This window comes from Patagioenas fasciata, chromosome 12 (assembly GCF_037038585.1).
Source record: "Patagioenas fasciata isolate bPatFas1 chromosome 12, bPatFas1.hap1, whole genome shotgun sequence".
Lineage (NCBI taxonomy): Eukaryota > Metazoa > Chordata > Aves > Columbiformes > Columbidae > Patagioenas > Patagioenas fasciata.
This window is the reverse complement of record NC_092531.1, coordinates 4,845,409-4,980,316: the sequence shown is the minus strand read 5'-3', so window position 1 is coordinate 4,980,316 and position 134,908 is coordinate 4,845,409. Positions and strand designations below refer to the sequence as shown.

Below are 134,908 nucleotides of genomic sequence, written 5' to 3'. Positions count from 1 at the left end.
AGCGTAAGCACGGCCACCTCATCCCTCATCTTCACCAGCAGGCTCTACCAGCTCAGCCTGCACAGAACATTTCTGGGACACCTGCCAACATATAAGACTAGACACAATCCAACAGTGCTGGATTGAACCTGTGTTGGGGGAACTAGGAGCCACCTCTACCACAAGCAATTTTGGTTAAGTCAGGCACAGAGAGGAGGGGTTGCTCTGACTGGCTGCAGGGCTGAAGAGTCAACGGGGCAGCCCTCCAGTGTCACAGAGCAGAAAGGGCAGGGCTGCACCAGGAGGGAGGACAAGCCAGGAGTGCTGCACAGCATGGGCTGGGCAAGGCCCTTGTACCTGAGCACAGTCAGAGAGACCCTGGGAGCTGGTTTCCCAAGCAGATTGCAGCACTCACGAGCTCTCTGCAGAACAGCTCCTCTCCATCCTGCAGAGCAACAGGGCTGACACTCACTTCTAGGTTTCCTGCAGAGCCAGGCTGGGTGGTAAAGAGCAAGTCTGCAAGAGGGGTTATGGGAAGGATATGTGGGGAGAAGGACAACACTAGACCTTGCGCTTGCCAGCCCGAGTGCAGGGGCACTGAGGTTTGCAGGGAGAGCTTGATGCAGCCTGGTGATGGTGCAGGGAAGAGGAGGGCAGGAGGCCTGAGCAGCAGCGTTGGTGCTGGCAGGTCCAGGCAGCATCAGGCAGGGCTGCTGGGGGGAGCAGACTGGCGCAGGGGGAGCGTGCTGGGCCCATAACCCAGAGGTCGATGGATCAAAACCACCCTCTGCTACTTGCTTTTGGCCTCGCTCCAGCCCCAACAGACACTGCCTCTCCCTTGCAGCGTTCACCAGGTGCTCCCTGCATTGCTGCCCTCCTGCCCTCTGGACACCCAGGGCTGTCCCACACCCACAGCCCCCTCTCTCTGCCACTCACACCTTCTCCTTTGCCTTCTCAGCTGACATCTCTCCCAAAGTACCCATCAGGAAGGCTGAAGGGGAGTAAACATATTCCAAAAAGGGCCGAAAAAGCCAGGCTGAGAGAGGAGGAAGGAACAAAATGAGTGGGAAAGAGCAGAGGGAAGATGCACACAGCTCAGGCAGTTAAAGGAGTCTAGTGTAAAGAAGTGAAGGTAAGCCTGGGCCAGGGCAGAGGGAGGTGTTTTATGCTTGAGTTTTCGTTTCTCATGACGTGAATCTTTTTTATTTGGCACTTGCATAGAACACGCACAGCTGGCACAGATGTGAGTGGAGAAGGGGAACATCACGGTGCCTTCTTCGTCCAGGTCCAAAACAACCCAGCTTCCCTCTGCAGGTTCAGGCAGCTGAGCTACTCCCCTTGGCCTTTCCCACAGTTTTCCCCCATGGCCAGGCCTCTGGGCACCTCCAGGCCTGTGGGAGCTGCTTTGGACCATTCAGAGATTCCCAGGGAGTGTTGGAGAACAGGAGCAGGTGCTCAGAGAACTTGGAGATTCTCCACAGCTGGGTACCACACTCAGGTTTCCATGAGGCTCAGACACTCAGTAGCCTGCGCTCCACTGAAGTCGCTCCAGTTTATTTTGTCACCTCCCCTTGGGGCTCCATAGTTTTTCTTCCCCTTTTGTGGAGATGGGAGCAACTTTTCCCTCTCCATAGTCATGACAGAGTTCCCCTGCCCTCTTCTCCTGAAGTTGGAGAGCCTCTGAGATGCACCATTCCCACTTTCAGGCAAACTGGTACATTCTGTAGGTGCCAATTAGGACGGGGCTTTGATCAGCAGGGCTTCAAAACAGAAGGTTTCTATGAACTGGCAGTTCCTCACTGGGAAATGCAGCCAGCACCAGTGTGGAGAGGGACAGGCGGGATTAAAGGCCCACCAGTAAGAGGCCAGCAGGGACATCGTAGCTTCTAGCGCATTTCTCTCCAATGATAAGAGGAACAAAAACCTTTTAGAAAGCCCTCGGCATAATGTAGCAAGACGAAGCCTAATGTAGCAAGACTAGGCATAATGTAACAGAAACCTAGCAGAGAAACCATAGCTCTACAGAGGCCGGAGATGAGGCGAAGCAGGTTGTCTTTGGCTTGCAAGTAGGTGAAGTGGAATGTTCCGCTGAAGGAAGAAAGAGCTACATGACTTTTGCTGAGTAGCAGCATAAAATGACAATATGTTTGTTCAAGGAATCAGATCAAGAAGCCGACACCGGGGGAGCACCAGCTGTGAAGACAGCCGGAACCACTAGAGACTGTTGATGAAGACTCTCAAATACCAAAGATGGACTTCTGGCAAAGGGTGGGGTTATATAAATACTTTATGTTTTATGCCTTAACTGAGTGGTACAAACAAATGAATATGCGATAGGAGTACGTAATAAATACCAAGAAGTGTGAATCTTGTGCACGCTTGATTAGAGGAACAATCACCTGTGTCTAGCAAGCTGTAATAAAAGTGCCAGCTTTTTAACACTTTCAAAAGAGGGTTAAAGATCCTTTTTGCCAACTTTTCTGTATCATCAGCACTGCTGGCCAGAGAGATACTTCATCACACAATCCCACCACAGGCTGCACAAGCACTGGTGGTGTTTTTCAGAAGGATCACAGTCGGGATATTTACTAGGTAGAGGGAACGCATATGGTGCTATCATAGCATGCTGGAGCAAGTCATGATTGAGGGAGATGCTGAAGGAACTGTGTTTGTTCAACCTGGAGAAGCAAAGGTAAGAGGGCTTCCTCTGTGTGAAGGTGGCTCTCTGGCTGGCCAAGGCCTACTGGCAGCCAGAAAGCATCAAATCACACATTGCTGTCCAAGAATGCACTCTGTGAGGTGCAATGTTGAAAAGGTTAAGTTGGAAACTTCATAACCAGGTCCAATCAGGAGAAAGCAAGATTCTCATGGGTTACCAGCCAGAGTCAGCAAAGAGCTCTGGCACTCCCTTGAAAAGCCCTGTGAGTGGTGGCCCTGGAGGAAGGGAGCTTGTACTTGGTGATGGCCAGGGAGCTGGAGAGAGTGCCAGGCTCACCCAGGACTGCATGGCTGCACCAGGGTGGCCACAGGAGAAAGACAACAGGTGTTTAGCAGGTCCCATGGTGTAATGGTGAGCACTCTGGACTCTGAATCCAGCGATCTGAGTTCAAATCTCAGTGGGACCTCAAGTTTTAGCTCTCTCAGAGCTTTCCTCAGCATGCACACACCTCCACAGAGGAGGAGGACAAATCACCACGAGTCTCCAGCTATGCTGCACAAAGTCTTTAATGAGAAGGAGCAACTGAAGTGGCACAGAACGGAGACCAAGAAACACATCTGTAGGGTTCAGGGGGAGAACTGCCCATTTCCCAGGAAGAAGCTCCACACAAAGCACTTGCCTTTCCGCATTCTGCTCTCCCTGCTGGCAATCCCAGCCCAGCAAGAGCAGTCCCTAACTCCAGCACCCTCCCCCAGCAGCAGGAGATTCAGCAAAGCAGAAGAGAATGAGCCCTTTCTCAAGGAGCTCAGAGCACAGCAGAGCCAGAGGAGGCACGGCGAGGCCTGACGTGCAGCCAGGAGCCGTGGGCACAGGTCCCTCCTGCCAGGTGGCATGAGGACACCCAGCCCATCTGCAAGGGCTGGCCACACTCCTGCTGTGCAGTCCCCATCATTCTTCCTTCTCCAGAAGGGATGATGCACCAGGTTCAGCAGTTCAGACGGCAGCGGGGGGGAGGCAGGCACAGCCCTGACCCCCCCAGACCAAGGGAGCCCCCAGAAGAGATGGGAACCCCCCCAGTGCTGAGGGAGCTCCCAACAGCAGCTGACAGAGAGGATCCCACCACTGTGTTCTGAGGGAAAGAGGTGAGGATGGGGCCCGGCAGGGTCACCACCACTGGGGCGGCCTCGATGGCCACCGTCGAGTCACCACAGCGGGCGACACAAGGCTCACTGCAGCTGCTTGCAAGTGGGGTTGGGCCAGAGGAACCACAAGGTGGTGGGATACAGGGTCTGAAGCAAGACATCTCTCGGTGAGGGAGGCAAAGCTGAAACACAAAGCAGAGACAGAACACGGACCTTAACATCATTCAGCCGTATTTCCTGACTTGTCTCTGCAGACACACTTTACTCATCTCCATTTCTAACTTCATGTCCAAGAAGAGCCTGCAACTGGTCTTACTAACAGACTCAACAAGTGTGAGATCTCGGCTTAGGGCTATATGTTAAGGACTAGGATCTCCCATGGTCCTCACTATGCCCTTCAAGTTTTACTGTAGAGGAATGCTGAACCAGTTTTGGTACAAGATCCAGCACAGTGGGTTTAAAACACCTGGGGAAAAATTGATCATGCTCCATCTCCAGAACAATCCCTGCTGCATTGAAGTGGTGCTGGATGCCCAGGACCATTTTGCTAGACACCATGCTGCTGAGCAGACCTCCCTACAGCTGAGCCCCATTCATCCCCTTGTGCTTGAAAGAACCTCCCTCTTCCCAGCTCTCCCCAGCCAGCCCCATCAAAAGGGGAAGAGGTGACAGCCCTTCAACAGTTCTATTGCAGGGTCAAGATGAGGCAGCCCAAGGATCCATCAGAGTAGCCACCATGAGAGCAGTCCAGCCCACAGGGAGAGACGGAGCGCACAGAGGCTTACCTCGTTCCTTGAGGAAAGGGAGGCAAGAGAGGAGGATGTAGAGCCTGGAGCAGCACAGGCTTTTATGCTGTGTCCCAGAGCCCCGTGGGGCCACAAACATTCCTTGCCCATGAAACATCTAAACACATAGTAGTTGCTGCTTGCTGAGGTCTCGCTAGTGATTAAGTCCTTGCCTCACTTCATCTGAAATATTTTGCTCCCACTTCATAACAACTAGAATCATAGAATTAACCATATAATGATTTTCATTTTAAAGGGACCTTAAAGATCATCCTGTTCCAACTCCTCTGCCATGGATAGGGTTCATCTTCCACAGGATCAGGTTCCTCAAAGCCCCATCCAACCTGGCATTTTATATTTTGAGGGAAGGGGCCCTCACAGCTTCTCTGGACGACCTGTTCCAGTGTCTCATCACCATCACAGGATATGTTTCTTTTTAAATATCTAATATGAATCTACACATTTTTAGTTTAAAACGATTAACCCTCATCCTATCACTGCACTCCTGATACTTCTCCCTTCCCTTCCCTTCCCTTCCCTTCCCTTCCCTTCCCTTCCCTTCCCTTCCCTTCCCTTCCCTTCCCTTCCCTTCCCTTCCCTTCCCTTCCCTTCCCTTCCCTTCCCTTCCCTTCCCTTCCCTTCCCTTCCCTTCCCTTCCCTTCCCTTCCCTTCCCTTCCCTTCCCTTCCACCTCTCCTCTCCTCTCCTCTCCTCTCCTCTCCTCTCCTCTCCTCTCCTCTCCTCTCCTCTCCTCTCCTCTCCTCTCCTCTCCTCTCCTCTCCTCTCCTCTCCCTCTCCCTCTCCCTCTCCCTCTCCCTCTCCCTCTCCCTCTCCCTCTCCCTCTCCCTCTCCCTCTCCCTCTCCCTCTCCCTCTCCCTCTTCTCAAGCCTAAACAACCCCAAAGCTCTCTCTCTGTCGTCATAGGGGAAGTGCTACAGCACCAAATCTCTTTGTGGCCCCACTCTGGACCCACTCAAGCAGACCCATGTCTTTCTTATGCTGGAGGCTGTAGATCTAAACATAGAACTCCAGTGGGGGTTTCATGAGAGCAGTGTACAGCCCTCAACCTGCTGGTCACACTGTGTCTGATGCAGCCTGGGGTTTGACTGTCTTTCTGGGCTAGAAGTCCATATAGCTGGCTCATGTTCAGTTTTTCATCCACCAACACCAAGTCTTTCTCTGCAGAGCTGCTCTCAGTCCACTCATGGCCCAGACTATATCCATGTTTGGGATTGTCCTGACCCAGGTACAGGAGCTTGCACTTGGTCCTGTTGAACTTCATGAGCTTTGCATGGGCTGACCTTCCTAGCCTGTCAAGGTCCCTCTGGATGGCTTCTCTTCCCTTAAGAATGTCAACTATATCATTCAGCTTGGTGCCATCTGCAGACTCACTGAGGGTGAACTCAGCCCCACTGTCCATGTCCCCAACAAAGATGTTTAATGATATTGGTCCAAATATGAGCCCCTGAGGGACACCACTCATCAATAGCCCCCTCCCAGATATGGAGCCGTTGACCATAACTCTTTGAGCATGACCATCCAGCCGGTTCCTTATCCACTGAGTGGTCCATCTATCAAACCCATGTCTCTCCATTTAAGACACAAGGATTTTTTGCAGGATAGTATTAAATGCTTCACACAAGTAGATGATGTCAGTCGGTGTTCTGTTGTCCACCAATGCTGTAAACCTGTTGTGGAAGGCCACTGAGTTTGTCAGGCATGAAATGCCTTGAGGAAGCCTTGTTGGCTGTCTCCAATGACCTCTCTTGTTTTCCATGTGCCTTAGCCTAGTTTCCAGGAGGATCTGTGCCATGGTCTTGCTGGGTGCAGAAATGAGACTGACTGGCCTCCAGTTCCCCATATCAGCCTTTTTCCCCTTTAAAAATGGGGGTTATGTTTCCCCTTTTCCAGTCACTGGAAATTTCACCAATCTGCCACAGTTTTTCAAATGTGATGGATAGTGGCTTAGCAACTTCATTGGCCAGTTCCTTCAGGACACTTGGATGCATTTCATCAATTCCCATTGACTTGTGCACATTCAGGTTCTTTAGATGGTCTTGAATCTGATCTTCTCCTATTGTGATTGATACTTCACTCTCCAAGGCCTTGCCTTTAGATTCTATGAATCACGCACCACAGTTAAAGCACTTGCTGGTGAAGACTGTGACAAAAAAGTTTTTGTGTACCTCCACCTTCTCCATGCCAGTTTTAGGCAGATGTCCTCTTCCACTCATGAGGGGAGAACAGCTTCTTTCATCTTCCCTTGTTGTCCTACATACCTGAGCAAACCCTTTTTGTAATTTTTCACGTCCCTCACCAAGTTCAGCTCCGGCTGTGATTTGGCTTTCTTGATCCCCTCTTTTCACTCCCAGGCAATTTCTCTGTAATCTCCCCAGGATGTGTGTCCCTAACTCCACTTCCTGTGTATTTTGGTTTTGTGTTTTAGTTTGGCTAAAAAGTCTTGACTCCTGTGTCCCCTGCATGATGTCTTGCATGCTGAGATTGAGCGTTCTACCAGCCTGAGAAAAATGTCTTTGAATATTTCTCAGCTCATTTACTCCTGTAACTCTGAGGGCAGTTTCCCAAGGGATCCAACTCACTAGGGCTCTAAACAGCCAAATGTTTTCCTTCCTGAGGCTTAGGGTCCTGATTCTACTTTTTACCCTTTCACTACCACTCCACGTGGAGAATGATTTCTGCAGGGCATGATTTCTGCAGCCCAAACTACCTCCAGTCTTGAGCTTATGTCAGCAGATATCTGGGTGGTTAAAGTCCCCTATCAGGATCGGGTTCTGGTGAGTATGATGCTGCCTAAGATCAAAATGATTCGTCTGTGTCCCAAATTCATAAGGCAAATTAGTTTTGGGGTCTCAATCTTGCGTGCAGCAAGGTTTGAAATGGGTTTGTGTCATATGGATTGCCTTTGTCACATTGCCCTCTTCATGGTGAACGTAAACACCAGTCACGGTCAAATGCATCTATGAGGGACACCTCAAGTTAGCTCTCAGGTGCTTTCAGTGCAAGTACTCAAGATAACCCTAAGAAACATTTCTCCAATGGGTCATCATCTACACAGAGGAGACAGTGATCGAGTTCAGGCAGATGTTTAGTTCAAGACTGCACATTCTTTTATGGGAAAATGGACACACTTCTCTGGGGATTTGGCCAAGCTCAGTGACAATGAAGGATCGCTGTGGGCTGGAGGGAAGTCCCCTGTGGGCAGGAGTGAGGGCCACAAGGAGCTTAAATACACGTATCAGGCTCTTCCACAGCCTGTTATTTTTGCCCCTGAGCTCATGGAACCAAGGCAGATTCATAAACACAATGCACAGACCAGAGCGTTAGGCAGGTTTCTTTTGAGTGATCTCCATGGGATCTCCATGGCCTTGTCCCTTGATGACTTAACCAGGCCCTCATGCTTCTCCCAAACAGGGAACTGGGCTCAGCTTGGGAAGTGGAGAACCTGTTGGAAAAAAACAAAGCATCACATAGGCAGAAGGGTGATCAAAGAGATACCCGTGTCCTTTCCTGAAGGAGACCCACACCGAAATTGATCTTTTTGCTTAGCAAAGACATTCCAGAGACCAGAGGCCTGCATGACCTGATTTTGAAGAGAGGCACAGGGCAGGAACCCGAATGCTCACGGCTTTTCTTCCTGGGTCAGGGATGGGGTGGCCCATTCCATGCATTTCAGACTACAAAGGGACATGAGATCAGTCTTCCAGAGTACCTGGGAGTCATCATGATGTGGTAGAGTTGGGAAAAGCCCTGAGCTCCAGGCAAACATGAGTCGTCTTGCTGTGTGCTTCAGTGGACATGATGCCCCATTCTCAGGTGTACCAGGGATACAGAGCCCATAACCTCATTCCTCCCAATGTTCCACTTTCTTTAAGGGTATTCCCACACATTTTAGCACCATTCCAGAAACATCCCACCAGCACAGAAGTGACCTTAATATTAAAATGCAAACCACATGCATGGCGCTGGCCTAGCAGGCAATGGAGTACAAGGGAGCTCACAAGCACATAGCCCAAAATGTGCATGCGTATCTGCTTGCGGATATGGCCTCTGTAGTGCCAAGGGAAGGGCAACTTTCCTTCCCCTCATCTTTAATCAAGGAGCATTTTTGTCTGGAGTTCAGGTTTTTTCCCAACTCTACCACATCATGATGACTCCCAGGTGCTCTGGGAGACTGACGCTTTTGTAGTCTGAAATGTATGGAATGGGCCACCCCATCTCTGACCTAGGAAAAAGAGCCAGGAGCATTTGATTCCCTGCCCTGAGCCTCTCTTCAAAAGTAGGTCATGCAGGCCTCTGGGTTCTGGGGTGGAATTTCTGAGCAAAACAAATCAATTTGGGTGTGGGTATTTTTCAGGAAAGAACACAGGCATCTTTTTGAACACAAAACCAGCCATGGTAGAGCCTGATGAGCATAAGCAAGGTCCTTGTTGCTGTCACTCTTGCCCACAAGGGACTTCCCCCCAGCCCACAATGGCCTTTCCTTGATGTTGAGCTCTGCCACATCCCCAGAGAGGTCCATCTCCTCTCGTGTATGGGATTGTGCAGTCTTGAGCTTCTGCTTGAAGTTGCCTACAGACTTCTGTGTGTTTAAAATGACCCATGGGGGGAAATGTTTCTCAGGGTTAACCTGAGTGCCTGCACTGGAAGCCCTTGAGAGCTGTCATAAGATGTCCTTCATGGTTGAATTTCACCAAGATTCTTGGGCACGGTCATCATGAAGAGGGCAAAGTGACAAAGGCAATATGTATGATGCAAACCCACTTAAAATCTCTGCACAGCTAGCCTGAGACCTTGGAGTTAATTGGTCTTAAGAAGCTGGGACACAGATGAATCTTCTCAGTGTTTGATGCTATGAAGAGAAAAACATTTTGAATGAGTCAAGGACTTAATAACCAGCCCATGGGAGCTGATGAGATAGATATATCTGAGTGTCCTGAAGGAATTAGCAGATGAAGTTGCTACGCCAATATCCATCAAATTTGAATAGCTGTGGCAGACTGGTGAAATTTCCAGTGACTGGAAAAGGGATAACTAACGCCATCTTAAAAAAGTGAAAAAAAGGAAGACTGAGGGAACTGCAGGTTAGTCAGTCTCACTTCTGTGCCCAGCAAGACCATGGGGCAGATCCTCTTGGAAACTAGGCTAAGGCACATGGAAAACAGAGAGATGATTGTTGATGCCCAGCATCGCTTCCCAAAGGCATTTCATGCCTGATAAACTGAGTGGCCTTGTAGAATGGGGTAGGAACATTGTTAGATAAGGGAAGAGCGACTGATGTCATCTGCCTGGACTTGTGTGAAACCTTTAATACCGTACCACACAACATCCATGTCTCTGAAATAGAGAGAGATGGATTTTACAGGTGAACCACTGATTATAAGAAAAATTGGCTGGATGGTCAACGTCTTGAAGTCAGGATGGAGACCAGTGACAACTGGTGTCCCTCAGATGTTAAATAATATTATTTAACATCTTTGCTGGGGACATGTGCAGTGGGATTGAGTGCACCCTCAGCAAGTTTGCAGATGACATCAGGCTGATGTAATCAAGCTGTGTGGTAGATACTCTAGAAGGAAGGGATGCCATCCAGAGGGACCTTGAGAGGTTAGAGATGTAGGGCATGGGAAGCTCATGAAGTTCAACAAGGCCATGTGCAAGGTCCTGCACCTGCATCAGGGCAATCCCAAACATGGTACAGACTGGGCCATGAGTGGGTTGAGGCAGCCTTATAGAGAAAGACTTGGGAGTATTGGGGTATGAAAAAAAAAGAACACAAGTTGCAATGCCTGCTCACAGTCCAGAAAGCCACTATATCCTGGGCTGCATCAGAATGAGTGTGACCAGAAAGTTGGGGAAGATGAGGTGAGGTGAGATGAGGTGAGGAGAGTACTGATAGGATGAGGGGTAGATTTACGGAAAATTTCTTTCCTGTAAGGGTTGTGAGGCACTGAAACAGGTTATCCAGAGAAGTTGTCAATGTCCCTCCCTGAAAATGTTCAAGACCATTTGGGTGGGAATTTGAGCAACCTGATAAAAATATCCTTGCCTGTTGCCAGGGGAGTTAGAATAAGATGATTTTTAAGGACTCATCAAACTCAAATAATACCATGATTAATTCTAAGATTTGAGGTGGTATGCAGTGGGAGCAGAGGTAAGGGCTTAATCCATAAAATCCTGTAACTGGTGAGAGACAGCAGTTCAATGCTGTTCAATTTAGTGCCCTCAGTATGAGGTCTGGTCCCCACCTTACCAGCCAAGGGGTCTCATAGCTGAGCCTCCCAGACCCATAAATTGACCACCAGGAGATGACAGTGAAGGTTCCAACACTGCTGAGAAGATTCCAGGGTTATGGGATGAGGTCTGGAGATGGAATGAAAGTAAATACCAGGATTAGGAGTGAAGGCTCCCTCTGGGTTGTGCAGTGAAAGCCATGCTGGGACAGACTTTCCCTCCTCCTTCCAGCCCAGAAAGATCTATAGTTATTGAAAATGAAATGTGGAACAGTTGGTGTTTCCTGCACAAAATCAGCCCTGGTGCTCTCCATGGATCCATGGAGCACACTTAGACCTCTTGGCTCATGCAGATCTAACCTAGAACTGGTGAATTTTAAAAGTGGGATGACACAACCAGGCCGAGAATGAGGTAGAGAAGTGGGCATCCTTGAGGTGTCGTTATACAGACTACACGAAAACATTTATTCAACTCAATCAACAAGGATGCCAAGAGTCAAGGCGTTGATGAAAAGGCCCTTTACTGCATACAATCTTTTCTCCTAGACAGTGAATTCAGATTGTCTGATGAGCAGGAAAACTTCCCACAATAGCCCTGTCTCCTAAGAATGACCCCCACCCACCAAAAACACTCACAAAGAAAACTTAAGTTCTCAGGTTTAAATTAAGATATACATGTGGTCTATGTAAATCAAAGGGTTTTATTTAAAACAGCAACAGCTGCAAAGAACTATACAGTCCTAGGAAATGTGTTGAGAGGCAGTTTTCAGGTGTGTAGACCATCTTCCAGGTCAGTGCAGCACTAACTGCAAAAGCAGTGGAGGATCCTTGGTGCCTTGTCCAGCTGATTTTATCCAGGAAGGGTCTGCCTCTGCCTTCTCTACGAACCATGCTTCACACAGTGAAGAAAGGTTGCAATCAGATGAACCTCATCTTCTCTCCTCTGAGCTGAACAAACCAAGTTCCCTCAGCATCTTCTTGAATCATCACGTGCTTTGTGACTCTCCGATCGCATCCTGTGCATGTTCCCTCTTCCTCTTTCTGTGTGCACATGAAGATCTCTTCTGTGATTCACACTTCCTGACCATGGTCCATCTGAAAAATGCCACCGGGGCTCATGCAGTCTGAAGTGGGATGTCAGGGGGTTTCTCTCTCCTAGCAGGGGTGTTGGAGAGAACTACCCCAGACCCTGAGCTGGATGTGTGCATGGAATGTCACCTGCTCTGCAATTCACTTTCATGCCAGTTGCCATAAATTTCTTCCAGGTGAAAGGGCTGTGAGAAGGAGAGAAAGTCTGTCCATCACAGCTCTCACTGCAAATCCCACAGGGACCCTTCACTCCTAACCCTGGTATTTACTTCCCATCCACCTCCAGACGTCATCCCATAACCTATGCTGGCATACTCACTGTCATCTCCTGGTGGACCACTCATGAATATGGTAGGCTCAGTTGTGAGATTCCTTGACTGGGACCAGGCTTGAAGCCCCAGCTCAGCTGAAAACACACTGGTTTGGTGGAAACATGGTTAGAGTGGGTCATCTTGAAAGCTCCTTTCCAACACAAGCTCCTTGATTAAAGATGAGGGGAAGGAAAGTTGCCCTTCCCTTGGCACTACAGAGGCCATATCCGCAAGCAGATACGCATGCACATTTTGGGCTATGTGCTTGTGAGCTCCCTTGTACTCCATTGCCTGCTAGGCCAGCGCCATGCATGTGGTTTGCATTTTAATATTAAGGTCACTTCTGTGCTGGTGGGATGTTTCTGGAATGGTGCTAAAATGTGTGGGAATACCCTTAAAGAAAGTGGAACATTGGGAGGAATGAGGTTATGGGCTCTGTATCCCTGGTACACCTGAGAATGGGGCATCATGTCCACTGAAGCACACAGCAAGACGACTCATGTTTGCCTGGAGCTCAGGGCTTTTCCCAACTCTACCACATCATGATGACTCCCAGGTACTCTGGAAGACTGATCTCATGTCCCTTTGTAGTCTGAAATGCATGGAATGGGCCACCCCATCCCTGACCCAGGAAGAAAAGCCGTGAGCATTCGGGTTCCTGCCCTGTGCCTCTCTTCAAAATCAGGTCATGCAGGCCTCTGGTCTCTGGAATGTCTTTGCTAAGCAAAAAGATCAATTTCGGTGTGGGTCTCCTTCAGGAAAGGACACGGGTATCTCTTTGATCACCCTTCTGCCTATGTGATGCTTTGTTTTTTTCCAACAGGTTCTCCACTTCCCAAGCTGAGCCCAGTTCCCTGTTTGGGAGAAGCGTGAGGGCCTGGTTAAGTCATCAAGGGACAAGGCCATGGAGATCCCATGGAGATCACTCAAAAGAAACCTGCCTAACGCTCTGGTCTGTGCATTGTGTTTATGAATCTGCCTTGGTTCCATGAGCTCAGGGGCAAAAATAACAGGCTGTGGAAGAGCCTGATACGTGTATTTAAGCTCCTTGTGGCCCTCACTCCTGCCCACAGGGGACTTCCCTCCAGCCCACAGCGATCCTTCATTGTCACTGAGCTTGGCCAAATCCCCAGAGAAGTGTGTCCATTTTCCCATAAAAGAATGTGCAGTCTTGAACTAAACATCTGCCTGAACTCGATCACTGTCTCCTCTGTGTAGATGATGACCCATTGGAGAAATGTTTCTTAGGGTTATCTTGAGTACTTGCACTGAAAGCACCTGAGAGCTAACTTGAGGTGTCCCTCATAGATGCATTTGACCGTGACTGGTGTTTACGTTCACCATGAAGAGGGCAATGTGACAAAGGCAATCCATATGACACAAACCCATTTCAAACCTTGCTGCACGCAAGATTGAGACCCCAAAACTAATTTGCCTTATGAATTTGGGACACAGACGAATCATTTTGATCTTAGGCAGCATCATACTCACCAGAACCCGATCCTGATAGGGGACTTTAACCACCCAGATATCTGCTGACATAAGCTCAAGACTGGAGGTAGTTTGGGCTGCAGAAATCATGCCCTGCAGAAATCATTCTCCACGTGGAGTGGTAGTGAAAGGGTAAAAAGTAGAATCAGGACCCTAAGCCTCAGGAAGGAAAACATTTGGCTGTTTAGAGCCCTAGTGAGTTGGATCCCTTGGGAAACTGCCCTCAGAGTTACAGGAGTAAATGAGCTGAGAAATATTCAAAGACATTTTTCTCAGGCTGGTAGAACGCTCAATCTCAGCATGCAAGACATCATGCAGGGGACACAGGAGTCAAGACTTTTTAGCCAAACTAAAACACAAAACCAAAATACACAGGAAGTGGAGTTAGGGACACACATCCTGGGGAGATTACAGAGAAATTGCCTGGGAGTGAAAAGAGGGGATCAAGAAAGCCAAATCACAGCCGGAGCTGAACTTGGTGAGGGACGTGAAAAATTACAAAAAGGGTTTGCTCAGGTATGTAGGACAACAAGGGAAGATGAAAGAAGCTGTTCTCCCCTCATGAGTGGAAGAGGACATCTGCCTAAAACTGGCATGGAGAAGGTGGAGGTACACAAAAACTTTTTTGTCACAGTCTTCACCAGCAAGTGCTTTAACTGTGGTGCGTGATTCATAGAATCTGAAGGCAAGGCCTTGGAGAGTGAAGTATCAATCACAATAGGAGAAGATCAGATTCAAGACCATCTAAAGAACCTGAATGTGCACAAGTCAATGGGAATTGATGAAATGCATCCAAGTGTCCTGAAGGAACTGGCCAATGAAGTTGCTAAGCCACTATCCATCACATTTGAAAAACTGTGGCAGATTGGTGAAATTTCCAGTGACTGGAAAAGGGGAAACATAACCCCCATTTTTAAAGGGGAAAAAGGCTGATATGGGGAACTGGAGGCCAGTCAGTCTCATTTCTGCACCCAGCAAGACCATGGCACAGATCCTCCTGGAAACTAGGCTAAGGCACATGGAAAACAAGAGAGGTCATTGGAGACAGCCAACAAGGCTTCCTCAAGGCATTTCATGCCTGACAAACTCAGTGGCCTTCCACAACAGGTTTACAGCATTGGTGGACAACAGAACACCGACTGACATCATCTACTTGTGTGAAGCATTTAATACTATCCTGCAAAAAATCCTTGTGTCTTAAATGGAGAGACATGGGTTTGATAGATGGACCACTCAGTGGATAAGGAACCGGCTGGATGGTCATGCTCAAAGAGTTATGGTCAACGGCTCCATATCTGGGAGGGGGCTATTGATGAGTGGTGTCCCTCAGGGGCTCATATTTGGACCAATATCATTAAACATCTTTGTTGGGGACATGGACAGTGGGGCTGAGTTCACCCTCAGTGAGTCTGCAGATGGCACCAAGCTGAATGATATAGTTGACATTCTTAAGGGAAGAGAAGCCATCCAGAGGGACCTTGACAGGCTAGGAAGGTCAGCCCATGCAAAGCTCATGAAGTTCAACAGGACCAAGTGCAAGCTCCTGTACCTGGGTCAGGACAATCCCAAACATGGATATAGTCTGGGCCATGAGTGGACTGAGAGCAGCTCTGCAGAGAAAGACTTGGTGTTGGTGGATGAAAAACTGAACATGAGCCAGCTATATGGACTTCTAGCCCAGAAAGACAGTCAAACCCCAGGCTGCATCAGACACAGTGTGACCAGCAGGTTGAGGGCTGTACACTGCTCTCATGAAACCCCCACTGGAGTTCTATGTTTAGATCTACAGCCTCCAGCATAAGAAAGACATGGGTCTGCTTGAGTGGGTCCAGAGTGGGGCCACAAAGAGATTTGGTGCTGTAGCACTTCCCCTATGACGACAGAGAGAGAGCTTTGGGGTTGTTTAGGCTTGAGAAGAGGGAGAGGGAGAGGGAGAGGGAGAGGGAGAGGGAGAGGGAGAGGGAGAGGGAGAGGGAGAGGGAGAGGAGAGGAGAGGAGAGGAGAGGAGAGGAGAGGAGAGGAGAGGAGAGGAGAGGAGAGGAGAGGAGAGGTGGAAGGGAAGGGAAGGGAAGGGAAAGGAAGGGAAGGGAAGGGAAGGGAAGGGAAGGGAAGGGAAGGGAAGGGAAGGGAAGGGAAGGGAAGGGAAGGGAAGGGAAGGGAAGGGAAGGGAAGGGAAGGGAAGGGAAGGGAAGGGAAGGGAAGGGAAGGGAAGGGAGAAGTATCAGGAGTGCAGTGATAGGATGAGGGTTAATCGTTTTAAACTAAAAATGTGTAGATTCATATTAGATATTTAAAAAGAAACATATCCTGTGATGGTGATGAGACACTGGAACAGGTCGTCCAGAGAAGCTGTGAGGGCCCCTTCCCTCAAAATATAAAATGCCAGGTTGGATGGGGCTTTGAGGAACCTGATCCTGTGGAAGATGAACCCTATCCATGGCAGAGGCGTTGGAACAGGATGATCTTTAAGGTCCCTTTAAAATGAAAATCATTATATGGTTAATTCTATGATTCTAGTTGTTATGAAGTGGGAGCAAAATATTTCAGATGAAGTGAGGCAAGGACTTAATCACTAGCGAGACCTCAGCAAGCAGCAACTACTATGTGTTTAGATGTTTCATGGGCAAGGAATGTTTGTGGCCCCACGGGGCTCTGGGACACAGCATAAAAGCCTGTGCTGCTCCAGGCTCTACATCCTCCTCTCTTGCCTCCCTTTCCTCAAGGAACGAGGTAAGCCTCTGTGCGCTCCGTCTCTCCCTGTGGGCTGGACTGCTCTCATGGTGGCTACTCTGATGGATCCTTGGGCTGCCTCATCTTGACCCTGCAATAGAACTGTTGAAGGGCTGTCACCTCTTCCCCTTTTGATGGGGCTGGCTGGGGAGAGCTGGGAAGAGGGAGGTTCTTTCAAGCACAAGGGGATGAATGGGGCTCAGCTGTAGGGAGGTCTGCTCAGCAGCATGGTGTCTAGCAAAATGGTCCTGGGCATCCAGCACCACTTCAATGCAGCAGGGATTGTTCTGGAGATGGAGCATGATCAATTTTTCCCCAGGTGTTTTAAACCCACTGTGCTGGATCTTGTACCAAAACTGGTTCAGCATTCCTCTACAGTAAAACTTGAAGGGCATAGTGAGGACCATGGGAGATCCTAGTCCTTAACATATAGCCCTAAGCCGAGATCTCACACTTGTTGAGTCTGTTAGTAAGACCAGTTGCAGGCTCTTCTTGGACATGAAGTTAGAAATGGAGATGAGTAAAGTGTGTCTGCAGAGACAAGTCAGGAAATACGGCTGAATGATGTTAAGGTCCGTGTTCTGTCTCTGCTTTGTGTTTCAGCTTTGCCTCCCTCACCGAGAGATGTCTTGCTTCAGACCCTGTATCCCACCACCTTGTGGTTCCTCTGGCCCAACCCCACTTGCAAGCAGCTGCAGTGAGCCTTGTGTCGCCCGCTGTGGTGACTCGACGGTGGCCATCGAGGCCGCCCCAGTGGTGGTGACCCTGCCGGGCCCCATCCTCACCTCTTTCCCTCAGAACACAGTGGTGGGATCCTCTCTGTCAGCTGCTGTTGGGAGCTCCCTCAGCACTGGGGGGGTTCCCATCTCTTCTGGGGGCTCCCTTGGTCTGGGGGGGTCAGGGCTGTGCCTGCCTCCCCCCCGCTGCCGTCTGAACTGCTGAACCTGGTGCATCATCCCTTCTGGAGAAGGAAGAATGATGGGGACTGCACAGCAGGAGTGTGGCCAGCCCTTGCAGATGGGCTGGGTGTCCTCATGCCACCTGGCAGGAGGGACCTGTGCCCACGGCTCCTGGCTGCACGTCAGGCCTCGCCGTGCCTCCTCTGGCTCTGCTGTGCTCTGAGCTCCTTGAGAAAGGGCTCATTCTCTTCTGCTTTGCTGAATCTCCTGCTGCTGGGGGAGGGTGCTGGAGTTAGGGACTGCTCTTGCTGGGCTGGGATTGCCAGCAGGGAGAGCAGAATGCGGAAAGGCAAGTGCTTTGTGTGGAGTTTCTTCCTGGGAAATGGGCAGTTCTCCCCCTGAACCCTACAGATGTGTTTCTTGGTCTCCGTTCTGTGCCACTTCAGTTGCTCCTTCTCATTAAAGACTTTGTGCAGCATAGCTGGAGAGTCGTGGTGATTCGTCCTCCTCCTCTGTGGAGGTGTGTGCATGCTGAGGAAAGCTCTGAGAGAGCTAAAACTTGAGGTCCCACTGAGATTTGAACTCAGATCGCTGGATTCAGAGTCCAGAGTGCTCACCATTACACCATGGGACCTGCTAAACACCTGTTGTCTTTCTCCTGTGGCCACCCTGGTGCAGCCATGCAGTCCTGGGTGAGCCTGGCACTCTCTCCAGCTCCCTGGCCATCACCAAGTACAAGCTCCCTTCCTCCAGGGCCACCACTCACAGGGCTTTTCAAGGGAGTGCCAGAGCTCTTTGCTGACTCTGGCTGGTAACCCATGAGAATCTTGCTTTCTCCTGATTGGACCTGGTTATGAAGTTTCCAACTTAACCTTTTCAACATTGCACCTCACAGAGTGCATTCTTGGACAGCAATGTGTGATTTGATGCTTTCTGGCTGCCAGTAGGCCTTGGCCAGCCAGAGAGCCACCTTCACACAGAGGAAGCCCTCTTACCTTTGCTTCTCCAGGTTGAACAAACACAGTTCCTTCAGCATCTCCCTCAATCATGACTTGCTCCAGCATGCTATGATAGCACCATATGCGTTCCCTCTACCTAGTAAATATCCCGACTGTGATCCTTCTGAAAAACACCACCAGTGCTTGTGCAGCCTGTGGTGGGATTGTGTGATGAAGTATCTCTCTGGCCAGCAGTGCTGATGATACAGAAAAGTTGGCAAAAAGGATCTTTAACCCTCTTTTGAAAGTGTTAAAAAGCTGGCACTTTTATTACAGCTTGCTAGACACAGGTGATTGTTCCTCTAATCAAGCGTGCACAAGATTCACGCTTCTTGGTATTTATTACGTACTCCTATCGCATATTCATTTGTTTGTACCACTCAGTTAAGGCATAAAACATAAAGTATTTATATAACCCCACCCTTTGCCAGAAGTCCATCTTTGGTATTTGAGAGTCTTCATCAACAGTCTCTAGTGGTTCCGGCTGTCTTCACAGCTGGTGCCCCCCCCGGTGTCGGCTTCTTGATCTGATTCCTTGAACAAACATATTGTCATTTTATGCTGCTACTCAGCAAAAGTCATGTAGCTCTTTCTTCCTTCAGCGGAACATTCCACTTCACCTGCTTGCAAGCCAAAAACAACCTGCTTCGCCTCATCTCCGGCCTCTGTAGAGCTATGGTTTCTCTGCTAGGTTTCTGTTACATTATGCCTAGTCTTGCTACATTAGGCTTCGTCTTGCTACATTATGCCGAGGGCTTTCTAAAAGGTTTTTGTTCCTCTTATCATTGGAGAGAAATGCGCTAGAAGCTACGATGTCCCTGCTGGCCTCTTACTGGTGGGCCTTTAATCCCGCCTGTCCCTCTCCACACTGGTGCTGGCTGCATTTCCCAGTGAGGAACTGCCAGTTCATAGAAACCTTCTGTTTTGAAGCCCTGCTGATCAAAGCCCCGTCCTAATTGGCACCTACAGAATGTACCAGTTTGCCTGAAAGTGGGAATGGTGCATCTCAGAGGCTCTCCAACTTCAGGAGAAGAGGGCAGGGGAACTCTGTCATGACTATGGAGAGGGAAAAGTTGCTCCCATCTCCACAAAAGGGGAAGAAAAACTATGGAGCCCCAAGGGGAGGTGACAAAATAAACTGGAGCGACTTCAGTGGAGCGCAGGCTACTGAGTGTCTGAGCCTCATGGAAACCTGAGTGTGGTACCCAGCTGTGGAGAATCTCCAAGTTCTCTGAGCACCTGCTCCTGTTCTCCAACACTCCCTGGGAATCTCTGAATGGTCCAAAGCAGCTCCCACAGGCCTGGAGGTGCCCAGAGGCCTGGCCATGGGGGAAAACTGTGGGAAAGGCCAAGGGGAGTAGCTCAACTGCCTGAACCTGCAGAGGGAAGCTGGGTTGTTTTGGACCTGGACGAAGAAGGCACCGTGATGTTCCCCTTCTCCACTCACATCTGTGCCAGCTGTGCGTGTTCTATGCAAGTGCCAAATAAAAAAGATTCACGTCATGAGAAACGAAAACTCAAGCATAAAACACCTCCCTCTGCCCTGGCCAAGGCTTACCTTCACTTCTTTACACTAGACTCCTTTAACTGCCTGAGCTGTGTGCATCTTCCCTCTGCTCTTTCCCACTCATTTTGTTCCTTCCTCCTCTCTCAGCCTGGCTTTTTCGGCCCTTTTTGGAATATGTTTACTCCCCTTCAGCCTTCCTGATGGGTACTTTGGGAGAGATGTCAGCTGAGAAGGCAAAGGAGAAGGTGTGAGTGGCAGAGAGAGGGGGCTGTGGGTGTGGGACAGCCCTGGGTGTCCAGAGGGCAGGAGGGCAGCAATGCAGGGAGCACCTGGTGAACGCTGCAAGGGAGAGGCAGTGTCTGTTGGGGCTGGAGCGAGGCCAAAAGCAAGTAGCAGAGGGTGGTTTTGATCCATCGACCTCTGGGTTATGGGCCCAGCACGCTCCCCCTGCGCCAGTCTGCTCCCCCCAGCAGCCCTGCCTGATGCTGCCTGGACCTGCCAGCACCAACGCTGCTGCTCAGGCCTCCTGCCCTCCTCTTCCCTGCACCATCACCAGGCTGCATCAAGCTCTCCCTGCAAACCTCAGTGCCCCTGCACTCGGGCTGGCAAGCGCAAGGTCTAGTGTTGTCCTTCTCCCCACATATCCTTCCCATAACCCCTCTTGCAGACTTGCTCTTTACCACCCAGCCTGGCTCTGCAGGAAACCTAGAAGTGAGTGTCAGCCCTGTTGCTCTGCAGGATGGAGAGGAGCTGTTCTGCAGAGAGCTCGTGAGTGCTGCAATCTGCTTGGGAAACCAGCTCCCAGGGTCTCTCTGACTGTGCTCAGGTACAAGGGCCTTGCCCAGCCCATGCTGTGCAGCACTCCTGGCTTGTCCTCCCTCCTGGTGCAGCCCTGCCCTTTCTGCTCTGTGACACTGGAGGGCTGCCCCGTTGACTCTTCAGCCCTGCAGCCAGTCAGAGCAACCCCTCCTCTCTGTGCCTGACTTAACCAAAATTGCTTGTGGTAGAGGTGGCTCCTAGTTCCCCCAACACAGGTTCAATCCAGCACTGTTGGATTGTGTCTAGTCTTATATGTTGGCAGGTGTCCCAGAAATGTTCTGTGCAGGCTGAGCTGGTAGAGCCTGCTGGTGAAGATGAGGGATGAGGTGGCCGTGCTTACGCTTGCATGTTTGTGCATGTCTGCTGGATCTCTGTCTCATCCACATACCGGAGTACGCAGAGCCAGGCAGAGGAGAGAGAGCAAAGACACGAGAGAGAGGGCTGGGTGTGCAGATGTGAGCATGCATAACCAGTCAGAGAGATCTGATTATGCACCAAGGCCATGTTTATCAGCCTAGCTTTTTAAGGCCAATCTCCTAGTCTTTTTATCATCAGTGTTGCGTGTTCTCAGCAGGCAAGAGCCAGTTTAGGTTGGATCTTGAGGTCATATCAAGTCTTAGGATAAAAGTTCATGGTTTCACATAGCATTTGTTCTTCTTAGCAAACTGTGTTGCACTTAGCACCTTAGCATTAGCATCCCCCACTCCCAGTGGCTTGGCTGTGGGGCACAAACCATGGACTAGAAATGGAATTTTTTTTCTCTGGGCTTTCTCCACATCAGCCCCTTAGGGTTTACTTTTTTCTTAGGATGCTTCACCACTCAGGCAGGCTGTCATCACTACGAACAAGGGCCATGTGTGCACAGAAGGACCTCCTTCATGGCTCCTGCTCAGCACTGGCCCTTTCCCTTTCCCCAGCTTGCCTAGCTTGGCAATGGGAGTAGATTTCCCCTTCATCCCAGAGGTTCTGTGGGGAAGGAGGACAGGTGCTGTAGGCAAGGGGTTATGACTGTCTCCCTGGGCAGCAGGTCCAGTGTGGAGCTGAGTCCCACAGGTGCAGAATGGTCAGTTGCTGGCAGCCCAAAAGGGAACTGCAGCCCGTAGTTGGCAGGATTCAAACCTGCGCGGGGAAACCCCAATGGATTTCTAGTCCATCGCCTTCACCACTCGGCCACAACTACCTGCTCCAGCCCTCTCTGTCCTGCTCCTCACATGCCCCGTGCAATGACACCCGGCTCCCTGGGGGCTTCAGGGCCAGGCTTCACTTCTAGCCTTGCATTTGGGACCTTCACTGAACAGGACAGGTGGCAGGCTTCCACAGGCCTCGACAGCTGTCACCACAGGGCCTAGGGCTGCACATCCCAGCACCTTCTCCTCACACAGGCTCCTGGCATATCCTGCCATGGAAGGACGGTTTCACCCCCCAGATGGTGTTTGGTCTGCTTGCAGGGAAGAAGGGAAGGCAGCTGCGTTGCCTTTTCTAGTGCTGTCAGTGTATGTGGGTTTGTGTTAGCACGGTATTTACAGATGCCTACTCTGGCATCTTCAATGCTACAAGAAGGTGACCTGCAGTCACACTGCTTCTTTCTGGATCTGAAAAACAGTTATTTTCTCTTTTACACTCCATAGTCATCCCCTGGACTATATTCCAAAACACTAATGAAACAGAGAATTACCACGACTAGCTTTCATACAAAGTTTGTGAACATTGGTTGAGGGGATGGAAAAGTTAGGTCAAATATCTGTATGTTACTGTCAATCTCTATGTAACTATTCATCCACAATGAAAAATTCGGGAGCTAGTCCCGCAGAGCAGTGATCACCAGGTTACAGACTGAAGCTCAATGTCTGAGGGTTTTCCGGGGACTCTGGTTCAAGGATCTCTTACCACAATAGTGGTAAGATGAAGAGAGAAGCCAGCATTCCTCCTGTCAGAGCAGATGGCTACGTGAGGGAGAAGGAGAAGAAACACCACGAGTCTCCAGCTATGCTGCACAAAGTCTTTAATGAGAAGGAGCAAAAGCAGTGGCACAGAACAGAGACCAAGAAACACGTCTGCAGGGTTCAAGGGGACAGAGAACTGCCCACTTTCCAAGGACAAGCTTGAAACACAAAATGCTTGCCTTTCCGCATTCTTCTCTCCCTGCTGGCAATCCCAGCCCAGCAAGAGCAGTCCCTAACTCCAGCACCCTCCGCCAACAGCAGGAGGTTCAGCAAAGCAGAAGAGAACGAGCCCTTTCTCAAGGAGCTCAGAGCACAGCAGAGCCAGAGGAGGCACGGCGAGGCCTGACGTGCAGCCAGGAGCCGTGGGCACAGGTCCCTCCTGCCAGGTGACATGAGGACACCCAGCCAATCTGCAAGGGCTGGCCACACTCCTGCTGTGCAGTCCCCGTCATTCTTCCTGCTCCAGAAGGGATGATGCACCAGGTTCAGCAGTTCAGACGGCAGCGGGGGGGAGGCAGGCACAGCCCTGACCCCCCCAGACCAAGGGAGCCCCCAGAAGAGATGGGAACCCCTCCAGTGCTGAGGGAGCTCCCAACAGCAGCTGACAGAGAGGATCCCACAGCTGTGTTCTGAGGGAAAGAAGTGAGGATGGGGCCCGGCAGGGTCACCACCACTGGAGAGGCCTCAATGGCCACCGTCGAGTCACCACAGCGGGCGACACAGGGCTCACTGCAGCTGCTTGCAAGTGGGGTTGGACCAGAGGAACCACAGGGTGATGGGATACAGGGTCTGAAGCAAGACATCTCTCGGTGAGGAAGGCAAAGCTGAAACATAAAGCACAGAGACATCAGGGAACCCCAACTTCAGACTGTCTTTCTTGTCCTCATTTTTCTCTGCAGATTCACTTTACTACCCTCCATCTCCGTTTGGAGGTCCATGTCTAGGAAGGGCCTTAATTTGATCTTGCTGACATGTACATCTCAGCTTAGGGCTAGATTTGAACGCCCAAGACCAAAGAAGTACCTAACTGCTTGCCAGTTCCAGAAGGACCTCCTCATGCATTAATCTGTGCCATAGCACAGATGAAGGTTGATGAAAGTATTTCAGCACAAATAGGCTGCGTGCAACAAGAGTCTCAGGAATCATGTCTTAAAAACACTGTGTGTGTACAGAGGTACCATGGCCCTAACTGTCCTCTATGAGTTGTATGGTCAGGAATGGCTGAACCACTTTTGGGACAGGACCCAGTTCAGTGGATTTAAAGCCCCTATGGAGAGCCAACTGTGTAATGCTGAAACTCTGCTGAGTAGACTTCCCCTTGTCCTTGAAAGAACCTCCCTCTTCCCAGCTCTCCCCAGCCAGCCCCTTCAACATTTCTATTGCAGGGCCAAGTTGAGGCAGCTCAAGGAAAGAGGTGAGGATAAGGCAGCCCAAGGATCCACCTGAGTAGCCACCATGACAGCAGTTCAGCCCACAGGGAGAGATGGAGCGCATGGAGGCTTACCTCGTTCCTGGAGGAAAGGGAGGCAAGAGAGGAGGATGCAGAGCCTGGAGCAGCACAGGCTTTTATGTTGTGTCCCAGAGCCCCGTGGTGAATCAAACATTCCTTGCTCATGAAGCATCTAAACTTATAATAGCTGTCCCTTGATGAGTCCTCACTGGTGTTTAATGCTTGCTCCTTTCATCCCAAATGTTGTGTTTTTCGTACTGCTGGACACCAAAATAATTACTCTGTGTCCCAGCTTCATAAGGCAACTCACTTCTGAGGTCTAAGTCTAGTACTCAGGTAGATTTTTTTGATTGTTTGGTTTTTGTTGTTTTTTTTTCTGATATGGATTGTCACATTGCCTTCTTGGCGGTGAGCACAACCACCAGTCATGGTGAAGTTCAGCTTTAAAGGATACATCGAGTCATCTCCCCAGTGTTTTCAGTGCAGACACACCGTTTAAACCTTAGAGACGTTCCTCACCACAGGTCATTGTAGACACAGAGGACACTGTGGGTAAGTTGAAGCAGAACATCAAGATTGTACAGTCTCATACAGGAGAACAGATGCACCTCTGCAGTGATTAGGCAAAGCTTAACAGCAAGGAAAAACTGTTTTGGGCTGGAGGGAAGTCCCTTGTGGGTTGGAATGACAGTCACGAGGACCTTGGTCATGCTCATCAGTCTCTACCACATCCAGGTTTTGCTCTGTAAGGGAATCCCAGAGCCCAGAGGCTTGCATGGCCTGCTTATGAGGACAGGTGCAGGGCAGGGAGCCAAATGCTCATGGCCGTTTTTCTTGGGTCAGGAATGGCATGGCCCATTCCATGCATTTCAGACTACAAATGGACATTGGATCGGCCTCACAGAGCACCTGGGAAAACCCTGAACTCCTGGCAAGGGTGAGCCACCCTGCTGTGAATTTTAGTGGGCATGTTGTCCTGGCCTCAGGTGCACCAGCGATACCAGAGCTCATGGCCTCATGAAACCGCTGGTGCTTCTACGTGATCTTGACCTGTTGCTGTGTTCCAAGGCATGACCTTTTGTTGGCTGCTCAAGGACTCATGTGACAGTGTTAAGGTTAACAGCTGGACTTGATAATCCTGAGACTCTCTTCCAACCAAAATGATTGTTTGAATCAGCATACCCGAGAAGTACAACAGTTGGAATGGGTGTCTGGAGGTCCTCTGCTCCAATCTACTGCTCTGAGCAGACCAAATTCCCTGATAAGTCAAGAGCTTCAGGCCTATTACCCTCTTGCAGTTATATCCCTCTCCTGCTCCCCACCTTGCTCATCTCCACTAGGCTCCACAACCCTAGTGCTGTTAACCTTACCCTATACATCATTTGCTCCAGCCCTCATGTTCTGCCCAGTCCTCAAGAGCCCTTGAGCAGCAAATGAAGGGCAATGCCTTGGAAGGTGGCAGCAGCACAAGACTGCATATAAACAGCAATTGCTTCAGGAATTATGCTAAAAGGTGTGGAAATGCCTTTGATGAAAGCAGAACTTTCAGAGGAATGAGGCTATGACTCTGGTTTCTCTGACATGCCTGAGGCTGGGGCACTTTGTCCACTGAAGCCTACACCAAAATGACTCATGTTTGCCTGGAGTTCAGGGTTTTTCCAGCTCTCCCATATCATGATGACTCCCAGGTCCTCTGCAAGACTGATCCCATGTCCCTCTGTATTCTGAAATGTATGGAAAGGTGCCACCCCATCCCTGACCCAGGAAAAAAAGCCATGAGCTTTTGGCTCCCTGCCCTGCATCTCTCCTCAAAATGAGGCCATGCAGACCTCTGGGCTCCAGAGGCTGAGCACATCAGATCAATATAAGAGTGGATCTAGTTCAGAGGTGGGCATGGCTTCTCTTTGATCACCCTCCTACGTGTTGATTTGCTTGTTTCCAACAGGTTCTCCACTTCCCAAGCTGAGCCCAGATCCCTGGTTGGAAGAAAGATGAGGACCTGGTTAAGTCCTCAAGGGATGTGGCTGTGGAGATCCCATGGAGAGGTTACTTGAAAGAGACCTGCTTGACCTTCTGGTCTGCTCTTCATCGTTCTTAATTTAGTTTGGTATTTAAGGTCCTTGTGGCCCTCAGTCCTGTCTGCAAGAGGCTTCCATCCAGCTCTCTTCTGTGTGTCTACAGTGAGCCATTGGAGGAACACTCCTTAAGGTTAGCTTGAGTACCTGCACCGAAAGCACCTAAGAGCTGACTTGAGGTGTCCATCATAGATGCATTTCACTGTGACTGGTGTTTATGCTCACCATGAAGAGGGTAATGTGACAAATGTAATCCATGTGACACAAACCCAGGTTCCAGTATAAGTCGGGGAATGACCTATTAGAGAGCAGTGTAGGGGAAAGAGACCTGGGGGTCCTGGTGGACAGCAGGATGACCGTGAGCCAGCACTGGGCCCTTGTGGTCAGGACGATCATGAAAAATGACAAGACAGGTTTCTTCAGGTACATAGGATAGCAAGGGAAGATAAAAGAAACTGTTCTTCCCTCATGAGCGAAAGGGGACATCTGGCTACAAGTGACATGCAAAAGGTAGATGTACTCAACAACTGTTTTGGGACTGTCTTCATAGGTAAGTGCTTTAGCCATGATGCCAAATTCACAGAATCCAAAGGCAGGGCCTGGGAGAATGAAGTACCAGTCTTCACAGGAGATGATCAGGTTCAAGCCCATGTAACAAATGTGAATGTGCACAAGTCCATCGGACATGATGAGATGAATTCAAGGATCCTGAAGGGACTGGTAGATGAAGTTGCTAGGCCAATATCAATTAAATTTGAAGAGCTGTGACAGGTTGGTGAAATTTCTGGGAAAGTGAAAATATAACCCCCACTTTTAAAAAGTGCAGAAAGGAAGACTGACGGAACTGCAGCCTGGTCAGTCTTACCTCTGCCCAGCAAGACCATGGGGCAGATCCTCCTGGAACCTAGTCTAAGGCACATGGAAACAAAGGTGATTGGTGACAGCCAACATGGCTTCCCCAAGGACAAATTGTGCCTGAGAAACTTACCGGCCTTCTACACATTGGCTGAGTGGTCACACTCAAAGAGTTGCAGTCAACATCTTGAATTGCGGGTGAAGACCAATGATCAGTGGTGTCCCTCAAGGGTCTGTACTGGGACCAGTATTATTTAAAATCTTTGCTGAGAACATAGACAGTGGGATTGAATTCACCCTCAACAAGCTTGTGGATGGGACCAAGTTGAGTGATGTTGTTGTTACTCTAGAGGGAAGTGACACCATCCAGAGGGACTTTGACAGGCTAGAGAGGGGGTCCAGGCGAGCCTCATGAAGTTCAACAAGGCCATATGCAAGGTTCTGCACCTGGTCAGGGCAATCCCAAACATGGATACAGGCTGCGCCATGAGTGAATAGAGAGCAGCCCTGTGGTGGAGGATTTGGGCATATTGGCGGATGAAGAACTGAATATGAACTGCCAATGCATGCTTGCAGCCCAGAAAGCCAGAAAGCTTTGGCAAGGAACAACTAATGGGTGCTTAGATGTTTCATGAGCAAGGAATGTTTATGGCCCCCCAGGGCTCTGGGACACAGCATAAAAGCCTGTGCTGCTCCAGGCTCTGCATCCTCCTCTCTTGCTTCCCTTTCCTCCAGGAACAAGGTAAGCCTCTGTGCACTATATCCCTCCCTGTGGGCTGAACTGCTGTCATGGTGGCTACTCAGGTGGATCCTTGGGCTGCCCCATCTTGACCCTGCAATAGAACTGTTGAAGGGGTGTTACCTCTTTCCCTTCTGATGAGAGCTGGGGAGAGGGAGGTTCTTTCAAGCACAAGGGGATGAATGATGCTCAACTGCAAGGAGGTCTGCTCAGCAGAATTTCTGCTTTAGACAGATGGTCTCTAACCAAATGGCCAAGTACATCCAGTGCCTCCTTCATTGCAGCACTGGTTGTTCTGGAGATGGGGTATGATCAGGCTCTCCAAAGGGGCTTTAAATACACTGAGCTGGGTCCTATCCCAAAAGTTGATTTCTGAGTCACTTGTTCCACGCATTCTATTTGTGCTGGAATAGTTGCATCAACCTTCATCTGGGCTTTTGCACTAGGTAATACATGAGGAGGTCCTTGTGGAATCAGCAAGCAGTTAGGCACTTCTTTGGTCGTAGGCGTTCAAATCTAGTCCTAAGCTGAGATGTCACACCTGTTGTACATGTCAGCAAGATCAAATTAAGGTCCTTCCTAGACATGGACCTCCAAACGGAGATGGAGGGCAGTCAAGTGTATCTGCAGAGAGAACTGATGACAAGAAAGACAGAATGAAGTTGGGGTTCTGTGTTGTCTCTGTGCTCTGTGTTTCAGCTTTGCCTCCCTCACCGAGAGATGTCTTGCTTCAGACCCTGTATCCCACCACCTTGTGGTTCCTCTGGCCCAACCCCACTTGCAAGCAGCTGCAGTGAGCCCTGTGTCGCTCGTTGTGGTGACTCGACGGTGGCCATTGAGGCCTCTCCAGTGGTGGTGACCCTGCCGGGCCCCATCCTCACCTCTTTCCCTCAGAACACAGCTGTGGGATCCTCTCTGTCAGCTGCTGTTGGGAGCTCCCTCAGCACTGGGGGGGTTCCCATCTCTTCTGGAGGCTCCCTTGGTCTGGTGGGGTCAGGGCTGTGCCTGCCTCCACCCCACTGCCGTCTGAACTGCTGAACCTGGTGCATCATCCCTTCTGGAGGAGGAAGAATGACGGGGACAGCACAGCAGGAGTGTGGCCAGGCCTTGCAGATGGGCTGGGTGTCCTCATGCCACCTGGCAGGAGGGACCTGTGCCCACGGCTCCTGGCTGCTCGTCAAGCCTCGCTGTGCCTCCTCTGTCTCTGCTGTGCTCTGAGCTCCTTGAGAAAGGGCTCATTCTCTTCTGCTTTGCTGAACCTCCTGCTGCTGGGGGAGGGTGCTGGAGTTAGGGACTGCTCTTGCTGGGCTGGGATTGCCAGCAGGGAGAGCAGAATGGGAAAAGGCAAGTGCTTTGTGTTTCAAGCTTGTTTGGAAATGGGTTGTTCTCTGTGTCTCCCTGAACCCTGCAGATGTGTTTCTTGGTCTCTGCTCTGTGCCGCTGCTTTTGCTCTTTTTCATTAAAGACTTTGTGCAGCATCAACAGAGAATCATGATTGTTTGTGTTCCTCTTCTCTCACAAGTAAGAGTATTGGCTTCTCTTCGAATCTTAACGCTAGTTGTCGATCAAGGTCCCAGGGCTGATACCAGAGCACCAAGCGGGCAAGAGACAAACCAAAAAACCTCAGGAAATGAAATGTGAGTCTTTAACCGCCCTATCAAGCCTTGTGATCTCTCCCAGGGTCAGTCTTGACTCTGGCCACTGAAAGCACTCATGTCTTCTGCCAGTGTAACCAGAACATCTTGCATGTGTGCTCAGGCAGCAGCTACTTCTCACTGTTTGGTCTGAGTACCTCCTGGCAGAGGACAAAAGCCCATTGTTTAACTCGGCTGAGATGACAACACTTGTTGAGGTGATAGGAAAACATGGACACGTGTGCTCAGCTAAGTTGCACAAGGCCTCTTCAGAATAAGGTGCGGAGAAGTTGTCCTTCTGAGCCTGAATCTCAGCCTGAGTCCTGGCATCTGGAAGTCAGGTTTATCCCACCTTGCTAGTCACTGATGTTTTGGAGGGAAAAGGCACATAAGGTGCTCAGCAGCAAACCAAGGCCTCCTACACGCAAGCAGGTACCCAAGAACAAAGGAATATCCAGTGTGTCAGTTTAGTCTTCCAGATGATGCATTTCTGTCCTCAGTGCTACTCCAACAAACCCCCTCAGCAGTCATTGCTTCTCCAGGTGCATGAGTATTGGGGCAGGTGCACGTCTTCCCCTGACTCAATGCTGTGGATCCTCCTGGAAACTAGGCTACAGGACATGGAAAACAAAGAGGTGACTGGTGATAGCCCACATGGTTTCCCCAAGGGCAAATCATGACCAACATACTGAGTGAACATCCATGGTGGGGTAGCAACATTGGTGGAGAAGGGAAGAGTGACCGGTCATGTATTTGTGTGCAACATTTAATACTGCCCAACACAGCATCTTGGTCTCTGAAATGGAAAGATATGGATTTGAGATGTGGACTACTCGTTGTAAAAGGAATTTTCAGGATGGTCAAAATCACAGAGTTGTGGTCAATGTCTTGAGGTGCGGGTGGAGACCAGTGATGAATGGTGGGCCTTGGGGGTCCATGTTGGTATCAGTATATTTTAACATCTTGGTTCGGGACGTGGACAGTGGGAATGAGTGCATCCTCAAGTGAGATTGCAGGAGATGCCAAGCTGAGTGATGCCATGCAGAGGGATCTTGACAGGCTAGAGTGGTGGGATGTGCAAGGATTCTTAAGTTCAACAAGGCCAAGAGCAAGGTCCTGACCTTGGGTCAAGGCAATTCCAAACACGGATACAGGCTGGGCCATGAAGGGTTTGGGGTAGCTCTTCAGAGAAGGACTTGGCAGTACTGGTAGATGACAAAACTGGACACAAGCTGGCAATGTGTGCTTGAAGTCCAAAAAACCAGTTGTATCATGGGCTGTGTCAGCAGCAGTGTGATCAGAAGGTCAATGGAGGTGATTGTCCCTCTCTACTCCATGTTACTCCGCTTTTGTGAGACCCCACCTTGAGTAACAGACCTACTTGAGTGACTTACATTAGTGTTGTTACATTATGCCAAGTTGGGTTTCCAAAAGACTGTTGTTCTTTTTATCAATGGCAGGATATGCTTGGAGAGAAGCCTGGACCTGAAGCCCCTAGAGAACTGGGTGTCATTGCACAGGGCACGTGAGGAGCAGGACAGAGAGGGCTGGAGCAGGTAGTTGTGGCCGAGTGGTGAAGGCGATGGACTAGAAATCCATTGGGGTTTCCCCGCGCAGGTTCGAATCCTGCCAACTACGTGCTGCAGTTCCCTTTTGGGCTGCCAGCAACTGACCATTCTGCACCTGTGGGACTCAGCTCCACACTGGACCTGCTGTCCAGGGAGACAGTCATAACCCCTTGCCTGCAGCACCTGTCCTCCTTCCCCACAGAACCTCTGGGATGAAGGGGAAATCCTGCTCCCATTGCCAAGCTAGGCAAGCTGGGGGAAGGGAAAGGGCCAGTGCTGAGCAGGAGCCATGAAAGAGGCTCCACTGATGTTGGATCTTCAACAGAACCTTACAGCCTCATCTCACCTGACATCCTCAGCAGCACAGCCCCACCGGCTGTCTTCCCTACACCTGAAGCTACAGCAGCTGATCTCCAAAGAGAGCCTGCACACCATGGCCCTCATTGCTTTTAAAGAAGAGAAGACACCTCATGATTCTGAGATCATGCCAGCACTCACAAAGTGCTCCTTGCTTTAGGTGTCACGAAGACAGACTGGTGTGACAGGTCATACCCGGCATCCTGGGGAAATTCTGCCTGACACATCCCCAGCCTTTGCAAACGTAGGCAACTTTCCCAGGAGGCTTCCATACTGGCCCAAAGATGAGATGGGGGGTGAGCCTGTGTTTTCTCCTCTTCTGGGAAAGACACAGAAGTGTAAAGAGGATGTGGTGTGACTGTTGCATCAGGATGCCCTCACTTTCCATTACAGACCCTGATGGGTGGATAGAAAAGAGCTGGAGGCTTCCCAGATGGTTTCTTTCAGACGCATGCAAGTTGCTCCCAACAGAGCAGAAGCAGAGGAGGATCTGCCTGCCTGGTAGCCTGCCTGGGTGGGTTCTTGAAAGGAAAGGGAAACTGTGAGGAGCCCATGCAGAGAGGACCCAGAGAAGAAGAGAAAATCCCATTGCTGGTGCGTGGTCTGTTCTGCACAGCCTTGACACTGAGGGTCGCAGAAGCAGCACAGGCCAAATGGAAGCTGAGGCTGGTTGGCAGCATTGATGAAGAAGGAAAGGGACAGTAGAAGAGCATTCTGGAGCTGAGCCAGGGACCTCTTGGTCTGCAGTCAAATGCTCTCCCCTGAGCAACAGTTCCTGCAGCAGGCAGGCTGCAGCTGCTCTCTCTGTGCTCCCATCCACACCCACATCCTAACCCTTTCCATTCTGCTTTATGTTTGTCTCCTCTGCCTTGTTGCTGCATGCTCTGGTCCACCAATGGAACTGGCAATGAGGAAAAACCTGCCCAAAGATTCAGGTCTCAGTACTGTCACCTTGTCCCTCACCTTCACAAAAATGTTCTACCAGTTCAGCCTACCCAGAGCATTCCTGGGACACCTTGAAGCATCTAAGACCCAGCTAGTCCAGCTAGGCCAGCCCTGCCCTGGAGTGACTGGGAATCACCTCCACACCCAGCAGTGTTGGGCAGGACCAGCTGAAGGCATGGGAGAGGAAAGGTTGCTCTGTCTCCCTGGCACCCTGCACAGTGTCAGGGAGCAGCAAGGGCAGGTCTCTGCCAGGAGGGAGGACAAGGTGGGAACTGTGGGAGAGTGCAACACACCATGGGCTGGGCAAAGTCCTGCCAGCCGGTGTGAAAAACGTGGCCCCAACTGCTATAGGACTTTGTTACAGTGAGGCGCGGAAATTACCTTACAACCTGTGAGGTTGTAAAGAGGTATGTTTATTTACCGCACCGGACACTCAGTGGAATAATTCCACCTAAGACGTATGCCAGTTTCCTGTAGCTGTGAGCTTGGTTAAATGCTGTAAACTGTTACATATTCGTGAAAGTTCTAGGAATGTCTATACATATTCATAACCTGTCCCTGAGAAGGCGGTACTTATTACAATTAGTTCCAAGAAATAATTTCCATAGTCTCGACCTCCACCACTCCTGGTTGCACCTGTGCAGTGATCGTGGGCCTGGGTCTTCTTCACTGTACACTTTTACCTCTGGCCTGGTGTGCTGAGTTGGCTGGGACTCAAACTAATGAGTTGGTTAGAACTGGCATATCTCCTGTCCTGTGCCCAAGTTTCTGTTATCTATTTCATCCAAGGATGCACCAAGGATCCATCCTAGGATTTTTATTTTTGCAAGGCCTGTGAAGTTGTCAGCGAACTCCTGTTTCTCATATGATAAGTTACACAAAGCTAAGCAAGGCTAGGTAATTGTGATGTGGGTTAAGGGTTACCTCTCTAAGTGTTAGCTCCTTTGTTCTTTAAGTGTTAGTTAGTTAATTGCCTATATCAACAGTAACCAGCACTGCCTAGGAGAAAGAGCTTTGACCTCAGGGCCAAACTTAAACTCCTCTCACTGAGTGAGAAGATCCCAACCAGCGCCTGCAGAGCCAGGCTGGGTGGTCAAAAAGCAACTCCTCAAGAGGGGTTATGGGCAGGAGGTGAGGCGAGAAGGACAAAGGAAGGCCTTGCACTTGCCAGCCCGGGTGCGGGGGCACTGAGGTTTGCAGGGAGAGCTTGATGCAGCCTGGTGATGGGTGCAGGGAAGAGGAGGGCAGGAGGCCTGAGCAGCAGCGTTGGTGCTGGCAGGTCCAGGCAGCATCAGGCAGGGCTGGGGAGGTGCCTGCAGAGCTGCTGGGGGGAGCAGAGTGGTGCAGTGGGAGCGTGCTGGGCCCATAACCCAGAGGTCGATGGATGGAAACCACCCTCTGCTACTTGCTTTTGGCCTCGCTCCAGCCCCAACAGACATTGCCTCTCCCTTGCAGCGTTCACCAGGTGCTCCCTGCTCTGCTGCCCTCCTGCCCTCTGGACACCCAGGGATGCCTAGGGCTGTCCCACACCCTCAGCCCCCACTCTCAGTCACTGGCTCATTCTTTGCTTTCTCAGTAGACACCAAGCCCAAAGTGCCCATCAGCAAGGCTGAAGGGAGAGAAACATATTCCAGAAAGTGCAGAAAAAGCCAGGCTGAGAGAGGAGGAAGGAACAAAACGAGAGGGAAAGAGCAGAGGGAAGATGCATCCGGTTCAGGCAGTTAAAGGAGCCAGGTGTGAAGGAGTCAAGTTAATCCAGGGCCAGAGGAAAGGGAAGTTTATGTTTAACTTTTTGTTTCTCATGACATGAATCTTTCTTATTTGTCAAAAACTTAATTATCCCCAAGTGAAGCCTGACTTTCCAACAACAGTTTTTGCTTAGCCTTGTCCTTGGGTTTACCTTGACCCGTGAGACTTCTCACCCTGTTTTCAGTGCCCTGCACCCGCCGAGTGTGGGGAAAGGACTGAGCAGTGGGGTGGGTGTTTGGCTGGTGTTAAACCACCACAGGTACATACACACAAACACACATACACTTGCATAGTACACGCACAGCTGGCACAGATGCGAGTGGAGAAGCAGAATGTCACGGTGCCTTCTTTGTCCTGGTCCAAAACAACCCAGCTTCCCCCTGCAGGTTCAGCTCACATAGGGCAGTTGATTCGCTTCCCTTGGCCTTTCCCACAGCCTTCCTCTATGGCCAGGCCTCTGGACACCTCCAGGCCCATGGGAGCTGCTTTGGACCATTCAGAGGTTCCCAGGGAGTATTGGAGAACAGGAGCAGATGCCCAGAGAACTTGGAGATTCTCCTCACCTGGGTATCACACTCAGGTTTCCGTGAGGCTCAGACACTCAGTAGCCTGTGCTCCACTGAACTCGCTCCAGTTTATTTTGTCACCTCCCCTTGGGGCTCCATAGTTTTTCTTCCCCTTTTGTGAAGATGGGAGCAACTTTTCCCTCTCCATAGTCATGACAGAGTTCCCCTGCCCTCTTCTCCTGAAGCTGGAGAGCCTCTGAGATGCATCATTCCCACTTTCAGCCAAATTGGTACATTCTGTAGGTACCAATCAGGATGGGGCTTTGATCAGCAGGGCTTCAAAACAGAAGGTTTCTATGAACTGGCAGTTCCTCACTGGGAAATGCAGCCAGCACCAGTGTGAAGAGGGGCAGGTGGGATTAACGGCCCACCAGTAAGAGGCCAGCAGGGACATCGCACGTTCTAGGGCATTTCTCTCCAACAATGCTGACCGAGTGGAGATACCATCACACAGTACTACCACAGGTTGCACAAGCACTGGTGGCATTTTTCAGAAAGACTACAGTCAGACACATCTCCCCCAGGGAGGAACAGCAGACTACAGTGGAAAACACATTTCCTTTGACGCTGGGGAAGCAAATGGGCTGGGGACCATGGTAGCCCCAGCAGACTCTGATGCAAGGATGGAAACCAAGGTCAAAACACCCTGAGCAAGGGAGCTGCCTGCACTGGCCCCCACAACACACTGGCCCAGGATCCTGCAAGGGTGAAAAATCATGGACTCCACACAATCCAATGTGAATTAAAGAGAAGCCATTTATTACAGAAATAAGCCTCCTTATATATGCAGTTATTTCCTGATCACGCATCCACGCTCCAAGCATGCATTAGCTGATTGGATATTGTCCATGTTCACAAGCTGTCCACGCACCCAAGTCTCATTGCTGTTTTTCAGGGTGCTGTTTTTCAACCTTCGAGCTGACCTTGAGGTTCCTTTGGCTAGTTCAGAAATAGATCTCCATCTAATAGAACCTCACTCACACAACAACCTCAAGAAAATCCCTCAAATCTCCCACAGGATCCCTTCTCTGTGAGTGCTGGGTGAGACTAGCAGAGCCCCAGGAACACTCCCCATTGCTTGGAGAAACTGTCTCAGCCCCAGAGGGACGTCCCTCCTCCTACAGCAGCACAGCACCTGCATGGGAAAGGGCTGTCCCTTTCCATGTGCTCCAGCCCCCAGAGGAGTCATCCCTTCAGCTCTTTGCAAGACATTCAGAGACTGGGCCCTGCTCCTGCTGCTCCCAGAGACTGCTCCCACCCTGCTGGGTCCTGCAGATGCCAGGGATGGATGAAGAATGCCATCAGCAATGCTGCTTCTCTGGGACATGCTTTCTGACTTGGGACTCTGTAGAGATTTACCCCTTCTGCAGTGACTGGGAGTTTCTCATGTCCTCTCTGAATGTACCCTGCCATTTGTTCTCTGAGGCTTGGGCATGACGGCGTGGTCTGTGCTGTGGGTTCAGAAGTATCAGATGCCAACCCAGAGCTTAATGCAGTCCAAAGGTACCAGGAGGTTGTGTCCTCAGTGTCTCAGGCATAAGTCTGAGATTCAGGAGGGTGTCCCCACCCGTGTTTCCTCCTGTGTGACTGCTGGGAGGAAGAGTCCTTCTCTCAAGACACAAACTCAGCCCTTGGTAAGAGCAGGAGAGCTCCAGGGCAGCTTTTCCCTGCTGTGTGCATGGACCTTTCATGTGCAGAGAGTGTGGTGGTCCCGGAGCATGAAGGAAAGTTCCCTCAGGTTCACAATGAATTGTACCTGAGTCTGGAACAGCCTTAGGAGATGTACAGCATTCTCACTGAGGGAGAGGCTACTTTGGGGTAGAGGGGAGAGCGCGCTCTGGAAGAAAGGACCAGGGTTTGAAGTCAGCCAGGACAATCCTAGCAGAGGAAAGCAGTCCGGATCATGCAAGGTCTCCAACATGAGGGTGCAGGGAAGCAGCAGCAGAGAGCACAAGTACAAGCATCAAATCACCCATCTCTGGGCTATCAATGCACTCTGTGAGGGGCAATGTTGAAGTGGTTAAGCTGAAAATATCATAACCAGGTCTTATGAGGAGAAAGCGAGATTCACAGGTGTTAGCAGCCTGGATCTTGTAACAGACGGCATGCCAGGCTTGTGTAAAGAGCTCTGGCATTCCCTTGAAAAGCCCTGTGAGTTGCAGGTGCCTTGTGGCCCTAGAGGAAGGGAGTTTGTACTTGGTGATGACCAGGGAGCTGCAGAGAGTGCCAGGCTCACCCAGGACCATATAACTGCACCGGGATGGTGGAAGAAGAAAGACAACAAGTGTTTAGCAGGTCCCATGGTGTAATGGTGAGCACTCTGGACTCTGAATCCAGCGATCTGAGTTCAAATCTCAGTGGGACCTCAAGTTTTAGCTCTCTCAAAGCTTTCCTCAGCATGCACACACCTCCACAGCCTTGCTGTTGGGTCACTGCTTTAATGCATTCCCATTGGCCCTCCTCTCCTGTGCTCCCAGCCCTGGGACTGACATCAGTGCCCCTTCTCCTGCCCTGTGCCCAACAAGAAATCTCTGCAGCTTTCCTGAGCTCTGGCCTTGCCCCGTCTCAGCTCCCTTGTTCCTGATGGTTGCTTCTTGTTTTGCACTCATTTGCACTCAATCCCACAGTCCATGTCCCCAATAAAGATGTTAAAATATACTGATACCAACATGGACCCCCAAGGCACACCATTCATCACTGGTCTCCACCCGCACCTCAGGACACTGACCACAAATCTGTGAGTCTGACCATCCTGAAAATTCCTTTTACAACGAGTGGTCCACATCTCAAATCCATATCTTTCCATTTCAGAGATCAAGATGCTGTGCTGGGCACTATTAAATGTTGTGCACAAATAGGTGAGATCGGTCACTCTTCCCTTATCCACCAATGTTGCTACCCCACCATACATGTTCACTCAGTATGTCTGTCATAATTTGCCCTTGCGGAAGCCATGTGGGTTATCACCAGTCACCTCTTTCTATTCCATGTCCCTTAGCCTAGTTTCCAGGAGGATTTCCGACAACATTGAGTCAGGGGAAGACATGCACCTGCCCCAATACTCATGCACCTGGAGAAGAAATGACTACTGAGGGGGTTTGCTGGAACAACACTGAGGACAAAAATGCATCATCTGGAAAACTAAACTGACACACTGGATATTCCTTTGTTCTTGGGTACCTGCTTGCATGCAGGAGGCCTTGGTTTACTGCTGAACACCTTATGTGCCTTTTCCCTCCAAAACATCAGTGACTAGCAAGGTACGTTGACAAAAGGAAAGGAGGGATAAACCTGACTTCCAGATGCCAGGACTCAGGCTGAGATTCAGGCTCAGAAAGGCTCTCCGCCTTATGCTGAAGATGCCTTGCACAACTCATCTGAGCACACATGTCCATTTTTTCCTGTTACGTCAGGAAGCACTGTCATCTCAGCCCAGTTATTCAACGGGCTCCTGTCCTCTGCCAGGAGGCACTCAGACCAGTCTGTGATAAGTCGCTGCTTTCTGAGCAAAGATGGTCCTTTCATGAGAAGAAGCAAAAGCAGTGGCACAGAACAGAGACCAAGAAACACATCTGCAGGGCTCAGGGAGACACAGAGAACTGCCCATTTTCCAAGGACAAGCTCGAAACACGAAACGCTTGCCTTTCCCCATTCTGCTCTCCCTGCTGGCAATCCCAGCCCAGCAAGAGCAGTCCCTAACTCCAGCACCCTCCCCCAGCAGCAGGAGGTTCAGCAAAGCAGAAGAGAACGAGCCCTTTCTCGAGGAGCTCAGAGCAAAGCAGAGCCAGAGGAGGCACGGTGAGGCCTGACGAGCAGCCAGGAGCCATGGGCACAGGTCCCTCCTGCCAGGTGGCATGAGGACACCCAGCCCATCTGCAAGGGCTGGCCACACTCCTGCTGTGCAGTCCCCATCATTCTTCCTGCTCCAGAAGGGATGATGCACCAGGTTCAGCAGTTCAGACGGCAGCGGGGGGGAGGCAGGCACAGCCCTGACCCCCCCAGACCAAGGGAGCCCCCAGAAGAGATGGGAACCCCCCCAGTGCTGAGGGAGGTCCCAACAGCAGCTGACAGAGAGGATCCCACAACTGTGTTCTGAGGGAAAGAAGTGAGGATGGGGTCCGGCAGGGTCACCACCACTGGGGCAGCCTCGAAGGCCACTGTCGAGTCACCACAGCGGGTGACACAGGGCTCACTGCAGCTGCTTGCAAGTGGGGTTGGGCCAGAGGAACCACAGGGTGATGGGATACAGGGTCTGAAGCAAGACATAAACATAAAGCAGAGAGACAACATGGAACCCCAACTTCAGTCTGTCTTTCTTGTCCTCAGTTCTCTCTGCAGATAGACTTTACTGACTTCCATCTCCATGCGAAGGTCCATGTCTAGGAAGGGCCTTAATTTCATCTTGCTGAGATGTACAACAGGCTTAACCACTTTTGGGACAGGATCCAACTCAGTGGATTTAAAGTCCCTGTGGAGACCCTCATCATATCCCATCTACAGAGCAACTTGTTCTGCATTGAAGGAGACACTCGATGCACTTGGCCATTTGGTTAGAGACCATCTGTTCTAGTGCTGGGTCAAGCTGAGGCAGCCCAAGGATTCACCCGAGTAGCCACCATGACAGCAGTTCAGCCCACCGGGAGACATGGAGTGCATGGAGTCTTACCGTGTTCGTCGAGGAAAGGCAGGCAAGATAGGAGGATGCAGAGCGTGGAGCTGTGTCCTGGTTATCTGTGAGGCCACAATCATTCCTTACTCGTGAAACATCTAAACTTAGAGTAGTTGTGTCTTGAAGAGTCCTCACTTGTGGTTAATTACTTGCTGCTTTCATCCCAAATATTGTGCTCCTGTTTCATATTGCCGGACACCAATGTAATTAATTGGTGCCCCAGCTTCGTAAGGCAAATTACGTCTAAGGTCTAAGGCCAGCACTCAGGTAGATTGTTTGGTTTTGGTTTTTTTTTTGTGATCGGGATTGTCACATTGCCTTCTTAATGGTGAGCAGAACCACCAGTCATGGTGAAGTTCAGCTTTAAAGGACACCTCAAGTCAACTCTCAAGTGTAGTCAGTGCAGATGCACCGTTTAACCCTTAGAGGCATTCCTTACCACAGGTCATTGTAGACACAAAGGACACTGTGGGTAAGTTGTAACAGAACGTCAAGACTGTGCAATCTCATACGGGAGAACAGATGCACCTCTGCAGGGATGTGGCAAGACTGATAAGCAAGGAAAGACTATTGTGAGTTGGAGGGAAGTCCCTTGTGGTCTGGAATGACAGTCATGAGGACCTTGTTCACACTCATCAAGCTCTACCACATTCAGGTTTTCAGATCAAAGAGATGCCCTTGTGCATTCCGGAAAGAGACCCACACCCAAATTGACCTGTTTTGCCCCCCAAGAGAATCGCAGAGTCCAGAGGCTTGCATGGCCTGTTTATGAGGACAGCTGCAGGGCAGGGAGCCAAATGCTCATGGCCATTTTTCTTGGGTCAGGAATGGCATGGCCCATTCCATGCATTTCAGACTGCAAAGGGACGTTGGATCAGCCTCCCAGGGTACCTGGGAAAAACCCTGAACTCCTGGCAAGGGTGAGCCACCCTGCTGTGAATTTTAGTGGGCATGTGGTCCTGGCCTCAGGTGTACCAGCGGTACCAGAGCTCATGGCCTCATGAAACCACTGGTGCTTCTACGTGATCTTGAACTGCTGTTGAGTTTCAAGGTCTTGACTTTTTGCTGTCTGCTCAGCGACTCATGTGACAGTGCTAGGTTAACAGCTGGACTTGATAATCCTGAGACTCTGTTCCAACCAAAATGATTCTTTGATTCAGCATACCCGAGAACTATGAAAGCTGGAATGGGTGTCTGGAGGTCCTCTGCTCCAATCAAGTGCTCCAAGCAGAGCAAATTCCCTGATAACAGCTTCTGACCTCGTACCCTTTCGCAGTTACATGCATCTTCTGCTCCCCACCTTGCTCATCTTCACTAGACTCCACAAGCATAGTGCCATGAGCCTTACCCTATACACCACGTGCTCCAGCCCTCATGTTCTGCCCGGTCCTTTGCCAGTACTTCTCTCCAGAACATCCCAGGGTTATGGGGTGAGGTCTGAGAGTGGATGGGAAGTAAAAACCAGGATTAGGAGTGAAGGTTCCTTCCAGGATTTACAGTGAAACTTCTGCTTCTACAGACTTTTCCTCTTCTTCCTGTCACACTTTCTGCCCAGAAGGGGCTTCTACTCAATGACATGAAAGTGAAATGCGGACAAGGTGGCATTTACACATCCAGCAGTCATGGTCCTCATGGAGCACATTCATGTCTCTTGGTTCATTCAGATCAAACCTGCATATGGGTGGGTTTCGAAAGTGCGATGAAACAACCAGATTGAGAAGGAGAAAGAGAAGTGGCCATTCCCGAGGTGTCTTTATACTGACCGCATGAAAAAATCTATTCATCTCATCTCCTCAAACCTTTCTCTGTAACTGTTAAACAGTGCTGGCACCCTCACTGCCATCTCCTGGTGGGCCACAAGGGACACAGTGCAGCCCTGGATGTGCTGTCCTTGAGACAGTGACTTCTCCAATGGCAGCAGAGTTCAGAAGTCAAGGGGACGAGGCCCAGAGCTTCCTGAGGTAAGTGGAAAGCTTTGTCTGCTCAGAGCAGGAGATTACCCCAGAGGACCTCCTCAGATCCCTTCTAACCATCATTATTCAGAAGAGCATGGAGTCTCAAGAGCCCTTGAGCAGCAAACAAATGGCAATGTCTTGGAAGGCGGCAGCAGAACAAGACCACACAGAAGCACCAGTAGATTCAGGAATGATGCTAAAAGGTGTGCAAATGTCTTTGAGGAAAGCAGAACTTTCAGAGGAATGAGGCTGTGACTCTGGTATCTCTGACATGCCTGAGGCTGGGGCACTTTGTTCACTGGAGTCCACAGCATGATGACTCACGTTTCCCTGGAGCTCAGGGTTTTTCCCAACTCTTCCACATCATGATGACTCCCAGGTGCTCTGCGAGACTGATCCAATGTCCCTTTGTAGTCTGAAATGTATGGAATGGATCACCCCATCTGTGACCGAGAAAAAAGGCCATGAGCTTTTGGCCCCTTGCCCTTCCTCTCTCCTTAAAATCGGGTCATGCAGGCCTCTAGCCTCTGGGATGAAATTAGTGAGCAAAACAGGACAATTTGGATGTGAATCTCTTTCAGAGGTGAACGTGGGCATGTCTTTGAGGATCCTCTTGTGCGCTGACTTGCTTGTTTCCAACAGGTTCTCCACTTCCCAAGCTGAACCCAGACCCCTGCTTGGAAGAAACACGAAGGCCTGGCCCAGTTTATCAAGGGACATAGCTGTGAAGATCCCATGGAGAGGTTACTTGAAAGAGACCTGCCTCACCCCCTGGTATGCCCTTCAGCATTATGAATCTGCCTTTGTTCCCTGGGCTCATGGGAAGAATAAAAAGGCTGCGGCAGAGCCTGATAGGCATGTTTGAGGACCTTGTGGTCCTCAGTCCTGATTGCAAGTGACTTCCCTCCAGCCCACAATGATCCTTCTCTGCCACTGAGCTTTGCCACATCTCTGGAGAAGTGGGTCTATACACACTTGAACCTTCCCGCTCTCTCCTGTGTGTCTATGGTGACCCACTGGAGGAAGCATCACACTCACAAGGCCCTTATCCTGAGAGAGAACTTCAACCACCCAGACATTTGGTGCCAAAGCAGCACAGCAAACTGCAAGCAGTCCAGGAAACTACTCGAACCTATTGAGGACAACTTATTGTTACCAGTGATGGAGAGCTGATCCGGAGGAGAGGCACTGCTTGATCTGTTGTGTACTAATGTAGAAGAACTTATCAAAGGTGTCAAGACTGGCACTAGGCCGGGCTGCAGCAATTATGCCCTGGAGGGATTCTCCATCTTGAGAGATACAGGATGGGTAAAAAGTAGAGTCAGGACCCTAAACCTCAGGAAGGAAATCCTTCAGTTGCTTGGGGCACTTGTGCAGAGGATCTCTTGGGAAACTGCACTCAGAGATACAGAAGTGAACAAGAGTTGGCACATATTGAAAGACATTTTACTTAGACTGCTAGAACGCTCAGTCTTGGTGTGCAAGTAGTTGTGCAGGGGAAGCAGGAGGCCAGCCTGCCAAATACCTCTTAGGCAAACTAAGAGGCAAAACTAAAATGCAAAGGCAATCAAGGTAGGGATACACATCCTGGGGAGATTACACAGAACCAACCCAGGCCTATAAGGAGGGGATCAGGAAGCCAAGGACACTATCTTTGTGAGGCAGGTAAAAAATTACAAGATGGGTTTCTTCAGGTGCATAGGACAACAAGGGAAGATGAAAGAAACTGTACTCCCCTGATGAGTGAAAGGGAATACCTGACTACAACTCATATGGAGATGGTGTGCTTTAACCATCATACGTAGTTCACAGAAACCAAAGGCATGGGCTGCAAGAATGAGGTACCAATAATAATAAAATTATACTTAAAAAAAATAAATATTTTATATAAGAAAAATAAAAAAAAAAACCAACACCAAAAAACCAAAACATCCAAAAGCCAAAGAGCAAACCAAACACACAAAAAAGCACCATACCAAACCCACATTTCAACATCAGTGGACACCGGAAGAGCGTTTAAGGTCATCTACTTGTCCAGAGCATTTAGTACTGCCCCACACAACATCTTGATTCTATAATGGAGATGCATGCATTTGACAGGAGGACCACTCACTGTATAAGGAATTGTCTGGATGGTCACACTCCAGGGTTGCCATCAACGTCTTGAAGTCCAGATGGAGACCCATGATGAGTCATGTCACTCAGGGAATTGTGTTGGGACCAGTATTATTTAACATGTTTGTCGTGGACATGGACAGTGGGATCCACGGGGAGTTTGCGGATGACATCAAGCTGAGTGATGTGCTTGGTACACCGGAGAGAAGGGATGCGATCCAGAGGGACCTTGAAAGAATAGAGAGAAGTTTTGTGCAGATGACATGAAGTTCAAGAAGTCCAAGTGTATGTTCCTGCACCTGAGTCAGTGGAATTCCAACAAATGGGTACAGGTTGAGCCATGATGGGACTGAGGACAGCCCTGTAGAATAGGAAATTTCAGATGAAAGAGGTGAGGGCATAACCACCAAAAATAACTTTGGAAAGCAGTAACTACTAGGTGATCAGAGGTTTCATGAGTAAGGAATGTTTGTGGCCCCACGAGGCTCTGGGACACAGTATAAAAGCCTGGCTGTTCCAGGATCTACATCATCTTCTTTTGCCTTCATTTCCTCAAGGAACGAGGTAAGCCTCTGTGCGCTCCACCTCTCCCTGTGGGCTGAACTGCTGTCGCGGTGACTACTCACCTCTTCCCTTTCGATGGGGCTGGCTGGGGAGAGCTGGGAAGAGGGGGATTCTTCCAAGCACAAGGGGATGAATGGGGCTCAGCTGCAGGGAGATCTGCTCAGCAGAAGTTCTGCTTTAGACAGATGGTCTCTAACCAAATGGACAAGTGCATTCAGTGCCTCCTTCACTGCAGCACGGCCTGTTCTGGAGATGGGGTATGATCAGGCTCTACACGGGGGCTTTAAATCCACTGAGCTGGGTCCTGTCCCGAAAGTGGTTCAGCCTTTCTGGACCATGCAACTCAGAGAGCACGGTGAGGGCCATGGCAGCTCTATGCACACTGTGTGTTCTCAAGAGCTGATTTCTGAATCATTTGTTACACGCAGCCTATTTGTGCTGAACTAGTTGCATCAACCTTCATCTGTGCTATGTCACTGTGTAATGCATGAGGAGGTCCTTGTGGAATCAGTAAGCAGTTAGGCACTTCTTTGGTTCTAGGTGTTCAAATCCAGTCCTAAGATGAGACGTGATGCCTGTTGTACATGGCAGCAGGATCAATTTCAGGTCCTTTCTAGACATGGACCTCCAAAATGAGACGGAGGGCAGTCAAGTGTATCTACAGCGAGAACTGAGGACAAGAAAGACAGACTGACGTTGGGGTTCTGTGTTGTCCCTGTCTTCTGTGTTTCAGCTTTGCTTCCCTCACCGAGAGATGTCTTGCTTCAGACCCTGTATCCCACCACCTTGTGGATCCTCTGGCCCAACCCCACTTGCAAGCAGCTGCAGTGAGCCCTGTGTCGCCCGCTGTGGTGACTCGACGGTGGCCATTGAGGCCTCTCCTGTGGTGGTGACCCTGCCGGGCCCCATCCTCACCTCTTTCCCTCAGAACACAGTTGTGGGATCCTCTCTGTCAGCTGCTGTTGGGAGCTCCCTCAGCACTGGGGGTGTTCCCATCTCTTCTGGGGGCTCCCTTGGTCTGGGGGGTTCAGGGCTGTGCCTGCCTCCCCCCCGCTGCCGTCTGAACTGCTGAACCTGGTGCATCATCCCTTCTGGAGCAGGAAGAATGATGGGGACTGCACAGCAGGAGTGTGGCCAGGCCTTGCAATGGGCTGGGTGTCCTCATGTCACCTGGCGGGAGGGACCTGTGCCCACGGCTCCTGGCTGCACGTCAGGCCTCGCCGTGCCTCCTCTGGCTCTGCTGTGCTCTGAGCTCCTTGAGAAAGGGCTCATTCTCTTCTGCTTTGCTGAATCTCCGGGTGCTGGGAGAGGGTGCTGGAGTTAGGGACTGCTCTTGCTGGGCTGGGATTGCCAGCAGAGAGAGCAGAATGGGGAAAGGCAAGTGCTTTGTGTGGAGCTTGGTCCTGGTAAATGGACAGTTCTCTGTGTACCCCTAAACCCTGCAGATGTGTTTCTTGGTCTCCGTTCTGTGCCATTTCATTTGCTCCTTCTCATTAAAGACTTTGTGCAGCATAGCTGGAGACTCATGGTGTTTGTTCTCCTCCTCCCTCACGTAGCCATCTGCTCTGCAATGAAGAGCTCCCATTGCCAAGCTAGGCATGCTGGGGGAAGGGAAAGGGCCAGTGCTGAGCAGGAGCCATGAAAAGGGCTCCACTGTTGTGGGTTCTTCAACAGAACCTTACAGCCTCATCTCACCTGACATCCTCAGCAGCACAGCCCCACCGTCTGTCTTCCCTACACCTGAAGCTACAGCAGCTGATATCCAAAGAGAGCCTGCACACCATGGCCCTCATTGCTATCAAAGAAGAGAAGACACTTCACGGTTATGAGATCATGCCAGCACTCACAAAGTGCTCCTTGCTTTAGGTGTCATGAAGACAGACTGGTGTGACAGGTCATACCCGGCATCCTGGGGAAATTCTGCCTGGCACATCCCCAGCCTTCGCACACATAGGCAGCTTTCCTAGGAGGTTTCCATATTGGTCCAAAGATGAGATGGGGAGTGGGGTTGGGTTTCTCCTGTCTCCTCCTCTTCTGGGAAAGATGCAGAAGTGCAAAAGAAGGTGTGGGGTGACTGTGGCATCAGGATACCCTGCTTTTACGCTTGTCTGCTCTACATGGTTGCTGTGTGATCTGCTCAATGGACAGAAGAGGTAATGAGCAAAAACATGCCCAAAGACGCAGGTCTTAGCACTGCCACCCTGTCCCTCACCTTCACCAACAGTTTCTATCAGCTTACCCTGCCCAGAGCTTTGCTGGGACAACTTGCAGCATCTAAGATTGGCTACCGCCCAGGCCAGCTTTGTCAGCCCTGCCCTGGTGTGACTGGGTGCCACCTCCACAGCCAGCAGTGTTGGGAAAGAGAAGCTGAAGGCATGAGAGTACAGGTTCATCTGACTCCTTGGCTACCTGCACAGTGTCAGGGAGCAGCAAGGGCAGGGCTGTGCCAGGAGGGAGGACAAGGTGGGAGCTGCGTGACAGTGCAACACAGCATGGGCTGGGCAAGGCCCTGCAAGCCAGTGTGAAAAACATTGCCCCAACTGCTATACATCTTGGTTACAGGAGCCAACAGTGTCTAGGAGTAAGAGGTTTTACCGCAAGGTCAATGTGACCTGAAAAGCCAAACTCAAACTCCTGTCAGTGGGTGAGAACCTCCCATACAGCACCTGCAGAGCCAGTTCGGGTGTTCAAAAATCAACTCCTCGAGAGGGGTTATAGGAAGGACATGTGGAGAGAAGGACAACACAAGGCCCTTGCGCTTGCCAGCCCTTATGTGGGGAATTGAACCCGGGTCAACTGCTTGGAAGGCAGCTATGGTCACCACTATACCACCAACGCAGCTGGTTGCAATTCTGTTTACTGCTGCTGCACTTCACCACTTTGAAGTACACTGCAAGGTGTCCCAGGGAGGCTCTGGGCAGGCTGAGCTGGCAGAACCTGTTGGTGGCGGCAAGGGACAGGGTGGTAGTGGTGACACCTGCAAATTTGGGAACATTTTTGCTCATTGCCTCTTCCATCCGTTGATGAGAGTACGCAGCAACCAGGCAGAGGAGACAAACGTAAAAGCAGGATGGAGAGGGTTGAGATGTGAGTGAAGATGGGAGCATAGAGAGAACAGCTGCAGCCTGCCTGCTGCAGGGTTTCTTGCTCAGGGGAGAGCATTTGACTGCAGACCAAGAGGTCCCTGGCTCAGCTCCAGATTGCTCTTCTGCTATCCTTTCCTTCTTCATCATTGCTGCCAACCAGCCTGAACTTCCCTTCGGCTTGCACTGCTTAACCACCCGCAGTGTCAAGGCTGTGCGGAACAGACCACGCACCAACAATGGGGTTTTCTCTCCTTCTCTGGGCCCTCTCTGCATGGGCCCCTCAGGGCTTCCCTTTCTTTTCAAGAACCCACCCAGGCATGATACCTGCATCCCTTCCTCTACTGTTGCTTTCTTGGGAGCAACTTGCATGCATCTGAAAGAAGCCATCTGGGAAACCTCCAACTCTTTTTGATCCACCCATCAGGGTCTGTAATGGAAAGTGAGGGCATCCTGATGCCACAGTCACACCACATCCTCTTTTGCACTTCTGTGTCTTTCCCAGAAGAGGAGGAGACAGGAGAAACCCAACCCCTGTCCCCATCTATTTTTCGGCCAATATGGAAACCTCCTAGGAAAGCTGCCTATGTGTACAAAAGCTGGGATGTGTCAGGCAGAATTCCCCCAGGATGCCAGGTACGACCTGTCACACCAGTCTGTCTTCATGACACCTAAAGCAAGGAGCACTTTGTGAGTGCTGGCATGATTTCCATGAGGTGTCATGCCTTCTTTGATAGCAATGAGGACCTTGGTGTGCAGGCTCTTTGGAGATGAGCTGCTGTAGCTTCAGGTGTAGGGAAGACAGCCGGTGGGGCTGTGCAGCTTGGAATGTCAGGTGAGATGAGGCTGTAAGGTTCTGTTGAAGATCCAACATCAGTGGAACCCCTTTCATGGCTCCTGCTCAGCACTGGCCCTTTCCCTTCCCCCAGCTTGCCTAGCTTGGCAATGGGAGCAGGATTTCCCCTTCATCCCAGAGGTTCTGTGGGGAAGGACGACAGGTGCTGTAGGCAAGGGGTTATGACTGTCACCCTGGGCAGCAGGTCCAGTGTGGAGCTGAGTCCCACAGGTGCAGAATGGTCAGTTGCTGGCAGCCCAAAAGGGAACTGCAGCCCGTAGTTGGCAGGATTCGAACCTGCGCGGGGAAACCCCAATGGATTTCTAGTCCATCGCCTTCACCACTCGGCCACAACTACCTGCTCCAGCCCTCTCTGTCCTGCTCCTCACATGGCCTGTGCAATGACACCCGGCTCCCTGGGGGCTTCAGGGCCAGGCTTCACTTCTAGCCCTGCATTTGGGAGCTCCACTGAACAGGACAGGTGGCAGGCTTCCACAGGCCTCGACAGCTGTCACCACAGGGCCTAGGGCTGCACATCCCAGCACCTTCTCCTCACACAGGCTCCTGGCATATCCTGCCATTGATAAAAGGAACAAAAGTCTTTTGGAAACCCAACTTGGCATAATGTAACAACACTTGGCCTAATGTAACAAGCCCAGGTATAACGTAACAGGAACTTAAAAGAGAATTGAGTAGCTACAGAGAGCGGACATGAGGTAAAGCCCTTCGTTTGCAAGGTGAGCCAGTGGAATGTTCCACTAGATGAAGAAGAGCTATGCGGTATTTTCTGTGTAGCAGAACAAAATGACAATGTGTGTGGGTGTGTGTTCAAGAAATTGGGTCAAAAAGTGGACACGTGTAATTTAAGGGGCACCAGGATGCGAAGACCAGAGGGGGGGCGACTAGAGACCCCAGATGAAGACCCTCGGATACCAAGAAAGGACTTCTGACATACGGCTTGATTATGTAAATAATCTACGTTTAATGCATTAGCTTAGTGGTAGAAACGAATGAATATGCAATTAATTAATACCAAGAGTTGTGAGTCCTGCACGCGTGCTCGATTAGAGGAACAATCCTTGGAGCATTGGGTGCACTGCAATAAAAGTACCTGCGTTTTAACATTTTTAAAACAGTGTTACGGAGTATTTTGCTGAGTTTTCTGTATCCCCATGATGATGCTGATTTCACAACCCGGATGGCATCTTGGCTGCTCCCAGGGAAGAAGGGTAGGCAACTTTGTGGAGACAACCAGGGCTGGTGGTAGTTGTAGGGTAGCATATTACATCCCACCTTCCTTCTCAAATTTAACTCCTCTCCTCTCCTCTCTGCACCTCTCCTCCCCTCTTTTTTTCCTCATGTCCTCTCCTCAGCCATTAATCTCTCTCCCTATACTCGTAGCAGAACTGCTCCAGGCCCCTGATAATCTTTGTGTTCTCCTCTGGAGCCACTCAAGCAGGTCTGTTACTCAAGGTGGGGTCTCACGAAAGTGGAGTAAGTAAAGTAGAGGGGGACAATCACCTCCATTGACCTTCTGGTCACACTGCTGCTGACACAGCCCACGATACAACTGGCTTTTTGGACTTCAATCACGCATTGCCAGCTTGTGTCCAGTTTTGTCATCTACCAGTACTGCCAAGTCCTTCTCTGAAGGGCTGCCCCAAACCCTTCATGGCCCAGCCTGTATCCATGTTTGGAATTGCCTTGACCCAGGGTCAGGACCTTGCTCTTGGCCTTGTTGAACTTAGGAATCCTTGCACATCCCACCACTCTAACTTGTCAAGGTCCCTCTGCATGGCATCACTCAGCTTGGCATCTCCTGCAATCTCACTTGAGGATGCACTCATTCCCACTGTCCACGTCCCGAATCAAGATGTTAAAATATACTGATACCAACATGGACCCCCAAGGCACACCATTCATCACTGGTCTCCACCCGCACCTCAAGACATTGACCACAACTCTGTGAGTCTGACCATCCTGAAAATTCCTTTTACAACGAGTGGTCCACATCTCAAATCCATGTCTTTCCATTTCAGAGAACAGGATGCTGTGCTGGGCAGTTTTAAATGTTGCGCACATACAGATGAGATCTGTCACTCTTCCCTTATCCACCAATGTTGCTACCCCATCATACGTGTTCACTCAGTATGTCGGTCATGATTTGCCCTTGGGGAAGACATGTGGGCTATCACCAGTCACCTCTTTGTATTCCATGTCCCTTAGACTAGTTTCCAGGAGGATCTCCGACAACATTGAGTCAGGGGAAGACATGCACCTGCCCCAATACTCATGCACCTGGATAAGCAATGACTACTGAGGGGGTTTGCTGGAGCAGCACTGAGGACAGAAATGCATCATCTGGAAAACTAAACTGACACACTGGACATTCCTTTGTTCTTGGGTACCTGCTTGCATGCAGGAGGCCTTGGTTTACTGCTGGACACCTTATGTGCCTTTTCCCTCCAAAACATCAGTGACTAGCAAGGTATGTTGGCAAGAGGAAAGGAGAGATAAACCTGACTTCCAGATGCCAGGACTCAGGCTGAGATTAAGGCTCAGAAAGGCTCTCCACTTTATTCTGAAGATGCCTTGCACAACTCATCTGAGCACACATGTCCATTTTTTCCTGTTACGTCAGGAAGCACTGTCGTCTCAGCCCAGTTATTCAACGGGCTCCTGTCCTCTGCCAGGAGGCACTCAGACCAGTCTGTGATAAGTCGCTGCTTTCTGAGCAAAGATGTTTCTTTCATGAGAAGAAGCAAAAGCAGTGGCACAGAACAGAGACCAAGAAACACATCTGCAGGGTTCAAGGGGACACAGAGAACTGCCCATTTCCCAAGGACAAGCTCGAAACACAAAACACTTGCCTTTCCCCATTCTGTTCTCCTTGCTGGCAATCCCAGCCCAGCAAGAGCAGTCCCTAACTCCAGCACCCTCCCCCAGCAGCAGGAGGTTCAGCAAAGCAGAAGAGAACGAGCCCTTTCTCAAGGAGCTCAGAGCACAGCAGAGCCAGAGGAGGCACGGCGAGGCCTGACGTGCAGCCAGGAGCCGTGGGCACAGGTCCCTCCTGCCAGGTGGCATGAGGACACCCAGCCCATCTGCAAGGGCTGGCCACACTCCTGCTGTGCAGTCCCCATCATTCTTCCTGCTCCAGAAGGGATGATGCACCAGATTCAGCAGTTCAGACGGCAGCAGGGGGGAGGCAGGCACAGCCCTGACCCCCCCAGACCAAGGGAGCCCCAAGAAGAGATGGGAACCCCCCCCAGTGCTGAGGGAGTTCCCAACAGCAGCTGGCAGAGAGGATCCCACAACTGTGTTCTGAGGGAAAGAGGTGAGAATGGGGCCCGGCAGGGTCACCACCACAGGAGAGGCCTCAATGGACACCGTCGAGTCACCACAGCGGGTGACACAGGGCTCACTGCAGCTGCTTGCAAGTGGGGTTGGGCCAGAGGAACCACAAGGTGGTGGGATACAGGGTCTGAAGCAAGACATCTCTCGGTGAGGGAAGCAAAGCTGAAACACAGAAGACAGGGACAACACTGAGCCCCAACTTCAGTCTGTCTTTTTTGTCCTCAGTTCTGTCTGCAGATGCGCTTTACTGCCTTCCATCTCCATGCGAAGGTCCATGTCTAGGAAGGGCCTTAATTTCATCTTGCTGAGACGTACAACAGGCTTAACCACTTTTGGGACAGGATCCAACTCAGTGGATTTAAAGTCCCTGTGGAGACCCTCATCATACCCCATCTACAGAGCAACTTGTTCTGCATTGAAGGAGACACTCGATGCACTTGGCCATTTGGTTAGAGACCATCTGTTCTAGTGCTGGGTCAAGCTGAGGCAGCCCAAGGATTCACCCGAGTAGCCACCATGACAGCAGTTCAGCCCACCGGGAGACATGGAGTGCATGGAGTCTTACCGTGTTCGTCGAGGAAAGGCAGGCAAGATAGGAGGATGCAGAGCGTGGAGCTGTGTCCTGGTTATCTGTGAGGCCACAATCATTCCTTACTCGTGAAGCATCTAAACTTAGAGTAGTTGTGTCTTGAAGAGTCCTCGCTTGTGGTTAATTACTTGCTCCTTTCATCCCAAATATTGTGCTCCTGTTTCATACTGCCAGACACCAATGTAATTAATTGGTGCCCCAGCTTCATAAGGCAAATTACGTCTAAGGTCTAAGGCCAGCACTCAGGTAGATTGTTTGGCTTGTTTTTTTTTTTTTTTTTTGTGATCCGGATTGTCACATTAACTTCTTAATGGTGAGCAGAACCACCAGTCATGGAGAAGTTCAGCTTTAAAGGACACCTCAAGTCAACTCTCAAGTGTAGTCAGTGCAGACACACGTGCTCCAGCCCTCACGTTCTGCCTGGTCCTTTGCCAGTACTTCTCTGAGGTCTGACAGTGGATGGGAAGTAAAAACCAGGATTAGGAGTGAAGGTTCCTTCCAGGATTTATAGTGAAACTTCTGCTTCTACAGACTTTTCCTCTTCTTCCTGTCACACCTTCTGCCAGAAGCGGTTTCTACTCAGTGACATGAAAGTGAAATGCGGACAAGATGGCATTTACACATCCGGCAGTCATGGTCCTCATGGAGCACATTCATGTCTCTTGGTTCATTCAGATCAAACCTGCATATGGGTGGGATTCAAAAGTGGGATGAAACAACCAGATTGAGAAGGAGAAAGAGAAGTGGCCATCCCTGAGGTGTCTTTATACTGACCGCATGAAAAAATCTATTCATCTCATCTCCCCAGACCTTTCTCTGTAACTGCTAAACAGTGCTGGCATCCTCACTGCCATCTCCTGGTGGTCCACAAGTGCAGCCCTGGATGTGCTGTCCTTGAGACAGTGACTTCTCCAATGGCAGCAGAGTTCAGAAGTCAAGAGGAGGAGGCCCAGAGCTTCCTGAGGTAAGTGGGAAGCTTTGTCTGCTCAGAGCAGGAGATTACCCCAGAGGACCTCCTCAGGTCCCTTCTAACCATCATTATTCGGAAGAGCATGGAGTCTCAAGAGCCCTTGGGCACCAAACAAATGGCAATGTCTTGGAAGGCGGCAGCAGAACAAGACCACATAGAAGCACCAGTAGATTCAGGAATGATGCTAAAAGGTGTGCAAATGTCTTTGAGGAAAGCAGAACTTTCAGAGGAATGAGGCTGTGACTCTGGTATCTCTGACATGCCTGAGGCTGGGGCACTTTGTTCACTGGAGTCCACAGCATGATGACTCACGCTTCCCTGGAACTCAGGGTTTTTCCCAACTCTTCCACATCATGATGACTCCCAGGTGCTCTGCGAGACTGATCCAATGTCCCTTTGTAGTCTGAAATGTATGGAATGGGTCACCCCATCTGTGACCAAGAAAAAAGGCCATGAGCTTTTGCCCCCTTACCCTTCCTCTCTCCTTAAAATCGGGTCATGCAGGCCTCTAGCCTCTGGGATGAAATTAGTGAGCAAAACAGGACAATTTGGATGTGAATCTCTTTCAGAGGTGAACGTGGGCATGTCTTAGAGGATCCTCTTATGCGCTGACTTGCTTGTTTCCAACAGGTTCTCCACTTCCCAAGCTGAACCCAGACCCTTGCTTGGAAGAAACACGAAGGCCTGGCCCAGTTTATCAAGGGACATAGCTGTGAAGATCCCATGGAGAGGTTACTTGAAAGAGACCTGCCTCACCCCCTGGTATGCCCTTCAGCATTATGAATCTGCCTTTGTTCCCTGGGCTCATGGGAAGAATAAAAGGGCTGCGGCAGAGCCTGATAGGCATGTTTGAGGTCCTTGTGGTCCTCAGTCCTGATTGCAAGTGACTTCCCTCCAACCCACAATGATCCTTCTCTGCCACTGAGCTTTGCCACATCTCTGCAGAAGTGGGTCTATACACACTTGAACCTTCCCGCTCTCTCCTGTGTGTCTATGGTGACCCACTGGAGGAAGCATCACACTCACAAGGCCCTGATCCTGAGAGAGAACCTCAACCACCCAGACATTTGGTGCCAAAGCAGCATAGCAAACTGCAAGCAGTCCAGGAAACTACTCGGGTCTATTGAGGACAACTTATTGTTACCGGTGATGGAGAGTTGATCCAGAGGAGAGGCACTGCTTGATTTGTTGTGTACTAATGTAGAAGAACTTATCAAAGGTGTCAAGACTGGCATTAGGCCGGGCTGCAGCAATCATGCCCTGGAGGGATTCTCCATCTTGAGAGATACAGGATGGGTAAAAAGTAGAGTCAGGACCCTAAACCTCAGGAAGGAAATCCTTCAGTTGCTTGGGGCACTTGTGCAGAGGATCTCTTGGGAAACTGCACTCAGAGATACAGAAGTGAACAAGAGTTGGCACATATTGAAAGACGTTTTTCTTAGACTGCTAGAACGCTCAGTCTCAGTGTGCAAGTAGTTGTGCAGGGGAAGCAGGAGACCAGCCTGCCAAATACCTCTTAGGCAAACTAAGAGGCAAAACTAAAATGCAAAGGCAATCAAGGCAGGGATACACATCCTGGGGAGATTACACAGAACCAACCCAGGCCTGCAAGGAGGGGATCAGGAAGCCAAGGACACTATCTTTGTGAGGCAGGTAAAAAATTACAAGATGGGTTTCTTCAGGTGCATAGGACAACAAGGGAAGATGAAAGAAACTGTACTGCCCTGATGAGTGAAAGGGAATACCTGGCTACAACTCACATGGAGATGGTGTGCTTTAGCCATCATACGTAGTTCACAGAAGCCAAAGGCATGGGCTGCAAGAATGAAGTACCAATAACAATAAAAATTAAAATTAAAAAAAACTATATATTTAAAATAAAATAAAATAAAATAAAATAAAATAATATAAAATAAAATAAAATATAATAAAATAAACCAAAACTAACTAAGTAAATAAATAAATAAACAACACCAAAAAACTAAAACATCCAAAAACCAAAGAGCAAACCAAACACACAGAAAAGCACCATACCAAACCCACATTTCAACATCAGTGGACACCAGAAGAGCGTTTAAGGTCATCTACTTGTCCAGAGCATTTAGTACTGCCCCACACAACATCTTGATTCTATAATGGAGAGGCATGCATTTGACAGGAGGACCACTCACTGTATAAGGAATTGTCTGGATGGTCACACTCCAGGGTTGCCATCAACGTCTTGAAGTCCAGATGGAGACCCATGATGAGTCATGTCACTCAGGGATTTGTGTTGGGACCAGTATTATTTAACATGTTTGTCGTGGACATGGACAGTGGGATCCACAGGGAGTTTGCGGATGACATCAAGCTGAGTGATGTGCTTGGTACACTGGAGAGAAGGGGTGTGATCCAGAGGGACCTTGAAAGAATAGAGAGAACTTTTGTGCAGATGACATGAAGTTCAAGAAGTCCAAGTGTAAGTTCCTGCACCTGAGTCAGTGGAATTCCAACAAATGGGTACAGGTTGAGCCATGATGGGATTGAGAACAGCCCTGTGGAATAGGAAATTTCAGATGAAAGAGGTGACGGCATAACCACCAAAAATAACTTTGGAAAGCAGTAACTACTAGGTGATCAGAGGCTTCATGAGTAAGGAATGTTTGTGGCCCCACGAGGCTCTGGGACACAGTATAAAAGCCTGGCTGTTCCAGGCTCTACATCATCTTCTTTTGCCTTCATTTCCTCAAGGAACGAGGTAAGCCTCTGTACGCTCCATTCTCCCTGTGGGCTGAACTGCTGTCACGGTGACTACTCACCTCTTTCCCTTTTGATGGGGCTGGCTGGGGAGAGCTGGGAAGAGGCAGATTCTTTCAAGCACAAGGGGATGAATGGGGCTCAGCTGCAGGCAGATCTGCTCAGCAGAAGTTCTGCTTTAGACAGATGGTCTCTAACCAAATGGACAAGTGCATTCAGTGCGTCCTTCACTGCAGCACGGCCTGTTCTGGAGATGGGGTATGATCAGGCTCTCCACAGGGGCTTTAAATCCACTGAGCTGGGTCCTGTCCCGAAAGTGGTTCAGCCTTTCTGGACCATGCAACTCAGAGAGCACGATGAGGGCCATGGCAGCTCTATGCACACTGTGTGTTCTCAAGAGCTGATTTCTGAATCATTTGTTCCACGCAGCCTATTTGTGCTGAACTAGTTGCATCAACCTTCATCTGTGCTATGTCACTGGGTAATGCATGAGGAGGTCCTTGTGGAATCAGCAAGCCGTTAGGCACTTCTTTGGTTCTAGGCGTTGAAATCCAGTCCTAAGAAGAGATGTGATACCTGTTTTACATGGCAGTAAGATCAATTTCAGACCCTTTCTAGACATGGACCTCCAAAAGGAGATGGAGGGCAGTCAAGTGTATCTACAGCGAGAACTGAGGACAAGAAAGACAGACTGACGTTGGGGTTCTGTGTTGTCCCTGTCTTCTGTGTTTCAGCTTTGCTTCCCTCACCGAGAGATGTCTTGCTTCAGACCCTGTATCCCACCACCTTGTGGTTCCTCTGGCCCAACCCCACTTGCAAGCAGCTGCAGTGAGCCCTGTGTTGCCCGCTGTGGTGACTCGACGGTGGCCATTGAGGCCTCTCCTGTGGTGGTGACCCTGCCGGGCCCCATCCTCACCTCTTTCCCTCAGAACACAGTTGTGGGATCCTCTCTGTCAGCTGCTGTTGGGAGCTCCCTCAGCACTGGGGGGGTTCCCATTTCTTCTGGAGGCTCCCTTGGTCTGGGGGGCTCAGGGCTGTGCCTGCCTCCCCCCCGCTGCCGTCTGAACTGCTGAACCTGGTGCATCATCCCTTCTGGAGCAGGAAGAATGACGGAGACTGCACAGCAGGAGTGTGACCAGGCCTTGCAATGGGCTGGGTGTCCTCACGTCACCTGGCGGGAGGGAAATGTGGCCACGGCTCCTGGCTGCACGTCAGGCCTTGCCGTGCCTCCTCTGGCTCTTCTGTGCTCTGAGCTCCTTGAGAAGGGGCTCATTCTCTTCTGCTTTTCTGAATCTCTGGGTGCTGGGAGAGGGTGCTGGAGTTAGGGACTGCTCTTGCTGGGCTGGGATTGCCAGCAGGGAGAGCAGAATGCGGAAAGGCAAGTGCTTTGTGTGGAGCTTGTTCCTGGTAAATGGGCAGTTCTCTGTGTCCCCCTGAACCCTGCAGATGTGTTTCTTGGTCTCTGTTCTGTGCCACTTCATTACTCCTTCTCATTAAAGACTTTGTGCAGCATAGCTGGAGACTCATGGTGTTTGTTCTCCTCCTCCCTCACGTAGCCATCTGCTCTGCAATGAAGAGCGTTGGCTTCTCTCCTGATCTTACCACTGTGGTGGCAAGAGATCCCTGAACTGATACCAGAACCCCCAGAAAACCCTCAGGCATTGAGCATGAGTCTATAACCTGGTGATCACAGCTCTGCAGGACCAGATCCCCAATTGTTTGTTGAGGATTCATAGTTACATACAGATTGACATTAACATACAGATCTTTGACTTGACTTTTCCGTCCTCTCAATTGCTGTTTACAAACTTAGTATGAAAACCAATCATCTCAATTCTCCCTTTTATTTGTGTTTTGGAATAAACTCCAGGGAATGAGTATGGAGTGGAAAAGAGAAACGAACTCTTTTTCAGATCCAGACAGAAGCAGTGTGACTGCAAGGTGGGGTGGGACTGGGCATTTCAGTGGGGAACATAGCATGCGCAATCATGATACCCTCTTCATAAGTCCACCTTCTTGTAGCATTGGAGATGCCAGAATTGGCGTCTGTAAATACTGTGCTAACACAAACCCACATACACTGACAGCAGAGAAAAGAAAGTTGGGTTTTTTTCTTTAGGCAAGCCTGGAATCCAAACTCGAGAAGCTTTGTCCTCCAACCACACTCTACAGTTTTATATCTGGGCTTATGAAGCACCGTTTGTCCCTAGACCACCACCTAGATGTTGTCAATTTTCACCTGTCCCCCACCATTGCAGGATGCTTTTCTTGCCAGGTGCAACCAACCATAGCAGCAGGTGCAGCTCTGTGCCAGACCAAACATGCCTGTCTCCTGGCTCCTGTACCAGCCTGGCGTCTTCCCAGCATACTGAAAATAGCAGTCCCAGTGTCAAGAGTGCAGGGAGGCGGTGGGATTAGTTTGAAGCAGAAGAGGCTGCCTGCAGAACACATAGGACACCCATCCTGGAGCCAGGATGAAGAGACATTTGTCAGCATTGGCCAGGCTCAAAGCTGGCTCAACTCCTTGGAAGGCAGCTCTGCTCACCATTACACCACCCGTGGGATGTTCTGTCTCCTGCTCCTACAGATCAGAGAATTGTCAGCCTCCTGCTCATCCAGATCAGAGCCTCATCAGCTTCCTGCTCCTCCAGATCAGAGCCTGGCCTCTGTCCTGCTCCTCCATTGAGCAGGCTGACCACCCTCCACCTTCCAGCCCCCACCAGACACTTTCTCAAGCCTCTCCTCTTGGTCACTCTCTCAACTGCAACCACCTCCCACATGTGTTCTGTGTGCAGACAGGCACTGCTACGTGGACCACCTCAGCACTGAGTCCTTACAGGGCTAGAAGTGAAGCCTGGCCCTGAAGCCCCCAGGGAGCCGGGTGTCGTTGCACAGGCCATGTGAGGAGCGGGGCAGAGAGGGCTGGAGCAGGTAGTTGTGGCGGAGAGGTGAAGGCGATGGAACAGAAATCCATTGGGGTTTCCCCGCGCAGGTTTGAATCCTGCCAACTACGGGCTGCAGTTCCCTTTTGGGCTGCCAGCAACTGACCATTCTGCACCTGTGGGACTCAGCTCCACACTGGACCTGCTGCCCAGGGAGACAGTCATAACCCCTTGCCTACAGCACCTGTCGTCCTTCCTCACAGAACCTCTGGGATGAAGGGGAAATCCTGCTCCCATTGCCAAGCTAGGCAAGCTGGGGGAAGGGAAAGGACCAGTGCTGAGCAGGAGCCATGAAAGGGGTTCCACTGATGTTGGATCTTCAAGAGAACCTTACAGCCTCATCTCACCTGACATCCCAAGCTGCACAACCCCACCGTCTGTCTTCCCTACACCTGAAGCTACAGCAGCTCATCTCCAAATAGATCCTGCACACCATGGCCCTCATTGCTATCAAAGAAGGCATGACACCTCATGGAAATCATGCCAGCACTCACAAAGTGCTCCTTGCTTTAGGTGTCATGAAGACAGACTGGTGTGACAGGTCGTACCTGGCATCCTGGGGGAATTCTGCCTGACACATCCCAGCTTTTGCACACATAGGCAGCTTTCCTAGGAGGTTTCCATATTGGCCGAAAAATAGATGGGGACAGGGGTTGGGTTTCTCCTGTCTCCTCCTCTTCTGGGAAAGACACAGAAGTGCAAAAGAGGATGTGGTGTGACTGTGGCATCAGGATGCCCTCACTTTCCATTACAGACCCTGATGGGTGGATCAAAAAGAGCTGGAGGCTTCCCAGATGGCTTCTTTCAGATGCATGCCAGTTGCTCCCAAGAAAGCAACAGTAGAGGAAGGGATGCAGGTATCATGCCTGGGTGGGTTCTTGAAAAGAAAGGGAAGCCCTGAGGGGCCCATGCAGAGAGGGCCCAGAGAAGGAGAGAAAACCCCATTGTTGGTGCGTGGTCTGTTCCGCACAGCCTTGACACTGCGGGTGGTTAAGCAGTGCAAGCCGAAGGGAAGTTCAGGCTGGTTGGCAGCAATGATGAAGAAGGAAAGGATAGCAGAAGAGCAATCTGGAGCTGAGCCAGGGACCTCTTGGTCTGCAGTCAAATGCTCTCCCCTGAGCAAGAAACCCTGCAGCAGGCAGGCTGCAGCTGTTCTCTCTATGCTCCCATCTTCACTCACATCTCAACCCTCTCCATCCTGCTTTACGTTTGTCTCCTCTGCCTGGTTGCTGCGTGCTCTCATCAACGGATGGAAGAGGCAATGAGCAAAAATATTCCCAAATTTGCAGGTGTCACCACTACCACCCTGTCCCTTGCTGCCACCAACAGGTTCTGCCAGCTCAGCCTGCCCAGAGCCTCCCTGGGACACCTTGCAGTGTACTTCAAAGTGGTGAAGTGCAGCAGCAGTAGACAGAATTGCAACCAGCTGCGTTGGTGGTATAGTGGTGAGCATAGCTGCCTTCCAAGCAGTTGACCCGGGTTCGATTCCCGGCCAACGCAAGGAGGTTTTTCTTTCCCTGGGAACCAGAGCATTTGGCAGCTCCTCAGCTGCTCCTTGTCAAAGCCACTGAGCTCTGCTCCTCCTGCTGCCCGCAGCAGCTCTGTCTCCACGCCTCCATGTTGCCCAATCCAGAGGGCAAGCGGGAAATTCTCAGCCATGCTGCTGCACCCCGGCAGAACAGCCCCATGTCCTGGAAGCTGCGCTGTGCAACCAGGGGGTGATCATAGTAGCACAGAGACAGGTGCTGTCCTGTCTCTGTAATGCAGGGTCACAGGTAACAGCCTCTAGTGTGGTCCTTTGTTCCCTGCCATGACACAGCTGCTTTTCCTGGCCAGACTCTCCATCTCTGGTGCTTCCCACTTTCTTTCCGAGGGATCCCAGATGAGGATTCGTGAGAAATGCTGGTACAGCATCAGGGTCTGTACAACTTGGACAACACCCACTGAGACCAGGGTATTCTTCCTGCTGAGATGGCTCCAGGCTGGGTTCAGGAGCAAGGAGACAGGGATATTTGGACTGACCCAGAGCTCAACCTGCTGCTGCTGGTTGCACCTGGAAATGGGCCATTCTCTGTGTCCCCCCATACCCTGCAGACATGTTTCTTGATCTCTGTTTCGTGCCACTGCAGTTGCTCCTTCTCATTAAAGACTTTGTGCAGCATAGCTGGAGACTCATGGTGGTCGGTCTCCTCCTCTTCTGTTGTTCAGCGCCCCTGCAAGAAAGAGGGAGAACCTGCTCTTTCCCATGTCAGTGACTTTGGCCCCATTCAGGAACAGTGCCAGGGTGGGTGTAATTCACTGACATGACACCAGAACACCAAAAAAAGAGCAAGCACGCAAAAGAATGGAAGAAAAGTGACAGAGAAATTTGTTTCACAAGAAGCAGTTTGCAGTTCCTTCAGGAATATCCAGCTGCTCCAGCACGGGTGCTCCAGGTGCCAAGAGTATCGCAGATGGGTCAGTGCTGTGGTGGCACCTGAAAACAGCTGTGTGCAGCAAATAGACTGAGACAGAGAAAGCCACATGTGCTGGAGGCGATTGCATTGGTGTTTCCCGGACTAGGTGAAAGCAGGCTTGTCCTCCTCCCCAGCTGCAGAGCCCTGGAGGTTCGGTTCCCTCTTGTGTCTGAGAAGTTGGGAACTTATCTGCCTGGTGGGAAGGGAGAAACAGCAGTGTCCCCAGGATATCCTCTGCCTGCTGGGGTGAACTCTGAGCTGTGCTCTGCTGCTCCACTGTCCCCTCTGCTGAGGGTGTGGGACAGCCCTGGGAAGCCCTGGGTGTCCAAAGGGCAGGAGGGCAGCAGAGCAGGGAGCACCTGATGAACGCTGCAAGGGAAAGGCAGTCTCTGTTGGGGCTGGAGCGAGGCCAAAAGCAAGTAGCAGAGGATGGTTTCGATCCATCGGCCTCTGGGTTATGGGCCCAGCACGCTCCCGCTGCGCCACTCTGCTCCCCCCAGCAGCTCTGCAGGCACCTCCCCAGCCCTGCCTGATGCTGCCTGGACCTGCCAGCACCAGTGCTGCTGCTCAGGCCTCCTGCCCTCCACTTTGCTGCACCCATCACCAGGTTGCATCTAGCTCTCTCTGGAAACCTCAGCGCCCCCACACAAGGGCTGGCAAGCGCAAGGGCCTTGTGTTGTCCTTCTCTCCACATATCCTTCCTATAACCCCTCTCGAGGAGTTGATTTTTGACCACCCGACCTGGCTCTGCAGGTGCTGTATGGGAGGTTCTCACCCACTGACAGGAGTTTGAGTTTGGTTTTTCAGATCACATTGACCTTGTGGTAAAAGCTCTTACTCCTAGACACTGTTGGCTCCTGTAACCAAGATGTATAGCAGTTGGGGCAATGTTTTTCACACTGGCTTGCAGGGCCTTGCCCAGCCCATGCTGTGTTGCACTGTCACGCAGCTCCCACCTTGTCCTCCCTCCTGGTGCAGCCCTGCCCTTGCTGCTCCCTGACACTGTGCAGGTAGCCAGGGAGTCAGATGAACCTGTGCTCTCTTGCCTTCAGCTTCTCTTTCCCAACACTGCTGGCTGTGGAGGTGGCACCCAGTCACACCAGGGCAGGGCTGGCAAAGCTGGCCTGGGCAGTAGCCAGTCTTAGATGCTGCAAGTTGTCCCAGCAAAGCTCTGGGCAGGGTAAGCTGATAGAAACTGTTGGTGAAGGTGAGGGACAGGGTGGCAGTGCTGAGACCTGTGTCTTTGGGCACGTTTTTGCTCATTACCTCTTCTGTCCATTGAGCAGACCACACAGCAACCATGTAGAGCAGACAAATGTAAAAGCAGGGTATCCTGATGCCACAGTCACACCACACCCTCTTTTGCACTTCTGTGTCTTTCCCAGAAGAGGAGGAGGCAGGAGAAACCCAACCCCTGTCCCCATCTCATCTTTGGGCCAATATGGAAACCTCCTAGGAAAGCTGCCTATGTGTGCAAAAGCTGGGGATGTGCCAGGCAGAATTTCCCCAGGATGCCAGGTATGACCTGTCACACCAGTCTGTCTTCATGACACCTAAAGCAAGGAGCACTTTGTGAGTGCTGGCATGATCTCATAACCGTGAAGTGTCTTCTCTTCTTTGATAGCAATGAGGGCCATGGTGTGCAGGCTCTCTTTGGAGATCAGCTGCTGTAGCTTCAGGTGTAGGGAAGACAGCCGGTGGGGCTGTGCTGCTGGGGATGTCAGGTGAGATGAGACTGTAAGGTTCTGTTGAAGAACCCACAACAGTGGAGCCCTTTTCATGGCTCCTGCTCAGCACTGGCCCTTTCCCTTCCCCCAGCTTGCCTAGCTTGGCAATGGGAGCAGGATTTCCCCTTCATCCCAGAGGTTCTGTGGGGAAGGAGAACAGGTGCTGTAGGCAAGGGATTATGACTGTCACCCTGGGCAGCAGGTCCAGTGTGGAGCTGAGTCCCACAGGTGCAGAATGGTCAGTTGCTGGCAGCCCAAAAGGGAACTGCAGCCCGTAGTTGGCAGGATTTGAACCTGCGCGGGGAAACCCCAATGGATTTCTAGTCCATCGCCTTCACCACTCGGCCACAACTACCTGCTCCAGCCCTCTCTGCCCCGCTCCTCACATGGCCTGTGCAATGACACCCAGCTCCCTGGGGGCTTCAGGGCCAGGCTTCACTTCTAGCCCTGCATTTGGGAGCTCCACTGAACAGGACAGGTGACAGGCTTCCACAGGCCTCGACAGCTGTCACCACATGGCCTAGGGCTGCACATCCCAGCACCTTCTCCTCACACAGGCTCCTGGCATATCCTGCCATTGATAAAAGGAACAAAAGTCTTTTGGAAACCCAACTTGGCATAATGTAACAACACTAGGCCTAATGTAACAAGCCCAGGTATAATGTAACAGGAACTTAAAAGAGAATTGAGTAGCTATAGAGAGTGGGCATGAGGTAAAGCCCTTCGTTTGCAAGGTGAGCCAGTGGAATGTTCCACTAGATGAAGAAGAGCTACGTGGTATTTTCTGTGTAGCAGAACAAAATGACAATGTGTGTGGGTGTGTGTTCAAGAAATTGGGTCAAAAAGTGGACACGTGTAATTTAAGGGGCACCAGGATGCGAAGACCACGGGGGGCGACTAGAGACCCCAGATGAAGACCCTCGGATACCAAAAAAGGACTTGATTATGTACGGCTTGATTATGTAAATAATCTACGTTTAATGCATTAGCTTAGTGGTAGAAACGAATGAATATGCAATTAATATGTGTAGTTAATACCAAGAGGCGTGAGTCCTGCATACGTGCTCGATTAGAGGAACGATCCTTGGAGCATTGGGTGCACTGCAATAAAAGTACCTGCGTTTTAACATTTTTAAAACAGTGTTACGGAGTATTTTGCTGAGTTTTCTGTATCCCCATGATGATGCTGATTTCACAACCCGGATGGCATCTTGGCTGCTTCCAGGGAAGAAGGGTAGGCAACTTTGTGGAGACAACCAGGGCTGGTGGTAGTTGTAGGGTAGCATATTACATCCCACCTTCCTTCTCAAATTTAACTCCTCTCCTCTCCTCTCTGCACCTCTCCTCCCCTCTTTTTTTCCTCATGTCCTCTCCTCAGCCATTAATCTCTCTCCCTATACTCATAGCAGAACTGCTCCAGGCCCCTGATAATCTTTGTGTTCTCCTCTGGAGCCACTCAAGTAGGTCTGTTACTCAAGGTGGGGTCTCACGAAAGTGGAGTAAGTAAAGTAGAGGGGGACAATCACCTCCATTGACCTCCTGGTCACACTGCTGCTGACACAGCCCATGATACAACTGGCTTTTTGGACTTCAATCACGCATTGCCAGCTTGTGTCCAGTTTTGTCATCTACCAGTACTGCCAAGTCCTTCTCTGAAGGGCTGCCCCAAACCCTTCATGGCCCAGCCTATATCCATGTTTGGAATTGCCTTGACCCAAGGTCAGGACTTTGCTCTTGGCCTTGTTGAACTTAGGAATCCTTGCACATCCCACCACTCTAACTTGTCAAGGTCCCTCTGCATGGCATCACTCAGCTTGGCATCTCCTGCAATCTCACTTCAGGATGCACTCATTCCCACTGTCCACGTCCCGAACCAAGATGTTAAAACATACTGATACCAACATGGACCCCCAAGGCACACCATTCATCACTGGTCTCCACCCGCACCTCAAGACATTGACCACAACTCTGTGAGTCTGACCATCCTGAAAATTCCTTTTACAACGAGTGGTCCACATCTCAAATCCATGTCTTTCCATTTCAGAGAACAGGATGCTGTGCTGGGCAGTTTTAAATGTTGCGCACATACAGATGAGATCTGTCACTCTTCCCTTATCCACCAATGTTGCTACCCCATCATACGTGTTCACTCAGTATGTCGGTCATGATTTGCCCTTGGGGAAGACATGTGGGCTATCACCAGTCACCTCTTTGTATTCCATGTCCCTTAGACTAGTTTCCAGGAGAATCTCCGACAACATTGAGTCAGGGGAAGACATGCACCTGCCCCAATACCCATGCACCTGGATAAGCAATGACTACTGAGGGGGTTTGCTGGAGCAGCACTGAGGACAGAAATGCATCATCTGGAAAACTAAACTGACACACTGGATATTCCTTTGTTCTTGGGTACCTGCTTGCATGCAGGAGGCCTTGGTTTACTGCTGAACACCTTATGTGCCTTTTCCCTCCAAAACATCAGTGACTAGCAAGGTACGTTGGCAAAAGGAAAGGAGAGATAAACCTGACTTCCAGATGCCAGGACTCAGGCTGAGATTCAGGCTCAGAAAGGCTCTCCACCTTATGCTGAAGATGCCTTGCACAACTCATCTGAGCACACATGTCCATTTTTTCCTGTTACGTCAGGAAGCACTGTCATCTCAGCCCAGTTATTCAACGGGCTCCTGTCCTCTGCCAGGAGGCACTCAGACCAGTCTGTGATAAGTCGCTGCTTTCTGAGCAAAGATGTTTCTTTCATGAGAAGAAGCAAAAGCAGTGGCACAGAACAGAGACCAAGAAACACATCTGCGGGGTTCAAGGGGACACAGAGAACTGCCCATTTCCCAAGGACAAGCTCGAAACACAAAACACTTGCCTTTCCCCATTCTGTTCTCCTTGCTGGCAATCCCAGCCCAGCAAGAGCAGTCCCTAACTCCAGCACCCTCCCCCAGCAGCAGGAGGTTCAGCAAAGCAGAAGAGAACGAGCCCTTTCTCAAGGAGCTCAGAGCACAGCAGAGCCAGAGGAGGCACGGCGAGGCCTGACGTGCAGCCAGGAGCCGTGGGCACAGGTCCCTCCTGCCAGGTGGCATGAGGACACCCAGCCCATCTGCAAGGGCTGGCCACACTCCTGCTGTGCAGTCCCCATCATTCTTCCTGATCCAGAAGGGATGATGCACCAGATTCAGCAGTTCAGACGGCAGCGGGGGGGAGGCAGGCACAGCCCTGACCCCCCCAGACCAAGGGAGCCCCCAGAAGAGATGGGAACCCCTCCAGTGCTGAGGGAGCTCCCAACAGCAGCTGACAGAGAGGATCCCACCACTGTGTTCTGAGGGAAAGAGGTGAGGATGGGGCCCGGCAGGGTCACCACCACTGGACAGGCCTGAATGGACACCGTCGAGTCACCACAGCGGGTGACACAGGGCTCACTGCAGCTGCTTGCAAGTGGGGTTGGACCAGAGGAACCACAAGGTGGTGGGATACAGGGTCTGAAGCAAGACGTCTCTTGGTGAGGGAAGCAAAGCTGAAACACAGAAGACAGGGACAACACTGAGCCCCAACTTCAGTCTGTCTTTTTTGTCCTCAGTTCTGTCTGCAGATGCGCTTTACTGCCTTCCATCTCCATGCGAAGGTCCATGTCTAGGAAGGGCCTTAATTTCATCTTGCTGAGACGTACAACAGGCTTAACCACTTTTGGGACAGGATCCAACTCAGTGGATTTAAAGTCCCTGTGGAGACCCTCATCACACCCCATCTACAGAGCAACTTGTTCTGCATTGAAGGAGACACTCGATGCACTTGGCCATTTGGTTAGAGACCATCTGTTCTAGTGCTGGGTCAAGCTGAGGCAGCCCAAGGATTCACCCGAGTAGCCACCATGACAGCAGTTCAGCCCACCGGGAGACATGGAGTGCATGGAGTCTTACCGTGTTCGTCGAGGAAAGGCAGGCAAGATAGGAGGATGCAGAGCGTGGAGCTGTGTCCTGGTTATCTGTGAGGCCACAATCATTCCTTACTCGTGAAGCATCTAAACTTAGAGTAGTTGTGTCTTGAAGAGTCCTCGCTTGTGGTTAATTACTTGCTCCTTTCATCCCAAATATTGTGCTCCTGTTTCATACTGCCAGACACCAATGTAATTAATTGGTGCCCCAGCTTCATAAGGCAAATTACGTCTAAGGTCTAAGGCCAGCACTCAGGTAGATTGTTTGGTTTGGTTTTTTTTTTTTTTTTTTGTGATCCGGATTGTCACATTAACTTCTTAATGGTGAGCAGAACCACCAGTCATGGAGAAGTTCAGCTTTAAAGGACACCTCAAGTCAACTCTCAAGTGTAGTCAGTGCAGACACACGTGCTCCAGCCTTCACGTTCTGCCTGGTCCTTTGCCAGTACTTCTCTGAGGTCTGACAGTGGATGGGAAGTAAAAAGCAGGATTAGGAGTGAAGGTTCCTTCCAGGATTTACAGTGAAACTTCTGCTTCTACAGACTTTTCCTCTTCTTCCTGTCACACCTTCTGCCAGAAGCGGTTTCTACTCAGTGACATGAAAGTGAAATGCGGACAAGATGGCATTTACACATCCGGCAGTCATGGTCCTCATGGAGCACATTCATGTCTCTTGGTTCATTCAGATCAAACCTGCATATGGGTGGGATTCAAAAGTGGGATGAAACAACCAGATTGAGAAGGAGAAAGAGAAGTGGCCATCCCTGAGGTGTCTTTATACTGACCGCATAAAAAAATCTATTCATCTCATCTCCCCAGACCTTTCTCTGTAACTGCTAAACAGTGCTGGCATCCTCACTGCCATCTCCTGGTGGTCCACAAGTGCAACCCTGGATGTGCTGTCCTTGAGACAGTGACTTCTCCAATGGCAGCAGAGTTCAGAAGTCAAGAGGAGGAGGCCCAGAGCTTCCTGAGGTAAGTGGGAAGCTTTGTCTGCTCAGAGCAGGAGATTACCCCAGAGGACCTCCTCAGGTCCCTTCTAACCATCATTATTCGGAAGAGCATGGAGTCTCAAGAGTCCTTGGGCACCAAACAAATGGCAATGTCTTGGAAGGCGGCAGCAGAACAAGACCACATAGAAGCACCAGTAGATTCAGGAATGATGCTAAAAGGTGTGGAAATGCCTTGGAGGAAAACAGAACTTTCAGAGGAATGAGGCTGTGACTCTGGTATCTCTGACATGCCTGAGGCTGGGGCACTTTGTTCACTGGAGTCCACAGCATGATGACTCACGTTTCCCTGGAGCTCAGGGTTTTTCCCAACTCTTCCACATCATGATGACTCCCAGGTGCTCTGCAAGACTGATCCAATGTCCCTTTGTAGTCTGAAATGTATGGAAAGGATCACCCCATCTGTGACCAAGAAAAAAGGCCATGAGCTTTTGGCCCCTTGCCCTTCCTCTCTCCTTAAAATCGGGTCATGCAGGCCTCTAGCCTCTGGGATGAAATTAGTGAGCAAAACAGGACAATTTGGATGTGAATCTCTTTCAGAGGTGAACGTGGGCATGTCTTTGAGGATCCTCTTGTGCGCTGACTTGCTTGTTTCCAACAGGTTCTCCACTTCCCAAGCTGAACCCAGACCCCTGCTTGGAAGAAACATGAAGGCCTGGCCCAGTTTATCAAGGGACATAGCTGTGAAGATCCCATGGAGAGGTTACTTGAAAGAGACCTGCCTCACCCCCTGGTATGCCCTTCAGCATTATGAATCTGCCTTTGTTCCCTGGGCTCATGGGAAGAATAAAAAGGCTGCGGCAGAGCCTGATAGGCATGTTTGAGGACCTTGTGGTCCTCAGTCCTGATTGCAAGTGAATTCCCTAAGGCCCACAATGATCCTTGTCTGCCACTGAGCTTTGCCACATCTCTGCAGAAGTGGGTCTATACACACTTGAACCTTCCCGCTCTCTCCTGTATGTCTATGGTGACGCACTGGAGGAAGCATCACACTCACAAGGCCATGATCCTGAGAGAGAACCTCAACCACCCAGACATTTGGTGCCAAAGCAGCACAGCAAACTGCAAGCAGTCCAGGAAACTACTCGAGCCTATTGAGGACAACTTATTGTTACCGGTGATGGAGAGTTGATCCAGAGGAGAGGCACTGCTTGATCTGTTGTGTACTAATGTAGAAGAACTTATCAAAGGTGTCAAGACTGGCATTAGGCCGGGCTGCAGCCATCATGCCCTGGAGGGATTCTCCATCTTGAGAGATACAGGATGGGTAAAAAGTAGAGTCAGGACCCTAAACCTCAGGAAGGAAATCCTTCAGTTGCTTGGGGCACTTGTGCAGAGGATCTCTTGGGAAACTGCACTCAGAGATACAGAAGTGAACAAGAGTTGGCACATATTGAAAGATATTTTTCTTAGACTGCTAGAACGCTCAGTCTCGGTGTGCAAGTAGTTGTGCAGGGGAAGCAGGAGACCAGCCTGCCAAATACCTCTTAGGCAAACTAAGAGGCAAAACTAAAATGCAAAGGCAATCAAGGCAGGGATACACATCCTGGGGAGATTACACAGAACCAACCCAGGCCTGCAAGGAGGGGATCAGGAAGCCAAGGACACTATCTTTGTGAGGCGGGTAAAAAATTACAAGATGGGTTTCTTCAGGTGCATAGGACAACAAGGGAAGATGAAAGAAACTGTACTGCCCTGATGAGTGAAAGGGAATACCTGGCTACAACTCACATGGAGATGGTGAGCTTTAGCCATCATACGTAGTTCACAGAAGCCAAAGGCATGGGATGCAAGAATGAGGAACCAATAACAATAAAAATTAAAATTAAAAAAAATATATATTTAAAATAAAATAAAATAAAATAAAATGATATAAAATAAAATATAATAAAATAAACCAAAACTAAATAAATAAATAAATAAATAAACAACACCAAAAAACCAAAACATCCAAAAACCAAAGAGCAAACCAAACACACAAAAAAGCACCATACCAAACCCACATTTCAACATCAGTGGACACCAGAAGAGCGTTTAAGGTCATCTACTTGTCCAGAGCATTTAGTACTGCCCCACACAACATCTTGATTCTATAATGGAGAGGCATGCATTTGACAGGAGGACCACTCACTGTATAAGGAATTGTCTGGATGGTCACACTCCAGGGTTGCCGTCAACGTCTTGAAGTCCAGATGGAGACCCATGATGAGTCATGTCACTCAGGGAATTGTGTTGGGACCAGTATTATTTAACATGTCTGTCGTGGACATGGACAGTGGGATCCACAGGGAGTTTGCGGATGACATCAAGCTGAGTGATGTGCTTGGTACACTGGAGAGAAGGGGTGTGATCCAGAGGGACCTTGAAAGAATAGAGAGAACTTTTGTGCAGATGACATGAAGTTCAAGAAGTCCAAGTGTAAGTTCCTGCACCTGAGTCAGTGGAATTCCAACAAATGGGTACAGGTTGAGCCATGATGGGATTGAGAACAGCCCTGTGGAATAGGAAATTTCAGATGAAAGAGGTGAGGGCATAACCACCAAAAATAACTTTGGAAAGCAGTAACTACTAGGTGATCAGAGGCTTCATGAGTAAGGAATGTTTGTGGCCCCACGAGGCTCTGGGACACAGTATAAAAGCCTGGCTGTTCCAGGCTCTACATCATCTTCTTTTGCCTTCATTTCCTCAAGGAACGAGGTAAGCCTCTGTGCGCTCCATTCTCCCTGTGGGCTGACCTGCTGTCACGGTGACTACTCACCTCTTTCCCTTTTGATGGGGCTGGCTGGGGAGAGCTGGGAAGAGGCAGATTCTTTCAAGCACAAGGGGATGAATGGGGCTCAGCTGCAGGGAGATCTGCTCAGCAGAAGTTCTGCTTTAGACAGATGGTCTCTAACCAAATGGACAAGTGCATTCAGTGCCTCCTTCACTGCCTGTTCTGGAGATGGGGTATGATCAGGCTCTCCACGGGGGCTTTAAATCCACTGAGCTGGGTCCTGTCCCGAAAGTGGTTCAGCCTTTCTGGACCATGCAACTCAGAGAGCACAGTGAGGGCCATGGCAGCTCTATGCACACTGTGTGTTCTCAAGAGCTGATTTCTGAATCATTTGTTCCACGCAGCCTATTTGTGCTGAACTAGTTGCATCAACCTTCATCTGTGCTATGTCACTGGGTAATGCATGAGGAGGTCCTTGTGGAATCAGCAAGCCGTTAGGCACTTCTTTGGTTCTAGGCGTTGAAATCCAGTCCTAAGAAGAGATGTGATACCTATTTTACATGGCAGTAAGATCAATTTCAGACCCTTTCTAGACATGGGCCTCCAAAAGGAGATGGAGGGCAGTCAAGTGTATCTACAGCGAGAACTGAGGACAAGAAAGACAGACTGACGTTGGGGTTCTGTGTTGTCCCTGTCTTCTGTGTTTCAGCTTTGCTTCCCTCACCGAGAGATGTCGTGCTTCAGACCCTGTATCCCACCACCTTGTGGTTCCTCTGGCCCAACCCCACTTGCAAGCAGCTGCAGTGAGCCCTGTGTTGCCCGCTGTGGTGACTCGACGGTGGCCATTGAGGCCTCTCCAGTGGTGGTGACCCTGCCGGGCCCCATCCTCACCTCTTTCCCTCAGAACACAGTTGTGGGATCCTCTCTGTCAGCTGCTGTTGGGAGCTCCCTCAGCACTGGGGGGGTTCCCATTTCTTCTGGAGGCTCCCTTGGTCTGGGGGGCTCAGGGCTGTGCCTGCCTCCCCCCCGCTGCCGTCTGAACTGCTGAACCTGGTGCATCATCCCTTCTGGAGCAGGAAGAATGACGGAGACTGCACAGCAGGAGTGTGACCAGGCCTTGCAATGGGCTGGGTGTCCTCACGTCACCTGGCGGGAGGGAAATGTGGTCACGGCTCCTGGCTGCACGTCAGGCCTTGCCGTGTCTCCTCTGGCTCTGCTGTGCTCTGAGCTCCTTGAGAAGGGGCTCATTCTCTTCTGCTTTGCTGAATCTCTGGGTGCTGGGAGAGGGTGCTGGAGTTAGGGACTGCTCTTGCTGGGCTGGGATTGCCAGCAGGGAGAGCAGAATGCGGAAAGGCAAGTGCTTTGTGTGGAGCTTGTTCCTGGTAAATGGGCAGTTCTCTGTGTCCCCCTGAACCCTGCAGATGTGTTTCTTGGTCTCCGTTCTGTGCCACTTCATTTACTCCTTCTCATTAAAGACTTTGTGCAGCATAGCTGGAGACTCATGGTGTTTGTTCTCCTCCTCCCTCACGTAGCCATCTGCTCTGCAATGAAGAGCGTTGGCTTCTCTCCTGATCTTACCACTGTGGTGGCAAGAGATCCCTGAACTGATACCAGAACCCCCAGAAAACCCTCAGACATTGAGCATGAGTCTATAACCTGGTGATCACAGCTCTGCAGGACCAGATCCCCAATTGTTTGTTGAGGATTCATAGTTACATACAGATTGACATTAACATACAGATCTTTGACTTGACTTTTCCGTCCTCTCAATTGCTGTTTACAAACTTAGTATGAAAACCAATCATCTCAATTCTCCCTTTTATTTGTGTTTTGGAATAAACTCCAGGGAATGAGTATGGAGTGGAAAAGAGAAACGAACTCTTTTTCAGATCCAGACAGAAGCAGTGTGACTGCAAGGTGGGGTTGGACTGGGCATTTCAGTGGGGAATATAGCATGCGCAATCATGATACCCTCTTCATAAGTCCACCTTCTTGTAGCATTGGAGATGCCAGAATTGGCGTCTGTAAATACTGTGCTAACACAAACCCACATACACTGACAGCAGAGAAAAGAAAGTTGGGTTTTTTTCTTTAGGCAAGCCTGGAATCCAAACTCGAGAAGCTTTGTCCTCCAACCACACTCTACAGTTTTATATCTGGGCTTATGAAGCACCGTCTGTCCCTAGACCACCACCTAGATGTTGTCAATTTTCACCTGTCCCCCACCATTGCAGGATGCTTTTCTTGCCAGGTGCAACCAACCATAGCAGCAGGTGCAGCTCTGTGCCAGACCAAACATGCCTGTCTCCTGGCTCCTGTACCAGCCTGGCGTCTTCCCAGCATACTGAAAATAGCAGTCCCAGTGTCAAGAGTGCAGGGAGGCGGTGGGATTAGTTTGAAGCAGAAGAGGCTGCCTGCAGAACACATAGGACACCCATCCTGGAGCCAGGATGAAGAGACATTTGTCAGCATTGGCCAGGCTCAAAGCTGGCTCAACTCCTTGGAAGGCAGCTCTGCTCACCATTACACCACCCGTGGGATGTTCTGTCTCCTGCTCCTACAGATCAGAGAATTGTCAGCCTCCTGCTCATCCAGATCAGAGCCTCATCAGCTTCCTGCTCCTCCAGATCAGAGCCTGGCCTCTGTCCTGCTCCTCCATTGAGCAGGCTGACCACCCTCCACCTTCCAGCCCCCACCAGACACTTTCTCAAGCCTCTCCTCTTGGTCACTCTCTCAACTGCAACCACCTCCCACATGTGTTCTGTGTGCAGACAGGCACTGCTACGTGGACCACCTCAGCACTGAGTCCTTACAGGGCTAGAAGTGAAGCCTGGCCCTGAAGCCCCCAGGGAGCCGGGTGTCGTTGCACGGGACATGTGAGGAGCGGAGCAGAGAGGGCTGGAGCAGGTAGTTGTGGCGGAGAGGTGAAGGCGATGGACTAGAAATCCATTGGGGTTTCCCCGCACAGGTTTGAATCCTGCCAACTACGGGCTGCAGTTCCCTTTTGGGCTGCCAGCAACTGACCATTCTGCACCTGTGGGACTCAGCTCCACACTGGACCTGCTGCCCAGGGAGACAGTCATAACCCCTTGCCTACAGCACCTGTCGTCCTTCCTCACAGAACCTCTGGGATGAAGGGGAAATCCTGCTCCCATTGCCAAGCTAGGCAAGCTGGGGGAAGGGAAAGGACCAGTGCTGAGCAGGAGCCATGAAAGGGGTTCCACTGATGTTGGATCTTCAAGAGAACCTTACAGCCTCATCTCACCTGACATCCCAAGCTGCACAACCCCACCGTCTGTCTTCCCTACACCTGAAGCTACAGCAGCTCATCTCCAAATAGATCCTGCACACCATGGCCCTCATTGCTATCAAAGAAGGCATGACACCTCATGGAAATCATGCCAGCACTCACAAAGTGCTCCTTGCTTTAGGTGTCATGAAGACAGACTGGTGTGACAGGTCGTACCTGGCATCCTGGGGGAATTCTGCCTGACACATCCCAGCTTTTGCACACATAGGCAGCTTTCCTAGGAGGTTTCCATATTGGCCGAAAAATAGATGGGGACAGGGGTTGGGTTTCTCCTGTCTCCTCCTCTTCTGGGAAAGACACAGAAGTGCAAAAGAGGATGTGGTGTGACTGTGGCATCAGGATGCCCTCACTTTCCATTACAGACCCTGATGGGTGGATCAAAAAGAGTTGGAGGCTTCCCAGATGGCTTCTTTCAGATGCATGCCAGTTGCTCCCAAGAAAGCAACAGTAGAGGAAGGGATGCAGGTATCATGCCTGGGTGGGTTCTTGAAAAGAAAGGGAAGCCCTGAGGGGCCCATGCAGAGAGGGCCCAGAGAAGGAGAGAAAACCCCATTGTTGGTGCGTGGTCTGTTCCGCACAGCCTTGACACTGCGGGTGGTTAAGCAGTGCAAGCCGAAGGGAAGTTCAGGCTGGTTGGCAGCAATGATGAAGAAGGAAAGGATAGCAGAAGAGCAATCTGGAGCTGAGCCAGGGACCTCTTGGTCTGCAGTCAAATGCTCTCCCCTGAGCAAGAAACCCTGCAGCAGGCAGGCTGCAGCTGTTCTCTCTATGCTCCCATCTTCACTCACATCTCAACCCTCTCCATCCTGCTTTACGTTTGTCTCCTCTGCCTGGTTGCTGCGTGCTCTCATCAACGGATGGAAGAGGCAATGAGCAAAAATATTCCCAAATTTGCAGGTGTCACCACTACCACCCTGTCCCTTGCCGCCACCAACAGGTTCTGCCAGCTCAGCCTGCCCAGAACCTCCCTGGGACACCTTGCAGTGTACTTCAAAGTGGTGAAGTGCAGCAGCAGTAGACAGAATTGCAACCAGCTGCGTTGGTGGTATAGTGGTGAGCATAGCTGCCTTCCAAGCAGTTGACCCGGGTTCGATTCCCGGCCAACGCAAGGAGGTTTTTCTTTCCCTGGGAACCAGAGCATTTGGCAGCTCCTCAGCTGCTCCTTGTCAAAGCAACTGAGCTCGGCTCCTCCTGCTGCCCGCAGCAGCTCTGCCTCCACGCCTCCATGTTGCCCAATCCAGAGGGCAAGCGGGAAATTCTCAGCCATGCTGCTGCACCCCGGCAGAACAGCCCCATGTCCTGGAAGCTGCGCTGTGCAACCAGGGGGTGATCATAGTAGCACAGAGACAGGTGCTGTCCTGTCTCTGTAATGCAGGGTCACAGGTAACAGCCTCTAGTCTGGTCCTTTGTTCCCTGCCATGACACAGCTGCTTTTCCTGGCCAGACTCTCCATCTCTGGTGCTTCCCACTTTCTTTCCGAGGGATCCCAGATGAGGATTCGTGAGAAATGCTGGTACAGCATCAGGGTCTGTACAACTTGGACAACACCCACTGAGACCAGGGTATTCTTCCTGCTGAGATGGCTCCAGGCTGGGTTCAGGAGCAAGGAGACAGGGATATTTGGACTGACCCAGAGCTCAACCTGCTGCTGCTGGTTGCACCTGGAAATGGGCCATTCTCTGTGTCCCCCCATACCCTGCAGACATGTTTCTTTATCTCTGTTTCGTGCCACTGCAGTTGCTCCTTCTCATTAAAGACTTTGTGCAGCATAGCTGGAGACTCATGGTGGTCGGTCTCCTCCTCTTCTGTTGTTCAGCGCCCCTGCAAGAAAGAGGGAGAACCTGCTCTTTCCCATGTCAGTGACTTTGGCCCCATTCAGGAACAGTGCCAGGGTGGGTGTAATTCACTGACATGACACCAGAACACCAAAAAAAGAGCAAGCACGCAAGAGAATTGAAGAAAAGTGACAGAGAAATTTGTTTCACAAGAAGCAGTTTGCAGTTCCTTCAGCAATATCCAGCTGCTCCAGCACGGGTGCTCCAGGTGCCAAGAGTATCGCAGATGGGTCAGTGCTGTGGTGGCACCTGAAAACAGCTGTGTGCAGCAAATAGACTGAGACAGAGAAAGCCACATGTGCTGGAGGCGATTGCATTGGTGTTTCCCGGACTAGGTGAAAGCAGGCTTGTCCTCCTCCCCAGCCGCAGAGCCCTGGAGGTTCGGTTCCCTCTTGTGTCTGAGAAGTTGGGAACTTATCTGCCTGGTGGGAAGGGAGAAACAGCAGTGTCCCCAGGATATCCTCTGCCTGCTGGGGTGAACTCTGAGCTGTGCTCTGCTGCTCCACAGTCCCCTCTGCTGAGGGTGTGGGACAGCCCTGGGAAGCCCTGGGTGTCCAGAGGGCAGGAGGGCAGCAGAGCAGGGAGCACCTGATGAACGCTGCAAGGGAAAGGCAGTCTCTGTTGGGGCTGGAGCGAGGCCAAAAGCAAGTAGCAGAGGATGGTTTCGATCCATCGACCTCTGGGTTATGGGCCCAGCACGCTCCCGCTGCGCCACTCTGCTCCCCCCAGCAGCTCTGCAGGCACCTCCCCAGCCCTGCCTGATGCTGCCTGGACCTGCCAGCACCAGTGCTGCTGCTCAGGCCTCCTGCCCTCCACTTCGCTGCACCCGTCACCAGGTTGCATCTAGCTCTCTCTGGAAACCTCAGCGCCCCCACACAAGGGCTGGCAAGCGCAAGGGCCTTGTGTTGTCCTTCTCTCCACATATCCTTCCTATAACCCCTCTCGAGGAGTTGATTTTTGACCACCCGACCTGGCTCTGCAGGTGCTGTATGGGAGGTTCTCACCCACTGACAGGAGTTTGAGTTTGGTTTTTCAGATCACATTGACCTTGTGGTAAAAGCTCTTACTCCTAGACACTGTTGGCTCCTGTAACCAAGATGTATAGCAGTTGGGGCCATGTTTTTCACACTGGCTTGCAGGGCCTTGCCCAGCCCATGCTGTGTTGCACTGTCACGCAGCTCCCACCTTGTCCTCCCTCCTGGTGCAGCCCTGCCCTTGCTGCTCCCTGACACTGTGCAGGTAGCCAGGGAGTCAGATGAACCTGTGCTCTCTTGCCTTCAGCTTCTCTTTCCCAACACTGCTGGCTGTGGAGGTGGCACCCAGTCACACCAGGGCAGGGCTGGCAAAGATGGCCTGGGCAGTAGCCAGTCTTAGATGCTGCAAGTTGTCCCAGCAAAGCTCTGGGCAGGGTAAGCTGATAGAAACTGTTGGTGAAGGTGAGGGACAGGGTGGCAGTGCTGAGACCTGTGTCTTTGGGCACGTTTTTGCTCATTACCTCTTCTGTCCATTGAGCAGACCACACAGCAACCATGTAGAGCAGACAAATGTAAAAGCAGGGTATCCTGATGCCACAGTCACACCACACCCTCTTTTGCACTTCTGTGTCTTTCCCAGAAGAGGAGGAGGCAGGAGAAACCCAACCCCTGTCCCCATCTCATCTTTGGGCCAATATGGAAACCTCCTAGGAAAGCTGCCTATGTGTGCAAAAGCTGGGGATGTGCCAGGCAGAATTTCCCCAGGATGCCAGGTATGACCTGTCACACCAGTCTGTCTTCATGACACCTAAAGCAAGGAGCACTTTGTGAGTGCTGGCATGATCTCATAACCGTGAAGTGTCTTCTCTTCTTTGATAGCAATGAGGGCCATGGTGTGCAGGCTCTCTTTGGAGATCAGCTGCTGTAGCTTCAGGTGTAGGGAAGACAGCCGGTGGGGCTGTGCTGCTGGGGATGTCAGGTGAGATGAGACTGTAAGGTTCTGTTGAAGAACCCACAACAGTGGAGCCCTTTTCATGGCTCCTGCTCAGCACTGGCCCTTTCCCTTCCCCCAGCTTGCCTAGCTTGGCAATGGGAGCAGGATTTCCCCTTCATCCCAGAGGTTCTGTGGGGAAGGAGAACAGGTGCTGTAGGCAAGGGATTATGACTGTCACCCTGGGCAACAGGTCCAGTGTGGAGCTGAGTCCCACAGGTGCAGAATGGTCAGTTGCTGGCAGCCCAAAAGGGAACTGCAGCCCTTAGTTGGCAGGATTCAAACCTGCGCGGGGAAACCCCAATGGATTTCTAGTCCATCGCCTTCACCACTCGGCCACAACTACCTGCTCCAGCCCTCTCTGCCCCGCTCCTCACATGGCCTGTGCAATGACACCCGGCTCCCTGGTGGCTTCAGGGCCAGGCTTCTACTTCTAGCCCTGCATTTGGGAGCTCCACTGAACAGGACAGGTGGCAGGCTTCCACAGGCCTCGACAGCTGTCACCACAGGGCCTAGGGCTGCACATCCCAGCACCTTCTCCTCACACAGGCTCCTGGCATATCCTGCCATTGATAAAAGGAACAAAAGTCTTTTGGAAACCCAACTTGGTATAATGTAACAACACTAGGCCTAATGTAACAAGCCCAGGTATAATGTAACAGGAACTTAAAAGAGAATTGAGTAGCTATAGAGAGTGGGCATGAGGTAAAGCCCTTCGTTTGCAAGGTGAGCCAGTGGAATGTTCCACTAGATGAAGAAGAGCTACGTGGTATTTTCTGTGTAGCAGAACAAAATGACAATGTGTGTGGGTGTGTGTTCAAGAAACTGGGTCAAAAAGTGGACACGTGTAATTTAAGGGGCACCAGGATGCGAAGACCACGGGGGACCGCTAGAGACCCCAGATGAAGACCCTCGGATACCAAAAAAGGACTTCCGACATACGCCTTGATTATGTAAATAATCTACGTTTAATGCATTAGCTTAGTGGTAGAAACGAATGAATATGCAATTAATATGTGTAGTTAATACCAAGAGGCGTGAGTCCTGCACGCGTGCTCTATTAGAGGAACGATCCTTGGAGCATTGGGTGCACTGCAATAAAAGTACCTGCGTTTTAACATTTTTAAAACAGTGTTACGGAGTATTTTGCTGAGTTTTCTGTATCCCCATGATGATGCTGATTTCACAATTCGGATGGCATCTTGGCTGCTTCCAGGGAAGAAGGGTAGGCAACTTTGTGGAGACAACCAGGGCTGGTGGTAGTTGTAGGGTAGCATATTGCATCCCACCTTCCTTCTCAAATTTAACTCCTCTCCTCTCCTCTCTGCACCTCTCCTCCCCTCTTTTTTTCCTCATGTCCTCTCCTCAGCCATTAATCTCTCTCCCTATACTCGTAGCAGAACTGCTCCAGGCCCCTGATAATATTTGTGTTCTCCTCTGGAGCCACTCAAGTAGGTCTGTTACTCAAGGTGGGGTCTCACGAAAGTGGAGTAAGTAAAGTAGAGGGGGACAATCACCTCCATTGACCTCCTGGTCACACTGCTGCTGACACAGCCCACGATACAACTGGCTTTTTGGACTTCAATCACGCATTGCCAGCTTGTGTCCAGTTTTGTCATCTACCAGTACTGCCAAGTCCTTCTCTGAAGGGCTGCCCCAAACCCTTCATGGCCCAGCCTATATCCATGTTTGGAATTGCCTTGACCCAAGGTCAGGACCTTGCTCTTGGCCTTGTTGAACTTAGGAATCCTTGCACATCCCAGCACTCTAACTTGTCAAGGTCCCTCTGCATGGCATCACTCAGCTTGGCATCTCCTGCAATCTCACTTCAGGATGCACTCATTCCCACTGTCCACGTCCCGAACCAAGATGTTAAAACATACTGATACCAACATGGACCCCCAAGGCACACCATTCATCACTGGTCTCCACCCGCACCTCAAGACATTGACCACAACTCTGTGAGTCTGACCATCCTGAAAATTCCTTTTACAATGAGTGGTCCACATCTCAAATCCATGTCTTTCCATTTCAGAGAACAGGATGCTGTGCTGGGCAGTTTTAAATGTTGCGCACATACAGATGAGATCTGTCACTCTTCCCTTATCCACCAATGTTGCTACCCCATCATACGTGTTCACTCAGTATGTCGGTCATGATTTGCCCTTGGGGAAGACATGTGGGCTATCACCAGTCACCTCTTTGTATTCCATGTCCCTTAGACTAGTTTCCAGGAGGATCTCCGACAACATTGAGTCAGGGGAAGACATGCACCTGCCCCAATACCCATGCACCTGGATAAGCAATGACTACTGAGGGGGTTTGCTGGAGCAGCACTGAGGACAGAAATGCATCATCTGGAAAACTAAAAAGACACACTGGTTATTCCTTTGTTCTTGGGTACCTGCTTGCATGCAGGAGGCCTTGGTTTACTGCTGAACACCTTATGTGCCTTTTCCCTCCAAAACATCAGTGACTAGCAAGGTACGTTGGCAAAAGGAAAGGAGGGATAAACCTGACTTCCAGATGCCAGGACTCAGGCTGAGATTCAGGCTCAGAAAGGCTCTCCACCTTATGCTGAAGATGCCTTGCACAACTCATCTGAGCACACATGTCCATTTTTTCCTGTTACGTCAGGAAGCACTGTCATCTCAGCCCAGTTATTCAATGGGCTCCTGTCCTCTGCCAGGAGGCACTCAGACCAGTCTGTGATAAGTCGCTGCTTTCTGAGCAAAGATGTTTCTTTCATGAGAAGAAGCAAAAGCAGTGGCACAGAACAGAGACCAAGAAACACATCTGCAGGGTTCAAGGGGACACAGAGAACTGCCCATTTCCCAAGGACAAGCTCGAAACACAAAACACTTGCCTTTCCCCATTCTGTTCTCCTTGCTGGCAATCCCAGCCCAGCAAGAGCAGTCCCTAACTCCAGCACCCTCCCCCAGCAGCAGGAGGTTCAGCAAAGCAGAAGAGAACGAGCCCTTTCTCAAGGAGCTCAGAGCACAGCAGAGCCAGGGGAGGTATGGCGAGGCCTGACGTGCAGCCAGGAGCCGTGGGCACAGGTCCCTCCTGCCAGGTGGCATGAGGACACCCAGCCCATCTGCAAGGGCTGGCCACACTCCTGCTGTGCAGTCCCCATCATTCTTCCTGCTCCAGAAGGGATGATGCACCAGATTCAGCAGTTCAGACGGCAGTGGGGGGGAGGCAGGCACAGCCCTGACCCCCCCAGACCAAGGGAGCCCCCAGAAGAAATGGGAACCCCCCCAGTGCTGAGGGAGCTCCCAACAGCAGCTGACAGAGAGGATCCCACAACTGTGTTCTGAGGGAAAGAGGTGAGAATGGGGCCCGGCAGGGTCACCACCACTGGACAGGCCTCAATGGACACCGTCGAGTCACCACAGCGGGTGACACAGGGCTCACTGCAGCTGCTTGCAAGTGGGGTTGGGCCAGAGGAACCACAAGGTGGTGGGATACAGGGTCTGAAGCAAGACATCTCTCGGTGAGGGAAGCAAAGCTGAAACACAGAAGACAGGGACAACACAGAACCCCAACCTCAGTCTGTCTTTTTTGTCCTCAGTTCTGTCTGCAGATGCGCTTTACTGCCTTCCATCTCCATGCGAAGGTCCCTGTCTAGGAAGGGCCTTAATTTCATCTTGCTGAGACGTACAACAGGCTTAACCACTTTTGGGACAGGATCCAACTCAGTGGATTTAAAGTCCCTGTGGAGACCCTCATCACACCCCATCTACAGAGCAACTTGTTCTGCATTGAAGGAGACACTCGATGCACTTGGCCATTTGGTTAGAGACCATCTGTTCTAGTGCTGGGTCAAGCTGAGGCAGCCCAAGGATTCACCCGAGTAGCCACCATGACAGCAGTTCAGCCCACCGGGAGACATGGAGTGCATGGAGTCTTACCGTGTTCGTCGAGGAAAGGCAGGCAAGATAGGAGGATGCAGAGCGTGGAGCTGTGTCCTGGTTATCTGTGAGGCCACAATCATTCCTTACTCGTGAAGAAGCATCTAAACTTAGAGTAGTTGTGTCTTGAAGAGTCCTCGCTTGTGGTTAATTACTTGCTCCTTTCATCCCAAATATTGTGCTCCTGTTTCATACTGCCAGACACCAATGTAATTAATTGGTGCCCCAGCTTCATAAGGCAAATTACGTCTAAGGTCTAAGGCCAGCACTCAGGAAGATTGTTTTTTTTTTTTTTGTTTTTTTTTTTTTTTGTGATCCGGATTGTCACATTAACTTCTTAATGGTGAGCAGAACCACCAGTCATGGAGAAGTTCAGCTTTAAAGGACACCTCAAGTCAACTCTCAAGTGTAGTCAGTGCAGACACACGTGCTCCAGCCCTCACGTTCTGCCTGGTCCTTTGCCAGTACTTCTCTGAGGTCTGACAGTGGATGGGAAGTAAAAAGCAGGATTAGGAGTGAAGGTTCCTTCCAGGATTTACAGTGAAACTTCTGCTTCTACAGACTTTTCCTCTTCTTCCTGTCACACCTTCTGCCAGAAGCGGTTTCTACTCAGTGACATGAAAGTGAAATGCGGACAAGATGGCATTTACACATCCGGCAGTCATGGTCCTCATGGAGCACATTCATGTCTCTTGGTTCATTCAGATCAAACCTGCATATGGGTGGGATTCAAAAGTGGGATGAAACAACCAGATTGAGAAGGAGAAAGAGAAGTGGCCATCCCTGAGGTGTCTTTATACTGACCGCATAAAAAAATCTATTCATCTCATCTCCCCAGACCTTTCTCTGTAACTGCTAAACAGTGCTGGCATCCTCACTGCCATCTCCTGGTGGTCCACAAGTGCAACCCTGGATGTGCTGTCCTTGAGACAGTGACTTCTCCAATGGCAGCAGAGTTCAGAAGTCAAGAGGAGGAGGCCCAGAGCTTCCTGAGGTAAGTGGGAAGCTTTGTCTGCTCAGAGCAGGAGATTACCCCAGAGGACCTCCTCAGGTCCCTTCTAACCATCATTATTCGGAAGAGCATGGAGTCTCAAGAGTCCTTGGGCACCAAACAAATGGCAATGTCTTGGAAGGCGGCAGCAGAACAAGACCACATAGAAGCACCAGTAGATTCAGGAATGATGCTAAAAGGTGTGGAAATGCCTTGGAGGAAAACAGAACTTTCAGAGGAATGAGGCTGTGACTCTGGTATCTCTGACATGCCTGAGGCTGGGGCACTTTGTTCACTGGAGTCCACAGCATGATGACTCACGTTTCCCTGGAGCTCAGGGTTTTTCCCAACTCTTCCACATCATGATGACTCCCAGGTGCTCTGCAAGACTGATCCAATGTCCCTTTGTAGTCTGAAATGTATGGAAAGGATCACCCCATCTGTGACCGAGAAAAAAGGCCATGAGCTTTTGGCCCCTTGCCCTTCCTCTCTCCTTAAAATCGGGTCATGCAGGCCTCTAGCCTCTGGGATGAAATTAGTGAGCAAAACAGGACAATTTGGATGTGAATCTCTTTCAGAGGTGAACGTGGGCATGTCTTTGAGGATCCTCTTGTGCGCTGACTTGCTTGTTTCCAACAGGTTCTCCACTTCCCAAGCTGAACCCAGACCCCTGCTTGGAAGAAACATGAAGGCCTGGCCCAGTTTATCAAGGGACATAGCTGTGAAGATCCCATGGAGAGGTTACTTGAAAGAGACCTGCCTCACCCCCTGGTATGCCCTTCAGCATTATGAATCTGCCTTTGTTCCCTGGGCTCATGGGAAGAATAAAAAGGCTGCGGCAGAGCCTGATAGGCATGTTTGAGGACCTTGTGGTCCTCAGTCCTGATTGCAAGTGAATTCCCTAAGGCCCACAATGATCCTTGTCTGCCACTGAGCTTTGCCACATCTCTGCAGAAGTGGGTCTATACACACTTGAACCTTCCCGCTCTCTCCTGTATGTCTATGGTGACGCACTGGAGGAAGCATCACACTCACAAGGCCATGATCCTGAGAGAGAACCTCAACCACCCAGACATTTGGTGCCAAAGCAGCACAGCAAACTGCAAGCAGTCCAGGAAACTACTCGAGCCTATTGAGGACAACTTATTGTTACCGGTGATGGAGAGTTGATCCAGAGGAGAGGCACTGCTTGATCTGTTGTGTACTAATGTAGAAGAACTTATCAAAGGTGTCAAGACTGGCATTAGGCCGGGCTGCAGCCATCATGCCCTGGAGGGATTCTCCATCTTGAGAGATACAGGATGGGTAAAAAGTAGAGTCAGGACCCTAAACCTCAGGAAGGAAATCCTTCAGTTGCTTGGGGCACTTGTGCAGAGGATCTCTTGGGAAACTGCACTCAGAGATACAGAAGTGAACAAGAGTTGGCACATATTGAAAGATATTTTTCTTAGACTGCTAGAACGCTCAGTCTCGGTGTGCAAGTAGTTGTGCAGGGGAAGCAGGAGACCAGCCTGCCAAATACCTCTTAGGCAAACTAAGAGGCAAAACTAAAATGCAAAGGCAATCAAGGCAGGGATACACATCCTGGGGAGATTACACAGAACCAACCCAGGCCTGCAAGGAGGGGATCAGGAAGCCAAGGACACTATCTTTGTGAGGCAGGTAAAAAATTACGAGATGGGTTTCTTCAGGTGCATAGGACAACAAGGGAAGATGAAAGAAACTGTACTGCCCTGATGAGTGAAAGGGAATACCTGGCTACAACTCACATGGAGATGGTGAGCTTTAGCCATCATACGTAGTTCACAGAAGCCAAAGGCATGGGATGCAAGAATGAGGAACCAATAACAATAAAAATTAAAATTAAAAAAAATATATATTTAAAATAAAATAAAATAAAATAAAATGATATAAAATAAAATATAATAAAATAAACCAAAACTAAATAAATAAATAAATAAATAAACAACACCAACAAACCAAAACATCCAAAAACCAAAGAGCAAACCAAACACACAAAAAAGCACCATACCAAACCCACATTTCAACATCAGTGGACACCAGAAGAGCGTTTAAGGTCATCTACTTGTCCAGAGCATTTAGTACTGCCCCACACAACATCTTGATTCTATAATGGAGAGGCATGCATTTGACAGGAGGACCACTCACTGTATAAGGAATTGTCTGGATGGTCACACTCCAGGGTTGCCGTCAACGTCTTGAAGTCCAGATGGAGACCCATGATGAGTCATGTCACTCAGGGAATTGTGTTGGGACCAGTATTATTTAACATGTCTGTCGTGGACATGGACAGTGGGATCCACAGGGAGTTTGCGGATGACATCAAGCTGAGTGATGTGCTTGGTACACTGGAGAGAAGGGGTGCGATCCAGAGGGACCTTGAAAGAATAGAGAGAACTTTTGTGCAGATGACATGAAGTTCAAGAAGTCCAAGTGTAAGTTCCTGTACCTGAGTCAGTGGAATTCCAACAAATGGGTACAGGTTGAGCCATGATGGGATTGAGAACAGCCCTGTGGAATAGGAAATTTCAGATGAAAGAGGTGAGGGCATAACCACCAAAAATAGCTTTGGAAAGCAGTAACTACTAGGTGATCAGAGGCTTCATGAGTAAGGAATGTTTGTGGCCCCACGACGCTCTGGGACACAGTATAAAAGCCTGGCTGTTCCAGGCTCTACATCATCTTCTTTTGCCTTCATTTCCTCAAGGAACGAGGTAAGCCTTTGTGCGCTCCATTCTCCCTGTGGGCTGAACTGCTGTCACGGTGACTACTCACCTCTTTCCCTTTTGATGGGGCTGGCTGGGGAGAGCTGGGAAGAGGCAGATTCTTTCAAGCACAAGGGGATGAATGGGGCTCAGCTGCAGGGAGATCTGCTCAGCAGAAGTTCTGCTTTAGACAGATGGTCTCTAACCAAATGGACAAGTACATTCAGTGCCTCCTTCACTGCCTGTTCTGGAGATGGGGTATGATCAGGCTCTCCACGGGGGCTTTAAATCCACTGAGTTGGGTCCTGTCCCGAAAGTGGTTCAGCCTTTCTGGACCATGCAACTCAGAGAGCACGGTGAGGGCCATGGCAGCTCTATGCACACTGTGTGTTCTCAAGAGCTGATTTCTGAATCATTTGTTCCACGCAGCCTATTTGTGCTGAACTAGTTGCATCAACCTTCATCTGTGCTATGTCCCTGTTAATGCATGAGGAGGTCCTTGTGGAATCAGCAAGCCGTTAGGCACTTCTTTGGTTCTAGGCGTTCAAATCCAGTCCTAAGAAGAGATGTGATACCTGTTTTACATGGCAGTAAGATCAATTTCAGACCCTATCTAGACATGGACCTCCTAAAGGAGACGGAGGGCAGTCAAGTGTATCTACAGCGAGAACTGAGGACAAGAAAGACAGACTGACGTTGGGGTTCTGTGTTGTCCCTGTCTTCTGTGTTTCAGCTTTGCTTCCCTCACCGAGAGATGTCTTGCTTCAGACCCTGTATCCCACCACCTTGTGGTTCCTCTGGCCCAACCCCACTTGCAAGCAGCTGCAGTGAGCCCTGTGTTGCCCGCTGTGGTGACTCAACGGTGGCAATTGAGGCCTCTCCAGTGGTGGTGACCCTGCCGGGCCCCATCCTCACCTCTTTCCCTCAGAACACAGTTGTGGGATCCTCTCTGTCAGCTGCTGTTGGGAGCTCCCTCAGCACTGGGGGGGTTCCCATTTCTTCTGGAGGCTCCCTTGGTCTGGGGGGCTCAGGGCTGTGCCTGCCTCCCCCCCGCTGCCGTCTGAACTGCTGAACCTGGTGCATCATCCCTTCTGGAGCAGGAAGAATGACGGAGACTGCACAGCAGGAGTGTGATCAGGCCTTGCAATGGGCTGGGTGTCCTCACGTCACCTGGCGGGAGGGAAATGTGGCCACGGCTCCTGGCTGCACGTCAGGCCTTGCCGTGCCTCCTCTGGCTCTTCTGTGCTCTGAGCTCCTTGAGAAGGGGCTCATTCTCTTCTGCTTTTCTGAATCTCTGGGTGCTGGGAGAGGGTGCTGGAGTTAGGGACTGCTCTTGCTGGGCTGGGATTGCCAGCAGGGAGAGCAGAATGCGGAAAGGCAAGTGCTTTGTGTGGAGCTTGTTCCTGGTAAATGGGCAGTTCTCTGTGTCCCCCTGAACCCTGCAGATGTGTTTCTTGGTCTCCGTTCTGTGCCACTTCATTTACTCCTTCTCATTAAAGACTTTGTGCAGCATAGCTGGAGACTCATGGTGTTTGTTCTCCTCCTCCCTCACGTAGCCATCTGCTCTGCAATGAAGAGCGTTGGCTTCTCTCCTGATCTTACCACTGTGGTGGCAAGAGATCCCTGAACTGATACCAGAACCCCCAGAAAACCCTCAGACATTGAGCATGAGTCTATAACCTGGTGATCACAGCTCTGCAGGACCAGATCCCCAATTGTTTGTTGAGGATTCATAGTTACATACAGATTGACATTAACATACAGATCTTTGACTTGACTTTTCCGTCCTCTCAATTGCTGTTTACAAACTTAGTATGAAAACCAATCATCTCAATTCTCCCTTTTATTTGTGTTTTGGAATAAACTCCAGGGAATGAGTATGGAGTGGAAAAGAGAAACGAACTCTTTTTCAGATCCAGACAGAAGCAGTGTGACTGCAAGGTGGGGTTGGACTGGGCATTTCAGTGGGGAACATAGCATGCGCAATCATGATACCCTCTTCATAAGTCCACCTTCTTGTAGCATTGGAGATGCCAGAATTGGCGTCTGTAAATACTGTGCTAACACAAACCCACATACACTGACAGCAGAGAAAAGAAAGTTGGGTTTTTTTCTTTAGGCAAGCCTGGAATCCAAACTCGAGAAGCTTTGTCCTCCAACCACACTCTACAGTTTTATATCTGGGCTTATGAAGCACCGTCTGTCCCTAGACCACCACCTAGATGTTGTCAATTTTCACCTGTCCCCCACCATTGCAGGATGCTTTTCTTGCCAGGTGCAACCAACCATAGCAGCAGGTGCAGCTCTGTGCCAGACCAAACATGCCTGTCTCCTGGCTCCTGTACCAGCCTGGCGTCTTCCCAGCATACTGAAAATAGCAGTCCCAGTGTCAAGAGTGCAGGGAGGCGGTGGGATTAGTTTGAAGCAGAAGAGGCTGCCTGCAGAACACATAGGACACCCATCCTGGAGCCAGGATGAAGAGACATTTGTCAGCATTGGCCATGCTCAAAGCTGGCTCAACTCGTTGGAAGGCAGCTCTGCTCACCATTACACCACCCGTGGGATGTTCTGTCTCCTGCTCATCCAGATCAGAGAATTGTCAGCCTCCTGCTCATCCAGATCAGAGCCTCATCAGCTTCCTGCTCCTCCAGATCAGAGCCTGGCCTCTGTCCTGCTCCTCCAGATCAGAGCCTGGCCTCTGTCCTGCTCCTCCATTGAGCAGGCTGACCACCCTCCACCTTCCAGCCCCCACCAGACACTTTCTCAAGCCTCTCCTCTTGGTCACTCTCTCAACTGCAACCACCTCCCACATGTGTTCTGTGTGCAGACAGGCACTGCTACGTGGACCACCTCAGCACTGAGTCCTTACAGGGCTAGAAGTGAAGCCTGGCCCTGAAGCCCCCAGGGAGCCGGGTGTCGTTGCACGGGACATGTGAGGAGCGGGGCAGAGAGGGCTGGAGCAGGTAGTTGTGGCGGAGAGGTGAAGGCGATGGACTAGAAATCCATTGGGGTTTCCCCGCGCAGGTTTGAATCCTGCCAACTACGGGCTGCAGTTCCCTTTTGGGCTGCCAGCAACTGACCATTCTGCACCTGTGGGACTCAGCTCCACACTGGACCTGCTGCCCAGGGTGACAGTCATAACCCCTTGCCTACAGCACCTGTCGTCCTTCCTCACAGAACCTCTGGGATGAAGGGGAAATCCTGCTCCCATTGCCAAGCTAGGCAAGCTGGGGGAAGGGAAAGGACCAGTGCTGAGCAGGAGCCATGAAAGGGGTTCCACTGATGTTGGATCTTCAAGAGAACCTTACAGCCTCATCTCACCTGACATCCCAAGCTGCACAACCCCACCGGCTGTCTTCCCTACACCTGAAGCTACAGCAGCTCATCTCCAAAGAGATCCTGCACACCATGGCCCTCATTGCTATCAAAGAAGGCATGACACCTCATGGAAATCATGCCAGCACTCACAAAGTGCTCCTTGCTTTAGGTGTCATGAAGACAGACTGGTGTGACAGGTCGTACCTGGCATCCTGGGGGAATTCTGCCTGACACATCCCAGCTTTTGCACACATAGGCAGCTTTCCTAGGAGGTTTCCATATTGGCCGAAAAATAGATGGGGACAGGGGTTGGGTTTCTCCTGTCTCCTCCTCTTCTGGGAAAGACACAGAAGTGCAAAAGAGGATGTGGTGTGACTGTGGCATCAGGATGCCCTCACTTTCCATTACAGACCCTGATGGGTGGATCAAAAAGAGCTGGAGGCTTCCCAGATGGCTTCTTTCAGATGCATGCCAGTTGCTCCCAAGAAAGCAACAGTAGAGGAAGGGATGCAGGTATCATGCCTGGGTGGGTTCTTGAAAAGAAAGGGAAGCCCTGAGGGGCCCATGCAGAGAGGGCCCAGAGAAGGAGAGGAAACCCCATTGTTGGTGCGTGGTCTGTTCCGCACAGCCTTGACACTGCGGGTGGTTAAGCAGTGCAAGCCGAAGGGAAGTTCAGGCTTGTTGGCAGCAATGATGAAGAAGGAAAGGATAGCAGAAGAGCAATCTGGAGCTGAGCCAGGGACCTCTTGGTCTGCAGTCAAATGCTCTCCCCTGAGCAAGAAACCCTGCAGCAGGCAGGCTGCAGCTGTTCTCTCTATGCTCCCATCTTCACTCACATCTCAACCCTCTCCATCCTGCTTTACGTTTGTCTCCTCTGCCTGGTTGCTGCGTGCTCTCATCAACGGATGGAAGAGGCAATGAGCAAAAATATTCCCAAATTTGCAGGTGTCACCACTACCACCCTGTCCCTTGCCGCCACCAACAGGTTCTGCCAGCTCAGCCTGCCCAGAGCCTCCCTGGGACACCTTGCAGTGTACTTCAAAGTGGTGAAGTGCAGCAGCAGTAGACAGAATTGCAACCAGCTGCGTTGGTGGTATAGTGGTGAGCATAGCTGCCTTCCAAGCAGTTGACCCGGGTTCGATTCCCGGCCAATGCAAGGAGGTTTTTCTTTCCTTGCGAACCAGAGCATTTGGCAGCTCCTCAGCTGCTCCTTGTCAAAGCCACTGAGCTCGGCTCCTCCTGCTGCCCGCAGCAGCTCTGCCTCCACGCCTCCATGTTGCCCAATCCAGAGGGCAAGCGGGAAATTCTCAGCCATGCTGCTGCACCCCGGCAGAACAGCCCCATGTCCTGGAAGCTGCGCTGTGCAACCAGGGGGTGATCATAGTAGCACAGAGACAGGTGCTGTCCTGTCTCTGTAATGCAGGGTCACAGGTAACAGCCTCTAGTGTGGTCCTTTGTTCCCTGCCATGACACAGCTGCTTTTCCTGGCCAGACTCTCCATCTCTGGTGCTTCCCACTTTCTTTCCGAGGGATCCCAGATGAGGATTCGTGAGAAATGCTGGTACAGCATCAGGGTCTGTACAACTTGGACAACACCCACTGAGACCAGGGTATTCTTCCTGCTGAGATGGCTCCAGGCTGGGCTCAGGAGCAAGGAGACAGGGATATTTGGACTGACCCAGAGCTCAACCTGCTGCTGCTGGTTGCACCTGGAAATGGGCCATTCTCTGTGTCCCCCCATACCCTGCAGACATGTTTCTTGATCTCTGTTTCGTGCCACTGCAGTTGCTCCTTCTCATTAAAGACTTTGTGCAGCATAGCTGGAGACTCATGGTGGTCGGTCTCCTCCTCTTCTGTTGTTCAGCGCCCCTGCAAGAAAGAGGGAGAACCTGCTCTTTCCCATGTCAGTGACTTTGGCCCCATTCAGGAACAGTGCCAGGGTGGGTGTAATTCACTGACATGACACCAGAACACCAAAAAAAAGAGCAAGCACGCAAGAGAATGGAAGAAAAGTGACAGAGGAATTTGTTTCACAAGAAGCAGTTTGCAGCTCCTTCAGGAATATCCAGCTGCTCCAGCACGGGTGCTCCAGGTGCCAAGAGTATCGCAGATGGGTCAGTGCTGTGGTGGCACCTGAAAACAGCTGTGTGCAGCAAATAGACTGAGACAGAGAAAGCCACATGTGCTGGAGGCGATTGCATTGGTGTTTCCCAGACTAGGTGAAAGCAGGCTTGTCCTCCTCCCCAGCTGCAGAGCCCTGGAGGTTCGGTTCCCTCTTGTGTCTGAGAAGTTGGGAACTTATCTGCCTGGTGGGAAGGGAGAAACAGCAGTGTCCCCAGGACATCCTCTGCCTGCTGGGGTGAACTCTGAGCTGTGCTCTGCTGCTCCACAGTCCCCTCTGCTGAGGGTGTGGGACAGCCCTGGGAAGCCCTGGGTGTCCAGAGGGCAGGAGGGCAGCAGAGCAGGGAGCACCTGATGAACGCTGCAAGGGAGAGGCAGCGTCTGTTGGGGCTAGAGCGAGGCCAAAAGCAAGTAGCAGAGGATGGTTTCGATCCATCGACCTCTGGGTTATGGGCCCAGCACGCTCCCGCTGCGCCACTCTGCTCCCCCCCAGCAGCTCTGCAGGCACCTCCCCAGCCCTGCCTGATGCTGCCTGGACCTGCCAGCACCAGTGCTGCTGCTCAGGCCTCCTGCCCTCCACTTCGCTGCACCCGTCACCAGGTTGCATCTAGCTCTCTCTGGAAACCTCAGCGCCTCCACACAAGGGCTGGCAAGCGCAAGGGCCTTGTGTTGTCCTTCTCTCCACATATCCTTCCTATAACCCCTCTCGAGGAGTTGATTTTTGACCACCCGACCTGGCTCTGCAGGTGCTGTATGGGAGGTTCTCACCCACTGGCAGGAGTTTGAGTTTGGTTTTTCAGATCACATTGACCTTGTGGTAAAAGCTCTTACTCCTAGACACTGTTGGCTCCTGTAACCAAGATGTATAGCAGTTGGGGCAATGTTTTTCACACTGGCTTGCAGGGCCTTGCCCAGCCCATGCTGTGTTGCACTGTCACGCAGCTCCCACCTTGTCCTCCCTCCTGGTGCAGCCCTGCCCTTGCTGCTCCCTGACACTGTGCAGGTAGCCAGGGAGTCAGATGAACCTGTGCTCTCTTGCCTTCAGCTTCTCTTTCCCAACACTGCTGGCTGTGGAGGTGGCACCCAGTCACACCAGGGCAGGGCTGACAAAGCTGGCCTGGGCAGTAGCCAATCTTAGATGCTGCAAGTTGTCCCAGCAAAGCTCTGGGCAGGGTAAGCTGATAGAAACTGTTGGTGAAGGTGAGGGACAGGGTGGCAGTGCTGAGACCTGCGTCTTTGGGCACGTTTTTGCTCATTACCTCTTCTGTCCATTGAGCAGACCACACAGCAACCATGTAGAGCAGACAAATGTAAAAGCAGGGTATCCTGATGCCACAGTCACACCACACCCTCTTTTGCACTTCTGTATCTTTCCCAGAAGAGGAGGAGACAGGAGAAACCCAACCCCACTCCCCATCTCATCTTTGGGCCAATATGGAAACCTCCTAGGAAAGCTGCCTATGTGTGCGAAGGCTGGGGATGTGCCAGGCAGAATTTCCCCAGGATGCCGGGTACGACCTGTCACACCAGTCTGTCTTCATGACACCTAAAGCAAGGAGCACTTTGTGAGTGCTGGCATGATCTCATAACCGTGAAGTGTCTTCTCTTCTTTGATAGCAATGAGGGCCATGGTGTGCAGGCTCTCTTTGGAGATCAGCTGCTGTAGCTTCAGGTGTAGGGAAGACAGCCGGTGGGGCTGTGCTGCTGGGGATGTCAGGTGAGATGAGGCTGTAAGGTTCTGTTGAAGAACCCACAACAGTGGAGCCCTTTTCATGGCTCCTGCTCAGCACTGGCCCTTTCCCTTCCCCCAGCTTGCCTAGCTTGGCAATGGGAGCAGGATTTCCCCTTCATCCCAGAGGTTCTGTGGGGAAGGAGGACAGGTGCTGTAGGCAAGGGATTATGACTGTCACCCTGGGCAACAGGTCCAGTGTGGAGCTGAGTCCCACAGGCGCAGAATGGTCAGTTGCTGGCAGCCCAAAAGGGAACTGCAGCCCGTAGTTGGCAGGATTCGAACCTGCGCGGGGAAACCCCAATGGATTTCTAGTCCATCGCCTTCACCACTCGGCCACAACTACCTGCTCCAGCCCTCTCTGCCCCGCTCCTCACATGGCCTGTGCAATGACACCCGGCTCCCTGGGGGCTTCAGGGCCAGGCTTCACTTCTAGCCCTGCATTTGGGAGCTCCACTGAACAGGACAGGTGACAGGCTTCCACAGGCCTCGACAGCTGTCACCACAGGGCCTAGGGCTGCACATCCCAGCACCTTCTCCTCACACAGGCTCCTGGCATATCCTGCCATTGATAAAAGGAACAAAAGTCTTTTGGAAACCCAACTTGGTATAATGTAACAACACTAGGCCTAATGTAACAAGCCCAGGTATAATGTAACAGGAACTTAAAAGAGAATTGAGTAGCTATAGAGAGTGGGCATGAGGTAAAGCCCTTCGTTTGCAAGGTGAGCCAGTGGAATGTTCCACTAGATGAAGAAGAGCTACGTGGTATTTTCTGTGTAGCAGAACAAAATGACAATGTGTGTGGGTGTGTGTTCAAGAAATTGGGTCAAAAAGTGGACACGTGTAATTTAAGGGGCACCAGGATGCAAAGACCACGGGGGGCGACTAGAGACCCCAGATGAAGACCCTCGGATACCAAAAAAGGACTTCTGACATACGGCTTGATTATGTAAATAATCTACGTTTAATGCATTAGCTTAGCGGTAGAAACGAATGAATATGCAATTAATATGTGTAGTTAATACCAAGAGGCGTGAGTCCTGCACGCGTGCTCGATTAGAGGAACGATCCTTGGAGCATTGGGTGCACTGCAATAAAAGTACCTGCGTTTTAACATTTTTAAAACAGTGTTACGGAGTATTTTGCTGAGTTTTCTGTATCCCCATGATGATGCTGATTTCACAACCCGGATGGCATCTTGGCTGCTTCCAGGGAAGAAGGGTAGGCAACTTTGTGGAGACAACCAGGGCTGGTGGTAGTTGTAGGGTAGCATATTGCATCCCACCTTCCTTCTCAAATTTAACTCCTCTCCTCTCCTCTCTGCACCTCTCCTCCCCTCTTTTTTTCCTCATGTCCTCTCCTCAGCCATTAATCTCTCTCCCTATACTCGTAGCAGAACTGCTCCAGGCCCCTGATAATCTTTGTGTTCTCCTCTGGAGCCACTCAAGCAGGTCTGTTACTCAAGGTGGGGTCTCACGAAAGTGGAGTAAGTGGAGTAGAGGGGGACAATCACCTCCATTGACCTTCTGGTCACACTGCTGCTGACACAGCCCACGATACAACTGGTTTTTTGGACTTCAATCACACATTGCCAGCTTGTGTCCAGTTTTGTCATCTACCAGTACTGCCAAGTCCTTCTCTGAAGGGCTGCCCCAAACCCTTCATGGCCCAGCCTGTATCCATGTTTGGAATTGCCTTGACCCAGGGTCAGGACCTTGCTCTTGGTCTTGTTGAACTTAAGAATCCTTGCACATCCCACCACTCTAACCTGTCAAGGTCCCTCTGCATGGCATCACTCAGCTTGGCATCTCCTGCAATCTCACTTCAGGATGCACTCATTCCCACTGTCCACGTTCCGAACCAAGATGTTAAAACATACTGATACCAACATGGACCCCCAAGGCACACCATTCATCACTGGTCTCCACCCGCACCTCAAGACATTGACCACAACTCTGTGAGTCTGACCATCCTGAAAATTCCTTTCACAACGAGTGGTCCACATCTCAAATCCATGTCTTTCCATTTCAGAGAACAGGATGCTGTGCTGGGCAGTTTTAAATGTTGCGCACATATAGATGAGATCTGTCACTCTTCCCTTATCCACCAATGTTGCTACCCCATCACACGTGTTCACTCAGTATGTCGGTCATGATTTGCCCTTGGGGAAGACATGTGGGCTATCACCAGTCACCTCTTTGTTTTCCATGTCCTGTAGCCTAGTTTCCAGGAGGATTTCCGACAACATTGAGTCAGGGGAAGACATGCACCTGCCCCAATACTCATGCACTTGGATAAGCAATGACTGCTGAGGGGGTTTGCTGGAGCAGCACTGAGGACAGAAATGCATCATCTGGAAAACTAAAAAGAGACACTGGATATTCCTTTGTTCTTGGGTACCTGCTTGCGTGCAGGAGGCCTTGGTTTACTGCTGAACACCTTATGTGCCTTTTCCCTCCAAAACATCAGTGACTAGCAAGGTACGTTGGCAAAAGGAAAGGAGGGATAAACCTGACTTCCAGATGCCAGGACTCAGGCTGAGATTCAGGCTCAGAAAGGCTCTCCACCTTATGCTGAAGATGCCTTGCACAACTCATCTGAGCACACATGTCCATTTTTTCCTGTTACGTCAGGAAGCACTGTCATCTCAGCCCAGTTATTCAACGGGCTCCTGTCCTCTGCCAGGAGGCACTCAGACCAGTCTGTGATAAGTCACTGCTTTCTGAGCAAAGATGCTCCTTTCATGAGAAGAAGCAAAAGCAGTGGCACAGAACAGAGACCAAGAAACACATCTGCGGGGTTCAAGGGGACACAGAGAACTGCCCATTTCCCAAGGACAAGCTCGAAACACAAAATGCTTGCCTTTTCCCATTCTGCTCTCCGTGCTGGCAATCCCAGCCCAGCAAGAGCAGTCCCTAACTCTAGCATCCTCCCCCAGCAGGAGGAGGTTCAGCAAAGCAGAAGAGAACGAGCCCTTTCTCAAGGAGCTCAGAGCAAAGCAGAGGCAGGGGAGGTATGGCGAGGCCTGACGTGCAGCCAGGAGCCGTGGGCACAGATTCCTCCTACCAGCTGGCATGAGGACACCCAGCTCATCTGCAAGACCTGGCCACACTCCTGCTGTGTAGTCCCCGTCATTCTTACTGCTCCAGAAGGGATGATGCACCAGGTTCAGCAGTTCAGATGACAGTGGGGGGAAGGAAGGCACAGCCCTGACCCCTCCAGACCAAAGGAGCCCCCAGAAGAGATGGGAACCCCCCCAGTGCTGAGGGAGTTCCCAACAGCAGCTGACAGAGAGGATCCCACAGCTGTGTTCTGAGGGAAAGAAGTGAGGATGGGGCCCGGCAGGGTCACCACCACTGGGGCAGCCTCGATGGCCACCGTCGAGTCACCACAGCGGGCGACACAGGGCTCACTGCAGCTGCTTGCAAGTGGGGTTGGGCCAGAGGAACCACAAGGTGATGGGATACAGGGTCTGAAGCAAGACATCTCTCGGTGAGGAAGGCAAAGCTGAAACATAGAGCACAGAGACAACATGGAACCCCAACTTCAGTCTGTCTTTCTTGTCCTCAGTTCTTTCTGCAGATACACTTTACTGCCTTCCATCTCCATGCAAAGGTCCATGTCTAGGAAGGGCCTTAATTTCATCTTGCTGACACGTACAACAGGCTTAACCACTTTTGGGACAGGATCCAACTCAGTGGATTTAAAGTCCCTGTGGAGACCCTCATCATACCCCATCTACAGAGCAACTTGTACTGCATTGAAGGAGACACTCGATGCACTTGGCCATTTGGTTAGAGACCATCTGTTCTAGTGCTGGGTCAAGCTGAGGCAGCCCAAGGATTCACCCGAGTAGCCACCATGACAGCAGTTCAGCCCACCGGGAGACATGGAGTGCATGGAGTCTTACCGTGTTCGTCGAGGAAAGGCAGACAAGATAGGAGGATGCAGAGCGTGGAGCTGTGTCCTGGTTATCTGTGAGGCCACAATCATTCCTTACTCGTGAAACATCTAAACTTAGAGTAGTTGTGTCTTGAAGAGTCCTCGCTTGTGGTTAATTACTTGCTGCTTTCATGCCAAATATTGTGCTCCTGTTTCATATTGCCGGACACCAATGTAATTAATTGGTGCCCCAGCTTCGTAAGGCAAATTACATCTAAGGTCTAAGGCCAGCACTCAGGTAGATTGTTTGGTTTTGCCTTTTTTTTTTTTTTTTGTGATCCGGATTGTCACATTAACTTCTTAATGGTGAGCAGAACCACCAGTCATGGTGAAGTTCAGCATTAAAGGACACCTCAAGTCAACTCTCAAGTGTAGTCAGTGCAGACACGCTGTTTAACCCTTAGAGGCATTCCTTACCACAGGTCATTGTAGACACAAAGGACACTGTGGGTAAGTTGTAACAGAACGTCAAGACTGTGCAATCTCATACGGGAGAACAGATGCACCTCTGCAGGGATGTGGCAAGGCTGATAAGCAAGGAAAGACTATTGTGAGCTAGAGGGAGGTCCCTTGTGGTCTGGAATGACAACCATGAAGACCTTGTTCACACTCATCAAGCTCCTGAAAGAGACCCACACCCGAATTGACCTGTTTTGCCCCCCAAAAGAATCCCAGAGTCCAGAGGCTTGCATGGCCAGCTTCTGAGGACAGGTGCAGGGCAGGGAGCCAAATGCTCATGGCCATTTTTCTTGGGTCAGGAATGGCATGGCCCATTCCATACATTTCAGACTACAAAGGGACGTTGGATCAGTCTCCCAGGGTACCTGGGAAAAACCCTGAACTCCTGGCAAGTGTGAGCCACCCTGTTGTGAATTTTAGTGGACATATGGTCCTGGCCTCAGGTGCACCAGCGATACCAGAGCTCATGGCCTCATGAAACCACTGGTGCTTCTACGTGATCTTGAACTGCTGCTGTGTTTCAAGGTCATGACTTTTTGCTGTCTGCTCAGGGACTCACGTGACAGTGCTAGGTTAACATCTGGACTTGATAATCCTGAGACTCTGTTCCAACCAAAATGATTCTTTGATTCAGCATACCTGAGAACTATGAAAGCTGGAATGGGTGTCTGGAGGTCCTCTGCTCCAATCAAGTGCTCCAAGCAGAGCAAATTCCCTGATAACAGCTTCTGACCTCGTACCCTTTTGCAGTTACATACATCTTCTGCTCCCCACCTTGCTCATCTTCACTAGACTCCACAAGCATAGTGCCATGAGCCTTACCCTATACACCACGTGCTCCAACCCTCACGTTCTGCCCGGTCCTTTGCCAGTACTTCTCTCCAGAACATCCCAGGGTTATGGGCGAGGTCTGAGAGTGGATGGGAAGTAAAAAACAGGATTAGGAGTGAAAGCTCCTTCCAGGATTTACAGTGAAACTTCTGCTTCTACAGACTTTTCCTCTTCTTCCTGTAACACCTTCTGCCAGAAGGGGTTTCTACTCAGTGACATGAAAGTGAAATGCGGACAAGATGGCATTTACACATCCGGCAGTCATGGTCCTCATGGAGCACATTCATGTCTCTTGGTTCATTCAGATGAAACCTAGATATGGATGGGTTTCGAAAGTGGGATGAAACAACCAGATTAGAGAAGGAGAAAGAGAAGTAGCCATCCCTGAGGTGTCTTTATACTGACCGCATGAAAAAATCTATTCATCTCATCTCCCCAGACCTTTCTCTGTAACTGCTAAACAGTGCTGGCACCCTCACTGCCATCTCCTGGTGGGCCACAAGTGCAGACCTGGATGTGCTGTCCTTGAGACAGTGACTTCTCCAATGGCAGCAGAGTTCAGAAGTCAAGAGGAGGAGGCCCAGAGCTTCCTGAGGTAAGTGGGAAGCTTTGTCTGCTCAGAGCAGGAGATTACCCCAGAGGACCTCCTCAGGTCCCTTCTAACCATCATTATCCAGAGGAGCATGGAGTCTCAAGAGCCCTTGAGCAGCAAACAAACGGCAATGTCTTGGAAGGCGGCAGCAGAACAAGACCACGTAGAAGCAACAGTAGATTCAGGAATGATGCTAAAAGGTGTGCAAATGTCTTTGAGGAAAGCAGAACTTTCAGAGGAATGAGGCTATGACTCTGGTATCTCTGACATGCCTGAGGCTGGGGCACTTTGTCCACTGGAGTCCACAGCATGATGACTCACGTTTCCCTGGAGCTCAGGGTTTTTCCCAACTCTTCCACATCATGATGACTCCCAGGTGCTCTGCGAGATTGATCCAATGTCCCTTTGTAGTCTGAAATGTATGGAATGGGTCACCCCATCTGTGACCAAGAAAAAAGGCCATGAGCTTTTGGCCCCTTGCCCCTCCTCTCTCCTTAAAATCGGGTCATGCAGGCCTCTAGCCTCTGAGATGAAATTAGTGAGCAAAACAGGACAATTTGGATGTGAATCTCTTTCAGAGGTGAACGTGGGCATGTCTTTGAGGATCCTCTTGTGGGCTGACTTGCTTGTTTCCAACAGGTTCTCCACTTCCCAAGCTGAACCCAGACCCCTGCTTGGAAGAAACACGAAGGCCTGGCCCAGTTTTTCAAGGGACATAGCTGTGAAGATCCCATGAAGAGGTTACTTGAAAGAGACCTGCCTCACCCCCTGGTATGCCCTTCAGCATTATGAATCTGCCTTTGTTCCCTGGGCTCATGGGAAGAATAAAAAGGCTGCGGCAGAGCCTGATAGGCATGTTTGATGACCTTGTGGTCCTCAGTCCTGATTGCAAGTGAATTCCCTAAGGCCCACAATGATCCTTCTCTGCCACTGAGCTTTGCCACATCTCTGCAGAAGTGGGTCTATACACACTTGAACCTTCCCGCTCTCTCCTGTGTGTCTATGGTGACCCACTGGAGAAAGCATCACACTCACAAGGCCCTGATCCTGAGAGAGAACTTCAACCACCCAGACATTTGGTGCCAAAGCAGCACAGCAAACTGCAAGCAGTCCAGGAAACTACTCGAACCTACTGAGGACAACTTATTGTTACCGGTGATGGAGAGTTGATCCAGAGGAGAGGCACTGCTTGATCTGTTGTGTACTAATGTAGAAGAACTTATCAAAGGTGTCAAGACTGGCATTAGGCCAGGCTGCAGCAATCATGCCCTGGAGGGATTCTCCATCTTGAGAGATACAGGATGGGTAAAAAGTAGAGTCAGGACCCTAAACCTCAGGAAGGAAATCCTTCAGTTGCTTGGGGCACTTGTGCAGAGGATCTCTTGGGAAACTGCACTCAGAGATACAGAAGTGAACAAGAGTTGGCACATATTGAAAGACATTTTTCTTAGACTGCTAGAACGCTCAGTCTCGGTGTGCAAGTAGTTGTGCAGGGGAAGCAGGAGGCCAGCCTGCCAAATACCTCTTAGGCAAACTAAGAGGCAAAACTAAAATGCAAAGGCAATCAAGGCAGGGATACACATCCTGGGGAGATTACACAGAACCAACCCAGGCCTGCAAGGAGGGGATCAGGAAGCCAAGGACACTATCTTTGTGAGGCAGGTAAAAAATTACAAGATGGGTTTCTTCAGGTGCATAGGACAACAAGGGAAGATGAAAGAAACTGTACTGCCCTGATGAGTGAAAGGGAATACCTGGCTACAACTCACATGGAGATGGTGTGCTTTAGCCATCATACGTAGTTCACAGAAGCCAAAGGCATGGGCTGCAAGAATGAGGTACCAATAACAAGAAAAAATAAAATTAAAAAAAAAAATATTATAAAAAAATAAAATTAAATAAAATTAAAAATAACTAAATAAAGAAATAAAAAAACCCCCAACACCAACAAACCAAAACATCCAAAAACCAAAGAGCAAACCAAACACACAAAAAAGCACCATACCAAACCCACATTTCAACATCAGTGGACACCAGAAGAGCGTTTAAGGTCATCTACTTGTCCAGAGCATTTAGTACTGCCCCACACAACATCTTGATTCTATAATGGAGAGGCATGCATTTGACAGGAGGACCACTCACTGTATAAGGAATTGTCTGGATGGTCACACTCCAGGGTTGCCATCAACATCTTGAAGTCCAGATGGAGACCCATGATGAGTCATGTCACTCAGGGATTTGTGTTGGGACCAGTATTATTTAACATGTCTGTCATGGACATGGACAGTGGGATCCACAGGGAGTTTGCGGATGACATCAAGCTGAGTGATGTGCTTGGTACACCGGAGAGAAGGGATGCGATCCAGAGGGACCTTGAAAGAATAGAGAGAACTTTTGTGCAGATGACATGAAGTTCAAGAAGTCCAAGTGTAAGTTCCTGCACCTGAGTCAGTGGAATTCCAACAAATGGGTACAGGCTGAGCCATGATGGGATTGAGGACAGCCCTGTGGAATAGGAAATTTCAGATGAAAGAGGTGAGGGCATAACCACCAAAAATAACTTTGGAAAGCAGTAACTACTAGGTGATCAGAGGCTTCATGAGTAAGGAATGTTTGTGGCCCCACGACGCTCTGGGACACAGTATAAAAGCCTGGCTGTTCCAGGCTCTACATCATCTTCTTTTGCCTTCATTTCCTCAAGGAACGAGGTAAGCCTCTGTGCGCTCCATCTCTCCCTGTGGGCTGAACTGCTGTCATGGTGACTACTCACCTCTTTCCCTTTTGATGGGGCTGGCTGGGGAGAGCTGGGAAGAGGCAGATTCTTTCAAGCACAAGCGGATGAATGGGGCTCAGCTGCAGGGAGATCTGCTCAGCAGAAGTTCTGCTTTAGGCAGATGGTCTCTAACCAAATGGCCAAGTGCATTCAGTGCCTCCTTCAACGCAGCACGGCCTGTTCTAGAGATGGGGTATGATCAGGCTCTCCACAGGGGCTTTAAATCCACTGAGTTGGGTCCTGTCCCGAAAGTGGTTTAGCCTTTCTGGACCATGCAAATCAGAGAGCATGGTGAGGGCCATGGCAGCTCTATGCACACTGTGTGTTCTCAAGAGCTGATTTCTGAATCATTTGTTCCACGCAGCCTGTTTGTGCTGGACTAGTTGCATCAACCTTCATCTGTGCTATGTCACTGGGTAATGCATGAGGAGGTCCTCGTGGAATCAGCAAGCAATTAGGCACTTCTTTGGTTCTAGGCGTTCAAATCCAGTCCTAAGATGAGATGTGATGCCTGTTGTACATGGCAGCAGGATCAATTTCAGGTCCTTTCTAGACATGTACCTCCAAAAGGAGACGGAGGGCAGTCAAGTGTATCTGCAGCGAGAACTGAGGACAAGGAAGACAGACTGACGTTGGGGTTCAGTGTTGTCCCTGTCTTCTGTGTTTCAGCTTTGTTTCCCTCACCGAGAGATGTCTTGCTTCAGACCCTGTATCCCACCACCTTGTGGTTCCTCTGGTCCAACCCCACTTGCAAGCAGCTGCAGTGAACCCTGTGTCGCCCGCTGTGGTGACTCAACGGTGGCCATTGAGGCCTCTCCAGTGGTGGTGACCCTGCCGGGCCCCATCCTCACCTCTTTCCCTCAGAACACAGCTGTGGGATCCTCTCTGTCAGCTGCTGTTGGGAGCTCCCTCAGCACTGTAGGAGTTCCCATCTCTTCTGGGGGCTCCCTTGGTCTAGGGGGTTCAGGGCTGTGCCTGCCTCTCCCCCGCTGCCGTCTGAACTGCTGAACCTGGTGCATCATCCCTTCTGGAACAGGAAGAATGATGGGGACTGCACAGCAGGAGTGTGGCCAGGCCTTGCAATGGGCTGGGTGTCCTCATGTCACCTGGCGGGAGGGACCTGTGCCCACGGCTCCTGGCTGCACGTCAGGCCTCGTTGTGTCTCCTCTGTCTCTGCTGTGCTCTGAACTCCTTGAGAAAGGGCTCATTCTCTTCTGCTTTGCTGAATCTCCGGGTGCTGGGAGAGGGTGCTGGAGTTAGGGACTGCTCTTGCTGGGCTGGGATTGCCAGCAGGGAGAGCAGAATGCGGAAAGGCAAGTCCTTTGTGTGGAGCTTGTTCCTGGCACATAGTCAGTTCTCTGTGTCTCCCTGAGCCCTGCAGATGTGTTTCTTGGTCTCCGTTCTGTGCCACTTCAGTTGCTCCTTCTCATTAAAGACTTTGTGCAGCATAGCTGGAGACTCATGGTGTTTGTTCTCCTCCTCCCTCACGTAGCCATCTGCTCTGCAATGAAGAGCGTTGGCTTCTCTCCTGATCTTATCACTATTGTGGCAAGAGATCCCTGAACTGATATCAGAGCCCCCGGAAAACCCTCAGACATTGAGCATGAGTCTATAACCTGGTGATCACAGCTCTGCAGGACCAGTTCCCCAATTGTTTGTTGAGTATTCATAGTTACATACAGATTGACATTAACATACAGATCTTTGACTTGACTTTTCCATCTTCTCAATTGCTGTTTACAAACTTAGTATGAAAACCAATCATCTCAATTCTCCCTTTTATTTGTGTTTTGGAATAAACTCCAGGGAATGAGTATGGAGTGGAAAAGAGAAACGAACTCTTTTTCAGATCCAGACAGAAGCAGTGTGACTGCAAGGTGGGGTTGGACTGGGCATTTCAGTGGGGAACATAGCATGCGCAATCATGATACCCTCTTCATAAGTCCACCTTCTTGTAGCATTGGAGATGCCAGAATTGGCGTCTGTAAATACTGTGCTAACACAAACCCACATACACTGACAGCAGAGAAAAGAAAGTTGGGTTTTTTTCTTTAGGCAAGCCTGGAATCCAAACTCGAGAAGCTTTGTCCTCCAACCACACTCTACAGTTTTATATCTGGGCTTATGAAGCATCATCTGTCCCTAGACCACCACCTAGATGTTGTCAATTTTCATCTGTCCCCCATCATCGCAGGATGCTTTTCTTGCCAGGTGCAACCAATCATAGCAGCAGGTGCAGCTCTGTGCCAGACCAAACATGCCTGTCTCCTGGCTCCTGTACCAGCCTGGCGTCTTCCCAGCATATTGAAAATAGCAGTCCCAGTGTCAAGAGTGCAGGGAGGCGGTGGGATTAGTTTGAAGCAGAAGAGGCTGCCTGCAGAACACATAGGACACCCATCCTGGAGCCAGGATGAAGAGACATTTGTCAGCATTGGCCATGCTCAAAGCTGGCTCAACTCCTTGGAAGGCAGCTCTGCTCACCATTACACCACCCGTGGGCTGTTCTGTCTCCTGCTCCTACAGATCAGAGAATCGTCAGCCTCGTGCTCCTCCAGATCAGAGCCTGGCCTCTGTCCTGCTCCTCCATTGAGCAGGCTGACCACCCTCCACCTTCCAGCCCCCACCAGACACTTTCTCAAGCCTCTCCTCTTGGTCACTCTCTCAACTGCAACCACCTCCCACATGTGTTCTGTGTGCAGAGAGGCACTGCTACGTGGACCACATCAGCACTGAGTCCTTACAGGGCTAGAAGTGAAGCCTGGCCCTGAAGTCCCCAGGGAGCCGGGTGTCGTTGCACGGGACAAGCGAGCAGCGGGGCAGAGAGGGCTGGAGCAGGTAGTTGTGGCCGAGTGGTGAAGGCGATGGACTAGAAATCCATTGGGGTTTCCCCGCGCAGGTTCGAATCCTGCCAACTACGGGCTGCAGTTCCCTTTTGGGCTGCCAGCAACTGACCATTCTGCACCTGTGGGACTCAGCTCCACACTGGACCTGTTGCCCAGGGTGACAGTCATAATCCCTTGCCTACAGCACCTGTCCTCCTTCCCCACAGAACCTCTGGAATGAAGGGAAAATCCTGCTCCCATTGCCAAGCTAGGCAAGCTGGGGGAAGGGAAAGGACCAGTGCTGAGCAGGAGCCATGAAAATGGCTCCACTGTTGTGGGTTCTTCAACAGAACCTTACAGCCTCATTTCACCTGACATCCTTAGCAGCACAGCCCCACCGTCTGTCTTCCCTACACCTGAAGCTACAGCAGCTGATCTCCAAAGAGAGCCTGCACACCATGGCCCTCATTGCTATCAAAGAAGAGAAGACACTTCACGGTTATGAGATCATGCCAGCACTCACAAAGTGCTCCTTGCTTTAGGTGTCATGAAGACAGACTGGTGTGACAGGTCGTACCCGGCATCCTGGGGACATTCTGCCTGGCACATCCCCAGCCTTCGCACACATAGGCAGCTTTCCTAGGAGGTTTCTATATTGGCACAAAGATGAGATGGGGAGTGGGTTTCTCCTGTCTCCTCCTCTTCTGGGAAAGATACAGAAGTGCAAAAGCGGATGTGGTGTGACTCTGGCATCAGGATGCCCTCACTTTACATTACAGACCCTGATGGGTGGATCAAAAAGAGCTGGAGGCTTCCCAGATGGCTTCTTTAAGACGCATGCAAGTTGCTCCCAAGAAAGCAACAGTAGAGGAAGGGATGCAGGTATCATGCCTGGGTGGGTTCTTGAAAAGAAAGGGAAGCCCTGAGGGGCCCATGCAGAGAGGGCCCAGAGAAGGAGAGGAAACCCCATTGTTGGTGCGTGGTCTGTTCCGCACAGCCTTGACACTGCGGGTGGTTAAGCAGTGCAAGCCGAAGGCAAGTTCAGGCTTGTTGGCAGCAATGATGAAGAAGGAAAGGATAGCAGAAGAGCAATCTGGAGCTGAGCCAGGGACCTTTTGGTCTGCAGTCAAATGCTCTCCCCTGAGCAAGAAACCCTGCAGCAGGCAGGCTGCAGCTGTTCTCTCTATGCTCCCATCTTCACTCACATCTCAACCCTCTCCATCCTGCTTTACGTTTGTCTCCTCTGCCTGGTTGCTGCGTGCTCTCATCAACGGATGGAAGAGGCAATGAGCAAAAATATTCCCAAATTTGCAGGTGTCACCACTACCACCCTGTCCCTTGCCGCCACCAACAGGTTCTGCCAGCTCAGCCTGCCCAGAGCCTCCCTGGGACACCTTGCAGTGTACTTCAAAGTGGTGAAGTGCAGCAGCAGTAGACAGAATTGCAACCAGCTGCGTTGGTGGTATAGTGGTGAGCATAGCTGCCTTCCAAGCAGTTGACCCGGGTTCGATTCCCGGCCAACGCAAGGAGGTTTTTCTTTCCCTGGGAACCAGAGCATTTGGCAGCTCCTCAGCTGCTCCTTGTCAAAGCAACTGAGCTCGGCTCCTCCTGCTGCCCGCAGCAGCTCTGCCTCCACGCCTCCATGTTGCCCAATCCAGAGGGCAAGCGGGAAATTCTCAGCCATGCTGCTGCACCCCGGCAGAACAGCCCCATGTCCTGGAAGCTGCGCTGTGCAACCAGGGGGTGATCATAGTAGCACAGAGACAGGTGCTGTCCTGTCTCTGTAATGCAGGGTCACAGGTAACAGCCTCTAGTCTGGTCCTTTGTTCCCTGCCATGACACAGCTGCTTTTCCTGGCCAGACTCTCCATCTCTGGTGCTTCCCACTTTCTTTCCGAGGGATCCCAGATGAGGATTCGTGAGAAATGCTGGTACAGCATCAGGGTCTGTACAACTTGGACAACACCCACTGAGACCAGGGTATTCTTCCTGCTGAGATGGCTCCAGGCTGGGCTCAGGAGCAAGGAGACAGGGATATTTGGACTGACCCAGAGCTCAACCTGCTGCTGCTGGTTGCACCTGGAAATGGGCCATTCTCTGTGTCCCCCCATACCCTGCAGACATGTTTCTTGATCTCTGTTTCGTGCCACTGCAGTTGCTCCTTCTCATTAAAGACTTTGTGCAGCATAGCTGGAGACTCATGGTGGTCGGTCTCCTCCTCTTCTGTTGTTCAGCGCCCCTGCAAGAAAGAGGGAGAACCTGCTCTTTCCCATGTCAGTGACTTTGGCCCCATTCAGGAACAGTGCCAGGGTGGGTGTAATTCACTGACATGACACCAGAACACCAAAAAAAGAGCAAGCACGCAAGAGAATGGAAGAAAAGTGACAGAGAAATTTGTTTCACAAGAAGCAGTTTGCAGCTCCTTCAGGAATATCCAACTGCTCCAGCACGGGTGCTCCAGGTGCCAAGAGTATCGCAGATGGGTCAGTGCTGTGGTGGCACCTGAAAACAGCTGTGTGCAGCAAATAGACTGAGACAGAGAAAGCCACATGTGCTGGAGACGATTGCATTGGTGTTTCCCAGACTAGGTGAAAGCAGGCTTGTCCTCCTCCCCAGCCGCAGAGCCCTGGAGGTTCGGTTCCCTCTTGTGTCTGAGAAGTTGGGAACTTATCTGCCTGGTGGGAAGGGAGAAACAGCAGTGTCCCCAGGATATCCTCTGCCTGCTGGGGTGAACTCTGAGCTGTGCTCTGCTGCTCCACAGTCCCCTCTGCTGAGGGTGTGGGACAGCCCTGGGAAGCCCTGGGTGTCCAGAGGGCAGGAGGGCAGCAGAGCAGGGAGCACCTGATGAACGCTGCAAGGGAAAGGCAGTGTCTGTTGGGGCTGGAGCAAGGCCAAAAGCAAGTAGCAGAGGATGGTTTCGATCCATCGACCTCTGGGTTATGGGCCCAGCACGCTCCCGCTGCGCCACTCTGCTCCCCCCAGCAGCTCTGCAGGCACCTCCCCAGCCCTGCCTGATGCTGCCTGGACCTGCCAGCACCAGTGCTGCTGCTCAGGCCTCCTGCCCTCCACTTCGCTGCACCCATCACCAGGTTGCATCTAGCTCTCTCTGGAAACCTCAGCGCCCCCACACAAGGGCTGGCAAGCGCAAGGGCCTTGTGTTGTCCTTCTCTCCACATATCCTTCCTATAACCCCTCTCGAGGAGTTGATTTTTGACCACCTGACCTGGCTCTGCAGGTGCTGTATGGGAGGTTCTCACCCACTGACAGGAGTTTGAGTTTGGTTTTTCAGATCACATTGACCTTGTGGTAAAAGCTCTTACTCCTAGACACTGTTGGCTCCTGTAACCAAGATGTATAGCAGTTGGGGCCATGTTTTTCACACTGGCTTGCAGGGCCTTGCCCAGCCCATGCTGTGTTGCACTGTCACGCAGCTCCCACCTTGTCCTCCCTCCTGGTGCAGCCCTGCCCTTGCTGCTCCCTGACACTGTGCAGGTAGCCAGGGAGTCAGATGAACCTGTCCTCTCTTGCCTTCAGCTTCTCTTTCCCAACACTGCTGGCTGTGGAGGTGGCACCCAGTCACACCAGGGCAGGGCTGGCAAAGCTGGCCTGGGCAGTAGCCAGTCTTAAATGCTGCAAGTTGTCCCAGCAAAGCTCTGGGCAGGGTAAGCTGATAGAAACTGTTGGTGAAGGTGAGGGACAGGGTGGCAGTGCTGAGACCTGCGTCTTTGGGCACGTTTTTGCTCATTACCTCTTCTGTCCATTGAGCAGACCACACAGCAACCATGTAGAGCAGACAAATGTAAAAGCAGGGTATCCTGATGCCACAGTCACACCACACCCTCTTTTGCACTTCTGTATCTTTCCCAGAAGAGGAGGAGACAGGAGAAACCCAACCCCGCTCCCCATCTCATCTTTGGGCCAATATGGAAACCTCCTAGGAAAGCTGCCTATGTGTGCGAAGGCTGGGGATGTGCCAGGCAGAATTTCCCCAGGATGCCGGGTACGACCTGTCACACCAGTCTGTCTTCATGACACCTAAAGCAAGGAGCACTTTGTGAGTGCTGGCATGATCTCATAACCGTGAAGTGTCTTCTCTTCTTTGATAGCAATGAGGGCCATGGTGTGCAGGCTCTCTTTGGAGATCAGCTGCTGTAGCTTCAGGTGTAGGGAAGACAGCCGGTGGGGCTGTGCTGCTGGGGATGTCAGGTGAGATGAGGCTGTAAGGTTCTGTTGAAGAACCCACAACAGTGGAGCCCTTTTCATGGCTCCTGCTCAGCACTGGCCCTTTCCCTTCCCCCAGCTTGCCTAGCTTGGCAATGGGAGCAGGATTTCCCCTTCATCCCAGAGGTTCTGTGGGGAAGGAGGACAGGTGCTGTAGGCAAGGGATTATGACTGTCACCCTGGGCAACAGGTCCAGTGTGGAGCTGAGTCCCACAGGTGCAGAATGGTCAGTTGCTGGCAGCCCAAAAGGGAACTGCAGCCCGTAGTTGGCAGGATTCGAACCTGCGCGGGGAAACCCCAATGGATTTCTAGTCCATCGCCTTCACCACTCGGCCACAACTACCTGCTCCAGCCCTCTCTGCCCCGCTCCTCACATGGCCTGTGCAATGACACCCGGCTCCCTGGGGGCTTCAGGGCCAGGCTTCACTTCTAGCCCTGCATTTGGGAGCTCCACTGAACAGGACAGGTGACAGGCTTCCACAGGCCTCGACAGCTGTCACCACAGGGCCTAGGGCTGCACATCCCAGCACCTTCTCCTCACACAGGCTCCTGGCATATCCTGCCATTGATAAAAGGAACAAAAGTCTTTTGGAAACCCAACTTGGTATAATGTAACAACACTAGGCCTAATGTAACAAGCCCAGGTATAATGTAACAGGAACTTAAAAGAGAATTGAGTAGCTATAGAGAGTGGGCATGAGGTAAAGCCCTTCGTTTGCAAGGTGAGCCAGTGGAATGTTCCACTAGATGAAGAAGAGCTACGTGGTATTTTCTGTGTAGCAGAACAAAATGACAATGTGTGTGGGTGTGTGTTCAAGAAATTGGGTCAAAAAGTGGACACGTGTAATTTAAGGGGCACCAGGATGCAAAGACCACGGGGGGCGACTAGAGACCCCAGATGAAGACCCTCGGATACCAAAAAAGGACTTCTGACATACGGCTTGATTATGTAAATAATCTACGTTTAATGCATTAGCTTAGCGGTAGAAACGAATGAATATGCAATTAATATGTGTAGTTAATACCAAGAGGCGTGAGTCCTGCACGCGTGCTCGATTAGAGGAACGATCCTTGGAGCATTGGGTGCACTGCAATAAAAGTACCTGCGTTTTAACATTTTTAAAACAGTGTTACGGAGTATTTTGCTGAGTTTTCTGTATCCCCATGATGATGCTGATTTCACAACCCGGATGGCATCTTGGCTGCTTCCAGGGAAGAAGGGTAGGCAACTTTGTGGAGACAACCAGGGCTGGTGGTAGTTGCAGGGTAGCATATTGCATCCCACCTTCCTTCTCAAATTTAACTCCTCTCCTCTCCTCTCTGCACCTCTCCTCCCCTCTTTTTTTCCTCATGTCCTCTCCTCAGCCATTAATCTCTCTCCCTATACTCGTAGCAGAACTGCTCCAGGCCCCTGATAATCTTTGTGTTCTCCTCTGGAGCCACTCAAGCAGGTCTGTTACTCAAGGTGGGGTCTCACGAAAGTGGAGTAAGTGGAGTAGAGGGGGACAATCACCTCCATTGACCTTCTGGTCACACTGCTGCTGACACAGCCCACGATACAACTGGTTTTTTGGACTTCAATCACACATTGCCAGCTTGTGTCCAGTTTTGTCATCTACCAGTACTGCCAAGTCCTTCTCTGAAGGGCTGCCCCAAACCCTTCATGGCCCAGCCTGTATCCATGTTTGGAATTGCCTTGACCCAGGGTCAGGACCTTGCTCTTGGTCTTGTTGAACTTAAGAATCCTTGCACATCCCACCACTCTAACCTGTCAAGGTCCCTCTGCATGGCATCACTCAGCTTGGCATCTCCTGCAATCTCACTTCAGGATGCACTCATTCCCACTGTCCACGTTCCGAACCAAGATGTTAAAACATACTGATACCAACATGGACCCCCAAGGCACACCATTCATCACTGGTCTCCACCCGCACCTCAAGACATTGACCACAACTCTGTGAGTCTGACCATCCTGAAAATTCCTTTCACAACGAGTGGTCCACATCTCAAATCCATGTCTTTCCATTTCAGAGAACAGGATGCTGTGCTGGGCAGTTTTAAATGTTGTGCACATATAGATGAGATCTGTCACTCTTCCCTTATCCACCAATGTTGCTACCCCATCACACGTGTTCACTCAGTATGTCGGTCATGATTTGCCCTTGGGGAAGACATGTGGGCTATCACCAGTCACCTCTTTGTTTTCCATGTCCTGTAGCCTAGTTTCCAGGAGGATTTCCGACAACATTGAGTCAGGGGAAGACATGCACCTGCCCCAATACTCATGCACTTGGATAAGCAATGACTGCTGAGGGGGTTTGCTGGAGCAGCACTGAGGACAGAAATGCATCATCTGGAAAACTAAAAAGACACACTGGATATTCCTTTGTTCTTGGGTACCTGCTTGCGTGCAGGAGGCCTTGGTTTACTGCTGAACACCTTATGTGCCTTTTCCCTCCAAAACATCAGTGACTAGCAAGGTACGTTGGCAAAAGGAAAGGAGGGATAAACCTGACTTCCAGATGCCAGGACTCAGGCTGAGATTCAGGCTCAGAAAGGCTCTCCACCTTATGCTGAAGATGCCTTGCACAACTCATCTGAGCACACATGTCCATTTTTTCCTGTTACGTCAGGAAGCACTGTCATCTCAGCCCAGTTATTCAACGGGCTCCTGTCCTCTGCCAGGAGGCACTCAGACCAGTCTGTGATAAGTCACTGCTTTCTGAGCAAAGATGCTCCTTTCATGAGAAGAAGCAAAAGCAGTGGCACAGAACAGAGACCAAGAAACACATCTGCGGGGTTCAAGGGGACACAGAGAACTGCCCATTTCCCAAGGACAAGCTCGAAACACAAAATGCTTGCCTTTTCCCATTCTGCTCTCCGTGCTGGCAATCCCAGCCCAGCAAGAGCAGTCCCTAACTCCAGCATCCTCCCCCAGCAGGAGGAGGTTCAGCAAAGCAGAAGAGAACGAGCCCTTTCTCAAGGAGCTCAGAGCAAAGCAGAGGCAGGGGAGGTATGGCGAGGCCTGACGTGCAGCCAGGAGCCGTGGGCACAGATTCCTCCTACCAGCTGGCATGAGGACACCCAGCTCATCTGCAAGACCTGGCCACACTCCTGCTGTGTAGTCCCCGTCATTCTTACTGCTCCAGAAGGGATGATGCACCAGGTTCAGCAGTTCAGATGACAGTGGGGGGAAGGAAGGCACAGCCCTGACCCCTCCAGACCAAAGGAGCCCCCAGAAGAGATGGGAACCCCCCCAGTGCTGAGGGAGTTCCCAACAGCAGCTGACAGAGAGGATCCCACAGCTGTGTTCTGAGGGAAAGAAGTGAGGATGGGGCCCGGCAGGGTCACCACCACTGGGGCAGCCTCGATGGCCACCGTCGAGTCACCACAGCGGGCGACACAGGGCTCACTGCAGCTGCTTGCAAGTGGGGTTGGGCCAGAGGAACCACAAGGTGATGGGATACAGGGTCTGAAGCAAGACATCTCTCGGTGAGGAAGGCAAAGCTGAAACATAGAGCACAGAGACAACATGGAACCCCAACTTCAGTCTGTCTTTCTTGTCCTCAGTTCTTTCTGCAGATACACTTTACTGCCTTCCATCTCCATGCAAAGGTCCATGTCTAGGAAGGGCCTTAATTTCATCTTGCTGACACGTACAACAGGCTTAACCACTTTTGGGACAGGATCCAACTCAGTGGATTTAAAGTCCCTGTGGAGACCCTCATCATACCCCATCTACAGAGCAACTTGTACTGCATTGAAGGAGACACTCGATGCACTTGGCCATTTGGTTAGAGACCATCTGTTCTAGTGCTGGGTCAAGCTGAGGCAGCCCAAGGATTCACCCGAGTAGCCACCATGACAGCAGTTCAGCCCACCGGGAGACATGGAGTGCATGGAGTCTTACCGTGTTCGTCGAGGAAAGGCAGACAAGATAGGAGGATGCAGAGCGTGGAGCTGTGTCCTGGTTATCTGTGAGGCCACAATCATTCCTTACTCGTGAAACATCTAAACTTAGAGTAGTTGTGTCTTGAAGAGTCCTCGCTTGTGGTTAATTACTTGCTGCTTTCATGCCAAATATTGTTCTCCTGTTTCATATTGCCGGACACCAATGTAATTAATTGGTGCCCCAGCTTCGTAAGGCAAATTACATCTAAGGTCTAAGGCCAGCACTCAGGTAGATTGTTTGGTTTTGGTTTTTTTTTTTTTTTTGTGATCCGGATTGTCACATTAACTTCTTAATGGTGAGCAGAACCACCAGTCATGGTGAAGTTCAGCTTTAAAGGACACCTCAAGTCAACTCTCAAGTGTAGTCAGTGTAGACACACTGTTTAACCCTTAGAGGCATTCCTTACCACAGGTCATTGTAGACACAAAGGACACTGTGGGTAAGTTGTAACAGAACGTCAAGACTGTGCAATCTCATACGGGAGAACAGATGCACCTCTGCAGGGATGTGGCAAGGCTGATAAGCAAGGAAAGACTATTGTGAGCTGGAGGGAGGTCCCTTGTTGTCTGGAATGACAGCCATGAAGACCTTTTTCACACTCATCAAGTTCCTGAAAGAGACCCACACCCGAATTGACCTGTTTTGCCCCCCAAAAGAATCCCAGAGTCCAGAGGCTTGCATGGCCAGCTTCTGAGGACAGGTGCAGGGCAGGGAGCCAAATGCTCATGGCCATTTTTCTTGGGTCAGGAATGGCATGGCCCACTCCATACATTTCAGACTACATAGGGACGTTGGATCAGTCTCCCAGGGTACCTGGGAAAAACCCTGAACTCCTGGCAAGGGTGAGCCACCCTGTTGTGAATTTTAGTGGACATATGGTCTGGCCTCAGGTGCACCAGCGATACCAGAGCTCATGGCCTCATGAAACCACTGGTGCTTCTACGTGATCTTGAACTGCTGTTGAGTTTCAAGGTCTTGACTTTTTGCTGTCTGCTCAGGGACTCATGTGACAGTGCTAGGTTAACAGCTGGACTTGATAATCCTGAGACTCTGTTCCAACCAAAATGATTCTTTGATTCAGCATACCTGAGAACTATGAAAGTTGGAATGGGTGTCTGGAGGTCCTCTGCTCCAATCAAGTGCTCCAAGCAGAGCAAATTCCCTGATAACAGCTTCTGACCTCGTACCCTTTTGCAGTTACATGCATCTTCTGCTCCCCACCTTGCTCATCTTCACTAGACTCCACAAGCATAGTGCCATGTGCCTTACCCTATACACCACGTGCTCCAGCCCTCCCGTTCTGCCCGGTCCTTTGCCAGTACTTCTCTCCAGAACATCCCAGGGTTATGGGTGAGGTCTGAGAGTGGATGGGAAGTAAAAACCAGGATTAGGAGTGAAGGTTCCTTCCAGGATTTACAGTGAAACTTCTGCTTCTACAGACTTTTCCTCTTCTTCCTGTCACACCTTCTGCCAGAAGGGGCTTCTACTCAGTGACATGAAAGTGAAATGCGGACAAGATGGCATTTACACATCCGGCAGTCATGGTCCTCATGGAGCACATTCATGTCTCTTGGTTCATTCAGATGAAACCTAGATATGGGTGGGTTTCGAAAGTGCGATGAAACAACCAGATTGAGAAGGAGAAAGAGAAGTAGCCATCCCTGAGGTGTCTTTATACTGACCGCATGAAAAAATCTATTCATCTCATCTCCCCAGACCTTTCTCTGTAACTGCTAAACAGTGCTGGCACCCTCACTGCCATCTCCTGGTGGCCCACAAGTGCAGCCCTGGATGTGCTGTCCTAGAGACAGTGACTTCTCCAATGGCAGCAGAGTTCAGAAGTCAAGAGGATGAGGCCCAGAGCTTCCTGAGGTAAGTGGGAAGCTTTGTCTGCTCAGAGCAGGAGATTACCCCAGAGGACCTCCTCAGGTCCCTTCTAACCATCATTATCCAGAGGAGCATGGAGTCTCAAGAGCCCTTGAGCAGCAAACAAACGGCAATGTCTTGGAAGGCGGCAGCAGAACAAGACCACGTAGAAGCACCAGTAGATTCAGGAATGATGCTAAAAGGTGTGCAAATGTCTTTGAGGAAAGCAGAACTTTCAGAGGAATGAGGCTATGACTCTGGTATCTCTGACATGCCTGAGGCTGGGGCACTTTGTCCACTGGAGTCCACAGCATGATGACTCACGTTTCCCTGGAGCTCAGGGTTTTTCCCAACTCTTCCACATCATGATGACTCCCAGGTGCTCTGCGAGATTGATCCAATGTCCCTTTGTAGTCTGAAATGTATGGAATGGGTCACCCCATCTGTGACCAAGAAAAAAGACCATGAGCTTTTGGCCCCTTGCCCTTCCTCTCTCCTTAAAATCGGGTCATGCAGGCCTCTAGCCTCTGGGATGAAATTAGTGAGCAAAACAGGGCAATTTGGATGTGAATCTCTTTCAGAGGTGAACGTGGGCATGTCTTTGAGGATCCTCTTGTGCGCTGACTTGCTTGTTTCCAACAGGTTCTCCACTTCCCAAGCTGAACCCAGACCCCTGCTTGGAAGAAACATGAAGGCCTGGCCCAGTTTATCAAGGGACATAGCTGTGAAGATCCCATGGAGAGGTTACTTGAAAGAGACCTGCCTCACCCCCTGGTATGCCCTTCAGCATTATGAATCTGCCTTTGTTCCCTGGGCTCATGGGAAGAATAAAAAGGCTGCGGCAGAGCCTGATAGGCATGTTTGAGGACCTTGTGGTCCTCAGTCCTGATTGCAAGTGACTTCCCTCCAACCCACAATGATCCTTCTCTGCCACTGAGCTTTGCCACATCTCTGCAGAAGTGGGTCTATACACACTTGAACCTTCCCGCTCTCTCCTGTATGTCTATGGTGACCCACTGGAGGAAGCATCACACTCACAAGGCCCTGATCCTGAGAGAGAACCTCAACCACCCAGACATTTGGTGCCAAAGCAGCACAGCAAACTGCAAGCAGTCCAGGAAACTACTCGAGCCTATTGAGGACAACTTATTGTTACCGGTGATGGAGAGTTGATCCAGAGGAGAGGCACTGCTTGATCTGTTGTGTACTAATGTAGAAGAACTTATCAAAGGTGTCAAGACTGGCATTAGGCCGGGCTGCAGCAATCATGCCCTGGAGGGATTCTCCATCTTGAGAGATACAGGATGGGTAAAAAGTAGAGTCAGGACCCTAAACCTCAGGAAGGAAATCCTTCAGTTGCTTCGGGCACTTGTGCAGCGGATCTCTTGGGAAACTGCACTCAGAGATACAGAAGTGAACAAGAGTTGGCACATATTGAAAGACATTTTTCTTAGACTGCTAGAACGCTCAGTCTCGGTGTGCAAGTAGTTGTGCAGGGGAAGCAGGAGACCAGCCTGCCAAATACCTCTTAGGCAAACTAAGAGGCAAAACTAAAATGCAAAGGCAATCAAGGCAGGGATACACATCCTGGGGAGATTACACAGAACCAACCCAGGCCTGCAAGGAGGGGATCAGGAAGCCAAGGACACTATCTTTGTGAGGCAGGTAAAAAATTACAAGATGGGTTTCTTCAGGTGCATAGGACAACAAGGGAAGTTGAAAGAAACTGTACTGCCCTGATGAGTGAAAGGGAATACCTGGCTACAACTCACATGGAGATGGTGTGCTTTAGCCATCATACATAGTTCACAGAAGCCAAAGGCATGGGCTGCAAGAATGAGGTACCAATAACAATAAAAATTAAAATTAAAAAAATATATATATTTAAAATAAAATAAAATAAAATAAAATAAAATAAAATAAAATAAAATAATTTAAAATAAAATAAAATATAATAAAATAAACCAAAACTAACTAAATAAATAAATAAACAAACAACACCAAAAAACCAAAACATCCAAAAACCAAAGAGCAAACCAAACACACAGAAAAGCACCATACCAAACCCACATTTCAACATCAGTGGACACCAGAAGAGCGTTTAAGGTCATCTACTTGTCCAGAGCATTTAGTACTGCCCCACACAACATCTTGATTCTATAATAGAGAGGCATGCATTTGACAGGAGGACCACTCACTGTATAAGGAATTGTCTGGATGGTCACACTCCAGGGTTGCCATCAACGTCTTGAAGTCCAGATGGAGACCCATGATGAGTCATGTCACTCAGGGATTTGTGTTGGGACCAGTATTATTTAACATGTTTGTCGTGGACATGGACAGTGGGATCCACGGGGAGTTTGCGGATGACATCAAGCTGAGTGATGTGCTTGGTACACTGGAGAGAAGGGGTGCGATCCAGAGGGACCTTGAAAGAATAGAGAGAACTTTTGTGCAGATGACATGAAGTTCAAGAAGTCCAAGTATAAGTTCCTGCACCTGAATCAGTGGAATTCCAACAAATGGGTACAGGTTGAGCCATGATGGGATTGAGAACATGATGGGATTGAGGACAGCCCTGTGGAATAGGAAATTTCAGATGAAAGAGGTGAGGGCATAACCACCAAAAATAACTTTGGAAAGCAGTAACTACTAGGTGATCAGAGGCTTCATGAGTAAGGAATGTTTGTGGCCCCACGACGCTCTGGGACACAGTATAAAAGCCTGGCTGTTCCAGGCTCTACATCATCTTCTTTTGCCTTCATTTCCTCAAGGAACGAGGTAAGCCTCTGTACGCTCCATCTCTCCCTGTGGGCTGAACTGCTGTCACGGTGACTACTCACCTCTTTCCCTTTTGATGGGGCTGGCTGGGGAGAGCTGGGAAGAGGGGGATTCTTTCAAGCACAAGGGGATGAATGGGGCTCAGCTGCAGGGAGATCTGCTCAGCAGAAGTTCTGCTTTAGACAGATGGTCTCTAACCAAATGGACAAGTGCATTCAGTGCCTCCTTCACTGCAGCACGGCCTGTTCTGGAGATGGGGTATGATCAGGCTCTCCACGGGGGCTTTAAATCCACTGAGCTGGGTCCTGTCCCGAAAGTGGTTCAGCCTTTCTGGACCATGCAACTCAGAGAGCACGGTGAGGGCCATGGCAGCTCTATGCACACTGTGTGTTCTCAAGAGCTGATTTCTGAATCATTTGTTCCACGCAGTCTATTTGTGCTGAACTAGTTGCATCAACCTTCATCTGTGCTATGTCACTGGGTAATGCATGAGGAGGTCCTTGTGGAATCAGCAAGACTGACGTTGGGGTTCAGTGTTGTCCCTGTCTTCTGTGTTTCAGCTTTGCTTCCCTCACCGAGAGATGTCTTGCTTCAGACCCTGTATCCCATCACCTTGTGGTTCCTCTGGTCCAACCCCACTTGCAAGCAGCTGCAGTGAGCCCTGTGTCGCCCGCTGTGGTGACTCAACGGTGGCCATTGAGGCCTCTCCAGTGGTGGTGACCCTGCCGGGCCCCATCCTCACTTCTTTCCCTCAGAACACAGTGGTGGGATCCTCTCTGTCAGCTGCTGTTGGGAGCTCCCTCAGCACTGGGGGGGTTCCCATCTCTTCTGGGGGCTCCCTTGGTCTAGGGGGTTCAGGGCTGTGCCTGCCTCTCCCCCGCTGCCGTCTGAACTGCTGAACCTGGTGCATCATCCCTTCTGGAGCAGGAAGAATGACGGGGACTGCACAGCAGGAGTGTGGCCAGGCCTTGCAGATGGGCTGAGTGTCCTCACGTCACCTGGCGGGAGGGACCTGTGCCCACGGCTCCTGGCTGCACGTCAGGCCTCGTTGTGCCTCCTCTGACTCTTCTGTGCTCTGAGCTCCTTGAGAAGGGGCTCATTCTCTTCTGCTTTGCTGAATCTCCTGTTGCTGGGAGAGGGTGCTGGAGTTAGGGACTGCTCTTGCTGGGCTGGGATTGCCAGCAGGGAGAGCAGAATGCGGAAAGGCAAGTCCTTTGTGTGGAGCTTGTTCCTAGCACATGGGCAGTTCTCTGTGTCTCCCTGAGCCCTGCAGATGTGTTTCTTGGTCTCCGTTCTGTGCCACTTCAGTTGCTCCTACTCATTAAAGACTTTGTGCAGCATAGCTGGAGACTCATGGTGTTTGTTCTCCTCCTCCCTCACGTAGCCATCTGCTCTGCAAAGAAGAGCGTTGGCTTCTCTCCTGATCTTATCACTATTGTGGCAAGAGATCCCTGAACTGATACCAGAGCCCCCAGAAAACCCTCAGACATTGAGCATGAGTCTATAACCTGGTGATCACAGCTGAGCAGGAGCCATGAAAAGGGCTCCGCTGTTGTGGGTTCTTCAACAGAACCTTACAGCCTCATCTCACCTGACATCCCAAGCTGCACAACCGCACCGTCTGTCTTCCCTACACCTGAAGCTACAGCAGCTCATCTCCAAAGAGATCCTGCACACCATGGCCCTCATTGCTATCAAAGAAGGCATGACACCTCATGGAAATCATGCCAGCACTCACAAAGTGCTCCTTGCTTTAGGTGTCATGAAGACAGACTGGTGTGACAGGTCGTACCTGGCATCCTGGGGGAATTCTGCCTGACACATCCCAGCTTTTGCACACATAGGCAGCTTTCCTAGGAGGTTTCCATATTGGCCGAAAAATAGATGGGGACAGGGGGTTGGGTTTCTCCGGTCTCCTCCTCTTCTGGGAAAGACACAGAAGTGTAAAAGAGGATGTGGTGTGACTCTGGCATCAGGATGCCCTCACTTTCCATTACAGACCCTGATGGGTGGATCAAAAAGAGCTGGAGGCTTCCCAGATGGCTTCTTTCAGATGCATGCAAGTTGCTCCCAAGAAAGCAACAGTAGAGGAAGGGATGCAGGTATCATGCCTGGGTGGGTTCTTGAAAAGAAAGGGAAGCCCTGAGGGGCCCATGCAGAGAGGGCCCAGAGAAGGAGAGGAAACCCCATTGTTGGTGCGTGGTCTGTTCCGCACAGCCTTGACACTGCGGGTGGTTAAGCAGTGCAAGCCGAAGGGAAGTTCAGGCTGGTTGGCAGCAATGATGAAGAAGGAAAGGATAGCAGAAGAGCAATCTGGAGTTGAGCCAGGGACCTTTTGGTCTGCAGTCAAATGCTCTCCCCTGAGCAAGAAACCCTGCAGCAGGCAGGCTGCAGCTGTTCTCTCTATGCTCCCATCTTCACTCACATCTCAACCCTCTCCATCCTGCTTTACGTTTGTCTCCTCTGCCTGGTTGCTGCGTGCTCTCATCAACGGATGGAAGAGGCAATGAGCAAAAATGTTCCCAAATTTGCAGGTGTCACCACTACCACCCTGTCCCTTGCCGCCACCAACAGGTTCTGCCAGCTCAGCCTGCCCAGAGCCTCCCTGGGACACCTTGCAGTGTACTTCAAAGTGGTGAAGTGCAGCAGCAGTAGACAGAATTGCAACCAGCTGCGTTGGTGGTATAGTGGTGAGCATAGCTGCCTTCCAAGCAGTTGACCCGGGTTCGATTCCCGGCCAACGCAAGGAGGTTTTTCTTTCCCTGCGAACCAGAGCATTTGGCGGCTCCTCAGCTGCTCCTTGTCAAAGCCACTGAGCTCGGCTCCTTCTGCTGCCCGCAGCAGCTCTGTCTCCACGCCTCCATGTTGTCCAATCCAGAGGGCAAGCGGGAAATTCTCAGCCATGCTGCTGCACCCCGGCAGACCAGCCCCATGTCCTGGAAGCTGCGCTGTGCAACCAGGGGGTGATCATAGTAGCACAGAGACAGGTGCTGTCCTGTCTCTGTAATGCAGGGTCACAGGTAACAGCCTCTAGTGTGGTCCTTTGTTCCCTGCCATGACACAGCTGCTTTTCCTGGCCAGACTCTCCATCTCTGGTGCTTCCCACTTTCTTTCCGAGGGATCCCAGATGAGGATTCGTGAGAAATGCTGGTACAGCATCAGGGTCTGTACAACTTGGACAACACCCACTGAGACCAGGGTATTCTTCCTGCTGAGATGGCTCCAGGCTGGGCTCAGGAGCAAGGAGACAGGGATATTTGGACTGACCCAGAGCTCAACCTGCTGCTGCTGGTTGCACCTGGAAATGGGCCATTCTCTGTGTCCCCCCATACCCTGCAGACATGTTTCTTGATCTCTGTTTCGTGCCACTGCAGTTGCTCCTTCTCATTAAAGACTTTGTGCAGCATAGCTGGAGACTCATGGTGGTCGGTCTCCTCCTCTTCTGTTGTTCAGCGCCCCTGCAAGAAAGAGGGAGAACCTGCTCTTTCCCATGTCAGTGACTTTGGCCCCATTCAGGAACAGTGCCAGGGTGGGTGTAATTCACTGACATGACACCAGAGCACCAAAAAAAGAGCAAGCACGCAAGACAATGGAAGAAAAGTGACAGAGAAATTTGTTTCACAAGAAGCAATTTGCAGTTCCTTCAGGAATATCCAACTGCTCCAGCACGGGTGCTCCAGGTGCCAAGAGTATCGCAGATGGGTCAGTGCTGTGGTGGCACCTGAAAACAGCTGTGTGCAGCAAATAGACTGAGACAGAGAAAGCCACATGTGCTGGAGGCGATTGCATTGGTGTTTCCCAGACTAGGTGAAAGCAGGCTTGTCCTCCTCCCCAGCTGCAGAGCCCTGAAGGTTCGGTTCCCTCTTGTGTCTGAGAAGTTGGGAACTTATCTGCCTGGTGGGAGGGGAGAAACAGCAGTGTCCCCAGGACATCCTCTGCCTGCTGGGGTGAACTCTGAGCTGTGCTCTGCTGCTCCACAGTCCCCTCTGCTGAGGGTGTGGGACAGCCCTGGGAAGCCCTGGGTGTCCAGAGGGCAGGAGGGCAGCAGAGCAGGGAGCACCTGATGAACACTGCAAGGGAGAGGCAGTGTCTGTTGGGGCTGGAGCGAGGCCAAAAGCAAGTAGCAGAGGATGGTTTCGATCCATCGACCTCTGGGTTATGGGCCCAGCACGCTCCCGCTGCGCCACTCTGCTCCCCCCAGCAGCTCTGCAGGCATCTCCCCAGCCCTGCCTGATGCTGCCTGGACCTGGCAGCACCAGTGCTGCTGCTCAGGCCTCCTGCCCTCCACTTCGCTGCACCCATCACCAGGTTGCATCTAGCTCTCTCTGGAAACCTCAGCACCCCCACACAAGGGCTGGCAAGCGCAAGGGCCTTGTGTTGTCCTTCTCTCCACATATCCTTCCTATAACCCCTCTCGAGGAGTTGATTTTTGACCACCCGACCTGGCTCTGCAGGTGCTGTATGGGAGGTTCTCACCCACTGACAGGAGTTTGAGTTTGGTTTTTCAGATCACATTGACCTTGTGGTAAAAGCTCTTACTCCTAGACACTGTTGGCTCCTGTAACCAAGATGTATAGCAGTTGGGGCCATGTTTTTCACACTGGCTTGCAGGGCCTTGCCCAGCCCATGCTGTGTTGCACTGTCACGCAGCTCCCACCTTGTCCTCCCTCCTGGCGCAGCCCTGCCCTTGCTGCTCCCTGACACTGTGCAGGTAGCCAGGGAGTCAGATGAAACTGTCCTCTCTTGCCTTCAGCTTCTCTTTCTCAACACTGCTGGCTGTGGAGGTGGCACCCAGTCACACGAGGGCAGGGCTGGCAAAGCTGGCCTAGGCAAGAGCCAGTCTTAGATGCTGCAAGTTGTCCCAGCAAAGCTCTGGGCAGGGTAAGCTGATAGAAACTGTTGGTGAAGGTGAGGGACAGGGTGGCAGTGCTGAGACCTGTGTCTTTGGGCACGTTTTTGCTCATTACCTCTTCTGTCCGTTGAGCAGACCACACAGCAACCATGTAGAGCAGACAAATGTAAAAGCAGGGTATCCTGATGCCACAGTCACACCACACCCTCTTTTGCACTTCTGTGTCTTTCCCAGAAGAGGAGGAGACAGGAGAAACCCAACCCCACTCCCCATCTCATCTTTGGGCCAATATGGAAACCTCCTAGGAAAACTGCCTATGTGTGCGAAGGCTGGGGATGTGCCAGGCAGAATTTCCCCAGGATGCCAGGTATGACCTGTCACACCAGTCTGTCTTCATGACACCTAAAGCAAGGAGCACTTTGTGAGTGCTGGCATGATCTCATAACCGTGAAGTGAGCTGCTGTAGCTTCAGGTGTAGGGAAGACAGCCGGTGGGGCTGTGCTGCTGGGGATGTCAGGTGAGATGAGACTGTAAGGTTCTGTTGAAGAACCCACAACAGTGGAGCCCTTTTCATGGCTCCTGCTCAGCACTGGCCCTTTCCCTTCCCCCAGCTTGCCTAACTTGGCAATGGGAGCAGGATTTTCCCTTCATCCCAGAGGTTCTGTGGGGAAGGAGGACAGGTGCTGTAGGCAAGGGGTTATGACTGTCACCCTGGGCAACAGGTCCAGTGTGGAGCTGAGTCCCACAGGTGCAGAATGGTCAGTTGCTGGCAGCCCAAAAGGGAACTGCAGCCCGTAGTTGGCAGGATTCGAACCTGCGCGGGGAAACCCCAATGGATTTCTAGTCCATCGCCTTCACCACTCGGCCACAACTACCTGCTCCAGCCCTCTCTGCCCCGCTCCTCACATGGCCTGTGCAATGACACCCGGCTCCCTGGGGGCTTCAGGGCCAGGCTTCACTTCTAGCCCTGCATTTGGGAGCTCCACTGAACAGGACAGGTGGCAGGCTTCCACAGGCCTCGACAGCTGTCACCACAGGGCCTAGGGCTGCACATCCCAGCACCTTCTCCTCACACAGGCTCCTGGCATATCCTGCCATTGATAAAAGGAACAAAAGTCTTTTGGAAACCCAACTTGGCATAATGTAACAACACTAGGCCTAATGTAACAAGCCCAGGTATAATGTAACAGGAACTTAAAAGAGAATTGAGTAGCTATAGAGAGTGGGCATGAGGTAAAGCCCTTCGTTTGCAAGGTGAGCCAGTGGAATGTTCCACTAGATGAAGAAGAGCTACGTGGTATTTTCTGTGTAGCAGAACAAAATGACAATGTGTGTGGGTGTGTGTTCAAGAAATTGGGTCAAAAAGTGGACACGTGTAATTTAAGGGGCACCAGGATGCGAAGACCACGGGGGACCGCTAGAGACCCCAGATGAAGACCCTCGGATACCAAAAAAGGACTTCCGACATACGGCTTGACTATGTAAATAATCTACGTTTAATGCATTAGCTTAGTGGTAGAAACGAATGAATATGCAATTAATATGTGTAGTTAATACCAAGAGGCGTGAGTCCTGCACGCGTGCTCGATTAGAGGAACGATCCTTGGAGCATTGGGTGCACTGCAATAAAAGTACCTGCGTTTTAACATTTTTAAAACAGTGTTACGGAGTATTTTGCTGAGTTTTCTGTATCCCCATGATGATGCTGATTTCACAACCTGGATGGCATCTTGGCTGCTTCCAGGGAAGAAGGGTAGGCAACTTTGTGGAGACAACCAGGGCTGGTGGTAGTTGTAGGGTAGCATATTACATCCCACCTTCCTTCTCAAATTTAACTCCTCTCCTCTCCTCTCTGCACCTCTCCTCCCCTCTTTTTTTCCTCATGTCCTCTCTTCAGCCATTAATCTCTTGCCCTATACTCATAGCAGAATTGCTCCAGGCCCCTGATAATCTTTGTGTTCTCCTCTGGAGCCACTCAAGTAGGTCTGTTACTCAAGGTGGGGTCTCACAAAAGTGGAGTAAGTGGAGTAGAGGGGGACAATCACCTCCATTGACCTTCTGGTCACACTGCTGCTGACACAGCCCACGATACAACTGGTTTTTTGGACTTCAATCACACATTGCCAGCTTGTGTCCAGTTTTGTCATCTACCAGTACTGCCAAGTCCTTCTCTGAAGGGCTGCCCCAAACCCTTCATGGCCCAGCCTGTATCCATGTTTGGAATTGCCTTGACCCAGGGTCAGGACCTTGCTCTTGGTCTTGTTGAACTTAAGAATCCTTGCACATCCCACCACTCTAACCTGTCAAGGTCCCTCTGCATGGCATCACTCAGCTTGGCATCTCCTGCAATCTCACTTCAGGATGCACTCATTCCCACTGTCCACGTTCCGAACCAAGATGTTAAAATATACTGATACCAACATGGACCCCCAAGGCACACCATTCATCACTGGTCTCCACCCGGACCTCAAGACATTGACCACAACTCTGTGAGTCCGACCATCCTGAAAATTCCTTTCACAACGAGTGGTCCACATCTCAAATCCATGTCTTTCCATTTCAGAGAACAGGATGCTGTGCTGGGCAGTTTTAAATGTTGCGCACATATAGATGAGATCTGTCACTCTTCCCTTATCCACCAATGTTGCTACCCCATCACACGTGTTCACTCAGTATGTCGGTCATGATTTGCCCTTGGGGAAGACATGTGGGCTATCACCAGTCACCTCTTTGTTTTCCATGTCCTGTAGCCTAGTTTCCAGGAGGATTTCCGACAACATTGAGTCAGGAGAAGACATGCACCTGCCCCAATACTCATGCACCTGGATAAGCAATGACTGCTGAGGGGGTTTGCTGGAGCAGCACTGAGGACAGAAATGCATCATCTGGAAAACTAAGCTGACACACTGGATATTCCTTTGTTCTTGGGTACCTGCTTGCATGCAGGAGGCCTTGGTTTACTGCTGAACACCTTATGTGCCTTTTCCCTCCAAAACATCAGTGACTAGCAAGGTACGTTGGCAAAAGGAAAGGAGGGATAAACCTGACTTCCAGATGCCAGGACTCAGGCTGAGATTCAGGCTCAGAAAGGCTCTCCACCTTATGCTGAAGATGCCTTGCACAACTCATCTGAGCACACATGTCCATTTTTTCCTGTTACGTCAGGAAGCACTGTCATCTCAGCCCAGTTATTCAACGGGTTCCTGTCCTCTGCCAGGAGGCACTCAGACCAGTCTGTGATAAGTCGCTGCTTTCTGAGCAAAGATGCTCCTTTCATGAGAAGAAGCAAAAGCAGTGGCACAGAACAGAGACCAAGAAACACATCTGCAGGGCTCAGGGGGACACAGAGAACTGCCCATTTTCCAAGGACAAGCTCGAAACACAAAACACTTGCCTTTCCCCATTCTGCTCTCCCTGCTGGCAATCCCAGCCCAGCAAGAGCAGTCCCTAACTCCAGCACCCTCCCCCAGCAGCAGGAGGTTCAGCAAAGCAGAAGAAAACGAGCCCTTTCTCAAGGAGCTCAGAGCAAAGCAGAGCCAGAGGAGGCACGGCGAGGTCTGACGTGCAGCCAGGAACTGTGGGCAAGGGTCCCTCCCGCCAGGTGACATGAGGACACCCAGCCCATCTGCAAGACCTGGCCACACTCCTGCTGTGCAGTCCCCATCATTCTTCCTGCTCCAGAAGGGATGATGCACCAGGTTCAGCAGTTCAGACGGCAGCGGGGGGGAGACAGGCACAGTCTTACCCCGCTAGACCAAGGGAGCCCCCAGAAGAGATGGGAACCCCCCCGGTGCTGAGAGAACTCCCAACAGCAGCTGACAGAGAGGATCCCACCACTGTGTTCTGAGGGAAAGAGGTGAGGATGGGGCCCAGCTGGGTCACCACCACTGGGGCATCCTCGATGGCCACCGTCGTGTCATCATAGCGGGTGACACAGGGCTCACTGCAGCTGCTTGCAAGTGGGGTTGGGCCAGAGGAACCACAAGGTGGTGGGATACAGGGTCTGAAGCAAGACATCTCTCGGTGAGGGAAGCAAAGCTGAAACACAGAAGACAGGGACAACACTGAACCCCAACTTCAGTCTGTCTTTTTTGTCCTCAGTTCTCTCTGCAGATACACTTGACTGCCTTCCATCTCCACGCGAAGGTCCATGTCTAGGAAGGGCCTTAATTTCATCTTGCTGACACGTACAACAGGCTTAACCAGTTTTCGGACAGGATCCAACTCAGTGGATTTAAAGTCCCTGTGGAGACCCTCATCATACCCCATCTACAGAACAACTTGTTCTGCATTGAAGGAGGCACTCGATGCACTTGGCCATTTGGTTAGAGACCATCTGTTCTAGTGCTGGGTCAAGCTGAGGCAGCCCAAGGATTCACCCGAGTAGCCACCATGACAGCAGTTCAGCCCACCGGGAGACATGGAGTGCATGGAGTCTTACCGTGTTCGTCGAGGAAAGGCAGGCAAGATAGGAGGATGCAGAGCGTGGAGCTGTGTCCTGGTTATCTGTGAGGCCACAATCATTCCTTACTCGTGAAGCATCTAAACTTAGAGTAGTTGTGTCTTGAAGAGTCCTCGCTTGTGGTTAATTACTTGCTCCTTTCATCCCAAATATTGTGCTCCTGTTTCATATTGCCGGACACCAATGTAATTAATTGGTGCCCCAGCTTCATAAGGCAAATTACGTCTAAGGTCTAAGGCCAGCACTCAGGTAGATTGTTTGGTTTTTTTTTTGTTTTTTTTTTTTTTTGGTGAAGGTCAGCTTTAAAGGACACCTCAAGTCAAGTCTCAAGTGTAGTCAGTGCAGACGCACCGTTTAACCCTTAGAGGCATTCCTTACCACAGGTCATTGTAGACACAAAGGACACTGTGGGTAAGTTGTAACAGAATGTCAAGACTGTGCAATCTCATACGGGAGAACAGATGCACCTCTACAGGGATGTGGCAAGGCTGATCAGCAAGGAAAGACTATTGTGAGCTGGAGGGAAGTCGCTTGTGGTCTGGAATGACAGCCATGAGGACCTTGTTCACACTCATCAAACTCTACCACATCCAGGATTTCTGACCAAAGAGATGCCCTTGTCCATTCCTGAAAGAGACCCACACCCGAATTGACCTGTTTTGCCCCCCAAGAGAATCACAGAGTCCAGAGGCTTCCATGGCCTGCTTATGAGGACAGGTGCAGGGCAGGGAGCCAAATGCTCATGGCCATTTTTCTTGGGTCAGGAATGGCATGGCCCATTCCATGCATTTCAGACTACAAAGGGACGTTGGATCAGCCTCCCAGGGCACCTGGGAAAAACCCTGAACTCCTGGCAAGGGTGAGTCACCCTGCTGTGAATTTTAGTGGACATATGGTCCTGGCCTCAGGTGCACCAGCGATACCAGAGCTCATGGCCTCATGAAACCACTGGTGCTTCTACGTGATCTTGAACTGCTGCTGTGTTTCAAGGTCATGACTTTTTGTCTGCTCAGGGACTCATGTGACAGTGTTAGGTTAACAGCTGGACTTGGATATCCTGAGACTCTGTTCCAACCAAAATGATTCTTTGATTCAGCATACCTGAGAATTATGAAAGTTGGAATGGGTGTCTGGAGGTCCTCTGCTCCAATCAAGTGCTCCAAGCAGAGCAAATTCCCTGATAACAGCTTCTGACCTCGTACCCTTTTGCAGTTACATGCATCTTCTGCTCCCCACCTTGCTCATCTTCACTAGACTCCACAAGCATAGTGCCATGAGCCTTACTCTATACACCACGTGCTCCAGCCCTCAGGTTCTGCCTGGTCCTTTGCCAGTACTTCTCTCCAGAAGATCCCAGGGCTATGGGGTGAGGTCTGAGAGTGGATGGGAAGTAAAAACCAGGATTAGGAGTGAAGGCTCCTTCCAGGATTACAGTGAAACTTCTGCTTCTACAGACTTTTCCTCTTCTTCCTGTCACACCTTCTGCCCAGAAGGGGCTTCTACTCAGTGACATGAAAGTGAAATGCGGACAAGGTGGCATTTACACATCCGGCAGTCATGGAGTCATGGTCCTCCTCATGGAGCACATTCATGTCTCTTGGTTCATTCAGATGAAACCTAGATATGGGTGGGTTTCGAAAGTGCGATGAAACAATCAGATTGAGAAGGAGAAAGAGAAGTAGCCATCCCTGAGGTGTCTTTATACTGACCGCATGAAAAAATCTATTCACCTCATCTCCCTAGACCTTTCTCTGTGTCGAGGGATAAGATTGTGGGGTGACAATCAAACCCTGGCAGATGTATTGTTAACCTCTTCTCCCCCCCACTTCCCCCTTTTGCCCCTCCCTCTCCCCCCTTCTCACTCAGGACAGGCAATCGGGAGGGAAAGAAGGACAGAGAGAAGAGAGTTGGAAAAGTTAAAGATGTTTTACTAATGCTACTAATAAGAATAGAGAAAATAATACAAAATATACAAAACCAATCTTGTAAGTCTCAGCAACTGCAGAGCCAGCACCCAAAGTCCTGGATTAGACTCTGTAGCCAACCGGAGCTGGATTCAGTCTCTCACTAGGCCTCAGTTCGCAGGGACGACCAGCAAGGTCCTCTCCTAATGTCAGCCATGAGGAAAAAAAAGGGAAAGAGACAAAAGGGGCGAGATCCTCGTGATCTCCCACTTTTATATGAAGTATTCACGTGAATGGAATGTTATACACCGTTGGTCAGTCTCTCGGACATCAGTTTTCTCGTTGCCCCTCTCGCGAGATGTCCATCCGTGCTTATCAATAAGTTTGCATTCCATTGCTAGGTTTAACCAAAACATGTGTTGGGTTCTCCAGGAAAATGCAGCTAACATGAAGGCTTTAGCTGACAGGCAAATTCACTAAAAAAGAAACTTGTTTTTAACAAAACCAGGACATTCCACCCCTTATAATATGACATTCACTGAATACTTAAACCTTATCAATACAATCTATCAATACAATCTAATTAATCACTACTACTATATATATATATACATATGTACATATATACACAGGAGTAATTAATCAGTGGACCATCCTTTGAAAAGTTCATTAAGTTCATTTTGTCACAACAGTCTCCCAGGGCAGGAAAAATGGTACAAGTGCATCTCATGACCACTGTTTGTGGGTTAAGGACACCAACTTCCAAGAAGGTGTCGGGCGCCACTCGAAGAAGCTAGCTGTGGTTTCATCACCATTGTCTTGATCTGAAAGACACTTATTAAACATTGTTAGTGCGGCAATTCACATCATACAGTTCAGCATTGCATATTTTCACCTAAAATCAAATCCCCTTGAGGTACACACCGAACTTCTCCATCCTTAAGCATCACCCACCAGGTGCTGCCAGGTCCCTGGGCAAAAACAATCCCACGAATAGGTTTGCCTTTGCCTGAGGCAGGAGTAACCCATACTGCCTTTCCTAAGATATTTTTCATGTGTACTACAGGGACTTTATCTCCTTCTACAGTCCGTAGAATTTCTGATTGGGCAGGCCCGGCTCGATTGGTTGATCCCCTAGTGTTGACCAACCAAGTGGCTTTTGCTAAATGTGAATCCCAGTTTTTAAAAGTTCCACCACCAAGTGCCTTTAGTGTAGTTTTTAACAAACCATTGTACCTTTCAATTTTCCCAGAGGCTGGTGCATGATATGGAATATGATATACCCACTCAATACCATGTTCTTTGGCCCAATTGTCTATAATACTGTTTTTGAAATGAGTACCGTTGTCTGATTCAATTCTTTCTGGCGTACCGTGCCGCCAAAGGACTTGCTTCTCAAGGCCCAAGATGGTATTTCGGGCTGTAGCATGAGGTACGGCATATGTTTCCAACCATCCAGTGGTTGCTTCTACCATTGTAAGTACATAACGCTTACCTTGACGTGTTTGTGGAAGTGTAATATAATCAATCTGCCAAGCTTCTCCATACTTATACTTTAACCATCGCCCCCCATACCATACAGGTTTTAACCGTTTTGCTTGTTTGATTTCGGCGCAAGTTTCGCATTCATGAATAACCTGTGAAATAGTGTCCATAGTTAAATCCACCCCTCGATCACGAGTCCATTTGTATGTTGCATCTCTGCCTTGATGCCCTGAAGCATCATGGGCCCACCGAGCTAGGAAAAGTTCACCTTTATGTTGCCAGTCCAAGTCCACCTCAGCTACTTTAATCTTAGCAGCTTGATCCGCTTGTTGGTTGTTTAGATGTTCCTCGGTGGCTCGACTTTTAGTCACATGAGCATCTACATGACGAACTTTCACAGGCAGGCTCTCTAGCCGAGCAGCAATGTCTTGCCACAGTGTGGCAGCCCAAATGGGTTTACCTCTGCGCTGCCAGTTGCTTTTCTTCCATTGCTGTAGCCACCCCCACAAGGCATTTGCTACCATCCATGAGTCAGTGTAAAGTATTGGCCACTTCCCTCGTTCAGCAATGTCCAAAGCCAGCTGGATGGCTTTCACTTCTGCAAACTGACTGGATTCACCTTGTCCTTCAGTGGCTTCTGTAACTTGTCGTGTGGGACTCCACACAGCAGCTTTCCACCTTCGATGTTTTCCTACAAGACGACAGGATCCATCTGTGAACAGTGCATACTGCTTATCAGTCTCTGAAAGCGTATTATATGGTGGTGCTTCTTCAGCACGTTTTACTTCCTCCTCATCTGGAGACATCCCAAAATCTTTGCTTTCTGGCCAGTCTGTAATCACTTCTAATATCCCTGGACGGTTGGGACTTCCAATTCGAGCTCGTTGCGTGATCAGTGCAATCCATTTACTCCATGTAACCTCGGTTGCATGATGTGGAGAGGGAACCGTCCCTTTGAACATCCAGCTCAGCACCGGCAGTCGAGGTGCCAGGAGGAGCTGTGCTTCAGTGCCGATCACTTCTGAAGCAGCTCGAACTCCTTCATATGCTGCTAGTATCTCCTTTTCAGTTGGAGTATAGTTGGCCTCAGATCCTTTGTATCCTCGACTCCAAAAACCTAAGGGTCGACCTCGGGTTTCTCCTGGTGCTTTCTGCCAGAGGCTCCAGGTAAGTCCATTATCTCCGGCTGCGGTGTAGAGCACATTTTTAACATCTAGTCCAGTTCGGACTGGTCCAAGGGCCACCGCATGAGTTATCTCACGCTTAATTTGTTCAAACGCTTGTCGTTGTTCAGGGCCCCACTCAAATTGGTTCTTTTTACGAGTCACTCGATAGAGAGGGCTCACAATGTGGCTGTAGTCAGGAATATGCATTCTCCAAAAACCTACAACGCCCAAGAAAGTCTGTGTCTCCTTTTTATTAGTAGGTGGAGACATTGCTGCAATTTTGTTGATCACATCCATTGGGATCTGACGACGACCATCTTGCCATTTTATTCCTAAAAACTGGATCTCTCGTGCAGGTCCCTTGACCTTGCTCCGTTTTATGGCAAAACCAGCATCCAAAAGAATATGAATTATTCTCTCACCTTTCTCGAAGACTTTTTTCGCTGTGTCGCCCCATACGATGATGTCATCAATATATTGCAAGTGTTCTGGAGCTTCACCTTGCTCCAGCGTGGTCTGGATCAGTCCATGGCAGATGGTAGGACTGTGTTTCCACCCCTGGGGCAAGCGGTTCCATGTATACTGGATGCCCCTCCAGGTGAAAGCAAACTGCGGCCTGCACTCTGCTGCTACAGGAATAGAGAAAAATGCATTAGCAATGTCAATTGTAGCATACCACTTGGCTGCCTTTGACTCCAGTTCAAATTGCAGTTCTAGCATGTCAGGCACAGCAGCACTCAGTGGTGGTGTAACTTCATTCAGGCCACGATAGTCTACAGTTAGTCTCCACTCGTCACTAGACTTACGCACTGGCCAGATTGGGCTGTTAAAAGGTGAGCGAGCCTTACTGATCACACCCTGGCTTTCCAATTGACGGATCAGCTTCTGGATAGGAATCAAAGAGTCTCGATTGGTGCGATATTGCCGGCAATGCACCGTCATGGTAGCAACTGGCACCTGCTGATCGTCAACCATCAGCAGTCCTACAACAGAAGGGTCATCTGAAAGACCAGGCAAATCAGACAGCTGTTCAATTTTCTCAGTGTCCACAGCTGCTATACCAAATGCCCACCTATACCCTTTTGGGTCCTTAAAATACCCTCTCCTGAGGTAGTCTATACCAAGGATGCACGGAGCATCTGGACCAGTCACAATGGGATGCTTTTGCCAGTTTTTTCCAGTTAGGCTCATTTCAGCCTCTACAACAGTCAGTTCCTGGGATCCCCCAGTCACTCCAACAATATTGATGGATTGCGTTCCTTTATAATTAGAAGGAATTATTGTGCACTGAGCACCAGTGTCCACTAAAGCTTTGTACTCCTGGGGTTGTGTTGTACCAGGCCATAATATTTGTACAGTCCAATAGACTCTGTTATCCCTTTCCTCCACCTGGTTGGAGGCAGGGCACCTCTAATTCCTGTTTTGCACAGTCTCTGAGTGTGAATTAGAGGTTCCTTCAAGAGCATCAGAATCTCTTCTGCTCCTTTTGTAAACTGGAGCAGCCACCTTCCTAGGAGTTTTTCCTTTTATCTCACGTACTCGTTCTTGAAGTTCTGAGGTAGGCCTTCCATGCCACTTATTCATGTTTTCTCCCTGCTCATGTAGGAAGAACCACAGTGAACCTCTTTTTGTGGGCTGTCTCTGCCCTCTCTCTCGAGATTGGAAACGCCTTCTCCTAACAGCTGAAACATAGGTTTGTGCAGGTCGTGAACGGCACGAGTCTTCTCTGAGCTCTTTGATTTCTTGCAACAGCTTTTCAAACTGGTCATCAGATTTTTCACACAGTTTCTCCACAGCGGAGACACAAGCCCGTAGAGAACCAGCAAGGCTGTCCTCAAAGTACCGGAGCTGCTCAATCACTTCATTAATTTCTTGTATACCTCTAGCCGACCAGACCATTCCTGCCAATGACTTAGCATATGCAGGTGGTGCACTTTGTACAAATCTGCGCCACATAGATTTTGTACAATTGATTCTATCTGGGTCTGTCCCCTCTTGGCTGTTTGGTCCTAGATAGATGATCTCTCGCACAGCTAATTCTCTCAGGAACTGGATACCTCTCTCCATAGTATTCCATTTCCCTAACTTGGATATACAATCTTCCTTGTAGGGAAATCTGACTTTCATAGCTGCCAGGAGTCGGGTCCAGAGAGTAGCGGCATTAGACTCTCTTGAAATTGCCCTATCAATGGTGGAATCTTTTGACAGAGATCCCAGCTGCCTGGCTTCACCACCTTCTAATTCAATTGTTTCTGCCCCATTGTCCCAGCATCGCAGCAGCCAGGTTAAAATATTCTCGCCTTCACGACGACTAAAGTCTTTTCGCAGATCTCTCAGCTCACCTGGAGAAAAGGACCGAGTGGTGGTCACTTCATCTCCACCCTGTCCTGGTGATGATGCCTCTTGGGTTGATGTTGGCCCTGTGCCATCACCTGCTGCACGGGTAGTCTTTCTAGTGACTTTCTTACAACCAGCAACTGATGCTGATATGGGTTCACCATCATTTGATTCATTTTCAGAGTCTGAATGACTGTCACAGTGATTGCTGTGGTTACAGCAGCAACAGTGCCCAGTGTGTGAAGACGGGGGGGCTGCCTTGTTAGCCTTGGAGGCTGGAGAAGTAACGTTATCTGCAGCGACCTTGGCAGAGGAGCTCTGCGGAGGAGCTGTAGCTTCAGCCTGTGAAGCCGCGGTTGGGGGGGCAGTGGCTGCAGCAGCAGCTTTGGCTGTTTTGCCTTTTCTCGAGCGGCTAGGAGTGCTTTTTGCTAAAGCTTCTGAAGACGCACTGCAAATCTCAGGACTAAGAAGAGACGCAAACCTCCTATTGAACCTCATTTCTCTTAACAGTAGCACAAACTGACACACATTCAGCAAACCAGATAACACCATCACAGTTCTATCAAAGCTCCAAGGGTATTCAAAGTTCTCTAACACATTTGCAAACTGTCCCAGCGAAATCACAAAAGTATTGTTAGTCAGCCTTTCTAAAGATTCGCTTGACCAATTAGCAAATATAGAGCCATTCTGCTCTTTAATCTCTCCTGGAGGTTTTTCAAGGTGAAGCAAAAACGAGTAAAAATACATTAGCGGCTGCAGTATAATGAAATAAACCAGTGCCAAACCACACAGGATCATCATCACGACTAAATAATATCCGAATCAAACAGACGCGCGAGTATCACAACTCTATGAGCTGGCACCGTGCCAAGAAAATTGAAAGGTACGTCAGAGCAGTAGAAAAGCCAAAAATCTCCAAATTTACCCCGTTCTCTGGCCCCACGTTGGGCGCCAATTATCTGTCGAGGGATAAGATTGTGGGGTGACAATCAAACCCTGGCAGATGTATTGTTAACCTCTTCTCCCCCCCACTTCCCCCTTTTGCCCCTCCCTCTCCCCCCTTCTCACTCAGGACAGGCAATCGGGAGGGAAAGAAGGACAGAGAGAAGAGAGTTGGAAAAGTTAAAGATGTTTTACTAATGCTACTAATAAGAATAGAGAAAATAATACAAAATATACAAAACCAATCTTGTAAGTCTCAGCAACTGCAGAGCCAGCACCCAAAGTCCTGGATTAGACTCTGTAGCCAACCGGAGCTGGATTCAGTCTCTCACTAGGCCTCAGTTCGCAGGGACGACCAGCAAGGTCCTCTCCTAATGTCAGCCATGAGGAAAAAAAAGGGAAAGAGACAAAAGGGGCGAGATCCTCGTGATCTCCCACTTTTATATGAAGTATTCACGTGAATGGAATGTTATACACCGTTGGTCAGTCTCTCGGACATCAGTTTTCTCGTTGCCCCTCTCGCGAGATGTCCATCCGTGCTTATCAATAAGTTTGCATTCCATTGCTAGGTTTAACCAAAACATGTGTTGGGTTCTCCAGGAAAATGCAGCTAACATGAAGGCTTTAGCTGACAGGCAAATTCACTAAAAAAGAAACTTGTTTTTAACAAAACCAGGACACTCTGTAACTGCTAAACAGTGCTGGCACCCTCACTGCCATCACCTGGTGGCCCACAAGTGCAGCCCTGGATGTGCTGTCCTTGAGACAATGACAGGTCCCTTCTAACCATCATTATCCAGAGGAGCATGGAGTCTCAAGAGCCCTCGAGCAGCAAACAAACGGCAATGTCTTGGAAGGCGGCAGCAGAACAAGACCACATAGAAGCACCAGTAGATTCAGGAATGATGCTAAAAGGTGTGCAAATGTCTTTGAGGAAAGCAGAACTTTCAGAGGAATGAGGCTATGACTCTGGTATCTCTGACATGCCTGAGGCTGGGGCACCTTGTCCACTGGAGTCCACAGCATGATGACACATGTTTCCCTGGAGGTCAGGGTTTTTCCCAACTCTTCCACATCATGATGACTCCCAGGTGCTCTGTAAGACTAATCCAATGTCCCTTTGTAGTCTGAAATGTATGGAATGGATCACCCCATCTGTGACCAAGAAAAAAGGCGATGAGCTTTTGGTCCCTTGCCCTTCCTCTCTCCTTAAAATCGGGGCATGCAAGCCTCTAGCCTCTGGGATGAAAATAGTGAGCAAAACAGGACAATTTGGATGTGAATCTCTTTCAGAGGTGAACGTGGGCATGTCTTTGAGGATCCTTTTATGCGCTGACTTGCTTGTTTCCAACAGGTTCTCCACTTCCCCAGCTGAACCCAGACCCCTGCTTGGAAGAAACACGAAGGCCTGGCCC

General features: G+C 50.5%; 25 non-coding genes across 25 annotated transcripts; 12 read left to right on the top strand and 13 right to left on the bottom strand.

Annotated features, from left to right (window-relative positions):
* The first annotated feature begins 3,032 nt into the window (after window positions 1-3,032).
* On the top strand, window positions 3,033-3,104 carry TRNAQ-CUG (transfer RNA glutamine (anticodon CUG)). The gene has a single exon. It is a non-coding gene; the product is annotated as a tRNA-Gln (tRNA).
* Window positions 3,105-17,897: 14,793 nt separating this feature from the next.
* On the bottom strand, window positions 17,898-17,969 carry TRNAQ-CUG (transfer RNA glutamine (anticodon CUG)). The gene has a single exon. It is a non-coding gene; the product is annotated as a tRNA-Gln (tRNA).
* Window positions 17,970-21,757: 3,788 nt separating this feature from the next.
* Window positions 21,758-21,839, bottom strand: TRNAS-AGA (transfer RNA serine (anticodon AGA)). The gene has a single exon. It is a non-coding gene; the product is annotated as a tRNA-Ser (tRNA).
* A 9,072-nt stretch (window positions 21,840-30,911) lies between these two features.
* Window positions 30,912-30,993, top strand: TRNAS-AGA (transfer RNA serine (anticodon AGA)). The gene has a single exon. It is a non-coding gene; the product is annotated as a tRNA-Ser (tRNA).
* Window positions 30,994-36,834: 5,841 nt separating this feature from the next.
* On the top strand, window positions 36,835-36,906 carry TRNAQ-CUG (transfer RNA glutamine (anticodon CUG)). The gene has a single exon. It is a non-coding gene; the product is annotated as a tRNA-Gln (tRNA).
* An 11,131-nt stretch (window positions 36,907-48,037) lies between these two features.
* Window positions 48,038-48,119, bottom strand: TRNAS-AGA (transfer RNA serine (anticodon AGA)). The gene has a single exon. It is a non-coding gene; the product is annotated as a tRNA-Ser (tRNA).
* A 10,222-nt stretch (window positions 48,120-58,341) lies between these two features.
* TRNAS-AGA (transfer RNA serine (anticodon AGA)) lies at window positions 58,342-58,423 on the top strand. The gene has a single exon. It is a non-coding gene; the product is annotated as a tRNA-Ser (tRNA).
* A 1,357-nt stretch (window positions 58,424-59,780) lies between these two features.
* TRNAG-UCC (transfer RNA glycine (anticodon UCC)) lies at window positions 59,781-59,852 on the top strand. The gene has a single exon. It is a non-coding gene; the product is annotated as a tRNA-Gly (tRNA).
* A 1,376-nt stretch (window positions 59,853-61,228) lies between these two features.
* On the bottom strand, window positions 61,229-61,300 carry TRNAM-CAU (transfer RNA methionine (anticodon CAU)). Its single transcript has one exon. It is a non-coding gene; the product is annotated as a tRNA-Met (tRNA).
* Window positions 61,301-62,808: 1,508 nt separating this feature from the next.
* Window positions 62,809-62,890, bottom strand: TRNAS-AGA (transfer RNA serine (anticodon AGA)). The gene has a single exon. It is a non-coding gene; the product is annotated as a tRNA-Ser (tRNA).
* Window positions 62,891-73,102: 10,212 nt separating this feature from the next.
* TRNAS-AGA (transfer RNA serine (anticodon AGA)) lies at window positions 73,103-73,184 on the top strand. The gene has a single exon. It is a non-coding gene; the product is annotated as a tRNA-Ser (tRNA).
* A 1,357-nt stretch (window positions 73,185-74,541) lies between these two features.
* TRNAG-UCC (transfer RNA glycine (anticodon UCC)) lies at window positions 74,542-74,613 on the top strand. Its single transcript has one exon. It is a non-coding gene; the product is annotated as a tRNA-Gly (tRNA).
* A 1,376-nt stretch (window positions 74,614-75,989) lies between these two features.
* TRNAM-CAU (transfer RNA methionine (anticodon CAU)) lies at window positions 75,990-76,061 on the bottom strand. The gene has a single exon. It is a non-coding gene; the product is annotated as a tRNA-Met (tRNA).
* A 1,508-nt stretch (window positions 76,062-77,569) lies between these two features.
* TRNAS-AGA (transfer RNA serine (anticodon AGA)) lies at window positions 77,570-77,651 on the bottom strand. Its single transcript has one exon. It is a non-coding gene; the product is annotated as a tRNA-Ser (tRNA).
* A 10,248-nt stretch (window positions 77,652-87,899) lies between these two features.
* On the top strand, window positions 87,900-87,981 carry TRNAS-AGA (transfer RNA serine (anticodon AGA)). The gene has a single exon. It is a non-coding gene; the product is annotated as a tRNA-Ser (tRNA).
* Window positions 87,982-89,338: 1,357 nt separating this feature from the next.
* On the top strand, window positions 89,339-89,410 carry TRNAG-UCC (transfer RNA glycine (anticodon UCC)). Its single transcript has one exon. It is a non-coding gene; the product is annotated as a tRNA-Gly (tRNA).
* Window positions 89,411-90,787: 1,377 nt separating this feature from the next.
* Window positions 90,788-90,859, bottom strand: TRNAM-CAU (transfer RNA methionine (anticodon CAU)). The gene has a single exon. It is a non-coding gene; the product is annotated as a tRNA-Met (tRNA).
* A 1,509-nt stretch (window positions 90,860-92,368) lies between these two features.
* TRNAS-AGA (transfer RNA serine (anticodon AGA)) lies at window positions 92,369-92,450 on the bottom strand. Its single transcript has one exon. It is a non-coding gene; the product is annotated as a tRNA-Ser (tRNA).
* Window positions 92,451-103,539: 11,089 nt separating this feature from the next.
* On the top strand, window positions 103,540-103,621 carry TRNAS-AGA (transfer RNA serine (anticodon AGA)). Its single transcript has one exon. It is a non-coding gene; the product is annotated as a tRNA-Ser (tRNA).
* Window positions 103,622-104,979: 1,358 nt separating this feature from the next.
* TRNAG-UCC (transfer RNA glycine (anticodon UCC)) lies at window positions 104,980-105,051 on the top strand. Its single transcript has one exon. It is a non-coding gene; the product is annotated as a tRNA-Gly (tRNA).
* Window positions 105,052-106,427: 1,376 nt separating this feature from the next.
* Window positions 106,428-106,499, bottom strand: TRNAM-CAU (transfer RNA methionine (anticodon CAU)). Its single transcript has one exon. It is a non-coding gene; the product is annotated as a tRNA-Met (tRNA).
* A 1,508-nt stretch (window positions 106,500-108,007) lies between these two features.
* Window positions 108,008-108,089, bottom strand: TRNAS-AGA (transfer RNA serine (anticodon AGA)). The gene has a single exon. It is a non-coding gene; the product is annotated as a tRNA-Ser (tRNA).
* A 10,929-nt stretch (window positions 108,090-119,018) lies between these two features.
* Window positions 119,019-119,090, top strand: TRNAG-UCC (transfer RNA glycine (anticodon UCC)). Its single transcript has one exon. It is a non-coding gene; the product is annotated as a tRNA-Gly (tRNA).
* A 1,376-nt stretch (window positions 119,091-120,466) lies between these two features.
* TRNAM-CAU (transfer RNA methionine (anticodon CAU)) lies at window positions 120,467-120,538 on the bottom strand. Its single transcript has one exon. It is a non-coding gene; the product is annotated as a tRNA-Met (tRNA).
* A 1,452-nt stretch (window positions 120,539-121,990) lies between these two features.
* On the bottom strand, window positions 121,991-122,072 carry TRNAS-AGA (transfer RNA serine (anticodon AGA)). The gene has a single exon. It is a non-coding gene; the product is annotated as a tRNA-Ser (tRNA).
* Between the last annotated feature and the right edge of the window lie 12,836 nt (window positions 122,073-134,908).